We start from the raw sequence: 134,718 nt of genomic DNA, 5'->3' as shown, positions 1-134,718 counted from the left end.
GTCAAGCCCCGGACAAGTTCATTTGGAAGTGGTCGCCATCAGGTCTCTTCTCTTCTACTTCGACGTATCGTGCTCTTTCTGGGCCGGTCGCCTCTGATGGGAGCTCGTCAGTTATGGAAAGTGCAGGCGCTAGGAAAATGTCGTTTCTATGGTTGGCTTGTGCTATATGGTCGTCGTTGGACTTCTAACCGGCTACGTCGTCATGGTTTGTGTGATAGAGATGGATGTGCAATGTGTGCCCAAGAGGTCGAAACGATGGATCACTTGCTTACACTGTGTACACAGCCATGAGACATGGTTTCGTGTCTTCAGGTTCTTTGATCTTTAGTGGCTCGTGCCACAGGTCGAGGCTCTTTTCACCGAATGGTCGATCCAAGCAAGGAAGAGGGTTGGTAAAACTCAACGGAAAGGCTTTGATTCCCTGATTTGGCTAGTCGCTCTGGAAGGAACGGAATAGACGGGTGCACGAGCGGACAGCGCTGCAACCGGTGACCCTGGTGTCGGTGGTACTGGAGGAAGTGAGGACTTGGATAGTGCTGGCTTCCTAGGTCTTCGCTCGTTGATGCGCGTTAGAATTCCTTAGGTGGTGGTGTTTCTTTTTGAGGATTGTTGTTTGCTTCCCCGAACAATTCTTTTCCTTTTTTGCATGGTCGTGTATTTTGATTGTACATATTTAAACTTCTCTTCTTCTTAAAAAAAGGCCTTGCAGCAGACTTGAGCACCGCACCCGTAACAAAGTCTTGGCGTCCCGCTACTCCCCTTGACGACAAGGACGTTTCAGTCCCGTACCGATAATCTTCGCTTGTGCCTCGAGGCGACGAGGCCTTGCACTTCCACTAAAAATGTTTCGCAGAAGCTACTAGCTAGTTGCCATGCTACAAAGTCATATGAACTTTTGCTAATTGCAGGACGAATTCTTTCTGTTTCACCAAAAAATACTTCACAGAAGCTCTAGTGCCATGCCACTAAGTGATGTGAACATGAACTAGAGAAATTCTAAATTTCTAAGTACAATAACTAGCTGTTTCGTTTCATAAAAAAAAAAAACTAGCTGTTTGAAGGAAGGACAGAAGCAGAACTAAAGCTCCATCTCGTTGATAATCAAGAGCTCAGGCAACGACAGCCTCAAGCATTTGCCTCTTCAGCCTTTTTTTCTTCCCTTGCACGAGCCCTTGACAAAGCCTCCTCGGCCATATCCGAGTTCACTGGCACAGCAACTTTCAGCAGATCAACAAAAGTTTCGACATCCTTGAGCTCTCCTTCATCTCGAAGATACTGAAGTATCATCTCAATCATTGAAGAACTAGGGATCCAGCCACTATTTGGGGTGTATACACGGAGGGCATTCTTCGTCAGCTCATAAGTTTTCACGACATGACCTTTCTCCGCGTAGCCAATTGCCACGATCGCCCAGCTGGATGGAGGAGGCACCTTTCCCCTTTTCAGGAAGTCGTCGAGCAGCATCTCAGCCTTGTCCAGCAAGTCCTTCTGGCGGTACCCAGTGAGCAGGATATTTGGAACGTGGAAATCGAATGCATTTCCGCTAGACTCCCACTCTTTCAACACAGATTCAGCTTCTTCGATCTCATCAAGCTTCACGAGTACCGCAAGCATTGTCATGTAGTCCTTATTAATATGCCTCTTGCAGTTTGACATTTGGAGTGCCCATAGCCTCTTGACCTCTGATTTGTCCCCCAGGTGACAGTACAGGGAAATCAGATGGTTATAGGATTCCGAATTTCTTTTATCTAGTTTTGACTCTGCTTTCTGTAATGCAGAGTATGCCTTCTCTCTTAGGTTGCCCTTAATATAGTTATTCGCAACAACAGCATATGTATTCCAGTCAACTACAATTTGCGGCTCACACTCCATCTCCTCCAGGGTGTTCTCCAGCCCAAAAATATCTGCTCTTGCGCCATAAGAATTAATGCATATTCTGTAGCTAAAATTGTCGGGAATAATCCCATTGCTTTTCATTTCCGCCATCACTGAAGGCACCCTCTCGTGCTGCCCTAGGTTGGTGTAGAGGCCCATGAGGTTGTTGTAGGGGAGTGTGGAGAACAGGAACCCCAGCTCTTTCATCTTCTGAAAATGTGCCAATGCTTTGTCAACCAGGAGCTCTCGTGTGTAGCAGTACAGAAGTGCACCATAGGGTTTCTCTGTCTTATCATTGTCAGAAAGGTTATTGAAGTAGGTCTCTGCTGCTCCAACTCCATGAATTTCACCAATCAAATCCAGGTGAACTGCATGATCTTTTGGCAGGAATTTGACGTGACCCTTAAGCTTCATCCATTCGGAGACCTGTGCAAAATAAAAAACAAACTAATGATTTATGAAGTCTGCCAAGAATAGATAAAAACTGCAGGTACTGCTTCATTAAGCAAACCTGCAGTGCCAAGACCTAGAAGGCTAGAACATCAATGCTTTTTATAGTGGAAAGTGTTCACTAATATATGCTTGTTGGCAATGATGGGTTGATGGCCATAGCTTGTGCAGAGTTATATACGTCAATCAGCATTGTGGGTGCCCGTTGATCAGCACACAGGTATCTACAACTATAGAGCAGGTCAGGTTTTCTATCGACTCCTAATATTCGAGAAATAACAAGCACAGTCCTCATTACAGTCATTTCCATGTTGTTCAGAAATAAAAAAAAAGTATTTCACATGATTAACATCGAACTCATGAGAATCTTATCCCAATTTAAATATCCTAAACTGAGATAAATTTCACCTATTTTCTTTTAACCATAAAATTTCTCCTCGTTTTGTCAGAATAAAATTTCTCCTCTTTCCGTTGCAGCATTGCATCATGCACCTTCCACGCATGTGATGTGAGTCACTAATAAACGTACAGACATAAAAGTGGGACGAAGAAATGCGCAGCACTGCCGAGAAGCCAAACACCATCGTGGCAACGCATCGAACACCTACCGTGCGCCAACCAGAACCAGCAACCAAGGAGCAGAGGAAGTCGCCGGGGATGGCAGAGTATCTACCTCGAGGGCCTGGCGATGGCGGCGCCGTTTGCGGAGCTCCTTGACGATGCTCAGGAGCTCAACGGAACGGAGGCGGTTTCCGGGCCGCGCCGCCCACAGTTCGATCTCCGGCACGAGGAGCGTGCCCGGGTGGCCCAGCGGCCACAGCCTGGACTGCAGGCTCAGTGGCCGCGCCCGCGGCGGTCGCTTCTCCTTGCTGTTGCTGCGAGACGAGGAAGCGGCGGCGCGAGATGGGGGCATCCCGCTGCGGCCGCGGCCGCCGAGGCGGAGCAGGCGGCGCGCCGCGGCGAAGAGAGAGGACGAGGCCATGCCGTGGCGGTTGGCGGCTTGGCGCTGGTGGCTTTTGCGGCGGGTACGTGTGAGTCAGGCCTCGTTTTGGGCTTTTGGCCATTTCGGCCCAATTCCTCGTTGGTTACCCTTTATTCCCCCAAACAAACCCACCCACCTCGCACTCCTCCAGCCCGCACAAGCCGCCGCCGCCGGAGCGCCGCGCCGCCATGTTCCGGCGTCTCCTCCGCCGCCTCTCCACCACCGCCGAGAGCGCCGTCACAGACTCCCGCTCCCTATCCCCATCCCAGCCGCTGCACGATGACTTGTACCGCCGCATCGCGGATGTTGGGCGCCCAAACCTCCCGCTGTCCCCCGTCCTGGAGCAGTGGGCTCGAGAGGGCCACACCATCAAGAAGCACGCCATCCAGGCCATCGTCAAGAAGCTCGTCGGCCTCCGCCGTTTCGCCCACGCACTCGAGGTACCGGGCAAATCATCCACCCCTCTAAACCCACCCCCCTCAAATTGTTTTTTTTATATTCCTGCCCGTTCCCCGTGCACATTGCGCTCACTCTGTAAGATGATTCTTTGCGTTCTTGCAGCTGTCGTTCTGGATGACGGATCGGAGGCACCTCCATCTGACGGCCGGTGACGTCGCGTACCGGCTGGAGCTCATCAACAAGGTGCACGGCCTTGGGAAAGCCGTCGAGTACTTTGGCATGGTGCCGAAGCAGCTGATGAAGCCGCAGTGCTACGGCTCCCTCCTTAAATGTTATGTGGAGGCAAAGGACGTCAAGAAGGCTGAGCAGCTCTTCACCAAGATAGAGGAAATGGGGGTTAAGAGTTCTTATGCGTACAATTGGATGATGAATCTTTTCTTGGAGACTGGGCAGCTCGAAAGGGTGCACGCCATGTTCCAGGACATGGAAGAGAAAGGCGTCAAGCCCAATGTGTTCAGTGTGGAGAGCCTATTAGCTGCGTACATTGCTGCTGAAGATTTTGAGGGAGTTCAGAAGGTGCTCAACAAGACCAATCCACATGAGAAACTTTTGAGTTGGCATGGATATGCTTCAGCAGGAAGATTGTTCATGAAATCTGGGATGCAAGAAAGGGCTGCCATGGCTCTTCTGGAAGCGGAGAGGCGGATATCACCCAATAATGGTCGGATTGCATACAGTTTCTTGCTCAATACGTATACTGATCTGAAGATGTATCCTGAAGTTGAACGCATTTGGAGAGTCTACAAATCTAAAGTGCCACCTTGCAACTCGATGTACATGTCCAGGATAAGTGCGTTACTCAAGAAGAATGATATTGATGGGGCTGAAGAAGCATTGAAAGAGTGCGAAACGGTGTGTGTTTCTTATAAGGATTTCAGAGTAATCAACCTAGTGGTTGATGCTTACTGCAGAGAAGGTCTTGTAGAGAAGGCAGTAGCTCTTGTGGATGACGCCATCAAGAAAGGGAGGACACCTTTGGCTAATACTTGGTATAAGTTGGCTGGTGGATTTTTTATGACTGGTCAGGTGCTGAAGGCAGTGGACATGACAAGGAAGGCTCTTGCTTCTGTGATTCCTCCATGTACATGGAAACCTGACCTGGCAAATGTGCTAATGAGCCTGAACCATTTCATGGAACAAAAGGATGTAGAAGCAGCTGAGGAGATGGCGAGTATGCTACAGAAACTGGTTCCTTTGACTAGGGATGTTTATCATAGTTTACTGAAGACTTATGTCCTTGCGGGAAAGCCAGTGTCCGACTTGCTTGAGCGTATGAAGAAAGATGGCCTTGAGGCTGATGAGGAAACAGATAGAATCCTTGCAGGAGAATGCGAGTAGATATGCTCCGTTATCCATCACTTAATGGCTCTTTTCTCTGTTCTCCTTCAGCCCTTCTCTTCTCATTAGTTTGACACGTCCACTGCTTACGATTAAATATCACAATCTTGTTCATGTCTGTGATGGCCTCACAAGGCAGTGGTGTGTGAGTGATCTTCACTGTATTGATAGGATGAGATGAATGGAATGAAACCATTCATTTGTTTAACTGAGTTTTGGGGCATAATGCTTCAGTTTCCTGTATTCTAACAAATATTTCAAGTCCACATTAACCCCATCTTTGCATACCTTTTTTATTCTTTCACTATCTGTATTAAATTTCATCCTCATTTCTTCATTGGATGCTTACCCTGATTGTCGTATTTCTGCTTCAGTAGTTGAGCTCCTGGAGTAATCAGGTGATAGTTTCCCCTGAGGCATGGCCGCAAGCTGTAGAAGTGAACTGCACATGCCTGCGCCTAACTGACCTCCTGAAGGCATATGGACAGCGGAGCTCCTCCTGCTTATGCTTCACAGAACCCAAAGTGCCACCATGCAACTCGATTTACTTGGTCAAGATAAGTGTGCCACAAGGCTCAAGATGAATGGCAAGCATACTGGCTTTTGGCTTGATTGCTGGCTGTTAAACGCAACCATTGCGGACACCTTCCCTGCTCAGTTCTCCTCCCATTGTATCCGCCCTCATATCTCTGTGCATGCAGCCATGGCCGTGCCGCTCACCCTTCAGCTGCGCCCATGGCTCTCCCAATGCGCCATATCTGAGCGGAACCTCCTGGAAGACTGCCTCCGCCATGTTTCCCTGTTCGTTTTCGTCCCCTTTTCTTTCCCCTTCAACTCTGCTTACATGAAACACTGCAATTTGCTGTTGATGGCTTCATAGAGCAGTGGCCAGTGGGGCTATGAGTTTTCTGTACAATTCTGATAGGATCAGATGCGATGGAACCATTCATTCAGGCTTGTCACCCTGGCCACAGAGGGCATAACGAAAGCAGCGAGAATCACATGAAGAAATCAAGAAAACATAATTGCAGAGAAGTTAAGCACCACGCCCCAAATCTGGTAATGATTTAAATGGCTCACGCTTGAAAGACCTGCCAGTAATTCCATTGTTCCCTGGTAAGGATGCATTTTATATTCCTTTTGTCATTGCGTCGACCCAAAAAATGATAAAATAAACTAATGACAACCACATAATTAATTTAAAGAAGAAATAAACTAAAATTGCAAGCCGGCGTAATTAATTAGTCTGTCCTAGAACGTCCTTTTATTTTTATCCTAAGTCAAACTATCTTAAGTTTAACCAAGTTTACATTGAAAAATATCAATATTTATAACACTAAATAGATGTGCTATGAAAATATATTTCATAATGAATCTAATAAAATTTATTAGACATCAAAAACATTAATATATTTTTTATATAAACTTGATATGGTTTGACTTTAAACAAAATTAAAGGGCACTCTTTGCGGACCGGAGAGAACCCACCTCCATCCCCGTCACTATCCTACAACTACAAATCTACATATCGTTTTAAATTTATTTTTAGTGTCTAGAATTAAACGAATCTCAAAGCACATTAGCCGGTGAGACAGGCAACGAGCTCCTTTTGCCGTCGGTTGAGAATTGATAGCCGTTTGGTTTCCACCTTCCCCTGGGCAGTGCCGCAGTGGGCACTCCCTTATCAGTGTTATCCCATTTGCTCCGTCCTCGCCTCACTTCCCGCCCCAGGCTCATGGAATCCTCTGCTCTCCCCCGCCGCGGCTGATGCTCCTCCTCTCCCCTCCTGGCCTCTGACCCCGCCCCGCCAATGGCCTCTGTCCCCTCCCTCGCCGTCTCTTGCGGGGCCGCCGGCGGCTCCTTCCCGGCGGTCGCCGGCGCCGACGCCCGGAGGCCGCCGGCCAGCTCCGTCGCCGTCGTCGACAAGGTAACCGGACCTTTCTCTCCGCCCTCTCCCAACGGTTCAACCCGATTCTTTCAAGAACGTGTCTTCGGTTCGTTGGTCCGCTAATGACGAGGTGGGAGAAGAACACTCCAAGTGGAAAATAAAGAATCCGGCAATCTATTTAGCGCAAGCTTAAGATTTTCTGCTCCGAATGTTTCTTGTCCTTGCTTGCGTTCCAAGATTCGCTCGTCGTGATCACTTGCGTCCTTTGCATTTCTTCGATTTGCCCCTGTTAATGTTTTGTCGGCTCATCCAAAAGCCAAAACTGCATACGTACAGAGTGGGGATCAACTGTCTCATCCAGTTTTTACTCCAACTTTGCAGAGCAACTCGAACGGCAGGAGCATCCAAGCAGGGCAGAATGGCGGCGGCGTGGAAGCGCCGCTGCGGCCCCTCGATGTCGAGGAAGCGATGGGCATGCTCAGGGAGGGGAAGACGGTGAGGTCGGCGATGTACGTGCCTCTGCTGCACCGGTGCGTTGAGGCCGGCAGCCTCGGCGACGCCAGGGCCGTGCACGGGCACATGGTGAAAACCGGGACCAGCGTGGACATGTTCGTCGCGACGTCTCTGGTCAATGCCTACATGCGGTGCGGGGCGAACCTGGACGCACGCAGCCTGTTCGACGGAATGCCTGAGAAGAACGTCGTGACGTGGACGGCGCTCATCACGGGGTACACTCTCAACTCGCAGCCGGTGGCAGCGCTGGAGGTGTTTGTGGAGATGCTGGAGGCGGGGAGGTACCCTTCACATTTCACGCTTGGCGCGACATTGAACGCGTGCTCTGCTTCGGACAACGTTGGCATGGGCAAGCAAGTTCATGGATATACAATTAAGTACGGGGCCGAGTTGATCACAAGTGTAGGTAACTCCCTCTGTCGATTGTATGCCAAGTCTGGGAGCTTGGAATCAGCCATGAGGACCTTCCAGAGGGTCCCTGACAAGAACGTCATCACGTGGACAACGATGATATCTGCCTGCGCTGAAGATGAGAACTATGTAGAGCTTGGACTGACATTGTTCCTTGATATGCTTATGGATGGAGTGATGCCTAATGAGTTTACCCTGACAAGTGTCATGAGCTTGTGTGGTACAAGGCTAGATCTGAACCTGGGCAAGCAAGTCCAAGCCTTCTGCTTCAAAATCGGTTGTGAGACGAACCTTCCAGTAAAGAATTCGACGATGTACCTCTATTTGAGAAAGGGTGAAACTGAGGAGGCCATGCGGTTGTTTGAAGACATGGAGGATGTCAGTATTATCACGTGGAACGCAATGATCTCGGGCTACGCGCAGATCATGGAGACAGCTAAGGATGATCTCCATGCTCGTTCTAGAGGGTTCCAGGCACTCAAGATTTTTCGCAACCTCAAACGGTCTTCAATGAAGCCCGATTTGTTCACCTTCTCAAGCATCCTGTCTGTTTGCAGTGCCATGATGGCCTTAGAGCAGGGTGAGCAAATCCATGCTCAGACAATAAAGACTGGTTTCTTGTCAGATGTCGTGGTTAACAGCGCATTGGTAAACATGTATAACAAGTGTGGATGCATCGAAGATGCAACTAAAGCGTTTGTCGAGATGTCAATACGGACTCTTGTCACATGGACTTCTATGATATCAGGGTACTCTCAGCATGGCCGGCCCCAGGAAGCGATACAACTCTTCGAGGACATGAGATTGGCTGGGGTGAAACCAAATGAAATCACATTTGTAAGTGTGCTTTCAGCCTGCAGCTATGCTGGTTTAGTTGAGGAGGCTGAGCGCTACTTCAACATGATGAAGGAAGAGTACAAAATAGAGCCTGTTGTGGACCATTATGGGTGCATGATTGACATGTTTGTGCGCTTGGGCCGGTTGGATGATGCATTTTTCTTCATCAAAAGGACAGGTTTTGAACCAAATGAGGCCATCTGGTCCAGTTTGGTTGCTGGATGTCGGAGTCATGGAAATATGGAGCTTGCCTTCTATGCTGCTAATAGACTGCTCGAGCTCAAGCCAAAAGGTGTCGAAACCTATGTGTTACTGCTGAACATGTACATTTCCAGCGGGAGGTGGCATGATGTGGCCAGAGTACGGAAGCTGATGAGACAGGAGGATCTAGGAATCCTTAGGGATCGCAGCTGGATTACGATCAAAGACAAGGTCTATTTCTTCAGAGCTAATGATAAGACTCACGAACGGAGTGATGACCTGTATCAACTGCTAGAGAATCTGCTGGAGAAAGCTAAAGCCTTTGGCTATGAACCTTACCAGAATGCAGAGGTGTCTGACGGTGAGGATGATGAGAATCCTGCTGCAGGTTCCCTAAAGCACCACAGTGAGAGATTAGCTGTTGCGCTGGGGTTGCTGCAAACACCTCCAGGTGCAACAATTCGCGTCACAAAGAACATTACCATGTGCAGGGATTGCCACAGTTCAATTAAGTTCTTTTCATTACTTGCAAACAGAGAGATTGTTGTCCGGGACAGTAAACGCCTTCACAAGTTCAAGGATGGCCAATGCTCTTGTGGGGATTTTAGTGCACTATTGTGAGCACAGGAACCTGGAAATTTCAGCAATATCCTACTCCCTAGCCTCACAAGTTTTGTCCTGGGAGTAGGTCACAGCTATCATGGGATTTTGGTTGATGCAAGGTACTCTGAGCTGGTCACTCTGAAGTCAGTTTTGTAGATTTTCGTCTTAAAGTAAGTTTGTTCAGACAGCATCTGTAACATATAACCAGAATACTCAGATCAGATTTATCGAATATGCACACACGGTTAGCAATATAGGAGGGTGAATATCTTTGTAACTGTTGTAATGCTGGCCCAAATAGGATCAGATTTCAGTGTTTGAATTCACAATTTTGAGATTAACTGCCCCATCCTTTGCCATCTATTTTGAGTGGAAACTCTGGTTGCCATTCAGATAGCTATTTTATGACACAGTTTTTCTAACAACACAAAAGAATACCATTAGTTGCAGTAGGCTCAGAGCTTGATAAAACACAGGGAACTTATAATGTCTATTAAATTGGCTTGTGAGGACAGCCACATGACTGAACAATTACAGAGATATTTATGTATTGTTCTAGTTGTATCTTCATATTTGTTAATGAAAAGTTTTTTTCTTTTTGACGGGTGCTAATCAGAAGTTCAAATTGGGGGCAAAATGTATTTCCATGGGAATTCTATACATAATACAACCGAGCATCTATTTTTGAGCATCTGATATTGTGATATCAGTTGAGGTCACTAGTGCAGTGATGGATGGTGCCAACCAAATTCCCAAAGCTGCAACAGACAGTAGCTGTGCCTGAACAGCTGAAATGTGGAACCAGAGAGGGGAGCTACTACCTCTAGATTAATATGAAGCTTCAGAAGGTTGGTTTTCACATGCAAACATCTCTCTTTTTCAAAGGAACATCTTGAATCGAATTGATGGATAAGAAAATGGTAAGTGGATTGAAGATGAGCAAAATTCCTAAGGCCTTGTTTGGTTGCCGGGGATTAAATTGCCAAGTGGAACTTATCCGTGGAGGGATTAAGTGAATCCCTCTCATCTCACTCAAACCCTGTGGGGGATTGCTCCCCCTAATTCCCCTCTTCAACAAGCTCTTCCAAATGATCAACTGTTTTCATTATGTTTAATTGAATGAACTATTTATGATCTTTGTGTTTTTGTAGACCTCTTATGTTCTTTTTTTGTAGTGGGATATCATATTGTCTTTGTCAAATTACTCCTTGCATGAACTTAAGAAATAATGTCTCTTTGAGGGGAATCAAGGGCCTTGCCTTTACCTGTCTTTGTCTGGGCTCCATGTCTAAGTGGGAGTCAGTCACATTTGAGGAATCTCTTAGCTTTGCCAAGAAAGTAAAGGTGAGATTTTTTCTTTGTGTGCAAATAGAGGGGGGATCGGGTGCTTGTGGGGGGTTCGGTTCAGTATCTCAAATGGAAAATCGCTAAGCGAATGGTACAGATGACCATCTTGCTGTTATGGATGTGTAATGCAAATCTGATCATCGCTGCTTCCATGACATCCTCAATTCAATGTTGTTGTATATGTTGATGAGCTTTACAAAGTTGCTTTCTCAATTATTTAATGAGTTTCCTGATTCATATTTTCTTTAATCAACAGATGATGGTACTGGGACATGTGTGCTTCTGACAGTTATCCGTTAAACTTGGTAAGCCCATTCTCTGCATCTGCAACCTTATAGTCTTTTTTTCTTTGCATTTTGGTAGTATTAAAACTAGTAGTTCTCTTTGAGCATCAGAGTGATAAATTGATTACTTAGAGAAATTTGTCATCAAGCTAAGTGCTTTCCTACTGTTGTAGAATGTTAAGGAGATCGTTTTGAAAGATTCTGGCAATGGATCCTTTGCAGTTATCTCAGAAATAGACCCAAAAGAAGCTGTAAAGCAGTTGCTTGTGCAGGATACATACTCACGGTCTATCCTGTTTCTTTGAATTGTTTATCTTAAATGGACCAAAAGGAGCTGTAAAGCAGTTGCTTATGCTCAAACATGTGGGTTTCATTTTCAGTGTTTTAGTACTTCGTCAGTTTTTGTAGTCTCCATTTGGTAACTGGTTTTTTTTTGGAAATGAAAATTTGACAAGTTTATGACAGCAAAATTCAAGAATGTTGTTCCACTGTTATATCCTTAGGATCTTGCAGGAAGAATATGCCATTGACACAAAGATCCGAATTGCCATTCTACTGATCATTTATAGAGACACATTGCTGAATAAGCACTTAATCAGTTTCTTTGGAATCTTCTTTTCACATCTGACATATGTACTACCTAGCCTGAACTGCTTCATGGACCAAAAGGATGTAGAAGCAGCTGAGATGACGAGTATGTTACAGAAGTTTATTCCTTTGACTAGGGATGTTTACCGTTACTTTCTGAAGAGATCCGTCCATGCGGGGAAGCCAGTGTCCGACTTGCTTGATCGTATGAGCAAAGACGGTCTTGAGGCTGATGAAGAAACAAGCAGAATCCTTCATGTAGAATGCAGTAGATGCACCATTGTCCATCATTAAATTATGTCATTTTCCTGATCGTTTCCGCCCCCCATTTCTTTCCCCTCAACTCCTGCTTACATGAATGACTGCAATTTTTGGTTGACGGCATCATAGAGCAGTGGCCAGTGGGGCTGTGAGTGTTCTGTACAATTTTGATAGTATCAGATGCGATGGAACCACTCGTTAGTTTAATGAGTTTTAGGGCATAGTGCTTGGCTTCTCTGTAATTATGTTTTTCTCGATTTGTTCATGAGATTGTAGCTGCTTTCATTGTGTGGCCAATGTGGCAAGAGCTGGTTACAACCAGAGTCAGAGACATATAAGTTGTTGAGTTCGTACTTGCAAATCTGATGAACTAGTGTCATGGAAATACACGGCACGAGTACTTCTTTACTACATTTTCCCAGGAAACGTTGCTCTGGCTTTGCTGAAGCCTGGGAAATGATGTTGGGTTGAGTTGTGGGGCGCCTCGCTCGAGCCACTGCATAGAACGACTGTGTTTGTCACTTTGTCTTGGGCTAAAACGCCCCTCATCTGGGTTCACCTGCCTGATCAGCCTGAGTCAGTTTTGTGTAGCATGCAGGCCATCTCGCGGGCTTTCATTAGCTTCTGAATTCGAGTTAACTAATCGTACTCCATCTATCATGAAACCGAATAATACTAGCTGCGATGCTGCTGCAGATTTGCAGATGCTGAAGCCCTACATGGTTCCTGCGACCGTTTCGCGTTTCAGCAGTTTCAGGCGGAATCTGGCAAAAAAATCCTCTGTTCTTGTCCATGGAGATGGACGATGGTTCCTTTAAGGCCATGTGGAGTCCCTTTTGATGATCCTGCTGGTCACAAAACGTGGCTGCCCAGTCAGCGTTCCATCAGCCACCTTCTGTCCACCAACGCCATGTGATGTTACCCTCTGAATGGTATGATATGAGCTGTGTGGTTGCGTTAGGTGCCCACCGCCGCCTCGACCGCAAGACTCAAGAGAAGAATCTGGCACAGAGGAGAGAATATCCCACGGGACACTAGTACGAGCTCCGTCCATGCATCGACGGCAATGCTACCGCACAAGGGAGTCTTGGCACGGCAGGCCTTGTATGAGTTGGCTCCCACGCATGATCACACCGAAATTATTGTGAGGGAGAGGATCAGCACGCCACTCAAGTTTGTCCATTCTTTTGTAGTATCTTCCTTGCGTGCGACTGCCTGTGCTTGTGCTTGGGTCCTGCGCTCCTGCGTCAGATGACAGCTATGTTGGCGGAGCTCTCGGTGCGGCGATCATCATATATGGATGTATGTATTAGGTTGTTTTCGGCTCGGATTTGGATGCCTTTCTTCGTCATCAAAAGGAACACTGTGCTATAGTATGGTCTTTAGTTGCTCTTCTTTTCTTTTTTGGTCGGACGTTCGAAAGAGATCAGCAAGAAGGGATTAGTCTTTGTTTGCTTGGTTTCTAAAGATTCCCACGGATTAGCTGCAGAGTGGAGGATTAGTGAGAAAGGAAGCGGGCGGTGACATCACAAGTTCACGGGACATCATCACGGCATCGGCATCTTCAGCAATTTATTCATGCACTCGCACCACTAGGGAAGAAGCCGACGTTCCGTCAAATTATAAACTTTCTCCACGCCCATACAGACAGTGCACGGTGGCACGAGGAGTACGCCCAACGCATGCAGTATTCACCGGCCGGAAGAAAGAGGCTCGAATTCCTGCGGTCCCGTGCATTCCTTTTGCGTGTTTGGCGCTTGCTTTCAGGTACGACGCAAGAGAAATGGGACGGGAGGGCATCGGAGCACCTCCGGCAGTACGTCGATAAATATTTTTTAATAACTAGTTAATAAAAGATATCCTAATATCATTTTCACTGTTACTGGGAGAGTTATTTTTACAATCTCCCAATAATCTCATCACAATCCATTACTAGTTGCGGTGACTTATTGAGTCGTCAAAGGAAAAGTTAAAAGGAGACTGTTGGAGTATTATTTTCTTATCAACTCTCCCAATACAATAGTTGGATTGGGAAAAAAGAGACTGTTGGAGATACTCTTACTACAGCATTTCCTCTATCCATCTTGCTTGAAAACGTTTTTTTTCCCTCCATGGAAGCCGTGTCTCAAATAGTACACGGTTGATGGTACACAAGGCTTTTGCTTGCTTCTTTGCTCAATGGTCAGCTCAGGTCCCTACTTTTTTAAAAAAATTACGCTCAGGTCTCTAAAATTCTCCACGAGCACAGCGTTCATGTGGCAAACAGCTGGGTTCCATCGTCCGGTCCCGCCTGCCATCGACCATGAGGTGAAGTTGCTAAACCTGCTGTGGAGTACGGGCAGTTCACGAGTCAAAGATTATGGCGTGCTGGTTCAGTGTGCGCGTTCACTTTCGCCACCTGACGTTTCTCCACGCGTGCGACTCGCGATGGCGAGACGTGTTTCGTTGGCTACCGCACGAGAGAATATGAATATCCCACCGGACACCGCTATAGGAGCCTAGTACTGGTTCTTCCACCGAGGCATCGATGGCTACCGCACGAGAGAATCTTGGAAGGTAGTGCCATGACGCCAATTAAGGGCTCCATGACGATCACGCCTAAAATTATTACGAGAGGATCAGCACGCAACACACTAGAACACGGCCATTTTCTTTTCGATGTTCTCTTGTGTCTATGCTTGCGTCCTGCGTCACATGAAAGCTACGTTCTGCTGAGATGAACTGAAAGAGCGCCGTTGGTGTCACCACCACCAGCATAGTACATGGGTTGTTTTCGACTTTTAGTCTCGGCCCCGGTAGATGGCCTTCGTGCCTAATGAAAAAGGAGAAGCAGTCTCTTCTTCTCCTCTCCTTTTTTGGTTCAGCGAAGGATTCCACAGGATTCAACTTTGTTTGCTTGTCCGTCTGTAAAGATTCCCATGAATGATAGTGTTGAAGACGAGCGAAAGAGGAGCGCGGTGACATCACAACAAGTTGAGGGGCCATTACGGCATTGCCGGTCGCACCCCGTCTTCAACAATACATCGCAGTCGCACGATTACACCGGGGCTTTTTTTTTTTTACGAATGAGCACCAGATTGTGCCCTATTTCATTGATAGCCAGAAAGAGGTACCTGTAACAAACGCAATTACTCGCGAGAAATGAAAAGCGATAAATCTTTTGCCCCCACTACTACCCATCCATCGACTTCTTCCTTGATTTTTTAAAAAAGTGCAAGAGCTAACATTCCCTCTCGATTGAAGACCCGCTTGTTCCTTTCTTTCCATACCTCCCACATGATGAGCAGGACAATGGAGCACATTCCTTTCCTGGGAGCTTATGTTTTAGTGGTCATGTTTGTCCACCAGTCTAGCACGTTGTCGCTTGGGCGCCAGGCAGCTTGGTTGTGCTGTCCAATCCGCCACCAGTCCCCAAATCTTTTTGGTGAATCTGCATGCCCCAATTAGGTGATATGATATCTCCATTTGAGGTCTGCACAGGGCGCATGAAGGGAATGTGGCCATCCCTGCGCGCTCGGCGATCAGCCGTCCACACTCGGTTTTGTAGTATTAGCCATGCAAAAAATTTGCATTTCGGTTGCACCTAGGATCACCAAAGTGCTTTGCTATGTGGTGCCTTTGTAGAGCCAAGGAACTATGCTTTATACGCCGAAGCCGTAGAATACTTGCCGCTCGCAGTAAGTTTCCATCGTATTATGTCTTCCTACTGTGGTTGCAGCTGCACCGCTGATATTAGCCGCCATAGTGTCGCGAATTCCTGTAGATGCAGTGACGTGATGCCATCGCGTATGTTAAGATCCGTGATCCAAGTATTTCCCTGTAAGGCCTCCACGACACTTCTTTTTTTCCTTCTGGATATGGCGAAGATGTTTAGCGCAATATCCCTCGGTCTACAGCCTTGCAACCAGCTTGATTGCCAGAAGGTAGTCTTGTGGCCGTTCCCTACCGTGATCGTTGTGCAGGCCGCGAATAAAAATCTGTTGTTGTCATCGTACGGCGTTTCCATTCCAACCCACACTTTCTGCGGTGATTCTCATTCATACCATAGCCACTGTAGTCTGAGCGCCCTTGCAAACTTGTGAAGATTTAATACCCCTGATCCTCCATTTTGTTTTGGCAAGCAGGTTCTAATCCAGTTTACCTTACATTTTCCTCGGTCAATTCTTTGTCGCCTACCCACATGAATCTTTTCCTTACTTCGTCTATGTCCTCGATTACTTCTTGCGGGACCTTGAGGACCGTCATCAGGTACAATGGTTGCGCCGTCAGAATCACTTTTGTAAGGCAGGTGCGTCCCGCTTGGTTGAGGTTGCGCCGTTCCATCCCAAGAGTTTACATGTTGCCTTGTCACTTAAGGATTGGAAATCGATCTTTTTTAGTCTTCGTATTGTAAGGGGTAGGTTCAGGTATCTTATCGGGAATCCTGTTCGAGTTATTGGTAGCTCTGATAGAATTTGATCCATGTTGATACAGTCACAGCTGATAGGCGTGATGCTTGTTTTTTTTAGATTTGTCCTCAAACCAGTTGCCTCGCCGAATAGACTTAAAAGTTGTGTCATGTTTTTCATGTCTGCAGTTGTTGGTTTTATGAAGATCACTGCATCGTTAGCGTACATTGAGATTCGTTCACGCGCAGCTCACCCCCCTAATTTGCTGAGTAGGCTCATGTCGGTCGCTTTGTGTATTAGATGGTAAAGTGGGTCTATCGCTAGGATGAAGAGTAGGGGGAGAGTGGATCTCCTTGTCTTAGTCCACGACCGTGCATGATCATATCCGATGGGGTGCCATTGAGTAGGATTTTTGAAGAGGATGTCGTTAGCATCGCCGCGATCTAGTCACGCCACCCGGATGGAAAGCCTCTGTGTTGTAGCAATGATAGTAGGTAATCCCAGCGCACTGAGTCAAAAGCCTTTGAGATATCCAGCTCCAGGTTTCTGTGGAGTCGCCGAGCCATATTTCTAACGTAGAGGAAGTTGTCATGAACATTTCTTCCTTTGATGAAGGCCCTTTGGCACGGTGAGATTAGTGCATCCATAAATGGGGCTAGACGTAATGCAAAGATTTTGCTTATAATCTTGGCGATGGCATGTATCAGACTAATTGGCATGTAGTCTTGGATTGTTTCGGTGCCCTCCTTCTTGGGGATTAGTACTACATTAGCCGTGTTGACGAGGTTGAAGTCCCTGCAATAGATGTTGTGGAAGGAGTTGACTGCTGCTATGACGTCCCCTTTGATTATATGCTAGCACGATTTGAAGAAGAGATCGGTGAAACCGTCTGGTCCCGGTGCTTTGCTCTTCGGGAGTTCAGCGATGGCGTGTAGTATTTCCTCTTCTGAGAAGGGGTTATCCAGCGCTTGTAAATCAACTGTTGGGAAGTCTATGATCTCCCAGTTTAGGTCTTTGGAGCGTTGCTGAGCGGTTGCATCATGTTGTCGAAGTGATCTTGAATCACCATCTTTTTGTCCTCATGTGTTAGTGCCCAGTCATGTTCCTTCTTTAGCCTCTGGATAAAATTTTTCCTTCTTCTAGCGTTTGCTTTTAGATGGAAGTTTTAGATGGAAGAACTTTGTGTTTGCGTCACCCTCGCGTAAGTAAGTGATTCTGGAGCACTGTTTTTTCCTTGCCTTTTCTATGGCCACCCATCTAATAGTCTCCTCTTTAACTTATGGCGCAGGGAGTATTCTGTTCGGATAGTTGTCTCGTCTCTTCAACCATGTCAAGACGCAGTATAACTTCTTGGGCTATATGCAGCTTAAGTTTGGCGTCTGAGATGAGTGACCTGCTCCATGTTCGAAGTGCATGAGCAGTGGCATGCAACTTGTGCCATAGCCTGTGAAAAGGTTCTTTGCTCAATTGGTCAAGCTCGAACTCTGAATTTTCTCGGCGCCCAGCCGCCCACACACGAGCACAAAAATCACTTAGCAGCTGACAAAAGAGAGTACAGTACGTTACAGCCCTGCTCCCACGGTAGTAGTCCCGCCCATGTCTTCTACAGTACGTAGTAGGCGAGAGCCGAGGAAAATGAAACGGCGCCAGTTTCAAAGGAGCGACTGATGTGTACGACGCGAGTTGAAATGCAACGGGCCGAACTAAAGGACGCCAAATGCCACACTCCTTTTTATTGTTGCAGTGAATCGATACAAAGGAACAGCGTAATGAACGTGCAAACTGAAGAAACAATCCAGGACCGCCACGCCGCTCGGGCCCGGCGGCTCATGTGACTTGCCGCTCCCGACCTGACTCGTGCACGCCCCTGGCTGCGACCGCCGCGAGCGAGCAGAGGCGGGCCCGGCCACCGGCGGGAAATGCGCGGCGCGCGGGCGACACCCGTGGCGCCGGTGACCGGCAAGGCAGGCCGGGCGAGGCGATCGCCCACGCGCGAGCTGGGCGAGTTGCATTGGTCGGTTGATCGTCTGATCGACCGGTCTGGGTTGACAACTTGTGCGGCGGACACGGCCGGTGCTCGGTCGGGAGCCACAGGGCGCACTGAGCGGGCGCGTCCTTCTGCAGGTCGTTTCCAGGAAGTGGCAAACTAGGGTGCCCCCATTTTCTTTTCCTTCCCCAGAACTCGCACGTGTCGTACACAGTGGCGTAGCCAAGGAGGGGCTGCCCCCCCCCCCCCCCCCCAAAAAAAAAAAAAACAAACTGCAAAACATGTAGTACGTACTTAGTACTAATATATTTCTAAGTATATAAGTACTCAAAAACTGATTGAATGATTATTGTTCTTTTTGTGCAAATGATAAAAAAATATAGTCTATTAAGTTAAACTTAAATTGAAATTAGGCATTCGTATACTAAATTTAGGGCTTGTTTGGTTCCTTTGCTTATTTTTAAGCACGTGTCACATCGAATGTTTAGACACTAATTAGGGGTATTAAACGTAGACTATTTACAAAACCCATTACATAAGTGGAGGCTAAACGGCGAGACGAATCTATTAAGCCTAATTAATCCATCATTAGTAAATGTTTACTGTAGCAACACATTGTCAAATCATGGACTAATTAGGCTTAATAGATTCGTCTCGCCGTTTAGCCTCCACTTATGTAATCGGTTTTGTAAATAGTCTACGTTTAATACTCCTAATTAGTATCTAAACATTCGATGTGACGGGTGCTTAAAAATAAGTCAGGTAACCAAACCAGGCTTTAAACATACGGTCTGGTTTGGTTGTTTGCTTATTTTTAAGCACCCGTCACATCGAATGTTTAGATACTAATTAGGAGTATTAAACGTAGACTATTTACAAAACCGATTACATAAGTGGAGGCTAAACGGCGCGAATCTATTAAGCCTAATTAGTCCATGATTTGACAATGCGTTGCTACAGTAAACATTTGCTAATGATGGATTAATTAGGCTTAATAGGTTCGTCTCGCTGTTTAGCCTCCACTTATGTAATGGGTTTTGTAAATAGCCTACGTTTAATACTCCTAATTAGTATCTAAACATTGATGTGACACTTGCTTAAAAATAAGCAAAGGAACCAAATACCCCGTAGTCTATTAAGTATTGTTTACGTGGCCCTCCCTGTATAAAAATCCTGACTACCCCACTGGTCGTGCTGAGTGAATTCTAGTCAGCGTGCACTAAAAGGAGTGCCGCCAAATGTTTGGGAATGCTCAGATCTTTTTCACCCCTACGCATCTGACATCTCGGTCGATTTCACTGTCAAAGCACGACGCCAGCAGCGCGCTTCATTGTCGGGGAGGCTGAGACGTCGACAGAGGTAGTAGAGGAGGAGAAGGAAACTTTGGTAGCTTCTGGACGAATTGTCCAATAATAATCAATAATACACGCCCGGATCCAATAATACACGCAGAGCTCTCCTGGTGGTTGGGCCTCAAATTGTCCTTGAGACGTTGCCGCGTGTGCTGGGATCGGACGGATGCGAATGGAGCCTGCTAGCTGCGATCGAGTTCGTTCCGTGGACGAACACCAATTCGTGACGGCGAATTCATCGCCCAAGTCGGTCGATCTCCGGAAGAGTCCGGAGCCTGGTACGCGTGTGCGTTAATCTACCAGTGTTTTGTGGCATCACGTTCAGGTTCGTTACGTGCTTAGCCGGGAGAGGTCGAACCTGTCCGATGACCTATAATTCCCTTCCCTATTTGGTTTCCGATATGATGCTGGCCAGATTTTTGATATCCGGGGAGCGTGGGGGCAATGGGGGTTACGTAGGATCCGAACACGAGGAAAGCTCTGCCCTGAGCCAAGGGAAGTTCACACGGTACTTGGTACGATTTGGCGTAGGCACGTCTTCCAGACGTTTTCGATCTGTATAGCTAGGAATCTGACTCACCGAGGCTGAGCTACTTCCTCAAACCGAATGAAGCTGGAAGGGCAGCATTATTGTCCTAGGCTGTATCGTCCGGTTCAATTGTGCTCAGGGTGTGGGTTACCGGCTAGTCCGTCAAAGGACGCGAGTGGGTGGTGCCGGGATTAAGAATTTAATTCCGGAGAAAATATGAGCACCTACGCTAAAAAACGTGCCACCTATGGGTTAAATTCACGTGATCCACCACCAGATATGCATTTGACTAACATAGCGCTACACATCCAGTTCTTCGGTTGAAGCCTTTTAACCCCTAACACGATGTTATGCTGGGCTGAAGCACCATTTTAACCGTCACATACTGGGTTTCCACGTAATTTAGCTGAAAAAGAACAAATTATTTGATGTGAGCTGCCGAGCACAAAATTCAAGTTGCTTCACGCCGCTGGTTCAAGATTAGCTCATCCTGGTTACCTACTACAACATATTTTACAACATATTTTACAGTTTTCAAGTATTTTTCTTATATGGCCAAGAGCTATCATTCTTTTTCATATTTTTTTTCAAGTGGCAGAAGGTTTTTTTAGTCTAATTTGGACAACCCTTTCAGGAAAAAAAATTAGCAATCAATAATGCTCAAGTTTCCTATCAAAAAATACGTTAGCCACTTGTTAATACTTCCTCCTTACAATTTGAAAGGATTTTTTACTTTTCTTACATTGCATGTATATAGACGTACGAGTTCCAAAATGTAAAACCTCTTACAATTCAGAGCGGAGGAAGTAACTATTAGGAAATATCTAGCGTGGTTGTAACCCCTAATGATCCATTGTCTTAGATTTTGCCTATTATTTCTACGAAATACAGCATATGCATAAACATTTACACTCAAGCACACGGTAAAACTGATCCATTATTAACTAATGGAACGTGGAGGGTGTTTTGAATCCATGCATTTTAATTGCTGTTGGTATGGTTTGGTAGCATATCTGACAGGAATATGCCGCTGATGGAAAAAGGCACACATTGCACGCAGACGCAGCATATGCGCAGATCTCGCATGGCATCCACCGGCATGTACATAGCTGCCGGCAGCTACGCACAAAATAATCTATCCCACATGCAAATATATTGTTTTCTCTCTGCTTGTCTTTCTCACGAGTTTGACTACAGAGTATGGTGTGTATAATGCGCATATATGCATGCATGTACCTAGCCACATCTACCGGCACGGCACAACCAACATGTCGGGGACGCTCTCCTTCCCCGAAGCCCGCTCTGTTTCACTGGCGCCGTTTGTCTCCTCTCCCTCTCGTTACCGGGGAACTTCAGCTAATCAGCTGTGCCGCGTGCTGGGGAAAGCGTGAATGCGTACGTGATGGCTCCGGCGGGGGTGGATCGAGCTCGTGCGCGTGTTTGGCCGAGATAGCATGGCGAAGCAGCTCGCTAGACATGAGCAGATGTCATGGTACACGTGCGCACCCAACGGATCGGAAGAGGAAATCGGCAACCGGGGGAGGCCGCAACTCGCCCAATGATACATATGCCCCTCGATGCCGTGTTTTCTCGTCCCTTCCGTTGTGCTGTGCGCCCCGATATCTCCTGGTAAGGTAATAAGTTGATGATATCTCTGATAAGTTCCAAATAAAATCTTCAAAACAAAAAATAAGTTCCTCCAAATAACATTTACCTGAAGAAGATTTTAATCACACGCTTCTTTTTGTGCGTATCCTGGTGCTCTGGCACCGCGAGAGAAACGAAGCTGCAGTGATCACGAAAAAAAGACCTCATCGCTAAAAAAAGAAAATACGAAGATACAAGTACTCTCCGACGCATTTGCAAGCGTGCGATGCATCGAACTTGTAGTCCGGTTTGTAACGCCAAACTCCTACCGTGCGCATGCACCCATACAATCTTATCCAACCAAACATTATTAAAGCACCGTCCGTTTCTTCCGAAACAATATGAGTAGCCAAGAGTTCTCCCAAAATTCCTCGACCGTCGAATCTCCTGCCCACTAGCTGGATGAGCACGACAGCCCAGCCGCCACGATCCAATGCAAAGCAGCCGCGCGACCATCACAAGTTTGTGGCTCCTCCTAACGCGCGCGCGCGCGCGGGCGGCGTCGACGCCGTGCGCGGCGCGGCGCACGCGCTCTCGCCGCTCCGCTTTCAGGTTGTCGATCAGGTTCGTGAATGCGATGTGTTGCGGGGACGGCGCGCGGCGCACGGGCCGCGACCGCGACGCGCGAGCGGGGGTCAGCGCTCTCGGTCGGCCGGCCGGGCCACCAGAAAGCGGGCGCGCAGCCACGCGCGCGAGCCGGGCGCGCGACACCTGCGCGCGTCGGTGACCGCGGCGGGCCGGGGCCCGGGGGGCGTCGCTGCCTGGTGCAGCTGCGACTGGGAGCGGCCGGGGCGCGTGAGGGGAGCCGTCCCTGCCCGTGCGGTCGGCCGCTGGCCACGGCCAACCCCAGTTGACGGGCACGGATCGGTGTCCGGGTTGACAAGTTGGACGCGCGCGCGCGCGGCGGTGGACACGGGCTGGCGCGCGCAGAACCGAGAGCCCGGCGGATCTTGTGGTCCAGCTTTTTTGGGAGAGCTTAGATTTTCCGGGACGCATGGCGGAGCTCGGTCTGCCGTTGAAAAGAAAGGGTTCTCAAGAGATCAGCGGAACGGATGCGGTGGATATCATATTTTATCGAGAAAGGAAGGGAGGGAGAAAGAAAGCACAAGTCAGAGGGCGTGTATCAGGGAAGGTTGCATTTGTTGGCCGGCACGGTTGAAGAGTAGCGCCGCACTGCTCCGTCGCCGAGCGTTTCAGTGCCTTTTTGTTTTGTTCGTTCAGGTAGTCAGCTTACTTACGGGAAGTACGCATCGATCGACGACGCGCACGAAGCTACTCCTATACAGATCAAACAAGCCAAAATGCGTGCTGATGCTTCAGATATGCGATCAACTCGATCCTCTTCTTGACGTTCCTCGTATCGGCATTTCGAACTGGATTCCATTTCCACGATGACAGCACCGCCACCAGCTGCGGCTCACGGCGCCGTCGTCCCTGTAGTCCACTGGCCTTGTAGGACGGGACAGATCACAGACGAGGGGTTCTCGCAGTGGCAGGCATGTCTTGCTATCTCTAGACATGGATGTCAAAGATGTGTAGCTTTTCCGTGCCAGGCTCCGGGCGCGCAGCCGTACGTGCAGCTCAATATATTCCTCAGAGATCGGTGTTGTTCGGCACGGATGCGAAGAGTGAGAGGTCACAATGTCCCCCGGCCGATTTGAATTTTCAAGTACTCCGAGAACGGTACATCTCGAGTTGATGTGCATATATGCGCAGCGCAAAGGAATTTGATTCACATGTACAGCTGCGAGATAAAAAAAAATAGAGGCCAGCATTTCACGTACGATAATGTATACTGTACTGCAGATGCCATTTTTATCGAGGCACTGATGCGTATCTCGAGTCACAGCTGGTGTGACTCGATGGGTACGTGATCGGCCAACTGAATTAGGTTAACTCTGTAAAGGCCAAGTATTTTTGTGTGGTGGATGCCATTTTCTTTTTTTTTCTTTTTTTAATGGATGTTTTTGTTGTAGCTAAGCTCAGGCAAGTTCTTGAAAAAAAAGTAACTAGATATATATTGTATCCACAGGTGTTTTAAGTACGAACACGTACTGGTCCCTCCGGTCTAAATTATTATCCGTTTTGATTTTTCTAAATTCATATATTTTATCATGCACCTAAATATATATTGTATCTGAATGTATAATAAAAGGTATAAAAAATTAAAATGACTAATAATTTGAGATGGAGTTTATATGTATCCTTGATTGAGTATAGTCAAGAGATTATCTCGATGCTAAAAAATCAATCTCCAATGTCTTTTTTTTGGCATAGATAATAATATACTCGGTACCTCATGTCTATCTACTTAAGAAATAAAGAGGGAGAACCTACAAACGTTTCGACGTATTGTAACAAGACCATTGGAGTCTCCATCTACTATGGCATCTAACGGTGACATGGATCATGCTATAGCTAGCAAACCGAGTCTACTACTGCATATGCTCTTCATCCTCAATCTTGATGTCTTTCTTTTTAATTCCGTGAATGATACCATAGCTGGACATTGCTTACATGCTTCAACCAAATCACTCAGTCGATCATGAATTGAGTTGTCATGAAATTCTCGTCTCTTTTTCCATCACATATATAGCTGTTTGTGGTCAGGACTGCCCGGTGCCGGGGAGGGAGACTTATTACCATCTTCACCCACCCCGTCTCGCGTTGGTGATCCAATCCGATCATCCCAATTTAAAAATTTAAAACTTATATAGGACCCCATAATTAAGCATCTTATTGCGTGTACTGTCACGCACGTAATTAATTCCGTTTTCTTTTGCCAAGAATCACGTCTGACAGTAACGTGAGAGTCGCTCACTCGTTTCGTACGCCGCGGACCACATGGGCTCTCAACGTCCGCCAAACTAATTTCGACATGAAACATGACATCCACATGTGGTAAAATTTTGTTCCCGAACACCCCCCGACCACAAGCTATACTGCTACGAATTACGTCGCCAGAACGTCTCACTCCGAAGCCTCGTACCGTCTGACCGTCTCCGACCAATAGCACTCACGATACAGGTTCCGATGATCGTGACATTTGTGGAACGTGCTATCCTGAAACTCGATAATTTTTAGTTGGGTTTCCAAATAGCACGCCTCAACTCGAAACCTGTGAAATAATCTTGCCAGCAATGAGTAGTGCCACCTGACTTGAAAAATAGATGTCATATCTGAACACGTATTATCAAACTCGAAGAGAAATTTTCACTAGAAAACTATAATTTGGTATAATAAAAAAATAGATATCATATCAGAGTACGCGCCATCAAACTTCAAAGAGATTTTTTTTACTAGAACACTCATCCTTTTGGTTTGGAAAAAGAACTATAGTTTGTTAGTGTTACAATAAGAAAATCATTGTATCAAAATCAATCCGTGTCTAAAAGATTACGGTGAAATTACTTCTGGAGCTTTCATGATGAAATACGGTACGTTTGTATATTTTATAGGCGGTGTTTATGGCCAAAAAGATTGGGTAAATGATCGAGCTGGCTCCTAAAGCGGCGGACCAAATTTCCGTGCTGATCCGAGTCCCGGCGGGGTCCGCGAGCTGGACCCCCCGAACGGCCGGACCGGGCCCACGTCTCGCGCCGTGTGTTGTGTGGTGGTGTCCTTGTCCTGGTCACCGTCGCGTGCCGAGCCGTTCCCCCTCCCCTCGCGGCGGCGGTATAAATAGCATCCGCCCCGCACCTCCCTCAAATCCACCCGAGCTCCATTGATTGATTATTGGAGCCCGCTGTTCATCCTCATCCTCCCATCGAATCGGAGTTTGCAAGAGAGAGATAGCCCAGACCCATTAAGCAGCAATGGCGGCCGTGCTGAGGAGAGCCGTGGCGCAGCGCTTCGCGTCGTCGTCGTCGCCGGCGGCGTTCGGGCTCCGGCGGTTCCTGCAGGAGCAGCCGGCGTTCCGGCCCGCCGTGCCGCCCGACCGCTTCATGCCCCTGGCCGACCGGATCCGGGACCTCGGGGTCGGCTTCGCATTCCCGCGGATCAACCTCGACGGCCTCGTCCCGCCCGCGGCTCCGCCGCCGGCGGCCAGGCGGGAAGCGGACGCGGCGCGGGAGCTGCCGGCGGCGAGCCTCACGGTGGAGGAGGCGCGGAAGGTGCTGCGCGCCACGCAGATGGAGGCGGCGCGCGCGCGGATTCGGGCGTCCGGCGCCGGCGCCGTGCCGTACGCCGAGTTCCTGCGTCTCTGCTGCGACGCCGCCGGGCCGGACGCGGGGCCCTCCGTCGCGCGCGCGCTCGACGAGTCCGGATCCGTCATCGTGCTCGGCAAGACCGTCTTCCTCAGGCCCGATATGGTACGATCCTCACCCCCATCTCCTCTGTTCCTCATTTCAAATCCATCAGCTTAATGTTGCTTGATTCGTCTTCAAATTTTCTCCTTGTCTAGTTTTTGCTTTGCAGTTAGGATGTCTTACAGAGAAAAGACACGTTGGTTTCTTCTCTCTTGTGTGCTGTTAATTTCTTTCCGGGTGACCGGGTAGAGATTTTAATTCTGGAAACCACAGAGATCTGATGAGACTTTTCGCGTGTTTTTCTATGTCTCCCAACAGGAAAAGATTGAAAGAAAGGGCGGTGTTCTAAAACGATAGTAAGAGATGTTGACACCCAAAGTTTGGGGAGTTTTACTCCGCTCCAAGATGGGAGTTTTTCTTCTCTCAATGGGGTAGAATCAAACGACAAAAAAGTAACTTTGAATTTTTGACCTCCGATGAATGAACATGAGGAGGATTCACCTGGCCCTATTTCTGGGCACCATTAATTTTGGAAATAAAATATTAGTAGTATTTCAACAATTTTTTTCTGTCAGGCAATTTACAGTGCAGAAATGTCATTTGTAGCAATAGCATCATGTGCCCCATCACATGCCAGTGGTGGAGGATTGAATTGATGCATAAAGATTAATTACATAGCAAAAGGCTGTAGTTAGGTAGTGCACGCATAATGCTCAATTACTTCTTTCCCAGTGCATTTGCCTTTCTGGCAATTGTGATTTGTGACACCAGCCAATCATGTGGTGTCCTTGTCACTAGTTTGTTGTAGGGTAAAAGTTGTTAAGGTGCAAGTTTATTTTGTTTTGATTAACATATGAGAATTGCCTGAAGTTAAGTGCAAACCACAAAAAATATAATTTCATTACAGGTGGTAAAATTTACTGGAGGTAAAAGAACTAGGAAAGTTCTATTCTTTTTTTTTACATCCGATAGAGATATCCACTCCTTTTCATCTTTTTTTCTGTTTGAGATTCTTACATGTTAACGCCATCAAATAAATCAGGTTGATCTAGTTACTATTACCCTTCGTGTTGTTAAATATTGGAGCTTATGACAAAAAAATTATTCCTTTTCCCCCTCGCTGAATGCATTAGGTTACTATCCATTTGAATAACATGAGACTAATGGAGTAATGGAGGGCTAACAAGTTATGGGTAATCTACTTTTCTTATGTTATGGGTGACCCAAACAAAGTTTGGTGAACACTCACATGGCATATGAGCTAGATTAGGTCATAGCATTCGTGGGCAGCACTAGTAGTACCTTTTTGCTCTTTGTTTTATCTTGATCTAGTTGTGGTTGGTGGCACAGAATAGACAATTTGGCAATTTGCAGTCACGGTGGTGTTCATTTCAAAGATTGTTTTGGAAAATCTTTTACACGTTTTAGTGATTCAGCTGCATTATTTTTCTTCACATGCTACAATAAGTGTGTCAAGCATCTGTTCCATTCGAAGTAAACAATCTTATCTTGCACAATCCAGATCCTGGCGGCATGGGTATTGTTTTCTTGAAGCAATCTGAAGTTTGTTTACTTTTGAAAACATATTTGCACTCTTCTCAACTACACAAAGCTCTTGTATTTCTTCACTACTGCAGAGCATTTGATGGTTGAGGCATTTGCATTTCATTTGGCCTTCATGGCCGCAATCTTGTCTTATCAGCATCGCTCTTCCTTTGATGGATCTCCCTTGAAAAGAAGAGCAGCCAAGTAAATCGTGGAAATGTTTTCGTGTTCTGTTCCATGACAACTGCAGGTCGTCAAGGCCATCGAGAAGGTCATTCCCGTCCGTGAAACGCTGCCCATCGCCGAGAACGACCCGGCGAGGGAGGAGCTGAAGGCCATGGAGGCGCAGAAGGCCAACATCGACCACGCCGCGGTGTCCCAGGTGCGCCGGGAGCTGTGGTGCGGGCTGGCGTACCTGGTGGTCCAGACGGCCGGGTTCATGCGGCTCACCTTCTGGGAGCTCTCCTGGGACGTGATGGAGCCCATCTGCTTCTACGTGACGTCCATGTACTTCATGGCCGGCTACGCCTTCTTCCTCCGGACCAAGAAAGAGCCCTCGTTCGAGGGCTTCTTCGAGAGCCGGTTCGCAGCCAAGCAGAAGCGCCTGATGCAGGCCCGCGGCTTTGACCTCCGCCGGTACGACGAGCTCCGGCGAGCCTGCGGCCTGCCGCCGGTGCTCCAGGCCCGGACCCCCTGCGCGACGGCGCCGTCGTCGTCGGCGCAGGAGGGTGGCCAGTGCCACTCTTACTGCCATTGCCATTGATCTTGTTCGTTCCATTCTTTCTTTTTTTTTTTCATGCCCATTTGGTGGGGATGATTCGTGTACCCTTCTGATGCGCGGATGCAAAAGCATACTCAAATTGAGGCGATGACGAGCCAGATTTTAGTTTGCAATCTGTGTCCTGAATCCTGATTGGGTGCTCGTTGTAGAAACGACAGTGACTGACTCGAAACCAGAAAACTTTTTTCTTCCAGCAAGAGTTGGTGAGTTAGGTAACCTGAATTTGCTTTGAGCAAAATAGATCGTTAATCTCGTATGACGTGCTGTATACCAAACCCATACACAACATCAAACTGGTGGCTTAAATTTCACCGATAATTCAACAAATAATAATCTATTATCTTGCCTGCCAAGGAAGATATTATCAGGAAAAGCTCAACGATTGCGACCGTGTTATCTGTCACCACTACACCGCTGCCCAGATGTCGTTTCCTTTCGTCCAGGCCTCCAGGGATATGATTCTCAAACAAATCGGATGGGCCTGCAAATTTTCTAGGAACATGGACGGCAGGCCTATGCTGGCCATCCGCCGTCCGTGTAAACCCCAAAGCGGCTTTCAGCTATCCTTTCGCTTTTCAAGTTTCAACATGGCTATTTTTTTTCCCACCCGAAAGGGAATCCGCAACGGCTCCGCCGCCCAAGACCAACGAATAAAAGATTAGGCATCCGATGCCAAACAATGCAACACATCACAAACTACAGTGTATCTTCAATCAATTGTAATCATGTGCTCATCCGAGACTGCAAAGTGAAAAATATGCGCTTCAATTTGTAAAATGGGACCATTATCGATCTCATTTGCACTCATTGGAGAGAGAGAGAGAGAGGTGATCGAGAAGGGGACGAACTCAAGTGTGTCATGGACTCGTCTCGTCGTTACCACCTCGCCGAGCAAAGTGCAACTGCTGTCTAAATTTGGTGGATGAAATGAACTGAGAAGAGCTAGCCGTCTGAATGAGAACGTGTTTAGTCCATGTCTAGAACTTGCCACGATGAAACTCTAGCGCGCCATATTGGCTTAAGCTAACGATTTATTCACAACAACTACAGTGCGACGTGATATCGAACGGAGCAATTCCGGGATAACTTCCAAACGTCACCTGTGAACTCCTGCCGGACTAACACAGTACCACATATGCAATATTTATCTATATAAAATACTTAATCTGTTTCAAATTATAAATTATTTTGACTTTTCTAAATACACTATTTTTGACTATGTATCTGGATATAGTATAAGGCCATATTTGGATACAAACTCCTAAAATTTAGTAGTGTACTAAAGTTTTAGGATCCTCAAAATGCTAGTTCTAAAGTTTAGTACAGGGCTGTTTGGATGGACTATTAATCTTTAGAACCTTAGAGGGAAAATATTATTTTTACCCCCAATTACTCCTCTAAACTACCCTGCACTGTTCACATCATTAATGCATGCGAGGGCAATAGGGGTAAAGGGGGACTTGGGGACCACTTTTAGAAGAAATAGGATCCATCAGTACCCCTTGGCCCTCCTAATGAAAATGACCCTCCTGAAGTTTAGAAGTACACTTTTAGGACTATGTTTGGATGCACAAGTCCTAATCTTTAGGAAGGTGTTTGATACACCCTCATAAATTTTATGACACTCATAAAGTTTAGGAGCTAGAAATTGGTAGTCCTAAAATTTATGAGTGGGCTGTTTGGATGAAATCATAATCTTTAGGATGTTAGAGGGGAAATGACTTTTGTACCCCTAATTACTCCACCCCTGCTCCGTTTCTAGCGCCGTGGAGAGAGAAGGGGAGGGGCAATAGGGATAAATGATGGGTTGGGGACCACTTTTAGGAGAAAAATGACCCATTATGATGGTTTGGTCCTCCTAATAAAAAGAGCACTCCTAAACATTATGAATGCACTTTTATGACATATGTTTGGATGCACAAGTCCTAAAAGTGGACTAAAAGTGAAGTCCTAAAGATTATGAGTGGGTATCCAAACAGGCCTAAATCTACCTACGTAAATCTCTCTCTGTATATAGAAAGTCCGCGGAGACAGTAGCTTACACGGAATAATTGTAACCGGATAATAAAGTATGGAGATTAATTTATTATTTTGTAATCGGAGGGCTAAGCGGAGTCCGGAGTAAAGATGAGAGGGTTATTTGGACTTCTTCAAAAAGTCAATGGTCACTGAACACACACAGCACCCCACCGCCCACCGTGGTCCTCAGTATCGTCCGCACCTGGTCGGCCGGTCCTCTCCACCTCCGGCGAGAATCGTTCCCCTCCGGCAAGCTCCCTCCATCCGGGCGAGTCTACGCGCAGCGCCTCCTCCTCCGGCTGGATCCCCCGTCGATTCTGGGCGCGCCTCGTCCTCCGTCTTCGCGTCGTCTTCCGGTGCGCATGACGCGATTCGTGGATCCGGCGGCCTGATCTGCGCCGTCCACAGCACCGGCTTCTACCGTCCCCCTGCCTCTAGACGAGACCGCACGGTGCCTCTCCGTACTCACCTCTTATTCCTCTCTCTGCAGGTCCGCGAGGTAGTGCCGGTAAGAAGGCCCCTCCATCCCCTCCGTCGAGCTCACCTTCCGAAGCGGTGGCCGGTGAGGTATCAGCCTTCCCGTTCTCTACCTCTCTTGTAGGCTCCCGTAGGTGTAACTCTGAAAATAAAGCTCGCTGTTGGCAATTAGAACGATGCAGAACTACTATGATCATGTATATACTTTCCGTTCACTAAACTGGACATTGGTTAGTTTTGATTTCTTTTAAAAAGAAGGGGAAAACTATATTAATCATTCTTAGACTCTGATCATGTCTTGTGTTCTTTTCTAATATACTTTGTTTAGGATGTATGCACTTGATTTAAGATTAAAGAAGGGCGCAGGGAGGCTATAGTGCACAATCTTCCCTACTGAAAGAACAGTAGAAAACACCTTAACTCGGATCGATTAAACAGCTGGAGATGGAATTTTGAATAGAAAACCATGTTTTCAACTCCAATTACTAGCATATAGCTCCTACGGAAATGAAGTGAAGAATAATGCAGACCAAATTTGTTTCCCCCTCCATGCATTTGTTGGCGATAAGTGAAAACGAAAAGGTTACTGATTTGTGTAAAATAGTTACTAAAATGGAATGGTCATAACTGTTAGTTCCAGTGCCTATAGCAAACAGTATGGCTTATGTATCTCATCCAACCTTTCACAGGTAGTGCTTTGGATATTGCCTTCCTCATTGTTGTGGATCATTCCTCCTAGAGTTTATGCATGACAGCCCCTGTGGCTCTTCCAAATGAGGAGCTAGAAAGGGTTTCCCACTCTGCAAGGGTTGAGCTATTCCGAGGCTCTAGTTGCAACATTTCAAAGGAGGTGTTGACTGGTTTGGGGAATGGCCAAGATTCAAATGCTGCCGGCACAAATCCCGGCTTCCGAGTTGGAGAGATCAGGTTTCCTAATGGAGATATTTATTCCGGCACATTATTGGGGAACACACCAGAGGGTTCAGGCCAGTACATCTGGTCAGATGGTTGCATCTATGAGGGTGAGTGGAGGAGAGGGATGAGACATGGGCAGGGGAAGACACGATGGCCATCTGGAGCCACATATGAAGGTGAATATTCTGGTGGCTACGTATATGGTGAAGGGACCTATACTGGACCGGATAACATCATCTACAAGGGACGATGGAAGTTGAATCGTAAGCATGGGCTTGGATGTCAGACATATCCAAATGGAGACATGTTTGAAGGTTCGTGGATTCAGGGAGAAATAGAAGGTCATGGAAAGTACACATGGGCAAATGAGTGCACTTATGTTGGCAATATGAAAAATGGCAAGATGTCAGGGAAAGGAACTCTTACGTGGAAAAATGGGGACTCATATGAAGGTAATTGGTTAGATGGCATGATGCACGGGTATGGAATCTATACATGGAATGAATGCGGCTATTATGTTGGAACATGGACGAGGGGACTGAAGGATGGGAAAGGTACATTTTATCCGAAAGGCTGCAGAGTTCCTGTTAACGATGAGTTATATATCAATAAACTAAGAAATCGAGGTGTACTGCCTGATGCTAGAAGGCAGAGTCATAATTCACGCATACTTCACTCTGCATCGGTTGACATGGGGAACATGAAGGTTGGCATGACTAGGCAATCTTCAGATGTTTACAAAAGGAATTCAACTGAGCAGCCTCCTTTGAAGAATGTGTCTTTGGAAAGACGGTGGAGTCTTGAGGTGGCTATTGAAAAGTTCATTGGCCATGAGTCAAGTGAAAGTTCTGGTCTAGAAAGCTTGGAAAACTTGAGTGATTCTCGTTTGCCTATACTGGAAAGGGAATACATGCAAGGTGTTCTAATCAGTGAGGTTGTACTTGACAGCAGTTTTTCAGACTCCTCAAAGAAAGCAAAACGCCGCCAGAAGAAAACAGTGAGGGACACGAAAAAGCCCGGAGAGACAATAATCAAGGGACACAGAAGCTATGATTTAATGCTCAGTCTGCAGCTTGGAATCAGGTAGCACCTCCTGAAATCCTGGTTTTAGTTTTCATTCTTTTTCTTCTGTTCAATGTTTGTTCAGCTATTAGAAGGGCAGTCCTGGCACAATGGTAGAGTCTCTCCACTTGTGTCCTGGAGGTCCTGGGTTCGAACCAGCCTCTTTGCAAATTTTGCAAGGGCAAGGCTGCTAGAAATTCCCTTCCCCAGGCCCCACCTCGTGGGAGCTTTCATCACTGGGTATGCCTTTGTTCAGCTATTACTGGCCTAGCTACCCCCTGCTGCTTAATGTTCTTGCTTATAAAATAACCTTCTCGCAATCATATGGTGAAAATCATGGCATAGCAGTAACAGGTTCCTAGTCATCTGGCTCGTGGAACTAATCATGATGTGTTTAAAAAACATGCCTGGATCATTTAGCTTCAGAAAAGTATGGTGTAAGGTTTGGTTGATGTGCTACTACCAGCAAGTAGTGGTTACCAGCTCCTAGCTTGCAACATGTGCTTTCGTTTCTGTTAGGAACTGCTAGCTCCTGCAACATACCTTTTTTTAGTTGATTCCAGAGCATGATGTTTAAAGATCTTTTTAAGTATATTTTGAAATAGGCAATGTTTTGTTGTAGGTACACAGTTGGAAAGATTACTCCAATTCAAAAACGTGAAGTTCGTGCTTCAGATTTTGGACCAAAAGCAAGTTTCTGGATGAACTTCCCAAAAGAAGGATCTCGGCTTACTCCTTCACATTCAGCAGAAGATTTTAAATGGAAGGACTACTGTCCCATGGTTTTCAGGTTTGTTTGACATTTATGCCAATATGTGCGTCTGAAAAATGATGATGTCCTTATCAGCTGCAGATTCAAGTGATATTTAGATTCTGCACACTTAGCTACCACAATTTTCTTCATTAGGACCTCTTGTTGACATATTTTTGTGTTGTTTCTCCTGACTTATAATCTCCTTGCTGTTCCAGACTCATACTTTAAAACACGATGCCGATCCACTTTTGTAGGAATTTGAGAGAGATGTTCAAGATTGATGCTGCAGATTATATGATCTCCATATGCGGAAATTCTGCTCTTAGGGAACTATCTTCTCCTGGAAAGAGTGGAAGTGTCTTTTTCTTGTCACAAGATGATAGATTCATGATTAAGACTCTCCGAAAATCTGAAGTGCAGGTTCATATTCTACATAAACTACATATTTTGTATTTCTTTGTTGTCATCATTGTTTGGATAGTTCATGCTTATATAGCATATGATTTGCTAAGGAAGCGGAAATCAAACTTTATGATTCTATATTATCCTGTAGGTTCTTTTACGAATGCTTCCAAACTATTATCATCATGTCCATACCTATGAGAACACCCTCATAACTAAGTTTTTTGGCCTCCACAGGGTAAAACCTTCTAGTGGTCAAAAGGTAATGATTGGCATCACCACCAATTTCTTTTAAAGTTTCTTTAGATTAGTTTTTCCCTCTTATTTTATAATGTAATGCTCATTCTTTAATATTTGCAAATTGCAGTTCCGGTTTGTTGTAATGGGAAACATGTTTTGCACTGAATTGAGAATTCACCGGAGATTTGACTTGAAAGGCTCATCTTTAGGGCGCTCTACTGACAAAATTGAAATTGATGAGAACACAACTCTGAAGGATTTGGATCTTAACTATTCGTTTTATCTTGAACCTTCCTGGCGTGAGGCTCTACTTAAGTGAGCATATTTTCTCTAGAAATCATCCTTCTTATGTGTTCTGTTATGTGATTGCATTATACTTTCTAAAATTAAACTGTTGAACTGTTGACTATTCTTCAGGCAGATTGAAACAGACAGCGAATTTTTGAGAACCCAGCGTATAATGGATTACAGCCTACTGCTTGGTGTCCATTATAGAGCACCCCAGCACTTGCGGACACGTGCATCCTACCGGCGGAGCATGGCGGCAGATAGATTGACTGTTGTTTCAGAAAAGGGTAAGGACACACCTAACTTTCCATGAAATGTTTCTCCCTACAATGTCTGTCGCACATCTCCATGCGTGTAAGGAAAAGACATGGATTGGTTTTCGATGTGAAATATATCTACACTTTGTACCCGTCTAGAGCCTAGTGCCAAGCTCTTGACCATCATCATCATCATCATCATCATCATCATCATCATTATTATTATTTGTTTAGAAGGAACTTGAATTATGCAATATGCATCCCAGCATCAAAAGTTACCTGGAAATCTTGTGTGTAGTCCTTAACTTTCTTAATTTCAAAATCATGTTTTGAGTTAGGTAGCCTCAAATTATCTTCAAGCTATATTTGTGTGGTGCTCAAATTTGTCTGATAGTTGCTATTGGTCTGTAACGCCTCTTTTATTGCTTTAACTTGTTCATCACATGCAATTCCATGTTTAGTTCTTTCAAGATAGGTGCACTAATGTTCATGGTCAATAATGGATTGCACAGATGCTCAGGAAGATGATGCCTTGAACTACCCAGAAGGATTAGTCTTGGTTCAAAGCAGTGGCGAGAACAGTGTTGTTGTTGGTCCTCACATAAGAGGCAGCCGTTTGCGTGCATCAGCTGCTGGATTTGGGGAAGTAGATCTCCTACTGCCTGGTACAGCCAGGTAAGATAACCATTTCTGTGAATTGTTTGTAGTTCAAATATTCTGAGTGACTTGTGGAAATTTTCTTGCGCTGCTTGTAGTTTCAAAGGGGGAGAATTACGACTGCTGTTTTTTTTACTTCCTTTCTTATGTTTGTCAGGCTTCAGATCCAGCTAGGCGTTAACATGCCTGCAAGGGCAGAGCAAATCCCCAAGGAAGATGAAAGCAAACCATTTCGCGAGGTGTTTGACGTCGTCCTCTACCTGGGCATCATTGACATATTGCAAGATTACAACATGACGAAGAAAATTGAGCATGCTGTCAAGTCCATGCAGTATGACTCGGTCTCAATCTCAGCAGTGGACCCCCAGTTCTACTCGGAGCGTTTCTTGAAGTTCATCCAGACTGTCTTCCCTGAAAATTCATAGCTCATCAACCATTTACTTGTTTGAAAGATGCCCACTTGCTGCCTTTTTGTTATTGTGATGTTGGCCAAGCACATAAAACCAGATCCCCATGACAGTTCATGTCCTCCAAAATTGGGGCTTGCAAGCATCACAACAGCATTACATCCTCTTCAGCGTGTGCCTGTTCCTTCTTGGATGAACTGGCAGGAAAAAATGGCCAACAGGATGAGATTCGTCAGGGCAATCGTGCAGACAAAAAACAGATCTGTCAGCCCAAGCCCCCGTGGTCAGCCGGCTGGTGTCAAAACCCATTCACATGTCATTTTGTACATTCATGAGCACTTGAGCATCATTTCATCATGTGGTGCGTCGCTTGACCTTGTTTGAGGTCTCAGATTCGATTGACTGTACTGAAACCGAGTAAAGAATTGTTTGCTCATCTGTAATTAAAATCCCACACGAGTTCTGGGAGTTCATTGTTACAGATAAAAACTTAAAAGTACTGCTTAATCTGCCTGTTAAATTTGAAGTAAATTGGATATCATTTTTACCCAAAATGGTTAATGATCACTGCTAGAGTGCTGTGGTACTGTTTAGCTCGTCAATGCAAGAAATTGTAGATTTGATAGAAAAATGTACACAGCTCCCAAAACGTATGAACCTTCTTTTGCTAGCTTGATGCTATCATGTTCATGTTGAAACATGAAACCCGCACGGTTTCGCCCGCAAAACCTCCACAGGTTTGTGGCTCCTCCTGCCGTGCGCAGCTCGGCTCCGGGAAGCGCGTGACGCGACGTGTCCGGACGTGTTTGGGGTGATAATGGATCATGATGTTAAGCTCTACTTATTTTTTTATTTAAAATTATATAATATTATGATTCGATTCTTAATCTTTAAATTTACTATGCTAAATTATAGCATCCATCCACCCCTACGTGTCCCGCATGGCACGCGCGGGGTCAGCGGCTCAGCGCTCGCGCCACCGGAAAGCGAAGCGGGCACGCAGCCACGCACGCCAGCCGGGGGCGCGACACCTGTTCGCGTCGGTGACCGCAGGCCAGGGGACGTCGCTGCCTGGTGCAGGTGGCATTGCTACCGCCTACCGGAGGACACAGTACTACCCGTGCCCCGCGCGTTCGGCCGCTGGCCACGGCCACCCTGCCCAGTTTGACGGGCGGACACGGCCTGGCGCGTGCACGAGCCTGATCCTGTTTGTCCATGGCGAGCCTTTAGATTCTCCGCCGTTAACAAAGGTCAAAGGGATTAGCCAACCGATGTCAAGATTTTCCGTGCCAGGCTCCGCTCGCAGCGCGGTGCAGCTCAATGATATTCCTTGATGGATTGTACCGCACGGATGGGAGGGATGATGTCGCAATCTCCCCGTCAATTTTACGTACACCAAGGGCCTTTAAGCATGCGATAAAGACCCCTAAACATAGAACGAGCAGAACCGGAGATGGAACTTATCAGACTATCGATTCACGGTTCAACTAGTTATTTACTGCTCGAACCGGTGGTTCGTCATTTATTAATGTAAAATTTTATTTTCTTATGATTTTGTATAAATAATATGTAAATTTTATTGTTAATTCTTATCACATATGATATAATAAACGGGATAACACATTAATATTATGTTGAGTCTACTGTCTATAATTCCAATCTAATATCTAAATATCAAACTAATCGCTTGTTATTAAAAAGAACCGATTCATTGGTTCAACACAAAACCGACTGGTTCGTCTAGTTTGTACCGGTCTGATCGCATGATCGATCTTTGGTTGAATCAAAACAGCCTGCTCACTGTTCACGATTGTACGGTTCAACCGATGAACTGTTCGGTTTTTGTTCTACACCTTTATAAACTGCTCGGCACTTCTCCATGCAAAGTTGGCAAGCCCACAAACTTGTCAGCAAGCCCCCAAAAGAATCTAACATGGTGATTACATTAAGACTACAAAGGTTTGGATCACTTTTTTTACCCCATCTCTCTGCAACGCCTAGTAATCATTTTTTCTATGCTTAAACTAGTACTAATCACTCACTGATATTCTATCTGTCTTATAATCATGGTCACTTTTAATACTTTGATGGGTTTTTTTGGGCAGCCTTCTCAAGTGTGCAGTAGCTTTCAATAGTTTTTTTCGTTTGATGTCTAACAAAACGTGTAACACTTGTAGAAAATAAGAACAGGGCTACAGGCTACAGGGAGCACACCCCCTGAACCCTGCTATAACAAGCAGAAGCCACCGTGTACATCATCGTTCATCACAAAGGGAGAAGAAAGAAAGATGATAGAAAGAAGGTAATATGAACCTATGAACGTTGTCTGATCACGAATCAATCAAGCAGTAATCATCAGCCAGCATCATTGGAAAAAAAGAGGCGGCCCTTTACTTATTAATACAATATTATAAAATTCAAAAGAAAACTACTAGCTTTTTTTATAAAAGAAAAAAAATAAGCCCTGTGCTGCTATCCATCCTCTGCCCCTTCGGGCCTTTTCACCCCTCCTGTGCGGTGTGCCCCCCTTTCTTTCTCCCCATCACCTCTCTCTCTCTCTCTCTCTCTCTCTCTCGCCTTCCTCGCGGCGACGACTGGCGAGCGCCGCCGCCCTTCGCCAGGTCTCCACCGGCGATGAGCACCCACCAGGTATGCCCGACCCTTTTCTTCTCCCCCTTCTTTGCGAAACCGAGCACCCCAAACCCTATTGTAAGCTATTTGTATTCGGATCTGACCCAATCACAAGTATATGCATGATTAATACCTACTGACTTCGAGTTTATGCAAAAATTGTCACCCATACCCTGTACTAGGTCCTCCCTTGCGAGTTAGTTGGGTTGGTTGCTTGGATTGGTGGTTTGTTGGACTGAGGGTTGAAGTACCAATCGGAGCTCTTAGTCTGCACCGCTTAGGTTTAACCTGCAGGGGGGATTTCTTATTGAATAGGGGCATCAGTGACCGCAGAGAAATGGAAGTATTTTAGAGAAAACATGTACAAAGTAGATTCATTTCCAACTTTATTAACCTCGACAACTAGGTTAGTGTCACTTGATGAGACTTAACTGGCGCAAATTTCTTGCGGCAGTTATTACTAAACCTTGCTTCAATCAAATATTATAAGAAAAAAGGCTTTACTGAATGAATTAGTCAGTCTGGTATATACATATATATGTATAGAAGCTCTATGGTGCATTAATAGTTCACCTGATCCATAATATGCTTGTTTGCACTCCAGATGGGGTTTGGCGTGGCCTAACTGTGAATTGGGTAGTTCAACTAGTTATGCATCCTTGTTGATTGGAGACAATAGCATTGTCATTATATCGTAAAAGAAGACTTTTCTTTTGATGATGTTTATTTTGTTTATTCTTGATAACACTGACATGCTTCTATGTGCACAGGTGACACTGTACATCTGATGTGTTATTTTTCTTGGCTCGGTGTATCATTTCTTTCCACTCCGATCAAGCTTGTCAAACATAAATAAGCAAGTAGCGTCTGCACGTGATTGGCAAAATTAGTCAAGACGGGTGCTCTTTGCTGTGTGGCCGCTAGGCCACATGGGACAAAGTCTGTTCCTGCTAGCAGAGATTGTTCCATGGATCCTACTGAGCCTCGTTGGCGGATAAATTCTAGCTTCTCTCCTCCAACGTCAAGGCGATGGGACTGCCGTTATTCATCAGATGGATTGCCTCACAGAGTTCATGATGCTCCTCATGATGCCCCACCTTATGTGTCATCATTATCATCCCATAGTAAAGGAAGCAGAAGTGCATTTGGGAGTGATCAGTACCTCAATCACCATCATTCTGTATCTGATGGAGCACTTTCTTATTTTGGGAGTCCAGCTGACAGCCTTCAGGCTCCACGTTGGACGCCCTCTCTTCAAAGATTTGATCTTGGCGAATTCTCTACCCCTGCAGGAGGTATGTACTTGTTCATTTCATATGGCAGACCTTGACATGAGCTGACCAGTTAATTAACTTTTTTTTTTCTATTTTCTTCATATATCTATTCATATAATTGTGAGTTAGACTGAATGGAGGCTTTCACTGGAAAAACTTACACAGTGTGCTAACTTATTTTCATTGAGAAAAATATAGAATATCTTGTTTAACCAATCTTCTACACTTTTTTATTACTTCTAAATTAAACTTGATTCTTTACAAACATGCCTTCCTCTTGCATAATCAATGGGTGGAATGTAATTTGATTCTTTATTAGCCACTTGTAAAGCAGCTATTTAAATGGCTATTTTTTTTCCCAACTGGACTTGCATGGTCATGCACTCTTCTTATAATCTTTCTAGTGGATGCTTTTCGTGCAGTAGATGTTCTGTTACTCAGCACGATTCAGTTGTATCAGGTTTAGACATGGTAGTTATGGCTTTTTGTTAACTTTTGCATCAGATTGAGCAATATTTAAGTCCAAAGAAGAGTATGCTTCTTTATTGAATCTTTTGCATTTTTGTAATTAACTTATAAAATTAATTTGATTCTTTACAAATATTCCGTCTCATTGCATAATCAACGGGGTACTTGTAAATTGTAATTTACTTCGTTATTGGACACTTCAATGGTAGTTTTTTAACACTATATTCTTCTTTGTGTTAAGATCTACTTGCTACTTAGATAGCTCTACTTTTCTTTTTTCCTACTGGACCTTCATGGCTATGCACCCTTCTTGATTGTAATCTTTCCTTTGGGTGGATCATTCATACATTACATGAGTCATAGCCGATTAAGTTGTATAGGCTGGGCATGCTAATTATGCCTTTTTCTTTTTGCATCAAATTGAGCAATATTTAAGTCCAAAAAAAGACTTAGCCCCTTGTGAATCAAACAAGTATATCTGGAATGACCTCAGCCGTGACAATTGATAAGTATATTGAGAACAACCACTTCAGTCTCAATGGTTGCTATCAACTGAGTCTATTGGGTACTGCTATTTTTTTTTCACTGTGCATATTGGAGTAGGCACTATTGGTACTGCGAGTTAAATACTGTGCCACAATTTTTTCTTCATGGCAACTGGATGTTTGCCTGCAATGGTAGAAGCAACAGGCATTGATACGTTTCTAGTATTCCTTTGATACATTCCTGTTGAATTAACGATTGCTTCATTCATTGAATCAGGATCAAGACCAGAAACTTCTGACTATCCTCAGTCAAGTGAGGTAAGCTTCATTTTCTCTTCTGTGTTATCTTCCCGTTCCCTTAACAGATGACATAGATCTAGTGCAACTGATAAAGAATATTGCAGTCTATATCACACTGACATTTAATGTTCATCTGCTGCAGAGGCAACTGACTGCGACGAGCAGTTTCAGTTCTGCATCCCCATTCTCAGAATCAAGTCAGCTAGCATCTTCTAGTAAACAACCAGCCCCATATCTACCTCGCAATCAAATGGGTAGGCGATCTTTCATGTCAAAACCAGTCTACCCACTTGTCTTCAGGAATCCAGTGTCAGAAACAGAAGCGTCCAGGATGCCTGAGGTTACTAATGCTGGACGAGCAACGCCAAGTGATGACAGCCAGGCCTCTCCTCTGTGGCGTCGCAGCTTGGCGAGTCCGGAGCTCAAATTCCATAACGCGTTGAGTGAGCTTGGGAAGATGGAGGCTTCGCCTGAACCAAACACAAGCTCAAGAAGGGAAGGATTCAGATGGAGCAATGCCAGCAGCTATGATTTTGGATACGATGGAGATGCCATTGACATTTCAGATCATATCAGTATTGAGTCCCAGAGATCTCCCACAAATTCAGTGAGATTCCTCAAGTGTGGGCTGTGTGAGAGATTCCTGCGCCAGAAATCACCTTGGACCTCGAACCGTATTGTTCGGAACACCGACATGCCAGTAGCAGCAGTCCTTCCTTGCCGACATGTCTTCCACGCAGATTGCTTGGAGGAAAGCACTCCCAAGACAGAACTCCATGAACCTCCCTGCCCGCTGTGCACACGAGCCACTGATGATGAAGGGCATGTGTCATTCTCAGAACCCCTGCATGTTGCACTCCGATCTGCTCGCAGGAACCTTTCATTGGGTGGTGGTGCTGGTGGGAGCAGCAGCAGCGCAAACCCTCCGCACAGTGATCACGGCTTGAAGAGGAACCATTCTGCTATCGTGCCGAGACGCAGCGGCAGCTCATTGTTCCGCAACCGCTTCAAGAAGCAGTTCCCCTTCAAGGCGAGGATTGGGAAGGACCTCTTTGGCGGTAGGATCTTCAATAAAGTTGGGTCGTCTTCATCTTCAGGTCAGCAGGATGATCATGGACAGCTGGCAGCGAAGCACGATCCATCAATGAAGTAGCTAGAACCTAGTGGCACAGAGTATATGTTGTGTGTCCTGCTGATATTTCAGTCCATGTTATCGTATTCGGTATAACCTATCATAGCATGTGAAGCTCGGCATCCATGCGCAGGAGTCCTCCAGTACGGGGTTTCCTTTGGAGTCTCCTCGCGTGGCATGTGGATGTGGCACCCACCATTGGCTAACTGTTGGCTAACTATGAGGTGTATTATGAATCCTTACCGTAAGAATCGATGCCTATGATTAAATATGTTCTGCATGATCTTTTTATTCATGTGTTGAATTGAGCAATTGGCAGTGTATAGAACCGATGACCATTACCTACAGGCTCGGCTGTCGGCAGCATTGTTCGTTGCTCCATGTGCAGCGTGCCCACATGCTGCCGGGCTACCCATGCAAGCGTGCAGCCTCGCTTTGCTTGGACACGCTGGCTACGGGCACAATTAGGGCTCCTTTGGAATGCAAATCTCCTCCGGGATCCCAGCGATTTCCCTAGGCCGAAAGTCTCCGTGGAGAATCAGCCACGGGTCAAATTGATCCGGCCTTTGGAAACCTTCGCGAAGGGGCTCGCCCACCCGACCCATACATTTTTCCCGGGACGGAGCTCTCCCACCTGGAGACATCGGGCGCGTCCTCCTTGTGCCTTCGCGAGCGATGCACCGCCTCCGCCTCCCTACGGCTCGCCGTCACTACTCTCCGACCAAGCACCGCCTCTCCTCCGCGTCCTCATCCTCGTCCCCGTCCCCGTCCAGGCGCTGCTGCCCCTTCACATCCCCATCCTTGTCCAAGAGCCGCCACCGGCGCCACCGCCATCCCCTGTGCCTCCTTGTTTGCCTCCTCTGCAATCCGGATCTACAACACCACCACCACCTCGGCTTCCTCCTCTGCAATCCAGATCCACCATGGCACCTCCACCTTCTTGGATTTGTGAGTTCTCCCCTTTCCTCATCTCAGACTCAGATTGTCTAGGGTTTGTGCTGCTTATGGTCGTGATGAGAGGTCTAGTTAGCATCTTGATTCATCTATTTTTTATCTTGAAATGATGAGAGGTCTTGTAGTTAGCATGGCGATCTTGATTTTCAAGAATGGAAGCTCGTTATGTTTTAGGTCTTGTGTCTTGAAATGCTTCGAGCTTCAGCACAGCTTGGAAACATGATTGTTGCTACTCCTTGTTGTGAGCTTTTGTCTTTGTCATGTTCCTGTTGTTCCAGAGCATCAGGGTTCACTGATTCTTGGCCTCGTTCTCTTGAATCTGTAACTTCATTTCAGAAAATGCACCATACTAAATTTATTTTTCGAACTAATACACCATAGCAATTAGCAGCCCTCTCTGCATTATGGAAAGCACTGAACGCTCTAGCATGATTCATTCTCTGTGTAATCAAGTATTTTAGTTGATTATAATTCATGCTCTATTCCCTGGTACTACTTGGTAGTAGTTAATTATAATTCATGCTCTGTTCAATCTGCTCCAGCTAATCGTAATTCAGAGGATCAGGATGTTACCAGTGGAAAGAAACCGGTAAAGAAACGCAAACAAAGTCAGATGGCTGCAAAACTTGGGGATGACATTGACTTTAGAAAGGATCAGATTGAAAAAACTCTAAAAAAGTTAGAAGAGACGTGAAGAAAACTGCTCAATCGAGAAATGTATTGACATTGTGGATGCCATGGAAGGGCTATCGGATGAACAAAATGCTGATGCAAATGAAGTTTTTCAAAGTGAAACGAAAAGAAAAATATTAGCGGGCAGCAAAAACCCAAGTGTCCGGCTGATTTGGTTGAAGAAAAAGATTGCTCGGATATGTTCCCTTTCTCAGTTTTGTATCGTTGCTCAAGTGTTGATTGAATCCTCTATTTGCATGTATAAAACATAATATTTTGTCCTCTGCTGGTGTCATTGATTTATATTGTTTTTGGCTGCAGCTTGATAACTCTAGTGCTGCAGCTTTCTAAATTAAATGTTGAAGAGAACCGATGGTTAAGTTAGTTTTGTGGCTAAGTAGATGCTTAAGACAAGCAGAAAACACCTATAACTTTTTGTCGGTTGTATCAGCTGAATGTAGAATGCTATTCTACCATTTGTATCGTTGAAGCTTGGTACTATTTTCTCGTCGATTGTGTTGTCTAAATTTCTAGAAAACATCATGTAGCTTCTTATGTGATGGTCCGATGGCTTGGTGATAGATTTTGCTTTTTTATCTGTATGTCATCATTAATGAGCTGCTCATTAATATAGTGATGGCATGGTCATGTATAAAACTTGCTTGAGGGATGTTTGGAAGGGGTGCTAAACTTTAGCACCTCATTTTTAGCACACTTTTAGCACTTGAACTCTCAAACAGGGGTGCTAAAAGGTGAGTGCTAAAGTTTAACACCCTTGTTTTCTTTAGCACACTCAAGGGATGCTAAAAGGTGTTAATGGGTGCTAAAAGTGGTTCCCAAACCCACTTTTTCCCTAGTTGCTCCCTCTCTCTCCTCTTCACTTTTTCCCAAACCAATCATAAATGAGGGCAATGTAGTCATTTCTCACCTAAGATGCTAAACTTTAGCACTGTATCCAAACAACCCAAGTGCTAAACTTTAGCACTCTGTGCTAAAGTTTAGCATTGTGTATCCAAACAGGACCTTAGACGGTACGCTGCTTGATTTCTTTATAATGTACACTGCCTCACGGATAGGAGCATCACTAGCTAGTTGACGGGGAAGGGGAAGGGGACAGCACTGCCCGGTGTCAGGATCTCCAAATAGCGACGGGAAAGGGGGCAGCACTGCCCTGCTGGAGGAGGGGATTTCAAAATCCAAAATAAATTCGCGTAGGATCATTCTTCCCGGGATTAATTAACCTGAGCTACCAGAGTAGCCCTTAGGGTCTCCTCTTCCCTGGTCGCTTGGAAATTGACGGCTGATTAATGCGCGTAGCAGCGCCGTCCTGCCGGCGAGGGCACGCGCGAGGTAGTCCATGTCCATTCAAAAAAATAGCCAAAAAATATCCAAGGAAAAAAAACAATGTACTCATGGCTTGCTGGAGCAATTCGTCGAACAGGCGGCGCGCGTCCTCGGGCCAATGTTCCCGGCGCGGTACCGGTCTAGGGTAACGCGCTCCAATCGGGAGGCGCTGCCGGGGAGAAGCTGGCGCCACATAGTGGGGCAACTTTTTTTCTTTTTCAAACTGCATAGGGGCAACTTGAAGAAGCAGAGGACGCCGGCGGTTGCTCGGACTCGGGTTAGACGATCCGGCATCGCAGGTGCAGATGCGGTGGCGGGGAGCGAGAATGAAGGAGACGGGCGCCGTTGGCCGTGGGGGCCTTGGGGAAATGTTTATCTGTTAGAGCAACTCCAAGAGGCTGCTAATCTTACCCCCAATACCTTTTTTAGGAAAAAAGAGAGAAAAAATGAACTCCAACAATCCACCTAAATCTTCCCCAATTTTTTAGCGACGCTAAAAAACAGCCTGTCACCACGTATATTTTAGCGTTGGCGTTCCTCCCCCAATCCTGATTCCCGCACGCCCGCCAGTCCCTTCCGATGGGCCCAATACGATGACGTGGCCTGTGTTTAAAATATTGGGGGCTATTTATTAGCGATCTGCTGTGAACTGATATGTTTTTGGGGGAAATTTTTTTTGGGAGAACCCCCAATACATAGTTTTGGGGAAGAATTTTTTAGGATACTCTTGGAGTTGCTCTTATCAGGGAGAAACTGATGGCTACAGTGTGGGTCAGATCGTCGTCCATGGATAGAGGGTTCTTTCTATTTTTGAGGCCCCCTTAAACTCCTAGGAGTAGTGGGTGGAGGGGAAAATTTGGAGGTCTCCCTAAAATGAGGAGCCAAGTATAGAGCTTGCTAGAGTACGTTTTGTTTACTTAGTCCTCTAAACTTGAAGTAGGGGCTGTTTAGAGGGTCTGCTGGAGTTACTCTCAGTGAGCGAATTTAGGAGTTACTATTTGAATCCTAGCTAATCAAAATATTTGTCATTATTGATTTTTGTCACGATGTTTGATCTGCAATAAATTTTTGAATAAGAGAATGGTTAAATGTTGCACGAAAAAGTACGAATATTTTATATTTTAGTTTTTGAATGAGTATAAATGGTTCCTTAATCGAGCGCATCTCAAAATTAGAGTATTTTGCTATTCGGGCGGGGGAGTGCCACGTCTTTATATACCATCTTAATGCATGACAATTTTTTTCGCTTTCAACTGCTACCAATTGAATCATCACATATTCTTTTTTTACATGAATATAGTCCCGCTTTATATAAAATCGAAAGAGTAAAGAGTGCAACAGGCAGACCTGAAAACAAGAAAGTAATAATATACATATGATTTTGACTCTATGCTTCACGCAATTCTGTTCCTCACCCACACCGTGTTCAGCTTTCAGTATCAAAAATCACACCACCTTTGTTACCACGTGCACACAGCATACTTCCTAAGTCACACCACCTTCACTCTTATTAGTAGAATGATAGGGTCGTACAGTTCGCCCAACCAAAAAAGTATATGAACTAAATAATATAAGCAACCAAACACATAGCCTGTAGCATCGTCAGGTTAAGACGAAAGCCTCCGTCTGCTGGCTGAGGCATTACACAAGTGACTTTCCTCCGGACTAGGGTGACAAGGGTGACATTGCTCCATGCCTCCATCCATGCATCTGAAAGGTCATACACTCATGCATTACCTAGTTGTCCATTACTCCAAGGACTAGCACACTCGGTACTGCAGCAGTTGGGAGGGCACTTCAGATCTACTGTTTGTTATGTTGTTCCAGATTATCCTGCAGAAACATGGCACATTTAAGCAAGTTATATGGACGAAAGCCAAATACAGAATTTGTTTGTACAAAAAAGTAAATCTACCATGATGCTATCGTGGTTCAATTTAGGAGATGGAAGATTACCCGAAGAAACTTTTGAACTAATAATAGATTTATCTTCTTTTTTTTTTGCCATTTGAACGAGCACCCCCAAACTTAACTTAAGCACTCTATTTGATGTCAAAGAATTCAGATGTGGCACCAAATAATTTTTATTACCACATGGTCGCTAATTAAAAGATCACCAAGAAGCCAAAAATGCAGGTGAATTGTGTATTATGGCATAGATGAAACTACAGCGCTGACCGAAAAGGACTAAAAATTAATCAGCAACACAAATGCAAAGTTCAGGGATGAATCTTTGGGACGAATTACAGCATAGCTTAGGTGCAAAACTTTAAGTACAGATACAGAAACTGCATACGCACAAAAGAAGTCCCTGAATAAAGTTCAGTGTCATGCTTGGTGAATAATACTGCAAGTCCACAATGAATATTCATTATTCACCATATCAGTTCGCACTGTATCTATCCTTAATTCCTTATATATCTAGCAAATCAAAACTACCAACTAAACGGCGTTTGCAGACGGACACAAATGAAAGAGGCAAGTGATTGCATTTTGTCAGTTTCAATCATCACTCATCAAAGGATACAGCCAGGAAAGATCCGGTTACAGATTTTCTGATACACCCGCTAAAGTTTGGATACTAATTAAGAGTATTAAACATAGGCTAATTACAAAACTAATTGCACAGATGGAGTCTAATTCGGGAGTCAAATCTATTAAGCCTAATTAGTCCATGATTTGACAATGTGGTGCTACAGTACCATTTGCTAATGATGGATTAATTAGGCTTAATAGCTTCGTCTCGCGAATTAGCCTAGGGGTTCTGCAATTAGTTTTATAATTAGCTCATATTTAGTCCTCCTAATTAGCGTCCGAATATCCGATGTGACACTTTAGCACCTAGTATCCAAACATCCTCTTATTCACCTCAGAAAACATTCTGACTGCAGTAAAGCTCACACTTCACAGAGAAATTAAAAACTTGATGAACAAGGTAAAAGGGGCAGTGTTTCCTTAGAGATGAACATACTATTGTAATCTCAAGCGGGGTCAGGACTCAGCTTAGAGCGTCGAAACAAAATCGCTAAAAACACCGAAGTTTCTTCTGCACCCCTTTGGAGGGTGGGATCGTTGGGATTTTCGGATCTCAGGGGCGCGAATCGCTGGCTGATAGTGCTGCTGGTGGCCTGGTGGACCCAGCATGCAGAGGGAGAGAGGGTGCATACTTGTTGCACCAACTGTCCAAGTCCAACACAGTATGCATAGCATCCCCAAGGTCTCAAATGAAATTGTATGCCCAGCTCTCTGATCAGAAGGTTCCACCCAGTCTCTGTCTAGGGAATAGTAATCAAGCCAAAAGAAAGCAGTTTTGCTATCCCGCTTGGATCCGAGTTAGGGGTGGAGGAATCCAGATGACCCTTCCAGATCATTCGTGGCGAGGTGATTGGGAGCTACCCTGAAAACAAAGATTGCAGTGTGTATGGTCTATGGATACACTATGGGCATATATAAATGTCAAGTTCACAACAATGATGCAAACAGATATTGTCATCTACCTAGCTAATGCCACTCAACTGTGTGCTCCTCGCAAAGCTTTCTCAGAGTCCCTTACAATAGCTCTGCCCAGCAACTCAATGAACACTCTTAGCAAACAGAAACAAAAGTGATATGCATGAGAAATCAGGAAAAAATGTAATTTTACTCAGGAAAACACAATGTCTGCTAGGATTATTCAAGGGGAGCTCTTACCTAATACACATAGTAACCAACCTACTGGGACACCAAAGCTAGGATTCCACAACACAAATTTGTCCAAATAGGAATATAGCCAGACAGATATGGTCACAACAAGGAATTAGACAAAGAATATAATAGTCAGAATTGTCTGGAAACATGATAAAATATTTTGTATGCTTCTTTTAAAACAAAATCAGATTCCAGAGGCTAAGTGATCTTGGGGCGAATTCATATGCATGATGAAATCCAGCTATTGCCCCTAATGATCGACCGAACCATGTCCCAGATATATTCTCACCAAAAGGAAATGAACTTCAGGAGGGAACTGGACTTTTCACACCTCCATAGACAAACAAAAACTTGTGGAAGTTCTATAGACATAAATGTTTATCTGATAGGAATCATTTTTATGTTGTTAATAAATTATTACAGTGTAGACAAGTTTAATTACAACTCTAAAGGGAAAAAAAAGCTAAAACAAAAGAGAAGATCTGCCATATCTTACACTATATTTATGATTTAGAAATTTAAATGATACATTATTCACTACTGCTGGAGTTAGTGTCAAATTTAATAAATGTAAATGAGCATACAAAAATAGAAACCAGAGATAAAAATAAGTGTTTAAGCTTTGGAATCTCAAGTAATAGGTAGATGCTTTCCCAGTGAAGCTCTCATCCTCAAAGGTACAGTATTAGTGAAATGCAACTTGATTTGAGTCATTTGGCATTCTTCAACCCTTTCCAATTGGATAACAGGAATGCAGCTTTGAAAGAAGCAGTCACATTGTTTTATGTTAGAGTATATTAGGCAACTCCGGATATGAATACTTCAGGATTGATCGTAATCCTAGGATAACCTTTCGTATCTCTAGGAGAGGCTGCTTGCCCTCCGAGCCATGTACTCCTATATAATCAGCCCATGGAGCTCAAGCAATACAACCCATGCATTATACACAATCTTACATGGTATCGCAAGTCTAGTTCTAACCCTAGGCCTTCGGGTTCTGCTGCCTTCTCGCCGCCTCCGTGGAGATCGATCTCTGCCGGGAGCAGCACCCTCGTAGGATACGCGGTTGATCGCGCCGTCGTGGTCAACCAGCAGCAAGCAAACCTAGCTCTCCCATTGCCGCTAGGATCTGCCGTGAGGGCCGCCGTCCTCGCCGCCCCCTACCGTGCATCTAGTCTTGCCCTCCCCCCCCATCTACTCCTCCAGCACCGCCATGCCACCACTGCCCATGAGTGCGATTTCGTTACACTTGAGCGCGAGTGCGTGGCTACGGAGGATAACTGTGGGAGCGCCAGGCTGCCGCCGCACAATTGGGGGTGTCCGACGGCCGCATGCCGCCCCTCCCTTGACGACCTAGCCGTGCCACCTGATGTCGTCGTCGCCGGGCTGTGGTGCCCTGCCTGGACCACTCCACCCTACCCCTTCATTGCGCCGCTCCTCCTCCCTCATTGGCGGGTTGCGCACCATGGGGGTTTTGCCCCATCTCGTGCCCCAGCCACTCACCATCGGGCGCCTCCTCGTGTGGGCTCCACTGTTCCCCGCTAGGTAGGTGCCCTGCTGCTATCTTGCGCACATGCCCTGCACCAGCGGAGAGCGCGCCACCCCGTAGAAGTCGCAGAGGGAGTGCCAGTGGCCCTGCCCTCTACTCTCCCTGATCTTCTTTTTCCCGCGCCTGTGACCACGATAGGGAAGAGATAAGGGAGGGAAGAGGAAACTGCTAGGTGCACCTGAGATTGTACCCTTGGTTTGCATGCTGCTATTTTTTTTCTTTTTCACGATCAGAGGTTGAGTTTGCGTCGCCCCGCCATCCTATCAGGACGAGATTGTCGTTGTGCCCTCCCAGGCTACAACGGTGATGTTCGTGATTAAGCCATCACCGTCGGTGTCACCGCCTTTTCAGGCAATGGCGCCACCTAAGTTGTTGATTCTCGTCACGCTGGCTCTCGATCCGAGTCCGCACCTATTGGTGCATACTCACGGACACCGCCGCCGATGGCTGAAGGAAGATGCATTTGCACTCTTTAGTTGCACCATGTGCCATTGCAGTCTCCTAATCATCCTGCTAAACTCGTTGGTAAGAAGCTGTTGATTTTGTGTATCCGGACGCCTTCGCTGACACTTCGGACCCGCACCCTCCTCTGCGGCTTCAACCACATCCACCTTGACCTCGGCTACTTCGGCACTCAGAGGCTATCATCTGCTTGACAAGCCTCATCGGATCCCATTCCAACCACAGCATATGCGGCTATCATCTGCTTGACAAGCCTCATCGGCTCCCATTCCAGTCACAACATTTGCGGCGCATCGACGGATGTCAGCTCTTCGACTTATTCTCCAGTCTCATGGTATGCACAATCCCGCTATGACTGTGGGGGGATGTTAGAGATATTAGCTAGGCAACTCTAAATATGGATAGTTAGGATTGATTGTAATCCCGAAATAACCTTCCTTATCTATAGGAGAGGCTACATGCCCTCCAAGCCATGCGCTACTATATAATCAGCCCATGGGGCTCAAGCAATACAATCCACACATTACACACAATCTTACATTTTATATTGAAGCTATCATCCTCAAAAAAGCAAATCATTATGTATGTAAAACATGATTTCAACTATATGGCACAGTTCACCCTGTTGAAATATAAGATTTTACATGATAGAAAGGGGCTATTAAAATCCTAAAAATAAGGCACACAATTGAAGTACCAACAATAATTATAGGTGTTAAATAATGAAATTCAGATGTGATATATCCAAAGAAACGTTGCAAGAGATAGCAGAAATACCACAAATTATGCACTTGACAAACAAATAAAGAAATTAAAAACCTCTTAGTTAGAAGCCAGAATGGCTAGTTAGAAATGAGTATTGTAAAAAGTCATCAATCATCTCTAGAGTCCATAAAACGGTCATATTTTTCATGAAGAAATTTTTGGTGTTTCTCCTGAGAAAAGAGCTAACAGCAAGGTAGCTGTGGAGACTTCAAGGGAAAAATCTGATGATATAGGTTCCAGACAAGCTCAGACCCCCTTTCTGACGTAACCTTGTAACTGTAGTGTTTAGCATATGGCAGTTGATAGCAAAGCTATTCCTCTCTGTACACACAAACATAATCACATGCTTCTAGCAACCCTTCTTTTACATGACTTCCTAGTTCCTATCATAAATCTGTACTCCATTCAGTGTACAATGGAGTAGGTTACTGCATCAGACACTACCATGGGCCAAGTTAGCAGAATCAAATCTTTGGCTTCATCCTTGTCACCATTAAAAAAGGCACCGATCTCTGAAACATTCGCAGAGATTCATAAAACATGCCTAAACCCTAAACCCTAATAACATCATGTCAAAGATACATAGGTCTGCCAATCTACCATATCTTTTCCTTCTTTCACGGTTGTGTTGAAGAACACAGGGTTGAGATGGACACCTCAGCTTTATTGCCAATGGTACAAAGACCATGAATGAGTGAGGTAAAAATTATGGAGTCCGGATTCAATCCTTCACTGATCATCTGATTGAACTGAGACATAGCATCGTCCACTCTGCCTACCTTGCAAAGTGTAACTATCACTGCCCGGTAGGTTGCTACATCTGGCTTTAATCCTTGCTGCCTCATTTTTGCAAACATAAGCATAGTTTCATCCACCATTTCATATTTCTCATATGCACGTAGGAATATGTTGAAGACATGATGAGTTGGTATCGTTTGCTACCATCAAAGTAAGGAGCTCGTGCATATTATCGAGAGCACCTTTGGTAGCATAAGCCTTAAGCAGGAAGCCATATGTACTGACATTCGGTTTTGGACCCTTCAGGACCATGGAATCAAATATTTTCCTAGCTTCTGCGGATCTTCCTTTCTTGCAAATATACTCCATCAACAAATTATAGTTAGCAACATCTGGACCATGGCCATGTCTGGCCAATTGTTTAAGTAGTATAACTGCCTCTTTCTACTTATTGGAAGAGCAATATCCACGGATCAGAGTGTTATATATGATGCAATCCGGCTTAACACCTTTGTCAAACATAAGTTGTAGGACTGCCTCAACCTTGTCCATAGCTCGAGCTTTGCACATGGCATCAATGAATGAGTTGTAAGTCACAACATCTGGTGAAATCCCATTATCCAGCATATCACAAAATAGGATGTAAGCTTTCCCCACCTCACCATGCTTAAATAAGCAGTCAATGACGGTCCTATATGACACCACATTTGGCTTGCAGCTGCCTCCGTCATCAGCCATCATCTGAGAAGATCAAGTGCTTCTTGAGTCCTCTTTTCAGCACAGAGCCCCTTGATAAGAGTGTTGTAGGTGACGACACAAGGTGTACAGCCAAGCTCACGCATTCGTCGGAGCACTATGTCCATGGCCTCTCCAGTCCTCTTCTCCAAACAGAAGCCCTTGATCAGTTGACTAAAGACGATGCCGTTAACCCTCCATCCAGTCTTCAGAATCTTCCCGAACGCCGCAAGACCGAGATTGACTTGACCAACCTGGCAGCAACAGTTGATGACAATGCTGTAGGTGTACAGATTGGGAACCACACCTTGCTCGCGCCGGCTTCGGCCAGGCGGTTGAAGAGAGATACAGCGCGCGCGGGGCCGTCACGGGCGATGACGATGAGGAGGCAGTTGATCGCGCGTATGGAGGCGGGCTCGGCTTGCTGGAGCAATTCGTCGAACAGGAGGCGCGCGTCCTCGGGGCCGATGCCTCCGCCGACATACCAGTCTTGGATAATGCGCTCCAGTCGGAAGTCACCGACGGGGCGGAGGCGGCGGCACATAATCCGAACGCCGGAAGAAGCGGGGGCACTGGCGGGGTGGAGGCGGTGGAGAGACGAGGACAGCGGACGCGTTCCGATGTCGCAGCTGGAATGGTTGAGGACGGGAACGAGAGAGGAGAAGCGGAGCCGGCGAGCCGGGGGGAGAGCGAGCGCGCCTGGACCTCACCGGCGAGATGGAGAGTGAAGGGGACGGAGGAAACGGAGCGGCCGTTGTGCCCTCTCCTATTCACTTCTTCTTTTTTTTAATTTTTGTGCTTCTAAGAAAAAAAAAAGTGCGTTAGGAATGGATGAAGTGATGAACTTTCAAATTTTGATGCCGGCCAGTGGTTTGGTTTGGTTTTAAGATTCATGCGATGTGTATGGTGACCAATGATATTTACTGATTAGTCCACAATTAAAAGATGTATCTATTTGATTTGTAATCTCAGAAGTGGACAACCGATCTTACATGCTATTATCTCTGATATTTTCTCAAAGTACTATTTTTATAATTTTCACAATAAAATCTTATTGCATTGCGCCATGCTTATGGTAAACCTTCCGTTGAATAGAAAAAAAATTAATGTGTATATAAATTATTATGTATATTATGATGTATCTTGTATAAAGCAATCATCGTGCAAGCAATGCAACCTAGCCATGCAATTAGCTTAGTGTAAAGGTACATCCAATTATTGAAAAACTTTGAGCATTTCTAAATGAGTATGGCCGGTGCATGACATATACTGCAATATAAACTTGGTATAAAAATACTTTCCCCATAAAAATAAGATATACTTTCAATTATGAACCCAAGAAAGGTATTCGTCAGTGTAATACTATTTGTTCAACACATTATTTGAATCTCTATTTGCGTCACAAATCGAAAGGCAAATTGAGTCACGATGTGGATGTGAGACTCATGGCTTATCACTTATCGTCCAATGTGTTATATATATGAAATAATGTAAGCCAATCTTCCTATGGCAGATATAGATGCTTTGTTTTCCTTTTTTGTTTCTTGTGACGTGTAATGTCATGTGTGAGGCTTCTTATACATACCATACTTTGTGCTATGATAGACATAACACATACACCAATTGACTTCATCAAAAATGCTTGTTAGCACAATATCATCTTGATTTCACTCATGACAGTCCCTAATAGTCAAAACATTATATGCAAGCAAACATGACATATACAGTGCGTACTAATTAATTTTCCAGCGTCAAATAGTGGAAATTCAGGTGTAACAGCTATCTCCCTTTCCTTTTTGACGTGTAATTGTATTTGTGCTTCTTACTTCTACTACACTTCATTACCATTTCTCATATGTTACAACTTACAATAGACAAAATGCAAATATTATTTTTGCATGACTAGAGATATTCTTTAGCAAAGCATCGCAATGTTTACGACCTTTTGTGTTCTTTACGTTTTAACAATTGAGTTTAGTCATGATATAGATACCAACTCACGATTATCCTCTATTCCAAATCGATGAACGTAGAGATATGATATCATAATGCAAGCCAAACCTCCTACTTTAGGTAGAAGAAACCCACCATGCAGCACTTATGTCTTTTTTCTTCTTTTTTTTTAATGTGTAATGCAATAGACAAAGTTACAAGTTTCCAACTTTTGATGCCGCTATGTGCAGCTCATTTTATGTGTACTGATAGCCAACAATCTGACTGGCTAGCTAATTGATCTGATGGTTTTACATCTATTTTAGATTTAAAAGATGCAGCCATATGATTTTTGTGACGACCATGGTCAAATCTTTCGAGTTAATCTTAATCCGAGTCCCTAATCCCGCTGACTCAGCTCCCCTGAGCTTAAGTGCTCAACCTCCAGTTCCGGCTCCGACCCCTGAAGACCCCAACCCGGGTTCCTTCTCAGTCTCAACAACAGTGTCCCTTTCAATCTTGGGCAGAGGAAAAACCGAGACTGACAGGTGGACCCGCAATCTTTTCCCCCGGATCTCCCGAGGCAGACGCACTCGAGCGGCCTGCATCACTTCAGAGCTCCCCCGCCGCGTGGCTCAACTCCTCCGACCCCTGCCGCTTCGCCCAGTCACCGGCCGCGACCGGATGGGTTCCCGCGCCCTCCTCCCCAATCGCAGCGGAAGCCCCTCTGCAACCCTTTCTGCAGCGCCCCGTCTCGCTCGCGCCCTCGCCGGCCGCGCCTTGGTGCTCCGTCGTCGCTGTGGCAGAACTTTGCCGCCTGCTGCATCAGACCACCTCGCTGCTCGCGCCCATCATCACCTCACCGGATCTCCTGCTGCAAGGCCCGATGCCTTCCGGCTTTTCCGCCGCCTCTCCACAGTCGCGCCGCCCTGACTGCGCTACGCAATGATTCCTCCATCACCAACCCCGACCCCGGCCACAACAGCTCCTTTTTCGCCTTGCCAGTGATGTGCTCCGGCAATGCCGCTGCTTCGCGCTCGCCCGTGCAGTCGCAGCCCGCCTGTCTTATCACCTGTGCAACCTCGCTTATAGCATCGTTCCCCCTGTCACACCCATCAGATCCGCCGCATGACGACGCCCGCCTCCGCCAAACCTCAACCACCGGCAAAACCGCACCTGCGCCGCCCTGTCTCCAGTGCCCAATGGCCGAAGACGCTATCTTCGAAGTCCTGTTCCGCCGCCCATCGCCGCTCAATCGCCGCCATGGCAGCGCACTCCATCTTTTTCCTCCCGGTCTTCGTACTGCTCCAACCCTCTCTCTCCCGCGCAGCTATAAAAGGGAATGTTGGAGTCCCACCGGAGTTCCTTCGCCCTTGCCGTTTCACCGCCCTTACTCTGCGAGCACTTGAGCAAATCCCGCTGAACCTCTTGAGAGTTCCCCTTCTCCGCTCAACAACCGCACCTCCCAATCCACACAGCCGCCTGCTCCTCTGCGCAGCGCTAGAGCTTCCTTGCTGCTCACAAGAAGCTCCGCCGCCGCCGGAGTACCGCCGGACATCGCCGCTGCCCAAGTCTTAGTACTTCAGTCCTTTCGCCCAAGTCTGTTCCTTCCCGATCCCAAAACTTCACCTATAAACCGAAGGTAAGCTGCTGACCCCTTCTCGTCTCGCCCGACCCTGTCTGTTGCCCAACCCCTTTTTCCATCTCGCGCGACCCTGTCTGTTCGCCCGACCCCTTTTCCGTCTCGCCCGACCCTGTCTGTTGCCCGACCCCTTTTTCCGTCTCGCCCGACCCTGTCTGTTGCCCGACCCCTTTTCCGTCTCGCCCGACCCTATCTGTTCGTCCGACCCCTTTTCCGTCTCGCCCGACCCTGTCTGTTCGCCCGACCCTGTCCGTTTCGCCGACCCTTCTCCGCCTCGCCCGAGGACTCGGCTGTATCCTTTTTCTTAACCCGAGGGTATATGTGTAAAAATCGGGGACTTCTCTACATTAAGTCCGAGGACCCCCAGCACAGCTATTCCTCTAGTCTAAGGGTCAGATCATAAGTTTCTTCCCATCCGACCCTTTTATCTTGCTCTCCACCAACTAAAGTAATCTCTCCCCACCTTTTCTGTAGCCTTGCTACCAGTGTCCGAGCTTTAACTGCAAGTGTTGTTGAATTAACCGTCTAAAACACTAACTCCTGCATTGCATTCGTGTAGAGTTGCATCTCGCTGACGGCGTCTACGAGCTGTACCCGGCGCCCGAAGATGGAGCTGTAGCCGAGCTACCGCTCCCAGAAGCCGAAGCCGCCCCAGCAGAAGACCAGTTCCCTTCCTCCTCGCTTGAAGGCAAGCCCCGGAGCATGAACCCCAAATTTCTAAACTTGCACATGCCTCCTTCATCATGTTTGTGCATTTACGTATAGGAGTTGTTTGCAACCGTAGATGCATGACGTAGTTCCCTTGATCTGAACACTAGTTTGTTGGACCGAGTAGTTGCTATGCTTAAATAGGAATCGGTAAAAGTCGAGTGATTTCCTGTCACTTGCGAGTTATAGGAGTTGGTTGTTTCTCCTTCTGCTACAACTATAAGGACGATGGACGGGGCAGGGTTCTGGTTAACTTTTGGTGGTCGGCTGATCGCCCCGTCTGTCTATGGAATCTGTTAAGGCCCGACAGTGGTGGTGTTCGTGATCAAGTGTTTGAAAGTACTAACCTCATACTCAGTATGGGATGGGGAAGCCTAGTACCTGATTGAACCTAGACGTGAGCGGTCGCCCCATTGTCCTTGGAACGGAGTTCCCCTGCGGTCGCACGTGGTGGCAAGTGTGGTCACAGAACGACAGAGGCCGGGTCTGTGGAACCTTGCACCAAAGGAAATGGGCCCGACACGGGTTAAGGAATTGATGGGGAAGGCCGACACAGGAAGCGACCCTTGGTGGTGCGCGGATGTCGTGAGGTTAGGTTCACCATGCATGGTTAAAGAACTCGAATCGATTCATCTGCCTCTCACAGTTTGAGACTGCTTGATCGCTATGCTACACTGAGTAATAAAGGAATCTGATGATGACATGGTCTTGATGATGTTTTATATACCCAAGGTTGGATCTATGTTTGCTTAGAGTAAGTTGCCAACTTAGACCGGTTAATGAACTTAGAATCTGAGCTAAAACTTTGAAAATAAGGATCTACATAGTGCTTTTGGCAAACAAACCCCTCAGCCAAAGAGCCTTGCATGTCTAGAAGTGGTGGAGTAGTTTTCCCACCGGTCGGTTAAGTCTTGTTGAGCTTAGCAGCTCAGCCTTGTTTGTGGCTTTCTTTTTAGGTGAAGTCGCAGCTCCTGAGCTAGCTCCTGTTGGCACTTGGCCGCCCCAGCTCCCTCCGGGTTGGACGGTCGAGTGGGATCCCTCCTCAGATGGTGGGGAATGGGATCTTTGATGTCCTGGCTGGCCTCACCAGGGACATCCGACCCCGACGAGTAGCTTCCACTTGTGTTTACCTTCTGTCGTTTTCTTCAGAACTTGTAAAACTCTGATTTTCAACCAAGTATGTAACAACTTGTAATCTACTGTTGGACCTGTTGTATTCTCTGGAACCGCTCGTCGTCGTGTGAGTTTGCTAAACTCGGTCCTGTCAAGTGGTTAAATCGGATGAAATCCGACGGCACCTCGAGTTAGCACGATTAAGGCATGAGTATCGCATCTTAAGCGACTTAACCGTGCTTTAGTTGAGTTAATCCGAGGTGGTTCCGCCACAATTTTATACAATATTATTTGAAGTTGATTGTTTTAATTGTCCATATGATTGTGCACTAAACCTTTCTATGTTGGATTGAAAAGCCTTCACTTCCACATGGATTTTACATTAATATATCTTATCTTGTCACATGTAAAAGGCAACTAACTATGATATGAGCTAGACTTAGAATGTAAAAAGAAATGCAAGTGCTAGGCCATTTCATAAAAGTGGCTTCAATTACTTGTTTGCAACTTTTTGTGCGATACTAGTTTTGTGATAGTAATTCAAAGCAGCTCACTACTAGAGGATCGACTTCTAGTACCTGTCGGTAACCCCCTCAGTGCCGGGCGCCTGACCGGTATCGTTTGGTTGGTACTAAATGCCACGCCATTTAACTGGTACTAAATGCGCCATTTAGTATCAGTCGATAACAGCAACCGGTACTAAACTGTGAGCCATGTCGCACTGTTGCGGATGGCATTTTAGTACCGGTTGGTTTTACTAATCGGTCCTAAAGTTTATTCTTTTTTTACCCTTTTATTTTAATTTGTATTTGTATCGACGGAGCTTTTACTGATAATATTACGTTAATATATCAACCCATGCAAATCCAACGAATCCAAGTATCACAGATATCAACCCATTCAAATCATTAACACTCAATAGTTCGTACATCAATACTTAAGGTCTTAGAGAAAACAAGTTCAAATTCATAAAAAAAGAGTACAGTAGGAGTACATCTATGCATGCTACATATTTAATAATTCGCTTCACTTACGTAGATATGCCACATAGCTTAAGTCTCCCATCGTAAAGCCTAAAACTTCATCAATATAAGCTAGAGCATGAATTAGTGCACTCTCTAGCACTTCACAAGGATGGTCACATGCACTACCATAAATCTCAAACAATGGAGACGACGTCAACTGGAATGGATTGTAGAAAGTGAGATGAGCCTGGAGCTTGAAATCTTTGGTGCGTATCGGGTTTCCATCGGTGTAACTATAATTCAACACATCCAAGACTTGAGCTAGAATCGCATGAAAGCTTATTACCGTCAAGGTTTGACCAAAGACATCCTAAAAGAAGAGAATAACATGATGAAATTTAAAAGATGTAACATAACTAAAGATAAAAGGATGATTAGATATGTTCCATACCATGTCATGTTGATTCAGCTGACAAAGTCTCTCAGTAGTTCTAGTCACATTGCTTTCTCCCTCCTCGAGCGCCTTTATTCAAAAATATGAGAAGTCTGGTACAAAGTAACCATGATCCTTAAGTTGTTGTAGGCAGGCCTACATGGCGGTCCTTTCAAAAGTTACCCTACTTGATGCTAACTGACCCCATGCGGCAATTGAAACCATCGGGATGGGCTGTCCTGATACTCTCATCCAATTGGCTTGTGTTTCTTGAACAGGTACTTGAAAAAAGATTTTTACTCTTTTAAAATTCTGTGGACCAACTATCTTAGATTGAACTAAAGGAGAAGTACCATCTAGAGCTTCGACAACATCTTTCAGCCATCTAATATTGTCGATAAGCTACATTGTATGTAAGTAAATTTAGGAATTATTCATGTGTGGTAAAAAAAACCAATTACAAGAAGGAAAGAATATTACTATGTTGGGAATTGCTCCTCTGCTTCGATCGCCATTTTGCAAGTTAATGACGCGATTAGGGAAGTGAATTCCTGGAGGACGAGCCAACGGTGGCTCCTCGAAAATGTAGTGTCCACGGCCGCCACCACCACAGCGGCCACCTCCACGGCCGTCACCACCATGACGAGAAGAACTTCCACTTGCTATAGTTAGCCCAAACTGTCCAAATAAAATTGTGATAAGATAACTTGCCACCATTTTTCTTAACTAGTCAACTTTGCCTCCAATAATACATTATCATATATGCACATCATATACATTAAAATAAATCTATACCATCATTTCATAGCCATCCACAATAATATCACAATGCTACCCGTGAATATCTACATGTCCTCTAAGAGATATAGCCTTATGCCATAATTTTATCACAAAAAATAATTACTTAGCATCCAATACAAATTGGTATCCAATTCAAGCACAATGATAGCCATTTTAATCCAATACAGGTAGCAAAATCATTTTAATGCATCAAAATCAAAATTATCGAAAAAACAAAATCTAACCGGGGAGGGTGCATGGGGGAGGCGGGGGAGGGAGAGGTGCAGCAGCAGCCTGCGGGGGAGGCGGTGAAGGGAGATGCGTGGCGCCGGGGACGGCGGCCAGGGATGAGGTGGCGGTGGTCGGGGATAGGGCGATGGTGATGGCGATGGCGATGGGCGACGGTGATGGGGATGGGGCGACAACGATGGAGCCGGGGACGGGGCGACAGGCGACGGTGACGGTGGCCGGGGACGAGGTGACGACGGTCGGGGATGAGGTGACGGCGACGGTGATAGAGACGGGGACGGGGATGGGTCAGGGCGGTGGCGATGGCGATGGAGGCAAGGACGGGGACAGGACCGGCACGGCGGTGGTGGGCGAAGGTGACGGTGATCGGGCGGCAGCGGTGGTGGGCGAGGGTGACGGGGACGGGGCCGGCGCAGCGCAGAGGGAGGAACTACTAATTTTTGGAAACTGCTAAGTGTTTGGAGAAGATGAAGTATTTGTAGGTGGGACACTTTAGTACCGGTGCTAGCCTTTGCCCGGTACTAAATTCCTCCATTTAGTATCGGGCAGGGCTGCCAACCGGTACTAAAGTTGCTAAATGGTAGCATCTGAAATTAGGGGCATTTAGCCTTTGCTCGGTACTAAATTATCTAATTGGTACTAAAGTTGCCAAATTGGTGGGAGCTAAAACTGTCTGCCTCCAGCAGTTTTCTTTCCCGCGCACACTGTCTTAATTCTAATAAAATGTTTCAATCATTGTGACATGGTTGTCGTATATATATGTGTGTGTATATATATATATATACGTGAAATAGTAGAGATAAAAATTTATCACAAATATTAACTGGAGTGCATTACATATGAAATTCATCGTACATATTAAATCTTACATAAATGAGATACTTAGAACCTAGGATCATCCACATCATGACCGTTAATCATCACAACATACAAACTACGTTTTATATCGATAATATCGATTCCTAAGAACCTATTGACATAATCTAGCAAATATATGTGTGCACTATCCCTAGCCTTGTAGGGCATGTGGAATGTCTCTTCAAATATTCTCACCGAAGTCATGGATGATGATGAAGTTGTGAATGATGATAAGGTAATGTCAGCTTGCCAACCACCACATACTTGACCCGGCGTAGGATTTCATTTAGACCTTCGTCGGCGTGCATGAAACCATGTTAGTACCGGTTGAAGATACGAGAGTATTAACTATGAGTCCTCATGACATATGTAGAGTATTAACTAGAGTAAATTATATATGTGAAATAGTAGAGTAAAAATTCATCATAGATATTAAGTCTTACGTAAATGAGATATTTAGAACATAGGATCGTCCACATCACGACCGTTAATTTGGGAGACAAAAAGATACACCGATCCTAAAATAATGGTGCAACATGAGATCTATGAATCCACCTACTCTAGTTGAATATCATAAAAGAATCTTGAAATAATTGTCCAAACGTCTTTTGGAGCAAGTGCCACATTTTCATAATAGAAGTATGGTGGCCCGATAGATTGTCTAGGAAAAAGACCTGTTCACTGAGCATGGCCCATTTTGACAATCCAAAACCAACCATAATCCGATTGGTCAAGATCAGTGAACAAATCTCTATATGAACCGTCTATTGGCCACCATATTTCTATTATGAAAATCTAGCTCCAAAAGGTGTTTGGAAAACTATTTCAAGATTCTTTTAGGATGTTTAGCTAGAGTTTGTGGACTCAAAGTTCTTCCGTTCTCTAGTATTGGAGGAGCGGAGGTGTTACATCCATTACCGTTCCATCTGCATCGTATTATGTGAAAAATGGACATAGAGCTTCTTATTAGATAAAGAACTTGATCAATATTAGGCAGAGGAAAGAAAGAGTAAATGTGTTTATAATATTTAGTCCTCACTCTAAAAAACTCTCCATTCTCCTCGTTCTAAAAGATCAACAAGTACTCCATATGTAACATAAAATTCATTTAAAAAACTCTCCATTCTCATCACTCTAAAAAAAATCTCCATTCTCCTTGTTGTAAAAGATCAACAAGCTAGTACTCCATTTGTAACATAAAACTAGATCATTCAAAAAAAGTAACATAAAACTAGATCATTCAAAAAAAATTAGAATACTATGACCAGAGGAGGGAGAATGAAGTTGTTAACCAGTTTAGCGAAGAAGCTGGTCGAGTGAAGAAAAACGAAGCCCGAGCAAATGGTTGAGCTTGCCCAGGGAGGAAGCTAAGGAAGCAGCTCATTTATATATAGAGAAAATGGTTGACATCAATACCGGCTGGTAGCTTCAACCGGTACTAACCATTTAGACCGGTTGAAGAAATGGTGTTCTCACCATTTAGTACTGGTTGAAGCCACCAACCGATACTAAATGGCTTCCTGGGGAATCTAGCTGTCGGCCACGCGGTCCACATGCCTCCATTTAGTACCGGCTGAGGCTCCAAACCGGTACTACTACTGTGCATGATGATCGGTACTAACGTCGCGCGTTAGTACCGGACGAAAAGGTATCCGGTACTAACATGTTGGATGGATGCTCAGTTTTCCTGTAGAAATTTTAATTTTGCACTAATTACACATTGTTTATGCATTGATTAGCTTTGAACATCTTTTAGATATACGGACTCTTTAACTTATTGTTGTATCACATATTTGTCATGATAGAAATATGTGCTCATTAGCAAAATAATGGCATGTTTGATCGATACATCATTGCATGCTGGTTTTGTCAAGATTCCGAAACCATGTTTAGTTACGGTATAGATGTCCTCATGGTTATCCCGTATTATATAATGCATTATTGGCACACGACATATACAATGTGAGCTAATCATCATATGTCAAATAGTCTTTTTTTTCTTTTAGTTTGATGAGTAATGCGTGCGCAATGTTTCTTACCATGCTTTTTGCTCTTTTTTTACTCTATGTTACAATGTAGATTAATATATAATTGATACAGCAATTGTCCACGTCAAAAGTGCTTGTTAGCACAATATCATCCTGTTCTGTACAACCTTTTGTGTGTTAGTTGTTTCTTCCTCACGCCAACGAAGTAAATTTAGTTAGGATATACAAGTCAACTCATGATTTTCCCTAATCCTCGAAGTAATGTACACGCGAACATGACACATATAGCGCACACTAATCTTTCCATGTCAAATAGTGAAATCCATGAAGTAGCACATATCTCTTATTTATTTTGATGTGTGGTTGCGTTTGTGATTCTTACTTGTACTGTATTTTCTTATCTTTTCTCTTATGTTCCAATAGACATGCTACCTTCCCATGAAGAAAGGAGTTCATTAGCACAACACCACATCCTATCGTGTATGCTGTGTACTACCTTTGTCTATTCTTTCTTGTATCAACAACACTGAGTTTAGTCGCGATATAGATGCTAACTCATAGCTATCCTTTGATTGTAGATCATTGTCCAGACTAATACGACAATGTAACGTATGCCAATCCCCCCACATCAGAATATGGAAACCCACGGTGTACCATCTATCCTTTTTCTCTCCCCCTTTTGACGTGTAAATGCGATAACCGTGCATCTTACACTTATCGTGCAATCCAGTCCCGCAACATTGGTTTGGTGTACAACGCATGGCATAGTGGACCGCAATCAATAAAAGAACTAAAACCTAAAGCAATTAATCAATGTCGCTAAGTAAATTACCATTGCAAAATTGCATATGATTTCCATTCCAATGCTACATAGACATGGAACACTATCATGTATATGAGGTGGGGACCTTGAGCAATTTCTTCGCTGCTCTTTTTTTGTTTACAGAAATAAAGGTAAACAGTAATAGATTTTTCGATATTAAGTTTGCACATGATGACATGAAACACGGTGCCATCTGTGTCTGTTGGCGCGGCACCTCCGGTTTTCCGCTCCGGCCACTTCTCCCGCACGCATCGGCAGCGGACGCCTTCCCGTCCAGGTTGGGGGTCGCACGGGCACGGCGCAGTGGCAGTGCCACGCCAGATCGCCGTGGTGCGCGCGCTCACACCACCCGCGCGCGGCCAAAACGCCCCTCGCGCGAGAGCAGCGCGCGGCCGAGCCTTTTCCCCTCGCCCCACGACGAAATTAACCAGGCGCTGAACTGGCGCGCAAGGCACGCATCGTCCAGGAGCCCCCGACGTGGCAAGGCCCGGGGGCCCTATAAATACCGCCATTGCCGCGCCCTCCCTCTCCGCAAGAGCTAGCTAGCTAGATCGCCATTCCACTCCGCCTTCGGTGGGAGGTTCGATCGGTTCCCATTCCAATCAAACAACCCCCTCCGTTCGAGAGAGAGAAAGAGTCTCTTGCGTTGGCTCGTTCCCTTCCCCCCCGTCGGTCGCGAGGATGACGCCGGCGAGCATGGTCGCCATGCCCAGGAGCGTTCCGGCGGCGTTGGCGGCGTTCCCGGCGTCCGCGCGCGCCGGGGAGAGGAGGGGCAACGCCCGGTCCCTGAGGCCCGCGGCGTGCGGCGGGGACGAGCAGCAGCCGCCGTCGTCCATGGCCGCGGTGCCGCCGTCGCTGCGCGCCATCCAGGCCAAGCGGAAGCAGGCGGCGGCGCAGCGCGGGGTGCCGCGGGCGACGGCCACGAGCGCGGCCGGGTGCGCGGTGGCGGCGCTCGTCAAGGCCGTGGAGGCCGTCCAGGGCGCGGCGGCCGGGAGCGCCGCCGGGGCCGCGCGCGGCGCCGGGGACGCCGTGGCGTGGGTCTTCAGCAAGGTGCACTTCCAGTCTCCGGACCTCGCCGTCGGGCTGCTCGGGATGGTCGCCTGCTGTCTCGGCACCGCCGTCCAGGCGGAGAGGGACCGCATGGAGGCCAAGAGGCGGCTGGAGGCGTCGTCGGGCAACGCGGAGGCCGACCCCGACGGCGACGACGACGGGGGCGCGGAGGAGCCCGAGGATATGCCGGAGCTGGTGGAGGGAGACATGGAGAAGGAGCTGTGGGGCCGGATCGGCATCCTGCATGGCGGCGGCGGCGGCGGACTGTACGGGGACGGGCGGGAGGAGCTCGACGAGGAAGAGATCAAGGAGATCGACAGCGCCCGCGCGCGGCGGCGGAAGGCGGCGTACGAGAGGGTCATCGCCGCCGGCGGAGCGAACTCGCTCGTCCTGTCCAACTATGCGCAGCTCCTCTACGAGTTGGACAAGGACATCAACAGGTAATGCTTCTTGTCGCTTGCAGGCACGCACGCATGCAACCAACCCTTTATCATTCACATGCACCATCTTCCTCTAAGGATCTTGATTTCTTACGCGTGATCGTCGTCGCTGCACACGTCTGATCTGACAGGGCGGAGATGTACTTCAAGCAGGCGGTGGCCGCGGAGCCGGCGGACGGCGAGGCGATGAGGAGGTACGGCATGTTCCTCTGGCACGCCCGCGGCGACATCGGCGGCGCGGAGGAGATGTTCACCGGCGCCATCGACGAGGAGCCCGAGAGCAGCCACCACCGGAGCAGCTACGCGTGGTTCCTCTGGATGACCGGCGGCGTCGAGACCTGCCTCATCGACACCAGCAAGAACAACGGCAACGACGCCGAATGAACCGCCGCCGCAGCCCATTGGAAAACCCAAGACACAACAAAGACCTTACCACCGGCAAGTGCCCGGCGGCGGGCCGGCCATTTAGATGGTGCGTCTAGGTATTGCCGTGCCGCATGGCCAGCCATGGCTATGCAGCAGCAGTAGTATCACCCATGAGCAGCATCGGCCCTTGTAGGGGCCAGTTATCCAGTATATACACTAGACGAATGCGCAACAAGGAGGGAGCCAACCGAGGAGGCAACAATAATGTTGGCAAAGCTAGCGCATGTAGTATTTTAGTGTGTGTGATGCTAGTACTAGTGGTGTGTGGAATAAAGCATCCATGCATCCTTCCAGGGCATGGATTCATCATCAGACAGTAATGTTATAACCGCCTTGTGAACAATAATAACAATATATATGGGGAAAACATATAGTGCTTCCTTTTTTTCATGTCTGGTGCTCTAGTTTGCAAGGTGTAAGAAACATAGTTATATTACATTGCTGCTGATATTTGAGATACACAAAGGTTTGTACATAGACATGGAGAAAAATCGGCGCATCTTGTCATGGTGACTCTATAGACAGGCATGAACACTTATCGAACGATATCAACGTATTAACATGACCGGTAGAGATGATCAGATGGACTCTGCTGAATCACCTACAGCCCAGCTCTAATCTCCCATCTGCACTGATACTGGTGTTTGTGCATAGCTTCTGAAGGTCAATGTAGCCGATGATTGTGTCCTCGAACACGACATCTTCCATCTTAGCATCATTGAAGGTTGATCCTGATAAAACCGTATTCTTGAAGATTGCCCCTGTGAGATCGGCCTTCTCAAAATTGACACGGTCTATCACTGCATTTGTGAAGTCGGTTCCTGAAAGCATTTCAACAAGAAGAGCTCATCATTTTGTTATTCAGTATTGGGAATCAATGCAGCAATATTGTGCAATGAACCAGAACAGCAGAATACGGTGTAGAATAATTACTACCTTTGAAGCTTGCACCAACAGCATAAGCTTTGGACATGACAACTTCAGACATGTCGGCTCCATCAAACTTTGCATCGGACATCAACGCCGCAGCTAGGGACTTGCCTTTCAGATTAGTTTTCTCGTTCGTGTAGTCACAGAACCGGAGATCAAGGGGCTTGTCATACACCCCATTTGCCTGACCAATTGTGTTCCCCACGAATGCACGCTCACATCTATTTGGCTCCGTTGAGAGTGGTGGCAATCTCTAAAAAACAAAGAAAGCAGGGAATAATGTAAACTCAGCAAATTAAAATACCACTGCAGCAAGAAAATATGTCCTAGATTTAGGATGAAGTTTTAAAAAATGTTGAGTAGTACTGATTGCATAATCAGGTCAGACTTGCAGGATCAAAAGGAAAATGAAGAATACTTCTGGCTTAAAGCAAAAATATATTCGTAGTTCACAACTAACCCTAAGCAAAAATATGTTCAAAATGAAATTTGTCTTTGCAAACACAAAATACACGGAGATAACTAGCTAATCTCAACGGAAAACACTAGCTAGTTATTTCTTAGCAGCTCCATAGAAATTCTGTCAAATATATATATCTAAGTAGAAAATGCTCATGCTTCGTCCAATTAATCTGATGACTGAATACAGCAACATGATCATATCTCCACAAATACTCATAGCTGTATCAGAACCCATATTGTGAACATGCAATGCGAATCTGAATTCTCATATATCGGTATCCAATAGATTAATCAGAGCACTACTTCTAGCTTTAGATTGTGCAGGATGCTAAATTTAAGGTGCTCTCCAGACTACAGAGAATTGCAGTAGCTCGATCTTTCAAAAAAAAGATGTTGCAGTAGTTCACATCACAAGCTGTGGTAACTGTACTGACAGATTCTTTAAAGTTGAATAACACGAACTCTTGAGGTTGAATTCATTTCGTTACAAGAACAGTAGTACAGTACCAAATCATCTTTCAATAGAGCCCTCAAAAGCTTCCAACAGCTATAGCATCTTTCTTAAGGGCAAAACAATATTTAACTAGTTAGTGTTTTCCATGGATAGAAACATTCAATGGAGCCGCTTTATATATCTGACAGAAACATTTTCTGAACCGAATATAGAGAAACAGCAAACGGTGACTTTGCCTAAGAAAAATTCAATAAATTCCATTATTATCTGCGATCAGATCATAAAAATGTGTGAGGTCAATTCATTCCGAAGTCACACCGAGACACAGACTAGCATTTGACACGGATTAAAGTCCCACTCGATTTCAGCCTTATCTGCCTTTTTACAGTCTAGTGGAATGTGAGGTCGATCAAAAATATTCATTTCTCAAAACTACATTCCAGAAATTGCATCCCGCCCGCGGTGCGATTGTGATAAGGGAGGGGAAAGCACCAACCTGGCTCGCGGCAATGACGGGGTTGGACGCGGACGCGACGGCCCAGGCCGCGAGCACCCCGCACGCGAGGCGGCCCGCGTTCTTGCCTCCGGCCGCGAACCACGCCGGCTCGGGGCTCTTTCCGCCCGCGTCGGCCGCCGAGCACGCCACGCGGCACCTCGGCCGCCGCGGGCGGCAGAGCGCGGCGCCGGCCGGCGAGGCGAGGCAGGACGAGCCCATGCCAATGCTGGTGGCTTCGTGAGGTGGATGGGGGAGAAGAGAGGGTGGCGACGAGGCAGAGTCGGAACGGAGCTCCCCTGTGCGCTATCTTATCGGCTTATCCGTCCCCTCTTCTTCTCCGTCCGCTTGGCGGGCGGCCCACGGGACCCACGTGACTCTCGAGGCGTCCCGAGTCCCCCGACCCGCCGCGGCCGAAGGATTGACGAAGGTGAGTGTGGTCGTGCGGATGATTGACCGACCCACCCCGGCCTATTTTGGGGCGAATTCTGGTTGTTTCTTTGCTCGTGTTCCATTTCAAGTTTATCCACTGGCTAGTTTTCATCTTAACATGAAGAAGGGGCTATTTTTTGACTGGAACGAAGCTTACATTCATGGATCGATGCCTCGTTAGATAGATGCAGCCTGCAGCGCAAGCGTTAAGAGGAAGAACCGCACCATATATTGTAGTATTCGGAATGTAATTGGTGAAATTATTTTTTATTTAATGTGAACCCAATAAAGTCATATTTACAGTAAGGTCATTTTAATGGTACGATCACACATGTATGATAGGCCAGTTGATCAAATTTTATATTATTTACTATAACATGTATTGAGATTCTAATTTATGAGCACCCACGGCATGTTTTCCAATTGTGGATAGCCGTGTGGCCCACTTATATGTAGTACGAACTCATCTAATCCATCTTTGATGGCAAAGATGTTTCCGAAGAAGTAGTTAGTTCCCAGAACAGAGCAAGAAAGAAGAAAGAAGAAAGAAGAGAAAAGGAGGTACATGATGTGAAAGAAGCCAAGCCATCTAACCCATTTCTTTGGTCCATTTTGTTATAATAATAATAATAATAATAATAATAATAATAATAATAATAATAATAATAATAATAATATCTTTATATGGAAAGTTTCACCTACTTGTTATATCATCTTTGATATATCATCTTTGATAGTAACATCTTAAATGGTGAAAACTTGCATGTTGTTGTCCCATTTCCTCTCGGAGAGCCTTCCATATATTCTTCGTGGTTTGTTTCTTTTTTCCTTTGGCACCTTTTCAGCTCCAAATATGTGATGTCTAACAATCTATATCAATGCAATACCATTGCTAATGCTAAATATAATAAAAATAGCAAAAGTGGATGTTCAAGTCCTCTACTTGAAAAGCTCTGAATTTAAATTTACCGTTTAGGACACACGTTGAATTTAGTATATCCACTAAATGACATCATCAAGGATTTTGGTTTGATGCCTAACTACCAAGAAGAGGGGCACATCATGTTTCTAGCTGTTGTTTTTCGCATGCGTCAAAATTCAAATTATAGCATGAATTAATATTGTGTTAATATAACCCGATGAGTAAACCTTGTTATAAATAAAATCCAAAATAGGATCAATGGAAAGATTGTGTACAATTCAAAAATGCTTAAGATTATGTCTATATGATCCTATCTTATTGCAATTAAGCAAATGAAAATAGGAGTATACATCACATTTCGTTTAAAGCAAATGGGTTGACGCATCCGTTTGAAGCCATGGCCGGCTATTAAAAACGAGCTACCCCTAAGATCGGTGTACCTCGATCCCGTCCCTCTCCCAATTTTGGAGCAGCCGCAACAGCCCACACCGGTCAGAAACCGAAGGAAAGCCAACCAACCAACCCACCACCTCTCCCCCCTTCCGGTTTCCGCTCTTCCTCGGCCGGCGCGAGGCAGGGGGACGGCAGCCATGAACGGCATCAACCCCAACGGCGGCATCCTGTCCTACGGGACGCTGGAGGGCTACGCGATGTGGGTGGCCACGGGCGTGGCGTCGGCCTTCTTCGCGTCCCTGGAGCGGTGCTCCTGCATCCACCTTCACACCGCCGAGGACGACGGCGACGAGGAGGACCTCGAGGAGGCCAGGGACCGCCCGCTCATGCTCTCCCGCCCCCAGGCGCTCCCCGAGTACTACTACGACCGGTCCGGGTCCTCCGCCTCCTTCGCCAAGATGTGACCACGCACGGATCGCGAGGCCGTCGTCCCCGCGTGATCCGATCGGTTTCTTGATTTCGCTCTCGCTTTTGTTCCGTTGTGAATTGTTGCTGTATGTGGCCCGGGTGTCTGGGATCCGCGGTCGTGTTCTCCTCGCCGGGGAATGCGGTCCCTGCGTGATTCGAACCGTTGATAGATCTGTAATTCCGTGTCTGTGTTGCCTGATTCTTTGATCGTTTATTTATTCTTCTTTTTTTGTTTGGGTTTCAAGATGGCATTGTGTTCTGCAGAGACCTCGAGCACTCTGCAAATTTCAGATGCCTGATATTTAAATATTCATTCACTGTTCGATTTGAATTTGTGTGTCACGATCACGAACATGCGAGTCCATTCTCTGTCGTCGTTCTCCTGGCTTTCTACGAGTTCAAGCTGGCGAAGCCCATGGTGAGATTACAAAAGTTTGTGCCCGGTTGAGAGACCCTCAGTAGTCCCTGTAAATTGCCAAATGAAATCGAAGCCTATTACAAACAGCCGTCATTTATTTCCAAATGCTGTAAATTTTCTCTTTATTTTTTCTTCCTGCCCACGGCCAAAAACGTGAATAATCCCCCCTCGATTCGAGAATGAATCGGCAGCTAAACGCACACGCTTGAGAAAATTCCAACGTAAAACTTCATTGAAGAAGGGTTAGGTCAAGATGGAGGCCCAGGGCCCATGTAAGTTTGGAGGTTCAGCTTTGTAAACATGGGCTAAAGCGTAGATGGGCGGGGCCGTTGTTGGACATATGCTTTAGCCCATAGCCCCATATGTACAAACTCGATTCTCTGCCGCCAACGGCGCGCCCCTCCTGGATGAGCGCCGTCGCCTTTTGGAGCTTGAGCCACAGGAAGCGCCACCAGGCGGTTTATCTGGGGAGCAAAGAGGCCAAGAGCGAGAGCAGCTGGGAGGGAGAAGCGGAGTGGAGCGGAGCGGGTTTGGGGCGGTGCCAAACGCACAAACCTCTCTAGAGCCCTGCGCCCGCCCCCAATCACAATGGCCAGCCCCGGCGGCGCGGCGCTCCAGCGGCACGCAGCCGTGGCCGTCCTTCGCGCGGCGGCCGCCTCTGGCGAACTATCCAAGGGAAAGGTTCTCCACGCCAGGATCATCAAAGCCGCTCATTTTGATGTGGTCCTGCACAACAACCTCATCTCATTCTACGCCAAGTGCGGCCAGGTCGGGCTCGCTCGTAAGGTGTTCGACGCAATGCCCTACCGGAACGCCGTGTCCGGGAATCTGCTCATGTCCGGATACGCTTCCGCTGGGCGCCATAAGGACTCGCTTGCGCTGCTCAGGGTGGTCGACTTTGGCCTGAACGAGTATATTCTATCGGCGGCAGTGGCTGCAAGCGCACATGTCCGGAGCTATGACATTGGGAGGCAGTGCCATGGATATGCTGTTAAGGCTGGTCTGGCGGAACAACCTTATGTTTGCAACACCGTGCTGCATATGTACTGTCAGTGTGCTCATATGGAGGATGCGGTGAAGGTATTTGAGAATGTGTCTGGTTTTGATGCATTTGCATTCAACTCGATGATAAATGGGTTTCTTGATCGGGGGGAATTGGATGGTTCGGTCAGGATTGCAACAGATATGATGGGAGAAATTGAGAGATGGGATCATGTGTCATATGTCGCAGTTCTTGGGCATTGTGCTAGCATGAAGGACATGGTGCTTGGTGGTCAGGTGCATGCCCAAGCTTTGAAGAGGAGGCTTGAACTGAATGTTTTTGTGGGGAGTGCACTTGTTGATATGTATGGGAAATGTGACTGTGCCCATGACGCTCAATGCGCATTCGATGTCCTGCCAGAAAAGAATGTCGTTTCTTGGACGGCTGTTATGACTGCTTACACTCAAAATGAGCTGTATGAAGATGCATTGCAATTGTTCTTGGACATGGAAGTGGAAGGAGTTAAGCCAAATGAATTCACTTATGCTGTGGCTCTCAATAGCTGTGCTGGTCTTGCAGCCTTGAGAAATGGTAACGCCCTAAGTGCATGTGCTTTGAAGACTGGGCACTGGACCCATTTGGTAGTCGGAAACGCCCTCATGAACATGTACTCAAAGAGTGGCAGCATCGAGGATGCATGTAGAGTCTTCACTTCCATGCCATTATGTGATGTAATCTCTTGGAATTTGATCATCACAGGCTATGCGCATCATGGTCTCGCAAGGGAAGCAATGGAAGTATTTCATTATATGCTATCTGCAGAAGAAGTCCCGTCTTATGTTACTTTCATTGGAGTGTTGTCAGCTTGTGCTCAGTTGGGTCTTGTTGATGAAGGATTCTACTACTTGAATACGATGATGAAGGAAGTCGGAGTTACACCTGGAAAGGAACATTATACTTGTATGGTTGGTTTGTTATGCAGAGCTGGACGGCTAGATGAGGCTGAGCGGTTCATAGTGGATAATGGCATTGGCATAGATGTTGTTGCTTGGCGATCACTGCTAAGTTCTTGCCAGATATATAGAAATTATGGCCTGGGTCATCGAGTAGCCGAACAGATTCTTCAGTTGAAGCCCAATGATATTGGAACCTATGTTTTGCTCTCTAACATGTATGCAAAAGCCAACCGATGGGATGGTGTTGTGAAGTTACGGAAGCAGATGAGAGACAGGGGCATTAGGAAAGAACCTGGTGTTAGTTGGATTCAAGTGGGAAGTGATGTTCATGTTTTCACATCGGAGGACAAGGTACATCCACAAATTGACCAGATCACTGTAAAACTTGAAGAGCTGATCGATCAGATAAAAGCAATTGGATATGTTCCAAACTTTGCAGTGGTCCTACATGATATTGAGGATGAACAAAAAGAGGAGCACCTTATGTACCACAGTGAGAAATTGGCTCTAGCATTCGGCCTTATTCACACCCCTAAGGGAGAAACAATCCGTATCATGAAAAACCTCAGGATCTGTGATGATTGCCATGTTGCTATCAAGCTCATATCAACTGTCACTAGCAGAAAAATAGTTGTAAGGGATGCCGTTAGATTTCATTGTATAGAAGGTGGGGTTTGCTCATGTGATGACTATTGGTGATTTGTGGTGCAACTGTCTTGATAACACGTGCCTGTTTTGTTAGGTTAGTGAAGCACGACAGTAGCCACAGTTGTGCTCAAATTCCTGAGCATTCTCACTTAGTAATTCACTAAATGTCCAGATATGTCTGCGAAGTAGCGCTCCTGACAACAGGCATTGTACAAATTCAGTTGTTCAGCTTATCGAATTTGTACAGCGTCTGCGGAAGAGGGCCAAAGGGTAAGACGACCCAGTTCAATGATTGGCAGAGAAAGGACATTCATGCCTCAGCAATTCACTTGACACAATAGAGCTATAAAGACCATAATCCACTTGTAAATATGTAGAGGTTGGAGTTTGTTCAAGTGATGATTATCGGAATTATGGTGCAAATTTATTGATAACATGAGGCATGTTGAGTCAGTTTAGTGAAGCAACTGGTAGCATTGCACCGCACAGGACTGCATTGCCTAACCATCAGATATCATCAGTCATCATTACAGTATGGCTATCATGCACATCTTCTGTATACTAAAAACTGATAAGTATCATAATATCATACGATGGTATTTCTGAGCACAGGAGTGTTTGACTGGTGGCTGCAAATAGGCCCGATCCAACTCTAACCTGATCCAACTCTAACCCACACCGATCCACGTTAAGTTAATTTATTTTTTCAACCCAACTCACCTCATATTTATATTATCTAAACCCAAGTCAATCCAGCCTACTTGATAGAACCCATGAGTTTACTATTAAAAACCATGGTTTGCTATATAAACCTATGGCTCGTATAAAAACTCGTATAGATTTGAAATAAATGTGAGTCCGACATGTGGGTCCTACGTCAAGAGCCGGACTCTAAAACTAAAACATTATGTTCACACCTTAAAATTTTAGTGAAATTGATCGAAATTTGTTGGAGATGACAGAGTTTGATTGCTCACTAGTTTGTGCTAAATAGTATGGCTAAACATATATTTGGGGCCGCATTAAGAGCCGGACCCTAAATTAAAACCTTGCGTTCACACCTTAAAATTTTAACGAAATTCATCAAAATTTGTTGTAGATGACTCAATTTAACTGTCCACTACTTTGTGTAAAATAGTATTCTAAACATATATATGGGTCCCGCGTCAAGCTGGACCTAGAATTAAAACCTCGCATTCACACTTTAAAATTTTAGCGAAATTGATCGAAATTTGTTGGAGATAACTCAGTTTAAGTGTCCGCTATTTTTTGCAAAATAGTATAGCTAGACATATATATATGGGCCCGACATCAAGAGTTGGACCCTCGAACTAAAACCTCACACTTTAAAATTTTAACAAAATTAATTAAAATTTGTTGGAGATGATTTAGTTTAATAATCAGCTACTTCATGCGAAAAGTATGGTTGGACTTATATGAGGGCCCACGTCAAGAATCGGATCCTTAAATTCTTTTGTGAATCAAACCAATGTAACTCATTCTAAACCACTCCCAAACTATTTCCTCTTAGGAGGAATCCAAACCATTTAACGACTCAGCCTATTAGTAACCGATCTAAATAACTTCCAAGAGAAAACCAACCCATTAAAATCATTAAATCCAATCCATTTAGCAGGGCTAGCTGCAACTGCCTACAAGAAGCAAATTTTACCTTACCATCAGCATTCCAAAGCAACCCTGCAGGCTTGCATCTTGTATTATCCTAGATTCTAGAAATCGAGTGAAGAGAGATATGCATTTTCCGCAACGTCATCACCATGCACGCAAGGATTCTACATCCCATTTCCATCCACATACGTACGGATTTTTGCCTGCCAGATCAGCAGATCGCGAACACTTCTTCAGGGTTAGAATCTGAGTTGAATCCGTGCCTGAAAGGCTGGAACAACAAGATACAGAGCTCAGGTGGCGTGCATATCATGGATGTGAGCTTCTTTCTCTTCCAGTTGATGCGAAGTTCTCGGTGTCCGTACTCTGTAGCACCAGCATAGAAATCCTCGTATTCTTTTCAGATGCTGCAACTTTTCACTTCCCACGCAACACTCGATGAAATATACCGAAAGCCCACCCATCAGCACAAGTTAAGAAAAAGGGTCCAAATCGACCAAATCACAAAAACGGCCCACTCTCTCCTCACGTTCTTCCCCCTCAGCTCAACCAACGCTGCTGTTGTTTAGTACCACACCGCCTGTTCACAGAGCACAGCACCAACTTAAATCGCCAGTCCTCCGCGCCTCACTCGCCGAGCAGCTAGCGCCTGCTTGTAACCCGAGCGGGGGTATTAAGGTGGTGCGGATGCCAATTGTGACGCTTGGGCCTGGGTTCGTTTTTCTCCTACTCCCTCCGTTCCAAATTACTAAAGATAACTATTGCTATTCGTTTCTAGATACATTACTTTTCCTATGTACCTAGATCTAAATTACTATTCGTTTTGGCTTTTCTAGATACATTACTTTTGCTATGTATATAGACAAAATTTGGAACGGAGGGAGTACAATAGATCATCACAACGTCTATAACGATTGTTTTTTTGCGATTTTTTTTTGCGAAGTATAACGATCTAATTTTAGTTGTCAGATTATAACAAAGATCTACACATGTCAAATGGCCGCAACCAAGCAGCGCTGCATGGGACGAAACAAACAAGCACGAGCTAGCTTCATTGTTGCATGCAGTAAACAAGTAAATATTGCACCTTGCACATCCAGTTGATCCTGGACCCTCCTCGCAATAAATAAATAAATAAATAAATAAATATGTAGCCTTATCTATATTTCGGTGGTGTTTGGCTGCTAAACTTTAGCAGGGTCACATCGGATATTTAGATGCTAAGTAGAAGGACTAAACATAGTCTAATTACAAAATTAATTGCACAGATGGAGTCTAATTCGCGAGACGAATCTATTAAGTCTAATTAGTCCATAATTTGATAATATGGTGCTACAGTAATCATTTGCTAATGATGGATTAATTAGCCTTAATAGATTTGTCTCGCGAATTAGACTCCATCTGTGCAATTAATTTAGTAATTAGATTATATTTAATATTTCTAATTAGTATGAAACATGGGATGTGACAGGTGCTTAAAGTACCTAAGCTCCTCCTCTTTCCGAGTGCAATGTATAGTCCTTGTCGGTAATCGAAGAGGAAATACTTGTGAGCTTGTGGGCCTTGTGGCAATGAAAAGAACCGAAAAGAAGAAGCGGCATCGATGTTGTCTTGGGCTCGGACGTGCTACTTCCTTCGTGGGCCTTACAAGGAGAGGGGGAAACGCTCTCGCTGGGCCTCGGCGTATTACATGCACTCGACCGGCATGGGCATGGAACATGCAGCGCGCCAGCGCGAGTAGCCGTTTAGTCCCACCTCGCCCAGCCAGACCGAACGAAGGCGTCAGCTCGCTATACAATCCGACCCAGGGCTCCCTTCCAAAGCATACCTTTCTCGGCCTTTTGGCTAAGATCAAGTGTAGTATCTGTTCTTATCAGTTTAATATCTGATATGTGGGCCATGCGCCAACTTCGATATTAAATTTATTTTTTGTGGGGGAGGGACCACCACAGTAGCTTGCCACTGGGTCCCTCGGGCGTCGCCCAGGCGTTGCACTGCTGCCTGGGCCTGGCGCACCCCAACCAAATCTAAATCAGAGTTATTTTTCAGCTTAACCTTGAGCGGGGTACTCTACGCGAACTTGATTTAAGGTGGAGGGTATCTGCGGCGGCACAGCTTGTGCCCAAGTGATACCGGCCGGATTAGCTTCGTATCTCCGCTTGCCGGCGCGGAGCCGTCGGGTCTCCACGCGCCGTGCCCTGCCCTGCCCGGCCCCCGTCGGCTGGTGCCTGGAGGCCTTGGCGGCCCTGGCGCCTTGACTTCCGGAGCCTGCGGCGGTGGTTGAGATGTCGGAGGAGCTGCAGCGACCGACCCTGACAAAGCCACTTCCCAGTTCCCATGGCCTTGACTTCTGGAGCCGCCGGCGGTGGGTGAGATGTCGGAGCTGCAGCGACCGACCCCGACAAAGCCACTTCCCAGTTCCCATGGCCGTCAGGGAGCAGATCTCTCTCTCAGAGCAGGTGCTCCATCTCGATCTAGCGCTGATCTGTGGTTTGTTTTGTAATACTCGATTACGGTTGTAGCCTCTAATGTCTAAAATGCATTCAGAGTTTAGTTCTGATCAGGTGACCAGCGGTAACCATGAAAAATCAGAAAATGCACTGGAAATTCTTAATTTGGGATGTCAAAACTGTAGGTTGCCAACTGAGGGGACAGACAGATGTTGAAAAGTCTTCGTTGGTGACCATATTTTGGGAACTGCTGCAAATGCTTCTTTTTGTTGGTTAATCAAACAAAAAGGTGAACCTCTCACCTCGGATGTACCAGACCAACTAGTCAATGGGATGCTAAACAAAACATTTGGGAATGAAGGAAAACATGTGGACTGCAGTCTGCAATTCTGCAAACATACTGCAAGTCTGCAATGGTGCTCAACATGCAAGCTCAATTATTGAATGCCAATCCACATAGCATGCTTACAGTTGATTTTGGGTTTGAGTAACTGAACCTGATGAACATAGATTGCTTAAAACGTGTGCTACCACTGCCAGTAGTTAGTTTCGTTTGATTTGGGATTTGTATGCCAAAGTACTGCAGGAGGATGGCGACCGAGACGTTCCCCTCCCGTTCGCAGGTCGGATGCCGAGCCCCAGTGATGCGGTTGAAAACCGTACTCACAGGGATAGTTGGAGCTGCTGCAGTCTTCCTTGGGCCGGACGAGGCTTCATTCCTAAAGGCCAGAGGTGTATCCAGGATACCTAGCCGTGTTGCCAGCGCACATGCTTCGTTGATGTAGTCTGCAAGCAAGGCGCAGGTCGAGGTCACCGTCTTGCACGTGCCCGCTGCGCCCACTGAATCGAGGAGGTGACCCGCGGCCTCCTTGAGTGCAGCAGCCTGCATCTTGAAGATGTTCTGCAGCACGTCGTCTTCCACATGCTCCCGGTGCAGCTGCGCGGGCAGCGGGGGTGGAATGGGAGCCGGTTCGGCCACCGGAACAGCCACGCCGTGCTGCCGCCCATCACGGCGTGACCCACGTTCCCAGTCACGGCGTCGCGGGGAGCGCTCCCGCTCCCGGTGCACGCCGCCGGCCGACGCGAGCCACGCCCATACATCTATGGTCTTCGTCTCCGCCGGGTACAAGAGATTAGTATCAATGGTCTCCAGTGCGCAGCTCCCGCCGATGACGCGCTCGACGATATCCGCGCGTTTTACATAATTTGATCTTGCAAGAATTAATTCTTCGGAAGCTCAGCCCAACAACACAAGTTAAGAAGAGTTATTAAAGGCCCAAGGCAACAAAAACACAGAAAGAGCCCACTCTCTGCCCAGTGCTCACGTTGCTCCGCACGAAGCCAACAATAAAGCTTTGCCAACTGGCCTGACACTCTCTCCTCACGTTCTTCCCCCTCAGCTCAACCAACGCTGCTGTTGTTTAGTACCACACCGCCTGTTCACAGAGCACAGCACCAACTTAAATGGCCAGTCCTCCGCGCCTCACTCGCCGAGCAGCTAGCGCCTGCTTGTAACCCGAGCGGGGGCATTAAGGTGGTGCGGATGCCAATTGTGGCGCTTGGGCCTGGGTCTGCTGCCGCAATCTGCGGCCCGCCCGTTCCAAGTTGCGTAGTGGGCCGTGGGTGCTTCGGCGAAGGCCTTGGCGTCCCGGCACCTAGAGCGGCGGGCAATGCGTGAGGCTGGCTTCACAGAGCAGCGAATACCGCCCGCTTCCAACGGTGGAAGGATAACGGGCCGCTGCGCTTCAGTCCCGCTTAGGCCCATGCGCCCTCTCTGGCAGACCACCATCTTTTTGCAATTTTTTTCCTTCGTTGGCCCTTGGCTCCGTGAATCTCGAAGAACAATTGGTTTGCCAAAAAAGAAACACACTCTGATTCACATGGTCATACTCTGCTAGTGTGCCAAGTCATGACGTGTCCTTGACTAGTGCTAAAAGACACGCATTGCACTGCTTTGCCGGTACAGAAGAGCACAGAGTGCTCCGTATCATTCTGAATTACTGATCGATCATTTTAGTCTTGCATGGTTATTAGGTCCAAGAGTTTGTCTCAAAGGTCACAGTGCACATGCAGACGTCCATCAGTGGTGAGTTCTGTCATTGCTTTTTGTCTTCATACAAACGAACAAAAAGCACGGCTTTTCCATGAAATTTTCGTGCCACGTGAGTGAAATTCAGCGGACCGCAACACTTCGCTGTCAGAGAAATCAAACTCGTAAGATTTCTGCCTTATCTTCCAACCCACCAAGATCCATCTCAACTATCTTCTTCCCATTTTTTCAAAAAAGTTGGACCAACATTTTTTTCAAAAAAGTTGGACCAACATTTCTTCGGAAAACAAAGTTGAACCAACATTTATTCGAAAAAAGTTGAGCCAACATTTCTTTAGAAAAAGTTGAATCTAACATTTTTTGAAAAAAAAAGTTGCACCAATATTTTTTTCAAAAAAAAGTTGAATCCGGCGAGGGTGGCGGGGCCCGCGTGAGGGGTGGTGGTAGGGGAGGGAGGGGTGGCAACCGTGGCAAGGGGGCCGCGGCGCAAGCAGCGGAGGGAGATAGGGTTTAGATTTGATGTAGATCTTATGGAACTCATTACTTGCATGAATCTCAAATACTAGAAGATTCAATGCCTTCCTACCTTTCCGAAGAGTTTTCCGGATTAATTAAGACATCATGTATTCACAGCAGTAGGACGGCCTATATTAGGCTAAAAAAGTTGTCCGCATCGGTAAAGCGAGCCAAGTTAGGCTTAAAAAGCGGTAAGGAGCCCGTTCGAAAGGAGTAAACTTCACGTGGATGCATGTAGAAAAGACGAAATTAATGACATCGTCCACATGTGAAGGGGTGTTCAAAATTTTAAAAAAAAACATAATTCTTAAACCGACCATCTAAATTAAATTCCGATTGCACTATTAATCTTATTACAACAAGATCTTCAGAATAAACACTCAACTATATTTGGATGAAATTTATTTATGGATATATCTTTTATGAAGGTAAAATTTTATGATATGTATCTCTTGTTGTTGTCAAGATTAGCGGATCAAGACTACGACTAGTAAATTTCTTTTATGCGCGTAAGGCTTTGGATGGTGGCGTGGGAGAAATGGGGTTTAGACTGGTTCGGACAAGGAAGAGCCCTACGTCTAGTATCGGGAGTTGCTCGTGTTGCCCACGCGGGGTATGTAGTAGGGGTTACAGGAGGGCGAGAGAGGGAGCTGGTCCCAAGTCTCTTGGGTGTGCACTGATGCTCTAAATGAGAGTGAGAGGGTTCTGTTGGCTTCTGAGAGTCCCCCTGTCTCAGGGCCCCCGGTTCTCCTTTTATAGTGCAAGGAGGCCACCGGGGTTACAAGTGAAACCGGGTGTGAGGAGAAGTAAAAGAGATAAACTAAGTCAAGTAAGATACAACACAAGGGGAGGGACCAAGTCCCTAGGCCGCCGGCATCCTCTCCGGTCTTCGGCTCCCGCCGGCGTGTCCGCTGGAAGAGGGCGGCCGCCGTTGAGTCCTGTCGATGGTCTCCTTGGTGGCTGTTGCCGCCAGGCGTGATGATGGTGTTTCGTCGTGGCACCTGTGTCCGTTGGGGAAGGCGGCTGATCCTGCCATCTTGCGGACGGCCCGCGGAAGGCAGACGTCACGTCTCTGTCGCCGGATGCGCGGGGCGCGAGAACGGGCGAGGCTTCCTCCTGCTTCGGGCGACGCAGGCCATGAGTGCCCTGTAGCGAATCGGAGGAGAATCGGAGGAGGCCGCAGCCACTGTTGCCTGGCCGCGCAAGGGTACTTGTGGCGGGTTGCGTCGGGGGCACGAGCGCCTTTCTGCGTGTCAGAACTGTGACGCATTTATGGCGAGATCGACAGGGGGACCCACGAGACCCGCGCCCGAGGCGGATACTTGTCTGGTGGGCCCCGGTGAGTCCGATCCCCTGTGCCCTGGGTCGGGCGAGGCGGAGTCTTGCGGCGGGGGGTCGGGAGCGTCTGATCCCGGGACGTCGGGGTCGGGCGAGGCGGAGCGTGGCTCTCTCCTCCCGTGTTGGGCCGACGGCAGTCTTTATCGCCTTAGACGGGCTTGGACCTTTATGATTTGTTGTTTTCATGGGCTTTATGAGGTCATTAATATTTCCCCCCAACATCTCTGAAACAATTATACGAACTCACAGAACAAAGTAGTTGCACACCTCGAACAAATTATATGAATATATATAAAAAAATAAAAATGTATAGACTCAGAACAAATTATACGAATTCACGAAACAAAAAATTATATGTATGGAACAAATTATATAAACTCAGTCCATAACCAATCATCTGAACAAATTATACAAACTCAAGGAACAAAATTCTATAGATAAGGAGCAAATTTAACAACCTTATTAAAAAAATATTTATACAGGCAAACTAAATTATACAACAAATATATTATGGACATGGGAGAAGTATGGAATAATGTAAAATAAATAAAAAATTAAACATATACAAAGAATGTATGAACACATGATATAAAGATTTGCGCACTAGGACAAACACATTGTGGAACTATGGGAAGAATGAAAACTAACAAAAAAATACAAAAGGAGGAAATACGTAAAAATGAAAAAAAATAGATTGGGAATATGGAAACTCAAATGAAATAAAGGATTAAAGTAATAATGGAACATGAAAAAAGAAAAATCAAATATTGATGTACAGCAACAGGAGACGTAGTGTATAGAAAAATAAGGAAAGGAACATGAATTATGAAAATACAAATAAATAAAAGCATTATATATACTTAAAAAGGAAAAATAAATAGAAACAAAGAATTGGTCCGTGCAAGATGAGAAATAGAATACACTTGAGAAGGAATTTCCGTAAAACAATTCGAAAAAGAAAAAACAGAAAAAAAAACAAACAAGAAAGAAAAAGAAAAAGAAAAGTTAAGATGCGGCTGCGTGCTGCTGACCGTCAGGAGACTATTATTAATAGCACGTGCCCACCTAGCAAAAACAGACCAGCTAGAAAAGTAAATAGGCTAGCTGTTTGGATACATGATGCTAAATTTTAGCATAGTCACATGTTCGGATGCTAATTAGAAGGACTAAATATGAGCTAATTATAAAATTAATTGTACAAATGGAGTTTAATTCGCGAGATAAATCTATTAAAAACTAATTAATCCATCATTAGTAATGGTTACTGTAGCATCATATTGTCAAATCATGAACTAATTAGGTTTAATAGATTTGTCTCGCGAATTAGACTTCACCTATGCAATTAGTTTATAATTAGAGTATATTTAATACTACTAATTAGTATTCAAATATCCAATGTGATAGGTGATAAAGTTTAGTGGGATATCAAACACCTCCAAAACTTCCCGCAGGGCTGCAGGCGACGGATGTCTAATCATCGCCGTGAGAAGAAGAGCGTTTCCCGGATCTACGTCACCACGTGTGATCAGTCAGCAAAGCAGCCCAATCCATCTTTATTGGGCTACAAGGCTGACCCAATAATGCCAGGAGTTCTGTGCTCTGCGGCCCATGCGGGAGGGTGTTAGCAATGTGGCAAAGCAGCTCAACGCAACCCGTGTTAGTCCCACCCTGCTTAGTCTCAAGGTGATTACCCAGCGATCACACGTCTTGTAGAGCGGCAGCTGATGGATTAGAACTCAAGCAGCTGCGTGGTGAGCACAAAGCGAACTATTCTTTCGCCTTTTACTAAAGAATACCGTGTGCACGCCACAATAAGCAGCATACCCCAATTTTTGGAGGGTGCTTTCTCCTTGAGGAAGCGTCCAACAAAATAAATGTTTAAATTTAAGGTTTCTCTTTGAGGATCATATATTGGAGGATCCCTGGCTTTACTCCCGGCTTGGTTGGGCTCATTTTTTTAATGAACAGGCATAATGCCTATTTCAACTGTAAAAAAGAAGTAGTAGCGTGCCATGATGGTTAGCACCGATGATTCTTTGTGTCTGAAAATTCAGCAGTTCCAAACATTCGATCCCAAACACCCCTATGTTAGCACTGCATGCGATCTGAGCCGTCCACTTTCAGTGATGCACGGTCAGGATCGGCTGCTACTGGGTTCTGATACTGTATTCATCGGCACAGTACCACATGGTAGTAGTGAACAGTGCAGTTGAACAGTACACCATCCATTCCTCTCCCTGCGTGTGGACCCGTGCTGCTACAGTACCACTGCTTAGCTTGCAGTGGTAGTAGCTACTGCACCCGATCCTGGTCCGCCTGGCCTGCTTGGGCTCATGAGTCCTCTCTTGTAGGGACACGGATCCTATGCAGTTGAGTTCCCACCCGGTCCTACAAGGTAGTGACTCAACGCAGAGGCACTGGCGAGACTCATCCTCTTGTAGGCCACCATCTATTTGCAATTTTTTCATCATGGAACCGGCTACTGACGTAAAAGTTCAAGTTTTGATCACAGCAAGCAGTCACTCACAGCAAGCAGTCAGGCGGCATCATGCCCAGATTAATAGATGAGCACAAGCTGTCAAATGCATAGAGTGACGCTAAGCAGCAAGCACATTTCTGCTCACCTAGATGACATCTAAACCCAATTAAACACAGTAGTGCAAATGTTCCTGTCGTACAATATCTAGTCATGGAATCTAGAGACTCGGGATATTTTATTTTAAGCTGAAATGCTGAATGAGCTTCCAGAACACATCGATCATTGCTCAATAAAGGGAGCGCATCAGGATTGTTTTCTGATGTACTTCCACTACTTCCGCCTGTCAAGGACGGGTGGACAGCGCACAACCAACCTAAACAAGCTTTCTTCTTGAATATCTCATGGCGTATGTCACGCACGATCATGTCGCAAGATTGTTCGGTTGCGTTTGAAGTTGATACCGGCTTGTCTTTACCTTTCCCATTCCTCTCCTGCCATTAAGCTGGGGCAGGTCAAGATTCCCTCCTACCACTTCCCTTCCTTTTTTTTAACCGTCCATTTCATGTCCGTCTTCCCTCCAAATTAACGAGTTTTCATGTATTAATCATCTTGTTACGCAAATCACATGATGAATATACCTCGAGAAAAAAAAGGTTAATACAGCAGAGATTTTATTCTTTTATTGCTTTAAGTACCAAAAATTAAATGGCCTGCAAGGAACAAAAAAATCTGTAGCCGTCAAAGAACACATGCTGAGAATTTGACATGCCTTTGCCGTCCAGTGGGAAAGGCCTGCAGCTAGCAGATGAAAGAGGAATCAAAGGAAGAGGAGGAAAAGCTCCGGTCAAAGCCATTACCAAACCAGCTGGGTCCATGGAGAAGGCTTTATTGACGAGTAGGGATTTTCTGTGCCGGGATCTCTTGCATCCGCTGACCTGTCAAACATGCCTTGCAGAAAAGGAATGAGTCATTGTGAGCAGAAGATCCCAGCTTTGACAAACCAAGCGCCCAACTAAAACGTGCAGAAACAGAGCTGTACAACGCGCGCCATGAAGGTGTCAACCGCGGAAGGATTTTTCTTTTTGACGAAGGTTCGTCTACAAAATACAATACTATATACTACCGTAGTATTGTATTCCTCTCTCCATGTGATGTGTTTTCGGAATAGCAGTGTGGTGTGAGCTGGCTGCGTTGACAATTTCTGGTTCGAATTTCTTTCCCATGTACAACGTCTCTTGATTAGTTTATGCAAAGATGTGGGTCTGTTTGGATCCCATGACTAATGAGGTCTTGTTTAGTTGCCTGATTTTGGACAACCAAAATCAATGCGCCAGCAATGTAGCATACTGTAGCGTTTCGTTTGTGTTTGTGAATTATTATCCAAATATTGACTAATTAGGCTCAAAAGATTCGTCTCACAAAGTATAACCAAACTGTGCAATTAGTTCTTGATTTCGTCTACATTCAGTACTCCATGCATGTACCGTAAGTTTGATGTGATGGGGAATCTTCTTTTTGCATAGTGCTAAAGTTAGGATTTTAGGGTAACTAAACAAGGCCTGAGTGAAAAGTGCTAATGCATTAGCACGTCCAAATGGAAGGACTAATGGAAGCCCTTCACAAAAAAGTGCAAAAACATTAGCTAATGGGTGCTAATGGCTCGTGAAAAGATAAAAAGGGGAGAGAGAAAGGGAGGAGGTGAGGAGATAAAAGGGTAAAAGTGACTTTTTATGGACTTTAGTTCTATCCATTAGCTAGGTCTCCAAACAAGAGTGCTAATGGATGAAAGTGCTAAATTTTAGATGAGCTAAACTTTAACAATAGCATATCCAAATAGATCTAGCACTAGTACTCCATGTTATTAGCACATCCAGTAATCCTTAACAAGGATGCAGGTAACTGACGTACTCAAAGACGTCTTCTAGCTGCCAAAGTAGGAGCCTTGGGACAGTTGGCTTTGATGTTGTCCTTCCTAGCCTCTCAAATTGCATGCTCCGACCGAAAGGTCTACCGGAAAACAGTACTAGTGGAAAAATCCGGCCAAGCAAGGGTATCACCATGGAGCTTGCTCCAAAACATGGGTTCAATAGAGACCGCGCGACGATTTGACGAAAGACAGTAGGCAGAATGCAAATCCTCTAAACACGTGCTCAACAAAAATGACGCGGCAAAATAAGGCAGGTGGGTATCTTACCAAATTGCAAATGCTCAGAAACATGAACTACACTCCATAATCCTAAGCTGTTGGTTGTTGTTGTGAGAGTAGTTGTTGTGGTAGTTTTTTATTGCTCAATCTAGGTTTTCTTCTATTTTTAAATATAATTGGTAACTCTCTTACCCGATTCGTTTTAAAAAAAATTCCAAGATGGAGGTTTGGGCCTAGTTACCGACTTACTTATCTTTTTAAACATGTAATTTTCATGTGGCAAGTTATTTTTCAACCTGTAATTTTCATGTGATCTGTTACCGGAAACTGGAAAATGATTTTTTTAAGAGTAAATTGCATCCACCATACAACAACTTGTTAGGTGGGTACAAATTAGTTCAACAACTTATAAAATGCTCAATCTAGTACAATAACTTTACAGGTGGGTAAAATGCTCAAATTAGTAACTTATAAAATGCTCAAATTAGTATAATAACTTGACCAATTGGTGCATCTGCAGTTTGAATGTTATAATAAGCAGCATATTTGCTAATGCCCTATCAGATTATTTTCAAGTCAAAATAAACTATTAAGCATTATTTTATTATTGATATTCGCATGATAATGTCAATACATTTAGCTAAGATTAAAACCTTCAGTGACGTTATATCTTCATATTAATTATTTTTATATAGTAATTTAATTTTGACAAAAATATTTAATTTCGTATACAATATTGAAAGTTTACCTTCACTGTTTTCACATATTTGATTATATACATTGTTGAGGTAAACAAAATCAACATGTTAATACATACTAAAATTATCTTTTAGAAACTTAGCATAAATATTTTTAAAGTTTCATGTACTTGTTTAGAAAAGAAAAATAAGCTAAAATAACAGAAACAAATATGATTCTATACAGATGTTGAATACATGAGCAGAAGTGCGGTGAAAACCTAAAGGTCATGGAGTCTCTTTTATGGACTTTAGTCTTTCGATAAAGCCAATAGAGTAAATCTAAAATTTGATTCATTTTTACTAATGAACAAATAAGTTATGTACATAGTTGAGAAGAAACAATCTAATCATGATAATAACTCTTGTTAACAGAAAAATTAAGAATTATTGTCTGAAAGAAAATTCACATGTCCATCCTTGCTTAATATATTGTTGTTCTAATATTTTGGACTACAGGTGAACCAATTTACAAATTGTACTAATTTTATCATTTCACAAGTTGTTAGATCAATCCGTACCCACCTATAAAGTTATTGTACTACATTGAGCATTTTACTAGGTGTTAGATTAATTTGCACCCACCTAACTAGTTGTTGTATGATGGATGTAATTTTTTTTTAAACACGAAAATCCTGCGAGTTCTAAACGGACCGAGTCCATGAATCCACGTCCATACGGATCCAATAGGCGCCGAATATTCCACGTGAAAGGGCCACAGACAGGAGGGCCCCGGGGGGCAGGAGAGTGTGGCCACCACGTCGACACGCTTCGCCATCATCCACACGAGGCTGCGCGTGAGGCGGCCATGCGAACTCGTGTGCCCACCTCGCAGGCCATACAAAAGCCCCGGGGTCAGAGAGATCGGAGGGAGGAGAGAGATAAGGGTTGTGGATAGAAGGGTGCGGCCGCAGCCAATCAGAGGCCAGAGGCCACCACACTCCCGCTACCCTCTCATCCGCCGGCTCATCTCGCCTAACCCACCCCACCAGTGCCAACATGCGGCATAAAAAAAATGTAAGCAAAATACATGGAGGGAAAGATGCTAAGGCCTCCTCAAACTTCCTAAAAATTGTTATATGGAGGTCTGTGTTTTTCCCATGCCACGCCAACAAGGCAGCGACCAACGGTTGATTTTTCGTTGCATCGATGGAATTTGGACAGAAAGTATTGTACACGAAAAATCCACATTGCATTTTGCACTCACTACCATATGAAAATTCGTGGTAAGCGTGATTGAGATATGATTATATATGTGCGGATTTGATGCATGAACGGGTTCATTGTCATAGCTCATAATCGAGCTATTAGTAAATCATGATACTTGTTTCTTTGAACTAAGGAAGAGTTCCATATAGACTTCATCAAATTAAGTTTGTACTCCCTCTGTTTCAAATTGTAGTTTATTTTGGTTAGAAGGTGCATAGTTTTTGCTATGCACTATGTCTAAATGCATAATAATATTTATAAATTTAGAAAAGTCAAAATGACCTACAATTTGGAAAGGAGGGAGTACATGATACACAGAATCTAGCAAAGTTCAGTTTGTGAGAGTAAGAAGTTTAATGCAATAATTGCTGATCAGGAGGGGCTTTACGCAAAATACTTTCTAGCATAGAAAATTCCGGGCCGACCCAAAGACCGAGCCCAAAGGCACCCCACCACGCGTGGGCCCCACACGCCATGCCGCTAGGCTCCGGCGACCCAACAACCCTCCCATAACCTTTGGCTCCAAGCAGCAGCCGAGCCTTTCTTCCTCCTCTCCATCCCCTCCCGTCCCTCGGGCTAACGCGAGGCCGAAACCAATTCCACATCTCCGCCCTCGCTCACCGAGGACCCTCACCAAGAACCACTCCTAGAAGCGGGAGAGAGGTAGAGAGAGAAGCGATAGAAGTTTCTCCTCGCCTCTCTCTCTCTGTGTATCTCCCTCCCTCCGCCTACCTGCCCGCGATTCACGTCGCATTGGTTTGGTTTCCTTGCGAAAGGAGGCAGCTTTTCTGTCTTCCTTGATCTAGATGATGGCGAGCACGACGTCAGCGACCGCCGCCGCCGCGGCATTCGGGGCCGCGTCCGCCGCCAAGCCGCGGGGGTCGCCGTTGGCCCTCTGCCCGAGGGTGACCGCCGGCGGTAGGAGGCGCTCCGGGGTGGTGCGGTGCGATGCCGGCGTGGAGGCACAGGCGCAGGCGGTGGCCAAGGCGGCCAGCATCGCCGCGCTCGAGCAGTTCAAGATCTCCGCCGACCGTGAGTCCTTTCCCCTCGTCTGTCCTCAAATCCGCCGCCGCTGTTTCCTTTCCTGTAATCCTGGGATGCGGGGATTGTGGCGGCCTGGTGAAGTGATTTTCTTGTGCGCGATTTGAGGAATCTTTGGCGTCGCGTCGAGGTTACTGCTGCAGTTGGGATTAGTTTTGGTTTGGTACAGGTCAAAAGGTGTGGGTTGTTTGGGGAAGAAAAAGGGATGGGTGTGAAACTTTGCGTTTTCCTGTCGCAATTTTTTCCTTCACCAAGCTTAACTTGAATTTTCCATGTTACTGCCGTTCGTTAGAAATTTTCACAGCCTAGTTACATGAGTTGAGTAAGATTAGTATGTGGAGTCGGAGACCAGGTCGTGTGGCATCAGAGAGGAGTTGGCTTGTGTCATTTGGAATTGGTCATGGGGATGAGGAAACTGCCCGGCATTCCAATTGAAACATTAATTGGTTTCCTTTCTGAACCGAGTCAAGCAGCCACTAGTGAATTTGGCAAGTTATTTTGGGGGATTTGTTCAAGGGCTAACTGATTGTGGAGCCAATGCTTCACAAATTGGTGGTGTTATCTGTGTTTATATCCACCAAAATAACATGTGGTAGCCAGACAAATGATAGTGAATGCATACAGAACTGCGTTGTCCTTAGGAAAGAGAAATCTAATTTGGACAACAAAGATGTCAAGCATTTTGCACTGAAAAAAATTGAGTCTCTCTCGTTTTGGTCATACTCATCTAGTGTAAACACGTGAAATTCTCCACATAGAATTTGCTTCAATAAAATATCTATGGAACTTCAAGCAATAACATTGATGCAGCTATATTCAGTTTACTTCTACTAGAAACAGATTTTCTCTGTGCAGTGTGCCATGTTTGATAATGTCTTAACTTTTATATCCACTACCAGGGTACATGAAAGAAAGGAGTAGCATAGCTGTGATAGGCCTCAGTGTACACACAGCACCAGTGGAGATGCGTGAAAAACTTGCGGTTGCAGAGGAACTATGGCCTCGTGCTATTCAAGAACTCACAAATCTTAACCATATTGAAGAGGCTGCTGTTCTTAGTACCTGCAATAGAATGGAAATTTATGTGGTGGCTCTGTCATGGAACCGTGGTATCAGAGAAGTAGTAGACTGGATGTCAAAGGTGAGAGTCTGATCAACTATATTTGTTCCATCCAGTCTTCTTTTTTTTTTTCCAGCTTTCCCTTTTGGTTGCTCAAGGACTCCATTTGGGAAAGACGCCCTGATGTGTGCATTTTTTTGGTTTTACAGAAAAGTGGCATTCCTGCTTCTGAGCTCAGGGAGCACCTGTTCATGTTGCGTGACAGTGATGCCACACGCCATCTGTTTGAGGTATCAGCAGGGCTTGACTCTTTGGTTCTCGGTGAAGGACAAATCCTTGCTCAAGTTAAGCAAGTTGTAAGGAGTGGGCAAAACAGTGGAGGCCTGGGAAAGAACATTGATAGGATGTTCAAGGATGCAATCACAGCTGGGAAGCGTGTCCGATGTGAGACCAACATATCATCTGGTGCGGTTTCTGTCAGTTCAGCTGCTGTTGAATTGGCCCTGATGAAGCTTCCAAAGACTGAAGCCCTGTCAGGTAGAATGCTGCTGATTGGTGCTGGTAAGATGGGCAAATTAGTGATCAAGCATCTCATTGCCAAAGGATGCAAGAAGGTTGTTGTGGTGAACCGCTCGGTGGAAAGGGTGGATGCCATTTGCGAGGAGATGAAAGATATCGAGATTGTGTACAGGCCTCTATCAGAGATGTATGAAGCTGCTGCTGAAGCTGATGTTGTGTTCACGAGCACTGCATCTGAAACCCCATTGTTCACAAAGGAGCACGCAGAGGCACTCCCCCCTATTTCTGATACAATGGGTGGTGTCCGTCTGTTTGTCGACATATCTGTCCCGAGAAATGTCAGTGCTTGTGTGTCTGAAGTTGGTTCCGCACGAGTATACAATGTTGACGACTTGAAAGAGGTGGTGGAAGCCAACAAGGAGGACCGTCTCAGGAAAGCAATGGAAGCGCAGACAATCATCACCCAAGAACTGAAACGGTTTGAGGCATGGAGGGACTCACTGGAGACCGTGCCGACCATCAAGAAGTTGAGGTCATATGCTGACAGGATCCGGGCCTCAGAGCTCGAGAAGTGCCTTCAGAAGATCGGTGAAGACAATCTTAACAAGAAGATGCGGAGAGCCATCGAGGAGCTGAGCACTGGCATCGTGAACAAGCTCCTCCATGGCCCGCTGCAGCACTTGAGGTGCGATGGCAGCGATAGCCGCACCCTCGATGAGACGCTTGAGAACATGCATGCCCTTAACCGGATGTTCAGCCTCGACACCGAGAAGGCGATCATTGAGCAGAAGATCAAGGCCAAGGTGGAGAAGACCCAAAACTGAGGCCAGGAAGCAATTTTTCTACACCGTGTATACATACTCTGATTCCCATTTTCTTTTTAATCCTTCGCTTAGCTCCTTCCCTATCGCTGAGATCGCCAACTGTGTCGTGAATTAGCGCCATGGCAGCAGCTCAATCTGTTGAGAGGCAGTGGCAAATTGTCCACTCCAGCTGCATATCTTTGTACATTATTGCTCGAGCTGCTGTGGCAAGAGCCCCATTCTTCTTAAGTTATATACGCTATTTGGACGAATAAACAGGAATCGATCAAGTGTCAGTTGACGCCCTTTTGCATTGTACTTGTAAGCTTGAACTGGTACCGTATACCTCTTACTTTAGCCTCGTATTCAGACTGCTGAACATTAACATTTCTGTAGAGTTTCCCCTGTCAAGAGATCAGAATATAAGATGGTTCGAATCCAGTTATCTGTTGTCTTCTTTTTTTGTTGTTGTTTCTCCAATGTTGATATGTTCTTCCCGAATGTTCATGCATGTATGGATAAACAAATAGCAGAATTTCTCGACGTCAGTCGATTGAAGGTTTGCTTAATCGTCAATCGAATGCCAGTCGTCGAAAACATCACTAATTTGGGGCTAGGCGCTGCCATTTGAGATGGCTTTCTCTTGGGGATTATTCGGATTCAGCAGAAGATCGAGGGCTTCTTCAACGAGAAGAGGAGAAATTGAACAATTTTAAGATTTTGAACAATACAATTGAAGGGCCTGCGGGCGATTCTCAAGTATTCAAGGGTAGAGTGTTCACCTTTAAATCCTGAACCGTTTGGAACCTCCCGGAAGAGAACGTAATTTAATCCGTAAAGAGAAACCTCAAAATTTTGAACAATTAGTTTGTTGGGCGCTTCCTCAAGGAGAAAGCACCCTCCAAAAATTGGGGTATGCTGCTTATTGTGGCGTGCACACGGTATTCTTTAGTAAAAGGCGAAAGAATAGTTCGCTTTGTGCTCACCACGCAGCTGCTTGAGTTCCAAGCCTCCGGCTGCCGCTCTATAAGACGTGTGATCGCTGGGTAATCACCTTCAGACTAAGCAGGGTGGGACTAACCACCGCGGCCGTGACGCCAGGTTGTGCTGCTTTGCCATTGCTAATACCCTCCCGCGTGGGCTGCAGAGCACAGAATTCCTAGCACTATTGGGCCAGCCTTGTAGCCCAATAAAGATGGGTTGGGCTGCTTTGCTGACTAATCACATAGATCGGGGAAACGCACGCTCTTCTTCGGCTTCAGTGCGTCACCGTCTCACGCAGAAGAAAGGGAACCAAGCAGCAGATGCCGGAGTCCGGCACGCCGCCGCCGATCAATGTCGTTTTCCACGCGATCGCGTCACATCGCATCGCCGGCGACCGCGAGGAATCCGGGGGAGAAAAATCAGGGCTCGGTTGGTTGCTGCCGCCTGCTGAGAAATCTGGTGTGCGGATGGAGTTTTAATGACTGAAATCTTAAGGCACGTGGCATACACATGATGGCCAATCGGGACAGATCCACATGCTTATGAAACACTTCGCCTTCGCGCGAGAAATTTTACGAGTTTGATTTCTCTGACAGTGAAGTGTTGCGGGCTGCTGAAATTTCACTCACGTGGCAAGAAAATTTCATGGAAAAAGAAAACGTTTTTTTTGTTCGTTTATGAAGAAAAGGCCATGGCTCTGACTCATCACTGATGGACACCCGTGTACTTTCTACTTTGTGACCTTTGAGCCAAAATCTTCACTGGATTCAATTCCCGAAAATCGGGACCTAAACAATGACTGAAATGATCGATCGGAAAGATACGGAGCACTTTGTGCTCTTCTGTGCCGGTAAAAGACTTCTTTGTCAGGCACTCATGCTAAAGAGGTGACATGCGTGTCTTTTAGCCCAAGTACACATCATGCCTCTGCAAACATCCTTCCTAGCTCTTGGCACACTGACAGAGCAACCGAGCAGAGAGTATGGCCGTGTGAGTGAGAGTCCAGTGTTTCCTTTTGGCAAACCAGTTGTTCTTTGAGATTCATGTGCACTGTTCAATCAAGACTATGCGGTATGTTATAAGAGAACAATCAATCTGTCACGTCACCATTAAATCCTTAGACTTCCATTGGAAAAAGTAGTTGGTGATCCATAACCTTCTCGCTATAAAGCGGCGAAGTATCAGATTTGTGTGCAAAACTTCTGGGCCCAGTTCTTCTTCTTCTTCCCTGATTCCCTCTACCTCACCTTCTCTTCTCTAACATCTCTCTTGAATTGAAGCATCGCATCATGGTGAGAAGATCTCTGAAAACCATGCTAATGCTGCTGCTCATCAGTCTTCTCGTAATGACAGACATGTCAATCGTTAGCTATGGCCGGAGAGTAGCAGAACTGGGTGTCGACGACGGCAGCGGCGGAGGGGGCTTGCCACCGGCCTATTTCTCTAAGCAGGCATCTTCTTCAGCTTCAGGGCGACGCCTTGGTCAATGTTGCAAGCACATGCTCGTTGCGTCCAAGAGGTTGGTGCCTCAGGCGCCAAACCCACTGCACAACGATTTTTTTAATTTTAACCCTTTTAAAACTAAAATTTTATAAATAATCCTTCTCGATCTATATTTCCAAGAAGTAGCACTTTTAGTCACGTCAAACTTTATGGCACCACTAATACTTAAATCGCGCCACATGCAATGACGTGACTAACATGACATAACGGCAGCATGGTGATGACGTGGCATAGCGAGTCACGCCAGCCTCTGCGTGACCAGCTCCCCCTTGGTTGCTCTGGTTGGACCCAAAGTGCACAAAAATGCAGCCTACTTAGCCATATTTCATCTTCCATTCTAATTAGCTAATGATCTCTTAAATTTGTCAAACTTGACAAGCATAATTTATAGAGTATATATGTTCCATTTTAAGTGCTTACACTCCAAAATATGGTTTGAAAAATGAGAAATCCAATTTCTAAATAGGCTAAGCGTTATTGTTGTACACTTGTATCTAAAGAGATCAAACCAAATGATCATAACAACTAACGTGATTAAGGTATGTTGTCCATGGGCGGTCACTGCCATAACTTTTTAGTTCCAATCAATCTCTTCCCTACAGTATGCATAATGTCTTTAATGATCACTGACCGACTCATGTTATTTATAAGCTGGATTGACTCATGCTAATGCTCTCTTAATTCTGTAGGTATAGTTCATTCAGGCAAACGTACACACAGATGTGATTCATTCATGTCCAAAGTTTTTGGCATGGATATATGCAGTCATCTCACTCCAGATTAAAGAAGAAAGGCCTACACGATGAAGAATAATTTCATGTTGTCCCTCCTAGCTGTTTGTTGAGTCCTTTAAACATTATTACTTAAAACTTTAAGTTCTCGTTGAAACTCACATTTACATATACAATCATTATTCGTATAAACGTTGTCTGCATACAGATTACTCTTTCTCCTCTCTACGTTCCGTTTAGCTTTTTCTCTCTGTTTTTTTTTACTATTACGTGCATAAGCTAACGTTCTGTTTAGCTTTCTCTCTGCTTACAACCAATAACACTTAGCCTATTTAGAAATTGGATTCCTCGATTTCCAAACCATATTTTGGAGTGTAAACGCTTAAAATGGAACATATATACTCTATATATTATTCTTATCAAGTTTGATAAATTTAAAGAGATCATTAGTCAATTAGAACGTAAGTTGAAATATGGCTAAGTAGGCTGCATTTTCAACCAACGGGGGGAGCTGGTCACGCCATACTCGCCGTACTCTCTGGCGCGACTGAGTCACGCCACGTGGCGTGGCGTGACTCGCTCCGCCACGTCATCGTCACATCATCGCCACGCGGCTGTTGATATTTGTTCATGCCATTGTGTTATGTTAGTCACGCTATTGCATGTGGCGCGACTCAAATATTAGTCGCGCCATAGAGATTGGTGTGACCAAAATGACTACTTCTTGGAAATAAAGATTGGGAGGAGTTATTTATAAAAATTTAGTTTTAAAAGGGTTAAAATTAAAAAAAATTCCTGCACAACTGACCAGCTCCGGACTCCAGGCTCAGAAACCAGTCTGCACTTGCGACGAGAGAGAGGGATATCAGAGTGATCTTAGAAGCTGTTGTTTTTTCATGAAGTGGTGTAAAACATAGCTTTGTGGAAGTGAAAAGAAGTGCATTGCATTTGGTTCCTCTATGCCTTTTTCGGAGCATTGGAGGTGACGGGGATTTTGCCAAAATAAGTACAGTTTCTGCAAAATTCCAAGGGAATTCCTCCTTTACATAAAGAATCTGGGAAGGGAACTAATTCTCTGCTGTTGTGGTTTTGACACTGTAAATTTCTCCTTTTTTTGAATAATCACTGTAACTTTCTCTACATGCTCAGTTTGCTGCAGTATTTTCAATGTACTTCTCTGTGATACGGACATACGGTGTGACTACGGTTCCATTCTAGTCTAAGACTGTAGCGTACAGGTGTGTTCTTGTCCATTTGCAGAGTAGGAGTAAAATAAGATCAGACCTGCGAATGTGTATGATAGGAATGTGCAATGAGTGATTGATGAGTCAGGCAGTACACTCCAATGGTTCAGAAAAAGCTTCGACATTGTTGATCCCAAAGGTCTCGTTACAGGTAACAGTTTAAAACTTCAAAGCAGCACTGTTCATGTATGATCCAAATGCATACCTTTGTTTAGTCAGGCAGGTGGCAGCTGATAGACTAAGGAAACAAGGAGCAACACATGATAATATATTCTTTTTTCTGACGCTTCTCGTCTTCGAGTGAGCAGCTGATAGATCATTCATCGGAAAATGGCAAAATGAAGAAAAGGTATTTTTCTCTGTTATGAACAAATTGGGAACTATGAGTGAGGAGTCAGAACAAGAGCACATTAAGATGCTAACTGACTAGAACTAATTCCTGAACAGTAACTTGCTGCATTTTTCTCAAGGAGTGAAGATGCTAAACTGCTGACTGATGAAAATTTTGGAACTTCTGGATAACTATGCATCCTTAAAAAATGTTCAGCCATGATGTTCAGTCCTGAAAAATTTGCAACTTCTGGAACCAAGATGGGGCCAAACATGCAAAGTATGATCTCCATTCACTGGATGTTCAGTCAACTTTCAGATTCCAAACGTTTGAAATCCGGCTGCCGTCCAAACCAACCACTCTTTTGGCCTCGGAGCAATCAATCATACAAGCCATGATGTCACTCCATATGAGATGAGGACGCATCTGTCAAGCATTAGACAAGTCCAACATGCATCCAATTATTGGACGGATCCAAACTTGGAGCATGGACGCACCAGCGAACATGTGATGCCCCGCTACTTAGTTCTGGAAGACCGGAACGAAACCTGCAGCCCTTTCAGATCAGCAAAATTCAGAATCAACTTTACTTGCATGGTTGGCTTGAACTCCTCCCATCCACTCCATCTTTCCTCCTCCTCCTCTGCAAAATGATCTCCAGGTCAATGGAGATTCCAGCATGGCGCGTGCTGCTTTTCTTGGCATGCCTACTTGCTGCAGAGTTTGCCGGTTTCAGTCAGGGAGGGCGAATCGTCGCGGAAGAAGACGAGCGACCGGCATATTCAGTGGAGCAGCAGCTCTACAAGGTGCCAAGAACGCAAGAACGTATTGGAAGTGGTTCTCCTCCCGGGCGGATGTACGAAGCATCGGCGAGACCAGTGCCACAAGGCTCAAATCCCCTGCATAACCGATAATTCAGGTGATCTTCCTCCTCCTCTCGTCCGCCGATCAGTATATAGAACAGTAGTTGACAAGGTACCCTCCTTGTTGTTTAGGATTCTAACGAAGAGCATTGGAGAATTGGAGTTCCACCGTTGCCGGTTCCGGCTGGAGCTTGTGCCCCGGTACTTCCCAACTAACGGCTGACGGGTGTGTGGTGGTGCTTCGTCGCCGGCAAGCCGGGAGAGAGCCGTGGAGCTGATGGACGTCTGCATGTGCGCTGTGACCTTTGAGACAAACTCTTTGGACCTAATAACCATGCATGACTAAAATGATCGATCAGAAATTCAGAGTGATACGGTGCACTCTGTGCTCTTCTGTACCGGCAAAGCAGTGCAATGCGTGTCTTTTAGCACTAGTCAAGGACACGTCATGACTTGGCACACTAGCAGAGTATGACCATGTGAATCAGAGTGTGTTTCTTTTTTGGCAAACCAATTGTTCTTCGAGATTCACGGAGCCAAGGGCCAACGAAGGAAAAAAAATGCAAAAAGATGGTGGTCTGCCAGAGAGGGCGCATGGGCCTAAGCGGGACTGAAGCGCAGCGGCCCGTTATCCTTCCACCGTTGGAAGCGGGCGGTATTCGCTGCTCTGTGAAGCCAGCCTCACGCATTGCCCGCCGCTCTAGGTGCCGGGACGCCAAGGCCTTCGCCGAAGCACCCACGGCCCACTACGCAACTTGGAACGGGCGGGCCGCAGATTGCGGCAGCAGACCCAGGCCCAAGCGCCACAATTGGCATCCGCACCACCTTAATGCCCCCGCTCGGGTTACAAGCAGGCGCTAGCTGCTCGGCGAGTGAGGCGCGGAGGACTGGCCATTTAAGTTGGTGCTGTGCTCTGTGAACAGGCGGTGTGGTACTAAACAACAGCAGCGTTGGTTGAGCTGAGGGGGAAGAACGTGAGGAGAGAGTGTCAGGCCAGTTGGCAAAGCTTTATTGTTGGCTTCGTGCGGAGCAACGTGAGCACTGGGCAGAGAGTGGGCTCTTTCTGTGTTTTTGTTGCCTTGGGCCTTTAATAACTCTTCTTAACTTGTGTTGTTGGGCTGAGCTTCCGAAGAATTAATTCTTGCAAGATCAAATTATGTAAAACGCGCGGATATCGTCGAGCGCGTCATCGGCGGGAGCTGCGCACTGGAGACCATTGATACTAATCTCTTGTACCCGGCGGAGACGAAGACCATAGATGTATGGGCGTGGCTCGCGTCGGCCGGCGGCGTGCACCGGGAGCGGGAGCGCTCCCCGCGACGCCGTGACTGGGAACGTGGGTCACGCCGTGATGGGCGGCAGCACGGCGTGGCTGTTCCGGTGGCCGAACCGGCTCCCATTCCACCCCCGCTGCCCGCGCAGCTGCACCGGGAGCATGTGGAAGACGACGTGCTGCAGAACATCTTCAAGATGCAGGCTGCTGCACTCAAGGAGGCCGCGGGTCACCTCCTCGATTCAGTGGGCGCAGCGGGCACGTGCAAGACGGTGACCTCGACCTGCGCCTTGCTTGCAGACTACATCAACGAAGCATGTGCGCTGGCAACACGGCTAGGTATCCTGGATACACCTCTGGCCTTCAGGAATGAAGCCTCGTCCGGCCCAAGGAAGACTGCAGCAGCTCCAACTATCCCTGTGAGTACGGTTTTCAACCGCATCACTGGGGCTCGGCATCCGACCTGCGAACGGGAGGGGAACGTCTCGGTCGCGGAGGTGGAAGCTGCTCTGCAGCGGATGCAATTTGCTGCAGCAATGGACGCCACTGACTGTGGGCGACGGCCTGCCTCGCCTCTTTGTTATGTCTCAGGTTGTGGTCGCTGAACACACCCAGCAAGAGCATCAGCAGGCCTGCGGTGGCTCTGCTATCCTGGAGGATGTGGTGATGGAGGACGTGGTGATGGAGGAGGCTGATGGATCCTTGGAAGAGCACAACGGCGATAGCGATGCGCCGGCCATCGAAGTCTAGGAATGCAAATGTGTTCTTGCCCACTTCCAGAGCAATGATAAGATCAGATCGTTGATATGTATGATGGGTATAGTAAAAATGATGATTGATGGATAAGGGCACAATCCAATTCATATGATATTTCGCATCGATTCCAAAAACCTAACGACATCTTACGTTTAAAACCTCGATACAGTGTTGTTCGTGTATACTCCAAATGCATACCATTCTTTCGTAGGTGGATCTGATAGGTTTGAACAAACAAGATGCAAAAGACACCTTTCCTACCGCTTCTCGTCTATGAGTAGGAGATAATAGATCAGAAAATGACACAAGCAAAGAGATAATATTTTAGCAGGATAATTGGACAAACTTGGAACTAAGTGAAGTCACAAAGACTCTCAACCAGTAAATAGAAAGAGGTAGTCTGGTAATCAATGTTGTTCTTTCCGTATACAAGAGCAAATTGCTCGTCGATCTTCATCTGCTCCTCAGTTGCATTGTGGCTAAGAACTTATGTATGAATGAAGTACTGGAAATATTGGCCATATATACTAAATAAACACTGGAAATTGGGCAAGCTGCTCAAACATTGGAAGTTGCTACAGGGGGATCTGCATACATGATGGAACAATGCATCTCGTTTTTCAACATGAAGACCATGGAACTAGATCATGGATCCATCATATCCAACCATTCAATTTTATAGCAGCTCACAACTCACACCTCAGCAGACATGTAAAATTAAAGCATCATTTCTGCAAGCATTAGACCTGACGTGCGCAAGGAGGTATTCAAATATTTTTTAACTCCCTCAGGAACATTCATCAGCAACTTCATGGTGATGTCCATTCAGCTCAGAACTCAGAACTTAGATGTTTGTTTGTTTTCATTGTGCGTCATCTTCATTCAGCTCGGGCTTAGGATCAAGCTAGCTAGCGCAACCTTCTTCTGCAGGGGCTGTTCTTTTCATGGTTCCCATCTTCACTCCAAGTCGTTCAAGGAGCCGAGCTTGATTTGCGTAAAGCCACCATCCTGCAGCTCAAAGGACATCTTTGACAATGCTCTGCTGGCATTTTTACTAGCAAACATCGCATATAACATATGCTCCACCTGATCCATGGAACATCCTGGAAAAGGGGAAATTGAGTGAAAATTCGTGCAACCTGATCAAAAGATGATGTGTTGTGTTATATATTTTACTGCCAAGGAAAATTTATGTAATTTGATCGGACACATTCTGTTACACTGTTATGTACAATAAAGTACAGAGATAGTATTTGAAGAGACAAGGTGGTTATATAAAAACCTTGAATTGGCTTAAATTAATACAAATATCCATGGAGTGCAGCCATACATTTTACTAAAATCCTAAATGACCAAACGATTCCACCAGGGATCTATCCTCAGAACCTTTACTGAACATGTTTGGTGAAGCATTGGGACTGCACTCCAATCCTCAGAAAAGCTTGATTGCACCTATCTAATGTACTGAACAAGACGTACCTAGCAACAAGTACCCACCTACTTGCCAAGGAAATTGTGGATTTTCCGATCAAATACCTACTATTACCAGTTACTGTTTGTAAGGCACACCCATCCAAAAAGGAACAATTTGACGGTGTCAATTACACTGAGATAGCTACGAGTACAGCATAAAATGTATACCAGTAAGTTTTTTGCCCAGAATATTTGACATGTTCTGTATATGCCCAGTAGAAAATGTACTTTGTTTCAGACAACCCTAAATCACTGCACATATTTCAAACAATTTTGTCTATCAAGTAGAATTGTCCACAATCATGCTATCTAGGAGGACAAATTTGCAATCTTCAGATTTATAGAACATCAAATGAAAAACATGATTATATTCTTCCTGATACCACAAAAGGAACTACTGGCAAGCCATCCTCCTGCAGTACTTTGGCATACAAATCCCAAATCAAACGAAACTAACTACTGGCAGTGGTAGCACACGTTTTAAGCAATCTATGTTCATCAGGTTCAGTTACTCAAACCCAAAATCAACTGTAAGCATGCTATGTGGATTGGCATTCAATAATTGAGCTTGCATGTTGAGCACCATTGCAGACTTGCAGTATGTTTGCAGAATTGCAGACTGCAGTCCACATGTTTTCCTTCATTCCCAAATGTTTTGTTTAGCATCCCATTGACTAGTTGGTCTGGTACATCCGAGGTGAGAGGTTCACCTTTTTGTTTGATTAACCAACAAAAAGAAGCATTTGCAGCAGTTCCCAAAATATGGTCACCAACGAAGACTTTTCAACATCTGTCTGTCCCCTCAGTTGGCAACCTACAGTTTTGACATCCCAAATTAAGAATTTCCAGTGCATTTTCTGATTTTTCATGGTTACCACTGGTCACCTGATCAGAACTAAACTCTGAATGCATTTTAGACATTAGAGGCTACAACCGTAATCGAGTATCACAAAACAAACCACAGATCAGCGCTAGATCGAGATGGAGCACCTGCTCTGAGAGAGAGATCTCCCTCACGGCCATGGGAACTGGGAAGTGGCTTTGTCGGGGTCGGTCGCTGCAGCTCCGACATCTCACCCACCGCCGGCGGCTCCAGAAGTCAAGGCCATGGGAACTGGGAAGTGGCTTTGTCAGGGTCGGTCGCTGCAGCTCCTCCGACATCTCAACCACCGCCGCAGGCTCCGGAAGTCAAGGCGCCAGGGCCGCCAAGGCCTCCAGGCACCAGCCGACGGGGCCGGGCACGGCGCGTGGAGACCCGACGGCTCCGCGCCGGCAAGCGGAGATACGAAGCTGATCCGGCCGGTATCACTTGGGCACAAGCTGTGCCGCCGCAGATGCCCTCCACCTGAAATCAAGTTCGCGTAGAGTACCCCGCTCAAGGTTAAGCTGAAAAATAACTTTGATTTAGATTTGGTTGGGGTGCGCCAGGCCCGGGCAGCAGTGCAACGCCTGGGCGACGCTCGAGGGACCCAGTGGCAAGCCACTGTGGCGATCCCTCCCCCACAAAAAATAAATTTAATATCGAAGTGGACGCATGGTCCACATATCAGATATTAAACTGATAAGAACAGATACTACACTTGATCTTAGCCAAAAGGCCGAGAAAGGTATGCTTTGGAACCGAGTCCTGGGTCGGATTGTATAGCGAGCTGACGCCTTCGTTCGGTCTGGCTGGGCGAGGTGGGACTAAACGGCTACTCGCGCTGGCACGCTGCATGTTCCATGCCCATGCCGGTCGAGTGCATGTAATACGCCGAGGCCCAGCGAGAGCGTTTCCCCCTCTCCTTGTAAGGCCCACGAAAGAAGTAGCCCGTCAGAGCCCAAGACAACATCGATGCCGCTTCTTCTTTTCGGTTCTTTTCATTGCCACAAGGCCCACAAGCTCACAAGTATTTCCTCTTCGATTACCGAGAAGGACTATACATTGCACTCGGAAAGAGGAGGAGCCTAGTTACTTTAGCACATGTCACATCACATGTTTAATACTAATTAGAAATATTAAACATAATTTAATGACTAAATTAATTGCACAGATGGAGTCTAATTCGTGAGACGAATCTATTAAGTCTAATTAGTCCATAATTTGATAATATGGTGCTAATTAGTCCATAATTTGATAATATGGTGCTACAGTAACCATTTGCTAATGATAGATTGCGAATTAGACTCCATCTGTACAATTAATTCTGTAATTAGACTATGTTTAGTCCTTCTACCATGTGTGGATAGTGGACTCAAAAGGATTGACGAAAGTCTTAGTCGGATTCACGTGATCAGACCTTGCTGCAACGAACTGCCGCCGGCTTGCTTCATCTCGGCATCTGGCAGGCGAAAAATTCCGTTGCGCATCTGATGAGCCTCTAGGATCTAGCTCAACTGCTCAAGGTGAAAATTCTGAATTTCAGAGGAATTGGTAATTTTCCTCCAAACTTGGTGATATTCCAAACAGGCAAAAATATGGAGAGCACACAATTCTGGAGTGTCATAGTGAAGTCTCTTCAGTCCATCTTTAAGACAATATGAGATGGAATCAAGTGATGCGTGTCAGAAACTGCTGGTACTAATTGTGAAGCAGTTGCAGCACGCCACTACCATGTGTCGAAAACCTAACATCTGATTCATATCAAACTCGTTAGTTTGAAGAGTAAGATCAGATGATGATGCGTATGGGATCAGCGAATGATGATCAGTTGCTGTGTATGGTCCAACTGCATACCATTGTTTAATTAGACAGTTGGCAGCTGACAGATTAAAACCCGATTCAAATGGAGATAATGTCTTTTTGGAGCTATGTGAGCCAAGGAAAAAAGAAAAGAAAAGAGATAAGTTGTTCCATCACGTGTGCATCTTTTTTCTTTTTTCGTTTCTGAACATGAACATCACTGAGCTAGAACACCTCTTCATATATTCTTATCCAACCATTCCATCCTACTGAAGAGTACACATCTACTATTTCTTCCGAACATCCATGAAGCACCGCGTTCGGTTATTCCTAAATTCTAACTCCCTTTGGGACACTATCAGTAGTGCCCCGGCTTCCATTTGGTTCTTCCCCGCGTTGCTCAGATGTCTGTGTTTCCTTTCATGGTGCTTCGTCGTCAATCGGCTCGGGCTCCAGGTCAGGCTCAGCCTCAGCCTCAGCCTCAGCCTCAGCCTCAAGCACAGGCATAGGCATAACTTCCTCCCGTATTTCAGGCGAAATGCCAGCATAACCCTCTTCTGCAGGCGCTGCCCTTCTTACGGTTCCTACCTTCACATATTTGCTGGTGAACTTGTACTCCCAGTCATTCAAGGAACTGAACTCCATTGGTGTAAGGTCAGATATGTCACCATTTAGATCCTGCTGTTCGAAGGACATCTTGGCCAAGGCCCTGCTGGCGTCTTTACCAGCAAACAACGCATATGCCCCACCAGGTCCATAGAACATTCTGCAGAGTTCACAGACAGCAAAAGATATTGTCATAACTCATCATCAGTGTCAAACACAATGCATTATGCATGGTAAATACAGTGTAATCTTAAAGATAAAGACAGTAGGTGAATATGAAGACTTTGAATAGACACAACATTAACGCAAATGTCCTTGCATTGGAGTGCAGGAATATATTTAAATTTTGTAATGGTTCACAACAAAATCCATGGTATTTGCGTGTTATTTGAACTGCAAGTCTGCAAGGGGTATGTTATCTAATTATTCTCATCGGAAAAAAAAAAGGCTTATTCATGCCTCATCCTCCAGCAAGCTAAATGGGAAAAAAAATCCAGTGCAGCTTATAACGTTTCAGAGGAATTGTTGCTCTCCAAGAGCTTACAGTAGTACCACATGAAAGTAATGATTCGATCAAAATATAAATTATTAGGTTAGAGTGTTAGACGACAATGAGATATGAGACTTAGATATTTATCACATCAAAAGAAAGGTGAACCAACTAAGTTCCTTCAGGAAAAAAAGATCAGATTTAGGATTGGTAAACACATGTCCAGTAGAAATTAAGCAGAATATGCTGGTGTTGTTGGGACAGTCCTAAACACGTCCTAATTGCGGCACACATCTTTCACACGAGTTCACGTTTCCAAATAAAAGTGTCCCTGGTTCAACTATCTATGAGGAGAAACCAGTGAGCTTCAGATTTTATAGAACACAAGATAAGGACATGTTCTGATGTTCTTACCAATAAAACCAAAGGATAGCATGGCAAGAAAATAAAATGAAAAAAACATGATTGCTGCTGATATCAGAGAAGAAAGTACGGTACCCATACATGGCATAGCATTGTACAATTCAGTACCAAATTAATCATTCAAAGAGTGTTAGTACTATTACTATGAGTGCGATCAAAAAAAGACCATCAAACACTATGTGGATTAGCTCAATGACTGAACCCAGATCAATCCAAGACATACCATGTAGATTTACACTCAATGACTGAACCTACATGCCAAGCATCAGAACCTCCATCACAATACAATTTGCATTGTATTTGCAGAATTGCATGACAGCACGACATCAGTTTTGACTGGACAGAAAGCATACTGAAAATCCACTCACCAAAACAAAGACATTTCAAACATACTCTCAATCCACTTGGTCACAACGTACAGTTTTTTGACATCCCAAATTCAGAACATTGCCTGCTTCATTTCACAAAGTAGGGCAAAAGAACTCTTCAAATTAAGAGCACTGCTTCTTATTTTTCATGTGGCGTTGTTGTCTACAGCAGCAAGTTCTACAAATTAAGGGTATGAACCATTGAATAACTATCATTGAACAGTCGATCAGAACAAAACTCTGAATAAACTTAGAAGCAACAACCATAAACGACCATTGAAAAGCAGAGCAACGTTGCAACGGGATGAATGAAGAATTAGAGGCTCAGGTTTGATGGAATCAAGGAAGCAACCTGCTCTGGGAGACGTCATAGATCTGCCCCTTGATGGCCATCAGCAGTGGCTTCTCGGGGTCGGACCCGTCGTACTGCTTCAGCTCCTCTTCAGTTATCTCACCCACCTGCACCGGCTCCGGCACTGGAGGCGGCGGGGCCGTCTTGGTCTCCAGCCGCTGGGGTTGGGGAGGGCGCGGCGCAAGGAGACCGGACCCAACCTTGTAGATCGCCACCGCCGCAGCCACGCCGGCGAGCACGGCGAGAGGCGGCGCGCCCTTCGCGGCCTCCCACAGCTCCGCCACTGCGGCACCCACCCACCCCGTCAAAACCGTCAGATTTCGGAGGCGAATTCCACGCGAGAGATTGAGGCTTCAGTGCAGGAGCTTACGCTTCGCCGGGACCTTGACGCCGCCCTGCCCGGCGCTACACCGCACGCCCCGTGACGGGAGCCGGCTGCGGCGAACACCAGGGAGAGATACGGCCGCAGTCGCACGCCGCCGGCTGGTCGGAGACGAGGCGGAGAGCGCCGGTGCGGTCACGACGGAGCAAGACGCCATTCAGAACAGTGACTACTGAACACCCGCTGCCAGCAGGAAAGATCTTGTCTGCTTCCCTCTTTAATTCAACTGAAGCAGCACCTTTCACACAATTGCCGTTCACACTCTTTGCGAGTGATCAGAAACCAAAATTTGATTTAGAATTGGTTGGGGTGCGCCAGGCCTGAGCAGCAGTGCAACGCCTAGGCGACGCTCGAGGGACCCAGTGGCAAGCCACTGTGATGGACCCTCCCCCACAAAAAATAAATTTAATATCGAAGTGGGCGCATGGCCCACGTATCAGATATTAAACTGATAAGAACAGATACTACACTTGATCTTAGCCAAAAGGCCGAGAAAGGTATGCTTTGGAACGGAGCCCTGGGTCGGATTGTATAGCGAGCTGACGCCTTCGTTCGGTCTGGCTGGGCGAGGTGGGGCTAAACGGCTACACGCGCTGCTGCGAACTCTCTGTCGATCGGGCACTGGCCTGTGATGGGCCGAAACCTAACGGGTGTAAAGGCCCACAAGTAGAATAGCGCGTAGAAGCCCAAGAAAGGAACCTAACCCCTCTGCTTCCTTTTTCTTTGACGTCGGGTTCGTTCCCAAGTACGTGCCGCATCTACATTTGTTCGAAAAACATTTTACTGATCATCTCAAAAAAATATTTACGATTGATCTGTTCACAGAAAATATTGACATAAAAAGGAGAACATAAGAGTATATCTGCAGTACTGGCCACGGACTTTGGCGACACTGCACAGGACTAGCGTAACTTCGGGGAAGGGGTGCCATCGGTATCAATAATATCTACATCAATTCAAACAGAGACCGCTCCTTTGTCGTATGTTGAATTGACAATGCCAAACATGAACTTTCCCATGCGTGGTTTTGACCCAGCGTCAGTCTTCTTGACAAGAATTTTCACGACGCATGATTTCCACAAGATTCCCATGTGGTGGAATCTCGCAAGGAACCCATATCACAAGTTTTTGCATTCCAACCCAAATCATGGATGCTGCTTCTCTGCTTTGTATGGGGGAAAGAAAATGCAGCGCATGAAACTATCTTACAAGAGCGCCTATTATCCACGACACGATTGAGTACATTACTACATTAACAGAGGTAGGGGGTGCACAGCCGGATGTCTTTGTACTCCAAATTCCCAATGACCGACTATAATATAAATCACCAGCACCTCCAGGGCCATGGAGCTGGTACAGATCACATATCCAGATTACACAGCCTATGTCACTGACAAGAGGACGGCAGGGCCCTGACATCCAACATGTCCATTTATTGCAGCATATGCAGGGAGCTCTGAAACGCTCTAGCTTTCCTTGGCTCCTTCGACAGCGGCAGCTTCCTTCTCCTTCACCTCCTCCGCAGCTACCTCCCTCGGCTTCTCTTCGGTTGCTGGTGCCTCGGCGGCGGTCTCACTGGTTTCAGCAGCTGAGCTTGCGGTGTTGCCCTCTTCACCAGGGACGGTCTTCTTGACAGTACCGACCTTCACATACTTGCTCATGAACTTGTATTCCCAGTCCTGCAGGGCGTCCAGCTCAAAGGGACCAAGGCCAGAGATGTCACCGGTCAAGTCCTGTGGCTCGAAGGACATCTTGGCTAGGGCTCTGCTGGCGTCTTTACCAGCGAATAGAGCATAAGGTCCACCAGGTCCATAGAACATCCTGCGTAGTGACAGTAAAACAAACAAAATAATTATATAATGCAATATGTAAGTAAAATGTGGAAATAAATAAGAATCAATATGTAAGAGAACTTCACATCGCATTTCTGGGCACAAATTAATCCAAACATATCAAAATTAGCACAGCTATTCTTGAATACAGTATGCATGCATCATGTAACATGACCCCTCACCAAAAAGGCTGCATGTGTTTTGCATGGACAGCGGTGCAATACAGAAATGATTGTGATGGATAGTGCGTGCACTTTTGAGGATAGACCTGCATATGATATAGCAGATCCAAGAACTTAAAAATATTATCATCTGCCCACAAAAAAGGGGTAAACCAGCAACCACATCTCGCATACCAAGGGATAGATAAAGAGCAATCACAAATCTTATTCCATTCCTGTACCTAACCACCAGAATATTACAAAATACAGGAACAGGAAAGGGGGGAAACAACTTTCACTAATTCTTCAATTGCCGACTGAAAAGCACATAGTGAAAGTGGCTTCTGCACATCCAGCATTCAGGCACAGCTGCTAGCCTGCTAAACATTTGGTATTCTCACTTATTATAAACATGGGATCTCTATATTCAATCAGGCGATCGTTACCAAATATACTTGCAACTCTAAAGCCCCAGCTGGCACACAGTCAACAGGTACTAAAAAGATTATAATCAAGTATACAAATGATTACGATATATCAAGCTTTATAAACATCCAAAGTTTGTACGAAGAAAAAGGCAGGAAAAACAACCCCAACAAGCATTATGGAATTGATGTCAAGACCCCAAATGTCCGCTGTGAGCCCGCGATTCCACCCACTACAAGAACTTATCATCCCCTAGCTAGCATTGTGGGATTTCATATTACACAACTAGCAATCAATCAAACATTACCCATAAATTCTGTAAATAGCAATGTTTTGAACTTGATGAGCAGAAATACCAGACGGTTACAAGCGTTACAAATCATCAACACGGTAAATCATTACTAACAAACAAAAGTGCAATTGATAGGTAGTTTCCATATCTTGTTTCAACCAATCGATGCACCCACGCAACTGAAACCCCAATAGAGACAAAACATTTAACGAGAAATTCCAGCAGAATTTATTACCTGGATTACTCTTGTCAGCCAGGAAGATGGAAACAACCAGTTCAAAGACCTCAAATACGACAAGACATTCAATTGCCTCACATAAACTCAAGGAAATATATCATCCGGATCACTCCAATCATCGGTAAAGACAAATCTACAGTTGCATTGGAAAACTTGGGCAAGAAGTAGCTTCCTATCACTGAATTGATGGCTTAATCGTTATGTGCTAATCGGCAACCCTACTCAGTCAGGTCACGGAAATAGTACTGACTACACAACAAAACACGGCAATTATGCGACCTCATAAAAAATCATAAGTAACAAGTAGTATCAGCTGTTTCTTGTATACGACCCAATCGATCGACAATCATACACGGACTCGGCTACAGTAGAATCGGGCAGCTAGCAAAATCTAAGCCTTAGAACAAAACGACGGATGCATCGAAACAGGAGGGGAGTGAGGGTTTTGGTGCAGGGAACAGACCTGCTCTGCGTGACGTCGTAGATCTGGCCCTTGATGGCCATGAGGAGCGGTTTCTTCGGGTCGGAGCCGTCGTACTTGCGGAGCTCCTCCTCTGAGACCTCCCCCATCTGCACGGGCGGCGGGAGCGGCTCCGCCTCGGGCTCCTCCCGCGGGCGCGGCGGCGGCGGGGGCGGGGGCGCGAAGAGCCCCGACACGACGTGGTACAGCGCGGCCGCCACCGCCACGGCCGTGAAGAAGGCCGCCGGGGACAGCCCCGTGTACGCCACGATCGCCTGCTTCAGCGTCTCCCACAGCTCCGCGACCGCCATCGCTGCCTGCTTCGCTCCGGTCTGGCTCGCCGGCGACAGGTGCGACGACGATGCGCTATCCTATCGTCCTCTCCCAGTCCCCCACTCTGACTTCCGGGGGAGCGGGGGGTAGTCTGGTCTTTTCGGGCTCCTAGTGTGGGAGGGGAAGGGATCGGAGGAGGCGGAGCAAAATATCCGCAGCTTTTAAAGGGGAGACTGATGAGGCGTAAAAGGGGTGAGCTCTTTCCGGGGACGTCAGAAGTGGCGTAGGTAGCCTGACGAGTGGGTCCGCGAGTTCAGTCAGACCCATGACTCCATGATGAGTCGGGGTGCAGCGGAGATCTCGAGGTGTATCTTGGGTGATCGAATCGCCTCGGATCCGGGGACCCTGATCCGTCTCGTTTAGGCGAGCCTCTCGAAATTTTTGCTAGCACTCCGTACATATGATTTGCCTTTTCTTTGCAGGTATATAATTTGCACAAATACATTTTGAAGATTTGTATTTGTGCAAGGATTTACTTGCAAGTTGGAAAGAGTTCTACTCTGCACACGATTGATGCCAAGTGGGAATTGAAGGATTCAACGAAGGCTCTAGAATTACCAACAGGGTGTAACTGCATCACTCCTAGTCTCCTACGTACTCCTATTTGCCATATTGAGTGTTCATCGAACAAGAAGTGCTGCGAGACCCTTCTGCGCTTTGTTTCACAAAAATGGTACTGTTAGCGCGGCAGCCAGCCTCTAGAACATTCGTGTTGACGGTGTAGCTGACGACAGCCACAGCCTTTGGGGTCACAGTGACACTTTAACTATTTTTTCTTTTAAAAGGTTTTTAAGTACGCAGTGCTTCTTGTTGTCTTCTTTAAGACATACACTAGTAGCCCATGGACGGCGCTTTTGGATACTAGTGATGCTATTTTTATTTTTATTTTTAAAAAAATGAATAGTGATGCTGTTCCAATGGAGCTATCAGGCCCATCTGTAGCTGTTCTTGAATGGCCGTTGGCCAACACCCATCATGCTCGGACAAGGGAGCGCGTGGCAATGGCCAATGGCCATGGTGATACTGCGGAATTTCTCCTGTGTCCTCTTCGGCTTTCTTTCCGGTTACTGCTCTCCCTCCCCCTCCCCCCTCAAGCAAAAACCAAATGATTTTGCTAAAAACTTAGACCTGTTCGCTTCAGCTTATAAACCAGCTGAAAAGTTGAAACGACTGATTTGTTGTGAGAGGAAAATACTGTTTGGTGGCTGATAAGCTGACTGAATAAGCTGAAGCGAACATGCCGTTAGAGAGTCGTTTATATAAATTTTTTAGGGCATCTAGAATCAGGGGGTGTTTGGATCTTTAGTTGTGACTAAAATTCATGTCACATCGAATATTTGAAGGCTAACTAGGAGGACTAAATATGAGCTAATTATAAAACTAATTATATAGATGGAGACTAATTCACGAGACGAATCTATTAAGCCTAATTAATCCATCATTAGCACATGTTTACTGTAGCATCACATTGTCAAATCATGGACTAATTAGGCTTAATAGATTCGTCTCGCAAATTAGTCTCCATCTGTGCAATTGGTTTTGTAATTAGCCTATATTTAATACTCCTAATTAGTATCTAAACATTCGATGTGACAGGAATTTTGAGGTGCTAAAGAAACAAACATGCTCTCATTTATACGGTCCCATGTCTGTCATGCATGTCGCCGTCGGCAGCTTCGGCTCTCGCTGTTTCGAACTGACCTGGCAGCAAGTCTTTTCTGTTTCTTTTTTTTAAAGAGGAGCAGCAAGTCCTTTTTGAGACCAGACACAAGGGGGAAAAGCCCATTGACCGACAAGTAGCACAACGGCAGCCCAGCCCAAAGAATTGAACTTTTCTTTTGTGAAACAAATGAGGACGTCGGCTATTCGATCAAACGCGTTACGTCCGCTCGGCCAGTTCAGACTTGGGAGGGGGCGGCGGACCTGACGATGGGAGACGCCGCCGCGGCGTCGATGGGTGGGCGGAGGAGCTCGCCCATTTCTCCTCCACGAACCTTTCCATGGCCGCGAAGCTGGACAGGCAGATGGGCACGGCCCACGGCAACGCCGTCCTCGCGCACCGGCGTTCTTGAACGGGACGAGGAAGCTGGCAGCAAGCACTGGCCGCCCGCCGTGCGCTGCTGCCAGCTGATGCGCGCAATGAGGTTGCGACGATGCGTGCCGCTGCTAGTTCTGGGCTTCTGGCTTTGGTTCGCCGAAAGGGAGGAGCACCGTGGCGCATACACACACGGCGGTACGTACGCAGCACGCTGGAGCACTTTTTTTTTTGGTTGCGAGGCCGCGAGGGAACAGCTGGAGCACGTCGTTGTTCACTGGCGATGAAGATGAACGCGGTTACGCGGACGAAACAATACAAGCGCGGTCTTGTGAACCCGTGGTGCCGCCCTGTTTCCCTGGATGTTCTGCGCATCGTTTGTGTGTCCGCTGTGAGTGTGGCGATGCGCGTGGAAGAAGATGAATACTGTGAGCTCGGGCTGGCGCTTGTTGAATTGAATCATTTGCATGCACGTCATTACACACCACATCATGAGTCATGACATGCTAATCGGATAAAAAAAAATGCATTTGCTCTCCCATCTCTCTTTATACCTCCATTCCTTGTCAGTTGTCACAACACAACTTTTCTGATGTTAGAGCAAGTATTCAAAACCGTTGCGTAAACTTTTGCCAATTTTACTTTGAGTTTTTTTTATCATTAAATCTCAGGTGGGAACGCTAAGCTCATTCCACCGTTGACCTCTTACAAAAAGCACTACATCCAAAGGATAGACAAGGAGAAATAAAGTACTTTAGATATCATGTTATGTCACATATGCTCAGCATATTCAATTATCACAAGGGTTGGGAGCACACCGATGTCAAGTACTTCAGTCATGAAAACTGAATGCTTTGCTTTCGCCATATACACATATCGACTAAACGTTGCCCCTTTAGTCAATACTCCCTCCATCCCAAATTACTATTATTTTGACTTTTTAGATATATAACTTTTACTATGCACCTATATATATTATGTCAAGATACGCAGTAAAAAATTTATATCTAGAAAAGTCAAAATGAATAGTAATTTGGGACGGAGGGAATACTTTTGTACTTGTCGAACCTCCTTAGAAAAATGTCAAACACGTTTTAGATATGCCTATTATTTAAGTGTGCCGTGTGCGGATGCACTTAGCTTATTGATAACGATAACGACTTGGCCACCTCACTAATTCATTGACGATGTTGCTAACAACGAGTGGCTGCTTTTGAAAAGGAGTGATGCTATCTATTTGTTTCTTGGCCTATTATTGATGATGTTGCTAACAACAAGGGGAATCATCAATCAATAATTTCAAATTTTCAATCAGCTACAAAAAATTTATATAACCTCAGACGATAACTAGGGTCCCGTTTGATCGGACGTTGGATGCTAATTAGGCTTATTAAATATAAGCTAATTACAAAACTAATTGCACAGATGGAGTCTAATTCGCGAGACAAATCTATTAAGCCTAATTAGTCCATGATTTGACAATGTGGTGCTACAGTAACCATTTGCTAATGATGGATTAATTAGGCTTAATAGATTCGTCTCATGAACTAGTATAGGGGTTCTGCAATTAGTTTTATAATTAGCTCATGTTTACTCCTCATTAGTAGTATCCGAACATCCAATGTGACACTGCTAAAATTTAACATATAGTATCCAAACACCCCCTGGAGATAGGGAAAAACATGGAACCAATTCCGCGAAAAAATCTCACAAATAGACCCCTGGCGAAACCAATTCCGAAAATGGACCCTCAGCTTGGCGCCAGGATGGCTGGCGCCAAGGTATAACGTTTTGGCGCCAGCCGTCCTGGCGCCAAGGTCCCTCCGCCGTGCCTCCGACGTGGCGCCGTGGACGCTGACGTGGCCCGAGGCTTGGCGCCAAGATCCATGGCGCCGAGCCTCGGCGCCAAGATCTGTGGCGCCAAGGCTCGGCGCCAGGCCTCGGCGCTAAGATCTGTGGCGCCAAGCCTTCAACCATAACGGGCCCCCTTCCTTTTGCGCCGTTTGATTTTGCATCTCGCTCACATCTCGTGCCGGCCCGCCCGCTCCGTAGTCGTCCACCGCGCCGCCCCGCCCGGCGCCCGCCCGACACGCCGCCCCTCCCGGCGGCCCCGGCGCCCGCCCGACGCGCCGCCCCGCCCGGCGGCCCCGGCGCCCCTCCCGGCGCCCGCCCGACGTGCCGCCCCTCCCGGCGGCCCCGGCGCCCCGCCCGGCGCCCGCCCGGCGCCCGCCCGGCGGCCCCGCGCGCCCGCCCGGCCGCCCCGCCCGGAGGGCCGCCCCCCGGCCGGGCTCCCCGCTCGCCGGTGCCCCCCGGCCGGGCTCCAGCGCCCGCCGTGGACTGTGGCCGGCCGCCCCCCGTTGTGTGCCCGCTCCCGGCCGATCGAAGGTATTAGTTGTTGTATAATTGTTGTATAATGTAGATAGATAGTAATATTGATAAATTAGAATAGTTAGGTAAAATTTAGATAGGTAGGTAGAATTGTTAGATAAAATAGGTAGATAGATAAGTTGACAGATAGATATAATTGTTAGATATGATAACTAATAGCATAGTAGTTAGGTAAAATTTAGATAGGTAGGTAGAATTGTTAGATAAAATAGGTAGATAGATAAGTTGACAGATAGATATAATTGTTAGATATGATAACTTATAGCATAGTAAACTAGTTATTACGATATTTAGTTAAGTAGTTGTATAGGTAAGTACGTATGTACATATTAGGTGACATAGTTAGTTAGTATATGTGACATAGTTAGTTAGTTGTATTTACTAGTTAGTAGTCAATTGATACTATCTGATTTCATACTAGACTTAGAATGTTTAATTTATTATGGACTAAATGAATTGTGCGTCATTATATTGATATACTAGATGGAGAACGTAGTGAGCATATATTACGGAGGCACTGTGGAAAGGGATGAATATGGATGTGTTAAGTTTGTTGGCATGCAGTGCGAGGTTGTCATATTCGATGAGAAACCATCGTTTAGTGAGTTGGTTGCTAGGGCTCGGGAGGAGTTACATTGTCATGAAAATGATGAAATCACAGTCGAGGGCATACTTCACCTAGGTTCCCCTCTCAACATTCAAAGGAAGATGGTCCCAATTCGGTGTGCAGGTCAGTGGGAGAAATATGTGAGGACGGTTATGAATGGTCATTTCCCAAGTGTTGAAGTGGTTGTTCGTCCGGTGAGAGTTGATCGAAATCCTCGTCGGTTTTCCCGACCAATGGGTGAACGGGCACATTTCGATCCTCCCGTCCCAGAACCTGTTATGGATGTGGATGTTGCACCTACTATTCCCAATGCTGAATCTGCCCCTAATGAAGTAGTTGGCCATGGTTGTCGGATTGTTGATGATGTGGCGGACTCTCCTAATGAGTTTCTTTTCACTCAGAATGATCCGAGTAAGTGTCTAACCGGTTTCTATTGATGAGAGATAATCCATTTGTTCCATCCACTTATTCTTTACTCATATTTGTACTTGATGGCGCAGGAGATATTCCAGAAAATGTGGATGTGCCTCTAGTTGATGCGCAAGTGCAATGTGGAGATGGATTGCGTGGCTCTAATAGTGTTGAAATTTTGAATGATGAAGATGCATACGAGATGGGAGTGGATCTTGATTCTGATGATGATCGTCCTGTTGGAGAGATGACAGAGAGTGATATTGAGATGTTCAGGCGTATATTCCCCGGACGTCGTGATCCGATAGTTAACGAGTTTAGCGACCTGAGTCTTTCCGATCAGGCGTTTGCAGAAGGACGTGATGATGAGCTCCTAGAAGCTCCTGAAGCTGGTCCTAATATGGTTATTGAGGAGGGTAGGGTATTTAAGGATCTTCCCGCATTGAAGAGATGGTTGCAAGCTTTTGCGGTGATACGGAAGAGACCGTACAAAGTGTTGCATTCATATGCGGAGCGCCGTTACACAGTTGTGTGTGACAAGGAACGGTGTCCATGGAGGGTTTGTGCAAGAAAGCAAAATATCACCGGGAAGTGGAAGATCACAAAAGTTGTCGGTCCACACAATTGTGCTGACCATGAGCTTACAGTGAGACATCCGCAGCTAACATCTACCCTCATTGCGAAGCGGTTGATGGGAATATTGAAGGAACAACCGAACATGAAAGTGAGAACAATTATAAGAACTGCTGAGGAGATTTATGGAGGATATGTGATAACTTATGGTAAAGCTTGGAGGGCTAAGCAGCGAGCGTGGAGGATGATTTATGGGGATTGGGAGTCTGGATACGAGGAGCTGCCAGTGCTTTTTAATGCAATTAAAGCGGTGAATCCAGGCATGCATTATGAGTACATCCCAAAGCCAAATGCTTGGAAGGACGGGAGACAGATATTCGGGCGTGCGTTCTGGTGCTTCCCTCAGTCTGTGGAAGCCTTTAGGCACTGTCGTCCTGTTTTCTCTATTGATGGTACGTTTTTGATTGGCAAATATAGAGGCACACTTCTTATAGCCATATCTTGTGACACGAACAATATGTTGGTTCCTTTGGCATTTGCATTGGTTGAGAGGGAGAACAATGACAGTTGGGGGTGGTTCTTAAGACTAGTCCGGATACATGTGGTTGGTCCTGGTAGGGAGGTTGGCGTCATATCCGATAGGCATCAGGGCATACTTCATGCTGTGCAAGAACAGATAGAGGGTTATGCACCTTTGCATCATCGTTGGTGCACTCGGCACCTTGCGGAGAACCTTCTTCGGAAGGATGGTGTGAAGGATAATTTTGATCTGTTTCAAGTTGCAGCACGTCAGCTTGAGGACTATTACTTTCAGCGCAAATTGGAGCAGGTAAGGACCGCAACAAATGCAGAAGGTCGACAATGGCTCGCTGGTTTGATGAGAGATTTAGATAAGTGGACTAGATCTCACGACGCCGGTGGTTGGAGGTACGAGTTTCAGTGCAGTAACATGGCCGAGTCATTCAATAAGTTGTTATTGGGGATACGTGGTATGCCTGTGAACGCAATCGTTGAATTCACCTTCTACAGGCTTGTTGCGTGGTTCAATGAAAGACACGCAAAAGCAGAAGCGTTGCAGGTTGCTGGGGAGAGATGGGCTGAAAAACCAAAGAGACATCTCATCATTGCAAATGAAAGGGATTCCACACATGAGGTGCAATGTTTTGATCTCGGCTCAGGGACTTATCAGGTGGAGCATAGGGGCGGTACAACGTCCGACGGTGAGATCCGAGAGTCGAGGATACATTTGGTAGTTCTCCGAGATTTCAAGTGCACTTGTGGTAGGCCAAGGCAGTACCACTTCGTATGTTCTCATTTGGTGGCAGCAGCTAGGCATCGCAATTTTGATATCGAGAGCATGATACCACATGAGTTCAGCGTAAGCAACCTTGTGCGGACATGGAGCCCCCGCTTCGTGCCTTTCCGGGATCCTAGAGAGTGGCCTCCGTATGATGGGCCAAAATATGTTGCGGATCCTGCATACCGTTGGAACAAACGTGGAACAAGGAAGCGGACGAGGCATAACATGACTATGGATCAGGTATCCGGAAGAACGAGGCGTGGTAGAGCAACACCATTTCTTGCTGATCCAGAACAGAACGAGTGCGGCAAGTGCGGCAGATTGGGTCATAATTCACGCACTTGCCGTTGGCAAATTAGTGAGGTGCGACTAGTAGCTCTTTTCGTTACTTGATATGTGTTTTATTCATACAGGTTGTGTTTCTACATCTCTAACTTCATGATTTATTGTTTACTAATCTTATTTCTTTTTGCCTTTTTGTAGGATGGCGCACTTCCACCTTCTAGACCAGGCTTACGACCAGACCCACCGAGGTCGTCTTATAGCGGGAGGGCAGGTAATAATTTACAATTCATGATTAAAGCTTTGCGAGCGTCCACGTCTTGTGTCCTATGAAATCTCTGACTCGGTTTATTTGCATGCAGGTCCTTCCGCTCCTTCGTTCTAGAGCTCATGATGGGTTTGTGGTGCTGCAGTACGACGACCGCTACACTCCTTTGCTACAGATGGCTGGCCTAGATGTCATCTCGTATCAGGTTCGTCGTGGGATGCCCAAGTTCAATTCAGCGGCTATAACTGCGTTGGTTGACAGGTACTGTTACCACTAATCATATTCATTTTGTTATGTCTTTACATGTTATCAAATAATAATCTGGCGAAATGTAGGTGGCGACCCGAGACTCACAGCTTTCACCTCCCGTTCAGAGAGATGACAGTGACCTTACAGGACTGTCAGAAGATGCTGGGTCTGTCGATTCGGGGCCAGCCAGTCAATGGGCCGTGCGTCTCAGATGGTTGGAGAGCACGAGTCGCAGCCTTCCTGAGGCGAGAGGTTGAGGAGCAGGGGACTCGCACATCTGGAGTGCTAATCTCATGGCTGCGGGAACACTTCGGCCACTGTCCCCAGGACGCGGATGTTGAGACAGTTGGGCACTACTGCAGGGCGTGGATACTACACCTCTTTGCCTGTGTTCTTTTCCCAGACGCTACAGGTGACACAGCGTCTTGGATGTGGATCCACTGCCTCACTGACTGGCACCAGGCTGGTTTTTACAGCTGGGGATCAGCTGTGTTGTGCTTTCTATACCGGCAGCTGTGCGAGGCGTGCCGTCGGACTACGGGCTCCCCGTCAGTTGGTGGGTGTGTCTACCTGTTGCAATTATGGATGTGGTCCCGTCTTCCTGTTGGTCGGCCCGAGATTATGCCGCGTCGACCGTGGTTCCCAGGTGAGCCGCCGAGACGACAGCCGACATGGGCATATATTTGGGATCAGGTTAAGGTTAGCCATACGAGGTTGGACCGCGCGTACCTTGATTACATCAACGAGATAGACGCGCTCACTGCTCATAGTGTAAGTGATTTTTTTTAGAATTGTTTTGTAATCTTTTAGTATAACAACTAACGTTTTTGGTTCAAATTTTGCAGGTAAATTGGCAGCCTTACGACGGAGACGATCCACTTCCTTTTCCCCTTAGCTTCATGTGTGCGACGGACGATGATATTTATAGGATGGTGTGCCCTCTTATTTGCTTCTATGCTGTCGAGTACCACCTGCCACATCGAGTCGCACGTCAATTTGGGATGAGGCAGATTTGGCCACCACAGGCGACCTCGACTAGTATAGAGTTACACAAGTAAGTCTTTTCCTATTTCATATATTTCAATACTATTAACTAAATTTTGGCTAACAGTAACGTGTAACGTGACGTGCAGCGTGGATCGAAAGAAGAAAAGGAAGGTCTCCGAGTGGGCCGCGTTCCACCACGCATACATTCAGGAATGGGACCTGTTCGAGGAGAACGTGGACGAGAACAACGAGCCGCACACAAACAGTGCGTACAGACAATACCAGAGCTGGTACCATGGTGCGACGCGGCACAGGCTGAGGGAAGCGTGGACGCAAGATGACTACGCCGATATCCAGTCATCCGACGATGAAGACACAGTGTACGATCAGAGTACTCGTGCGGGAAGGCAGGTGGAGGCAGGACCAATCCTGGATAGGATGGTAAGACAATTGCTTCACTTTTCTATGTTCTATGTTAAGTTACTTACAGATTTAGTTAGTTAGATAAGGACTTAGTGATCATCTAACTTAATCATTTAGTCATTTAGTGACTTAGTCATTTATTGCTTTAGTGACTTAGTCATTTGTTGCAGGGGCGTACCCTACAAAGCTCGGTTAGAGATATAGAGCATATCCGTCCACGAGTTAGGGACCCCGAGATTGGGAGCTTCCTAGAGGTAAGTCTCAAATTATTCTTTCTAATACTTTATTAATACGTTACATTCTTCATTTGTGTAACTTGTTTTTACTACTGCAGCGATTGTCAAATCGGCTTCGCCGTGCCGCTGCTCGTTGTGGTTGCAGGACTGCCACGACGCGAGACGTGCACGTTCCATCCCTGCGCGAAGGAGGCGTCGGTACGTCCAGCCAAGGCCCCTCAGGTTCCAAATCAATTGCATCCGAGGAAGTCGACGACGACGACGATGACGACGACGATGAGCAGAGGGCCGAGGAGATTGGCCCGTCTCAGCTCCAGGAGGCTCCCTTGACTCAGCCTACACAGGTTGTAGGGGGCACTAGATTACGTCGTCCACGTTCTCCTTACACTCCAGGCACCGACGCCCTTGGTCACAAGGGTAAGGGTAAGACTAGGAGGCAGTGACGATTCTGATTGCGAACTTTGTATCATATGGACTATTTGTATATATATGGACTTTCATTCTGAACTATTGTGGATTCTATTCTGAATGTGTCATATGCTTGTGTCATATGCTTCTATGCTTCTATGCTTGTATTTATATTCACTATTCATCTCGTAATTTTGTATGGATTGCATCAACAAGTAGGGGAAATTCTGCTGAAATTTCGCTAACAAGTACCATTTTTATTTTCTACGGATATTTCAGTAGACTACGACTTCGAAATGCATTACATCGCAAAATGAACATATATCGTCTACAAATTGCGTGTCCTTACTTAAAGTGCATTATTACATGACAACATAATAAAAGTCTCACAGTAGAAAATATTGTTTGTAAATAAACCATAGAACTAGAACCTAAATATGGCTACTGAGTGCAACGAGGCCACTTTCTCTTCCTTAAGGCATCGGGATTCTCTTCAACCGCTGCTTTCGCTCGGCGTGCCCGCTCAAGCTTCTTCTCTCTCTCCTCCCTATTCGCAGCAACCCGCCTCCTTTCCTCCTCTTCCTTGTGCTCCTTTTCCGCAGCCTCCTCTACGAGCCTCTTCTCGTACACCTCCTTCCTCTCTGCATCCCAGCGCATCATATACTCCAAAAACTCCTTGTCTTCAGGATCGATCTCAGTGTCGATCCACTGCTCAAAATCACATAGCGGTGGAGGGGTCTACAACAAATGCAATTGTTATAAAACAAAAAAATTATGGACAATAATTATAAGACAACAACATTTCCTTACCAACATGTTAATGCGGCGCTGACGAAGTGTAGGTTCAAACGCAAAGTTGGAACACATCCAATACCTCTGCCTATACGTGGCATGTTCTTCGGACTTGGCTACCTTGCAAGGATCGCCGCAAAAGCACATCGGCACTGGAACACCACTTGGCAGAGGCAATGGATCGAACGCATTTCCGGTCTTCTTTGCGCCATAACTACAATTTTGTTTATTTGGTTCTATGAATCAAACGCACTTAAGAATAAACCTACAATTAAGGTTTTTTCATTTCATCCACAACAATGAGTACATAACATAACTACGGGCGTTGAGATTACCTTAGTTTCTTAGCTTTTCCACGCCTCGGCATCCTACATTTGCATGAAACCCTAAGTTCAAAAATGCAAGACGAATCGATGTGAAAAAAAGGTACGACGGAGAGAGGATACCTTGCTCTTCAGGATCCACGGATCAAATGAAAGTTTCCTAAGCTACAATGTCGATTCGTAGTCTAGGGCAAAGTAAGGAGAGTAAAAACCTGAGAGAGTAGAGAATAACGAGGGAGGAACTCTCGGGCAGGAAGAAGGGGTGTTATATGTGGTAGGGGGCTTGGCGCCATGGATCTTGGCGCCAAGCCTCGGGCCACGTCAGCGTCCACGGCGCCACGTCGGAGGCACGGCGGAGGGACCTTGGCGCCAGGACGGCTGGCGCCAAGACGTTATACCTTGGCGCCAGCCATCCTGACGCCAGCCATCCTGGCGCCAAGCTGAGGGTCCATTTTCGGAATTGGTTTCGCCAGGGACCTATTTGTGAGATTTTTTCGCGAAAAGGACAAAAAAACAAAAAAGTCGGAACAAGCCGTTCAATTGTAAAACCAGCCCCAGTTCTGATCAAAATGACCGTTAGAATAAAATTCTAACGACAATTCAAGGCGCCCAAAAGGGACCGAACTTCTAGGTAAAAGAACCACCACGGAACTCGTTGCTTCCAACTAGCAAAAGGCCTTCCATGCATAAAACCAATGTACAATCAGCTGGCATCCATGCAACATCATAAGCATAGGGTAAAACTCTACTGTTGCAGTCACCATTGAGAATATCACAACCACATTCAAACATGACGAACTATTCATGGATTTACAGCACAAGCTACACATTCACTGACATTACTGTCAACATTATTTATCTACGGTTACAACTCGGTGCTTGCTATGTTATGGTTTACGAATGCCAGATCAACAGGTTTCTACACTGAGGCGGATTTTATACCCGGACTAGCCATCTACTCCACGGACGTCATCCTCTCGCAACCAGCATCAAAGAGCTTCCCATAATCTTGCAGATCAAGGGACCTGACCTCATCTCGACGCCAAAACCAATCCTCGTATCTGTACCAGCGCATGATGCCTTCATCCACCACCATCCGTTGGCATGTGATGCATGACCTGCTCTGGCAATAATGGAATTCACGCAGCCGTGAAGCTCTCTCGAGAATTTGGCCATCCAGCTCATGAACCACTTGCTTCCGCCCGTTTGCCGCAACGACCAACAGCAGGCAGTGGGAAATATTCAGAACCTCAAGATATTCCATCTTGTGCAGTAAAGATTGCAGTGCATCCATGTTCACTTTCGAGCAACGAAGGCTCAAAACCTTCAGCTTTGGAAGGAACTGTGAGATCGCAGAGGCAAAATTGTGATCAAATGAGCCCATGATCTTAAGTTCTGTGAAATTCTTGCAGCTTCTGCCTATCTCTTCCATAATATACGGAGGATGTCCGATAGTAGGCATTGTCAAGGATTCCAGCTCTTGCCACCTTTGGATAGCTTGGCATATTCCCACTTTGGTGATGCGGTTCCATGCTGGCATAACCAATCGTTTTAGGTGAGGAGACCTGCTAGACATCAGGCAAAATTATAGTGTTAGCCTCTTCAACGCAAAGTGAGAGACCACAAAAACTCAAACATCAGGAGTTTTCTCGAGATATAATCATAAGATTAATGTACCCAAAAAAAAAGAGGAGTCGATTCTCAACTTTAAGAGTATTCTAAGTCTCTAACAGCATTCCCTAGACCCCTTCTAGTTTGAATGGCTGGGACATAGCAGCTATCCAAAGTTGCTAACACAATAAATGCATGAAAGAATAGTTAGAAAAATAGAATATCTACTTTGGATAACACATTCATATTTATGTGTGATTTAACTGCAGAACTCATATCACCGCTGCGCTAACTAGCTACAAGCACTCATCTGTGCAGAAAGCCATAAGATGTAGTTCAACTATTGTGTTCAAAATCCTTGCAGGATTAATAAGTTACATGTGAGGTATGACACACATATAGGACTGTGGGACTACAGCATTGATGAAACTTGAAGGGTTTTGTTAGTTGTTACCTTTCCGAGATGAAATGAAGGTGCTCATCTTTCATGTACAAATTGTAATGGAATATCATGCAGTTGACATTCCCACAGCTAACTGCCATAGCCACCCGTAGTATCCTTGCAAGTCTCTTGTCAGACCTATCATCAACCCAAATATATGGTGATGCTCTTGTCTGAATAAAATTGGATTTTAGCAATCCAAAGTCAAGAGTGCCCCAAATAAGTGGATCTGAACAGGCCAAACGCCACAATCGACAAACTTGGGAAACTGGTGACAACTCAACCAAATTTAATTCCTTGAATATCTTCACAAGGACATCAGTGTCCATGTCCTCCCATCTTTTGCCCATCCATTTATTCTCTCCCATTATTAACAAAAATCCTGTAACGGAACACAAATACAATCATGATAAGAATTATCTAGCGAATCTGCTTCCCCTGCAAGAGCAGCTTAATAAATAAACAAAAGATACAATATGTACAAACAGAAGTAAGTAAACTTCACAGGACCAAAATCAAAATATGTTCCACGGCCACAAATTCTACTTCTAAGATCGACACAGTCACTAGTATACTGGAATATGGAGACTTCTGGATCAACTAATAGCATGGTAGGCAGTAGAAAAACAATAAATAAATTTCTCAACATTGTGCCCTCCACCGAATCACACAAAATGCATGGATTAAAATTATCAACATCCTTGGTCGATGTTTTTTCCCTCTTCGTGTTCAGAAAACATTTATGCATTTGCTATGAGATGGTCTTAAGGATTTAAGGAAGGTAACACTAACCCAATAACGTTAACAAGAAAACATATTAGGAGGAGGTTTAAGCCTAACAAATGGGACAGATATTTCATTCTTCAATCTCATGGAGATGTTTGTCACTGAGGACAGTATTGGTATGTATGGTCAGCAGACCAATGACAGACAGTAGAATCTAATATGATATGAGCGTTTCATCTATTCCCTGATTCCACACCGAAATGTCCTGAGAGTACCAAACCAGAGGGTTTTGCATCCCTACAAATATATTTACCAGCAGACAGAACAAGTACATACAGTTTCACTTGAAATTTGAAATTCTACAAAAACAAACCAGAAGATCTCGAAGAGATGTTAACAAACCTTCCTAATATCAATCAATAACATAAATAAGCCAAAGTCATCCATGTTCAGAAATTGACCGGTTGAATATATGCCGCTTAAATATAAATCCAACTATAAATCAAAAGGTTATGTGCCCAAAAAAGAAAAAAAGAAAAGAAAAGAAAAATGCGGAGCTCCTACTGAAGACAGCTAGAATAGGAATAAGCTGAACATAAACTCGACTACAACTATAATTAAACTGCAACTGACAATCTGGGACAGGGGAATCGCTAGGAACAAAATCCGGGAATACCAAATTCAAGGAGAATTTCACCTGGGGCAATCGGGGATAGGGGAATCACTAGGAACTCTAATTCGCCCAAAACTTACGTAGAAAATGAACGCACAATTAATGTCGATCTCGCAACCAACCCAATCGTGCGCCCAACTCTAATCCGTAGTTTACCATGCAGCACAAAGTCCACAAGGAACCGAGTGCAGAGAACGAAGGATCTGGGTTCGATTGCTCCAAATAAGAGCAAAGGAATCCATGCGAGCGAACGAGAAATTACTCGGAGCAATTACTTACCAGCACGGGAAGAGCTCGTCCCGACCCCCGACGGATCTCCGTCAGCACTAGACTCCCGAGAGCGGAGCGGCGCTTCGGGCGCCGTCACGAGCAACAACGGACCAGGGAGCCCCGCGCTCGCGCCGCGTCGGGTGGAGGGTCCGGCGGAGGGAGGACGGGGCAGGGAGGGAGGGACCGCGCGGCGTCCGTGCTCGGATTGGGCGAGCCGAGGCAACGAGGGGTCCCCGGCCGCGGCGATGGCGGCCGGAGGCGGCGGAATTGGGGGTCGCGCTTGCGCCCCCCCTCTCGGCCGGGGCGACGAAGAGGGAGAGGGGAGGAGGGCCTGGAGGGGGACGGGCCATTTCCCCGGCCGGCGGGGTTAAAAACGGGTCGGGTTCGGGTCGCGTGAGTCGTGGCTGGCTGGCTTCGCTGGCCGCGCCTATTTTATTTTTCCACACTGGATACACCGACATTTTATGGGCGTTTTTAAGGGAATTTAAGAAGTAGCAATAAATCGCATTGGAACTTGCGTTGACGCAGTGGACAGCCAATCGAAAGGTGTATATTGAGACACATTCTGCTTTTTGACTCGTGGTAAAATCCTATGGCAAACAAAAACGTTGTGAGCTGTGACCCACCCACCACAAGCAGCGATTCCTTCTTTTTTTTAAAAAAAAAATGGGTTGTTTCCTTGCAAGGAAGAAGAATCATGCTGTGACGAAATTATTGTTGCATAGGACCTTGCTCCGAGCATCCAATCCTAACTCCAGGTATAGGTTCTCGTTGGCACCGATCACATGACACGAGGTCACACCTTTGTTCGATTCAAGGGGGCCAACACATTCTCGGTGATGGCGACGGATCGAAACGCGCAAAGAAAAGCGAGCATTCAATTGGATTTGCACTCGCAACTACGTACGAATCAATTATCAAGAAGCCATACGTAGAGGCTCAAAACCCTCGCCCACATACCACCACAACCCACAAGGACCATGGCAGGCCGGCAGCACTCGAATTCGAATCTCGCCGGAACCGCGGGTGCCTGACGCCCCTCCTTTCGATCTGAAAAGGAAGGGGCCGCGCAGGGAACTTTCTCCCGGCGCGGGCGGCCTGCCTGTCAGCTGTCAGCGGAGCCCGGCAGAGAACAGCCAGAGACCGACGACGCCGACGCGGCTATTCCTCGGACAACCGATGGCCTGGCGCGCTCGCCAGTCGCCAGGCGAGAGAGGCCGTGTCAGTCGTCAAAAAGGCGTCCCCCTGTGGTGACCTCACGGGTCTCTCTCCCCGCGACGTCATCGCGCTGCTGCCTCCGCTTCTTTTTCCTCCTCGCTTCGGCTCGGCGGCCGGGAGATCCATCTCTTCCTGCCGTGATGCGTTTGCCTCTCTGTTCGGGCCCCGCCTGCCGGCGTGGAGTAGGTGGAACACTTGTGTGGTGGTAGTTTGGCGCAGTTTTTCTGATTAGAGAGGGATGACGGGAGCACTCGGAGAAACTGTATAAAAAATGACTCTGAGCAAGTCAATGCGTGTCCATGTACTCCCTCCGTACCAATATAGTGCATTTTAAGAAGGGGATAGCAAATGACATTATTACCGGTTATGGATGGACTCAAAGTAGCATTAATGATTGCATAATTTGAAAACAAACTTGAAAGCCAGTTGTGTGCCACATTTACACTCCAGCATCAAAATAAACGTAAGCCAGTTGTGTGCCACGTTTACACTCCAGAATTTACCAGAAGAGAAAAATAACACCAGTCTAGAACCATTACAAAGAGAAAAGTGGCGCCATTACATAGACATTCAAAATTTAAACGCCGTGCACCATAGTAGCACTGCCCCACTATATAAGCACATCACGTGCTCCAAATCATCCATTCCAGCCTGCAATCCACTTCACCATCAACCATGACCATTGATCAATCCACTTCACCATCAACCATGGTCATTGATCTAAACACAATACCAGATGAAGTAGCTGAACATTGCTTACCTGATCTAAATGGAGAACCACTGGATGAGCAAGCAGATGAAGTCCATGTCCTGCAAGATGAAGTTCACCGGCTTGAAGAAGCTTAGTCCCATCTTCTCCATGAAGATGAGCAGGTTGCTATGCATGGAATAGATCTCAATGTTGATGCTTCTAAGCTGCAACAACCAAATGAAGGTAATGTGTTCTCTTAATAATGTGAGTCCACCAAAACTACCAATCATTTTATAATGTGGCACATTCATTAGAAAGGGGTCCAACAAGTAAGTATTAAGTTGAAGAACTGATCACCTTTTTTCATTGTAGACATGATGGAGTACATGCAAGACTATGGTGTGGATGCTGATACTGCAGACGTAGCCTTTCATGAAGATGAGCAGGTTGCTATGCATGGAATAGATCTCAATGTTGATCCTTCTGAGCTGCAACAACCAAGTGAAGGTAATATGTTCTCTTAATTATATCAGTCCACCAAGACTATCAAGCATTTTATAATGTGGCACATTCATTAGAAAGGAGTCAAACAAGTAACCTTTGGGCTACAGTATTAGGTAGAAGAACTTATCACTTTTTTTATGCAGACATGATCGAGTACATGCAAGACTATGGTGTGGATGCTGATACTGCAGACGTAGCCTTTATGAAGATGAATTAGAAGACTCAGATTTTGAACATGACCATGCAAATAAAAATATTTCATATCCGTCCAGGAATTTGACAGAAACTGGAAGGCATGAAAATTATGCAGCATTGCTCAAGAGAAGTATGCATGGAAGATTAAAAAGGAACAGGCCCGTACCTACGTTTTTGTGGCCCTGGTGCAAAACATAAAGTGGGGCCTATATTTATAAAATGCAAATAGCCAAAGTGCACGTAGACTTCCTCATGTAATACCATAAGAATTCGTACAAAATGATTAAATGACGAATCTTACTGATAACTTCTTAGCTTCTATTAAAAAGCATCATTCATCTAGTATTCTTCGAAATAAAATCTTCAATTATATCTTCATACTTAATCTTCTCTAGAACATCATTTTCAAGCGTAATTGTCGCCAATCCATTTAGCCTTTCTTGTTTCATAGTACTGCGCATGTAGGTCTTTAGCAACTTCAATTTGGAAAAGCTTCGTTCTGCGGATGCAACTGTTACAGGAATAGTTAACAAAACTTTGTATGCAACAAGGGCATTAGGAAAACAGACCATCCATTTCACAAACTTCGAATATCAAGAGGGCCCATGTCTTCCTTTGGAATGAAATCTTGGAGAAACTTTAACTCCACATGTAATTCTTTGCCATCAATATCAGAATGGTCACCACTCTTAAGTGCAGCCTCAAGACGAGCACAAGAAGACAACAGACTCTTGTCATCTAAGGAGCATAATTTCTTTGAAGTAAACAAAAAACCAAAAGTTTTTTCATACCCCTGGTATTGTTCGAACCTCTTTGTAAGTGAAACAATAGCTTGATCAACAATGGATAGAAAATAATTGATTCTAATTGACTCGAGCACTCGGCGACTTGGCGCGATTGCGGTGGCCGACGGCGCTGAGGCGAAGGCGAGAAGCGCGGTTCCTACTTCCTCGACGCTCACGCGATCTAGCGATTAGAATTCTAATCGGCAGGCCAGACTTACTAATCGGACGGACCGACAACAGAATCTCCAGGCCAAAAGTCGCATGAACAAAGGCCACCAGAGGGAGGTCAGGTCATGTACTCTTGTTGTACTTGTTGAACATGGGGGCCTCAAAATTTTGGAGGCCTGGTGCAGTCAGCCCACTTGCCATGCATGATATATGGGTCTGAAAAGGAACACTACAACTAGAGTTGCTGAAATATTACAAGTTAGTAGGTATCAAGTGCAACGTGTTTGGCGGAGAGTGAAGGAGTGTCGTGCACAAGGAAGACCAGTGGATGTTAGTTCAAGGAAGCCTAAGAACTGTAGCCGCAAAAAAATACAAGCTGATCTATCTGAGGTTCTTAGTGTTCTCTTACGCAAGAGGACTATTATACGATCTCTAGCTGCAGCCATTGGTGTAACGAAGAGCACTCTACATAGGTGGTTCAAGCAAGGGCAACTACGACGCCACTCTAACACACTAAAGCCTCTATTGACAGAAGCAAACAAGAAAGAGAGGCTGCGATGATGTATTTTCATGTAAGATCAAAGGACATTGCCAAATGAACCTAAGTTCATTGAAATGGAAAACATCATCCACCTAGACGAGAAGTGGTACTACACCACAAAAAAAGACAGGAACTACTATTTGCTCCCAGGAGAGGAGGAACTGTATAGGACCGTGCAAAATAAGAATTCTATTAGCAAAGTCATGTTCCTGACGGCAGTGGCCAGACCTAGATATGATGATAAAGGTAATTGTACTTTTGATGGAAAGATAGGAGTGTGGGCGTTTATCAGAAAGGTACCACACTTGTTTCACTTTCTTACATTAGTTTGTGGTACTCATTTGTGATCCTAACTTCAATTCATTTCATATAGGAACCAGCAAAAAGAAGAAGCCATAACAGAGGAAGGGGAACCCTAGTCACCAAGTCTATCAAGGTAGATCGAGATATTATGAGGTTGTATATAATTGTTAAAGTTCTACCAGCTATTGTTGCACGATGGCCTCGAGAAGATGCAGGAAAGACCATTTGGATCCAGCAAGATAATGCCCCTTCTCACGTGCTTGTGTATGATGAACACTTTGCTGCTGTTGTAACACAGACAGGTCTGAACATACAAATCATCAACCAACCTCCCAATTCCTCGGATATGAATGCACTAGACCTAGGATTCTTTGCTTCTCTTCAATCATTAGCCTACAGTACGACCTCTAGGAATATGGATGAGCTGATTGAGAATGTACAAAAAGAATTTGATGAATACGACCCATCCGCTTTGAATAGGGTTTTCCTAACACTAAAAGGTTGTTTGATTGAGGTGATGAAAGATGGTGGTGAAAACAGATACAAGATTCCTCACATGAACAAAGATAGGTTTGAGGCACTAGGAATGCTGCCTAAAAGCCTTAGTGTTCACCGCTAGCTATATGAGAATATGATGGAGTCTTTAAGTAACTAATTGTATTGCTACTGCTGTATAAACCACTACTGTGAGAACTTGACTTTGGGCAGTTCTGAGAAGGAAATTGCTAACTAAGTTAGATAGAATCTTGTGTTAGTCAGCAACTAGGAATAATTTACCTTATACTACAAACTTAGACATGAGAAATAAAAGTGTGAATTAACTGAACAACAATAGGGATTAATGTTGCACATAACCTCTTTTAGTCCATCGCTTTCATGTAGTAGCATGCCCCTCATGATTCCAGTGGGCTGGTAGATGATATATCAAATAATTACTTAATAGAAGGTATAAACATATCATAACAACTTTAGCTTACAACCTGCAGTAGCTTACAGCCTCACAGATAAACATAAACATTCATTAGCACAGATAAATATTTATTGGAGCACATAAATATTCACCATCACACATAGTAGATGTCCATTATCCCAATCAAAATCATTTTATTATCACACATCAAGCAACGGCAAATGAACTAGGGGTTGAAGAAGGCAGGCACCATAACCTCATGCGATCACTCCGTCTGATTCGGTGGCCGCGCACGTAGATCCACTCTCCGTAGATGCGGCTACCTGGCTTCATGACGATGTTGTCATCCCCCTTCCTCCCACCGTGGGCACCTACTGCCGTGGGCCATGAACGCGAGGTGGAGGAGCACTGGATGGGGATAGGGTATGTGGAAAATGCGCGGATGGAAGGATTTCTGAGGGGAGAGGAAATCTAGAACACACGCAGAAGGAGAGGGGAGGGAGCGTTGAGGTGTCGCCGGGGGCCGGTGTGATGGATGCGAGGCAAGAATCGAGGCAGCGCGATGCGAGCGGTGGGGAAGAAGCTGGAACGAGCGGTGGGAAGGACCGAGAACTTTTCAGATTAGGCGGAGGATGGCCAACTCGCTAGGAGCTTCAGATTTTTTTTTTTGACAAATGGGCCTACATGCATAGGTGCCCAGACTAACAATGAACGGTGAGCACCTAGGAGTATGTACTATTGTAGCGTTTAATTTGGAACTTTTTTTAATGTTACAATTGCACTTAAATTGGGACGGAGGGAGTACTAGGCAAGGCTGTAGGCCTGTAGCCGAAAGTTACCGCTCCCTCCATCCCAAAATAAATGCACTTCTAGAGTTTGTGTGAAGAGATCGATTTCAGTGCGAAATTACATATATACCCCTGTAAAGATGTAATCATTGCACTTCGAGGGGGGAGAAACTAGAAAAAAAGTTAGTATTTTGGGACAAATTTTAAAATCATTTATTATAGGACGAAGGGATAGTCGACAGCTACAGTATGCACTAGACAAAGCGGCGACTTTCACAGTCTGCTTCTCTGTCTGGAGCCGTACGTACGACGTTGCAGTCTCCAGTTTCATTCGTTGCGGTCTCCAGTTTCATTCTTCCTCTCCAGCCTGATCTTTGGATTTTGCCTAACAGCGGTGCCCATTGTCCACCCAAAAGGAAGATAACAACAGTGTCCACCATTTTCACGGATATCAGGCCAGCATCGTGAGGCGACAGAGAGTTCGGCGGCGGGGACTCTCTCTTTTCCCTGACGCGATTGCGTCGTGCCTGCCTGGCTGTTTCTCTCTTGGCCATACGCCTCCGACATGGTCGCCGGAGACGGGAAACGGGAGGAACGGGCGCGACTTGACGGCCCCAGGGCCGAGCGACGTGGAAGGAATGGTACACTACATTCCTTGTGAAGCTCATGTTTCCACACGTGTTTGTGAATTGCGACTTGCGAGCGCGCCGACACGAGACATCAGGCGAGCCGAGCGGGAATTTCAGCGATCTTGTCGGACACATCCTGGCATCCTGCCATTCTTTCGCAATTGTTTGCTCTCATTGACCATTTTTTTTGGGGCACAGATACAGGATCGAGGGTAGCAGGAGCCAGGGCGAAGTGTGCAGAGACCAGCGACGCTTGTGTCGAGTTGATCAAAGAATCAGGCGACTAATCTCTACAGCTAAAAAAAACTAAAACCGACACAAAATGTCGTACGTCGTTTATCTTCCGCTCTTTCGGTTCGCCCTCGATCGCTTAGCGTCCCTCCGTTACCTGCAAACGCGCTCGCGCTAATCACCTACACCGTTGATCCAATCGACCCCCTCCGAGACGCCCCTTGCCTCCTACGATGATCGCGCCTCCATCTCTGACCTTTCGATCGAACCCTACGCGCACCCTAGGGGAACCACGCCCCAGCGCACGCCGCGATTTCTGCGCTGAATTAGCGTTTCGTGTTCCTCTTCTCCTTTACGTGAATATCGTCTCCGCCGCCGCCCTCAATTTATGCACCAAGCCAAATAGGTACGACATCCCCAGGCGAAGGAGGTAGAAGCGGCGGTGGCACACACGATCCAGTTGAGCTGCACTACTGCGACTCATTGTAACCCTCAAATTGAGATCTCCTCCGCTTCCTCTTTCTTTTTTTGTGTTTCTCATTGAAATCCATCGCTCGTAGACCGTCCTATCATTTTCCGGCGAAGCTCCGGCCATGCACCGTTCATGGCTCCACCGTGCGGTCGCCGTCAACCTGGATAGGAGGAAGAAGACGGAGATAGAGCCTTTAGATCCAAAACCAACAGCTTGGATTAGATAGAGATCGTACCCCTTCATGTGGACGCGGTTCACCATAGACCATACACTGCACCACCTCCACGGACTCGGTGGACTGAGTCCACCAATCCAAGTGGGTCTCCTTGCCACCGCGTCGTGCCTGGATCCAGTCCGCCGCCACCTCCTGCCCCTCCCTCATTCCTCCCCACGGTTGCACCTCCTCTGTCCGTCGCCACGCCTGGCCACCTCCGGGCAGGGTCTTCTCATCGTCTGGGCAGGTTTCCCATCGCAGCACCACCGCCGCCCTCGCCCACTTGCTGCTGCCGCTGCCGCCGGGATGGCGCACTTCACGCCGGCACACCACCACTCGACGTCCGCGGTGGCGGCAGCGACGGCCACCGCGCGTCTGCACGCATCCACGCCGTCGGCCTTGGCGGCGGCCTTGGCGGCGGCGCTGTGCCTGCCGCACCTCCTCACGGCAGCGTCCCCGACATCCTCCTGGTGGAGAAGATTGTGCGCTATATTCCACGCCTTCCCAGATGTTCACCATATTTCACTTGCTGACCTTGGTGTGTTAATTTTGATCGAGTCTCAACTATGATGTTGGTACTTCTGCCGGAAGATATTTGAGATGCTTTTATATTAGTTTCTATGATAAATAGTGAATCATAGTCATAGTGCATTGTACGACGGGTGTAATATATAGTCATAATTTTCAGAACTTTGTGTTTAGAATATGCCCTAGGTCTATGCTCGTGCATTGCCACGAGTAAAAATAAGTCTATATCACTTTAATATAAGATGTGAATTGTCCAATTACACTTAGGCTGCAAGAATTGGGATGGCTTAAAATGTCAGAAATCACAACAAACCGGGAAAAAACCATCAGTGTGTAATAACATAGAGCTTATGAAACATTTATTCAAGTAATCATCATAGAGCACTGGAATAGAAATTCAAACTTAAGTACTAAAGGTTAAACGGGATGTGGCCTTTGTAAATATAAATTTTATTGACATCTACTTGCAGGAAAAGGAAGAAATCACGTCAGGATGCTTGCTTTCTGAGATGTGAATGCCGGTACCTCTTTGCCCTCCTACGGTGTAGGGACAACTGGAAACAGAAGACCTAAGAGTGGCTTCATTGTCAAGTGGTAGCCCCATTTAATCTTCAGAAATAGAAGATGAAACGTTCATGCTTACCTTTGACAGAACGCCATGGTGGAATTACATAGTCAACAACTTGTAAAGAACCAACAAGATAGCCTAGCCAACTTGTAAAAAGCTTCGCTACTTTATTTTGTTTTTAAGCCATTTTGCCAAGCGACTCTCTAGATCATGAGTGCTGAAGAAAGAACAATTAATGATTTTTATAGTTGGTATTTTTTCTGTTTTAGTGTTAGTTTTGAACTTAATGAGCTAGAGATTAAGCCTTTTTTTTTTCAAGTTTGACAAAGACCAAGCGTCTGCAGTTATATAAAAAAGGCTATGGTGGATTTGTAGGTTTGCAACTGCTAATGTTGTGTTGGTGTTCCAAATTTACTTGGATCAATTTTGGCCACAGAAAATTTTGGCCAAAGAACAATATGTTAGTTAATTTTTCTAACTTTTGAAAAGCATGCAAGGATTCTGCTCTTGTAATACCTTCGATTTGAAATACTCTTCATATTTAAACATGCTATATACACTGGATTTTTCTGACTTTAGAAAAGTATGCAATGCAAGAATTCTTCTTTGTGAAGCTATGCCTCGTGCTACTGAAGCCACCACGGCCTACTCCCCATG

General features: G+C 45.9%; 16 protein-coding genes, 3 long non-coding RNA genes, 4 other non-coding genes and 3 pseudogenes across 38 annotated transcripts; 16 read left to right on the top strand and 10 right to left on the bottom strand.

The window, feature by feature from the left end:
• Positions 1-873: 873 nt before the first annotated feature.
• On the bottom strand, positions 874-3,353 carry LOC117839713 (pentatricopeptide repeat-containing protein At4g21705, mitochondrial). The gene is made up of 2 exons (XM_034720116.2): positions 2,999-3,353; positions 874-2,301 (listed from the first exon to the last, which is right to left on the bottom strand). Exons 1-2 carry the CDS (start codon positions 3,305-3,307, stop codon positions 1,126-1,128), a joined length of 1,485 nt encoding a protein of 494 aa, XP_034576007.1. The 5' UTR covers positions 3,308-3,353; the 3' UTR covers positions 874-1,125.
• A 68-nt stretch (positions 3,354-3,421) lies between these two features.
• Positions 3,422-5,393, top strand: LOC117839712 (pentatricopeptide repeat-containing protein At2g20710, mitochondrial). Its single transcript, XM_034720115.2, has 2 exons — positions 3,422-3,747; positions 3,869-5,393. Exons 1-2 carry the CDS (start codon positions 3,496-3,498, stop codon positions 5,102-5,104), a joined length of 1,488 nt encoding a protein of 495 aa, XP_034576006.1. The 5' UTR covers positions 3,422-3,495; the 3' UTR covers positions 5,105-5,393.
• Positions 5,394-6,775: 1,382 nt separating this feature from the next.
• Positions 6,776-12,401, top strand: LOC117838727 (putative pentatricopeptide repeat-containing protein At5g52630). 15 transcript variants are annotated; one of them, XR_004636707.2, is made up of 5 exons: positions 6,776-7,031; positions 7,374-9,676; positions 10,174-10,405; positions 11,161-11,209; positions 11,914-12,401. XR_004636707.2 is itself a non-coding variant. In XM_034718866.2 (2 exons), exons 1-2 carry the CDS (start codon positions 6,915-6,917, stop codon positions 9,573-9,575), a joined length of 2,319 nt encoding a protein of 772 aa, XP_034574757.1. In that variant the 5' UTR covers positions 6,776-6,914; the 3' UTR covers positions 9,576-9,904. The 15 variants fall into 15 exon arrangements, 1 of the variants encoding a protein (XP_034574757.1); XR_004636706.2 differs by having other exon boundaries at positions 11,833-12,401; XR_004636708.2 differs by having other exon boundaries at positions 10,174-10,477.
• Positions 12,402-25,627: 13,226 nt separating this feature from the next.
• LOC117838434 (calcium uniporter protein 2, mitochondrial) lies at positions 25,628-28,729 on the top strand. Its single transcript, XM_034718464.2, has 2 exons — positions 25,628-26,250; positions 27,983-28,729. Exons 1-2 carry the CDS (start codon positions 25,756-25,758, stop codon positions 28,493-28,495), a joined length of 1,008 nt encoding a protein of 335 aa, XP_034574355.1. The 5' UTR covers positions 25,628-25,755; the 3' UTR covers positions 28,496-28,729.
• Positions 28,730-30,666: 1,937 nt separating this feature from the next.
• LOC117838306 (phosphatidylinositol 4-phosphate 5-kinase 9) lies at positions 30,667-36,498 on the top strand. Its single transcript, XM_034718273.2, has 10 exons — positions 30,667-30,888; positions 31,023-31,099; positions 31,699-33,007; positions 33,609-33,776; positions 33,995-34,160; positions 34,294-34,404; positions 34,510-34,697; positions 34,800-34,957; positions 35,440-35,602; positions 35,742-36,498. Exons 3-10 carry the CDS (start codon positions 31,758-31,760, stop codon positions 36,007-36,009), a joined length of 2,472 nt encoding a protein of 823 aa, XP_034574164.1. The 5' UTR covers positions 30,667-30,888; positions 31,023-31,099; positions 31,699-31,757; the 3' UTR covers positions 36,010-36,498.
• A 1,983-nt stretch (positions 36,499-38,481) lies between these two features.
• LOC117838993 (uncharacterized) lies at positions 38,482-42,576 on the top strand. The gene is made up of 4 exons (XM_034719213.2): positions 38,482-38,640; positions 39,393-39,917; positions 41,127-41,167; positions 41,292-42,576. Exons 2-4 carry the CDS (start codon positions 39,590-39,592, stop codon positions 42,300-42,302), a joined length of 1,380 nt encoding a protein of 459 aa, XP_034575104.1. The 5' UTR covers positions 38,482-38,640; positions 39,393-39,589; the 3' UTR covers positions 42,303-42,576.
• Positions 42,577-52,310: 9,734 nt separating this feature from the next.
• On the bottom strand, positions 52,311-53,886 carry LOC117840666 (uncharacterized; annotated as a pseudogene).
• A 10,828-nt stretch (positions 53,887-64,714) lies between these two features.
• Positions 64,715-66,817, top strand: LOC117835309 (uncharacterized). The gene is made up of 2 exons (XM_034714667.2): positions 64,715-66,168; positions 66,300-66,817. The coding sequence occupies exons 1-2, from the start codon at positions 65,360-65,362 to the stop codon at positions 66,550-66,552; spliced, it is 1,062 nt and encodes a 353-aa protein (XP_034570558.1). The 5' UTR covers positions 64,715-65,359; the 3' UTR covers positions 66,553-66,817.
• A 135-nt stretch (positions 66,818-66,952) lies between these two features.
• LOC117841122 (thylakoid lumenal 17.4 kDa protein, chloroplastic) lies at positions 66,953-69,232 on the bottom strand. The gene is made up of 3 exons (XM_034721695.2): positions 68,937-69,232; positions 67,531-67,777; positions 66,953-67,415 (listed from the first exon to the last, which is right to left on the bottom strand). Exons 1-3 carry the CDS (start codon positions 69,153-69,155, stop codon positions 67,192-67,194), a joined length of 690 nt encoding a protein of 229 aa, XP_034577586.1. The 5' UTR covers positions 69,156-69,232; the 3' UTR covers positions 66,953-67,191.
• Positions 69,233-70,693: 1,461 nt separating this feature from the next.
• On the top strand, positions 70,694-71,479 carry LOC117836035 (uncharacterized). Its single transcript, XM_034715389.2, has one exon. It carries the CDS (start codon positions 70,878-70,880, stop codon positions 71,142-71,144), a length of 267 nt encoding a protein of 88 aa, XP_034571280.1. The 5' UTR covers positions 70,694-70,877; the 3' UTR covers positions 71,145-71,479.
• Positions 71,480-71,910: 431 nt separating this feature from the next.
• LOC117836034 (pentatricopeptide repeat-containing protein At5g39680) lies at positions 71,911-74,588 on the top strand. Its single transcript, XM_034715388.2, has one exon. The coding sequence runs from the start codon at positions 72,155-72,157 to the stop codon at positions 74,201-74,203; it is 2,049 nt and encodes a 682-aa protein (XP_034571279.1). The 5' UTR covers positions 71,911-72,154; the 3' UTR covers positions 74,204-74,588.
• A 2,784-nt stretch (positions 74,589-77,372) lies between these two features.
• On the top strand, positions 77,373-78,668 carry LOC140221464 (uncharacterized). Its single transcript, XR_011897256.1, has 2 exons — positions 77,373-78,240; positions 78,417-78,668. It is a non-coding gene; the product is annotated as an uncharacterized lncRNA (long non-coding RNA).
• On the top strand, positions 77,606-77,802 carry LOC117841156 (U2 spliceosomal RNA). The gene has a single exon (XR_004637185.1). It is a non-coding gene; the product is annotated as a U2 spliceosomal RNA (small nuclear RNA).
• A 5,209-nt stretch (positions 78,669-83,877) lies between the features above and the next one.
• Positions 83,878-83,996, top strand: LOC117841209 (U5 spliceosomal RNA). The gene has a single exon (XR_004637233.1). It is a non-coding gene; the product is annotated as a U5 spliceosomal RNA (small nuclear RNA).
• Positions 83,997-89,231: 5,235 nt separating this feature from the next.
• LOC117838070 (glutamyl-tRNA reductase 2) lies at positions 89,232-92,447 on the top strand. The gene is made up of 3 exons (XM_034717944.2): positions 89,232-89,738; positions 90,647-90,888; positions 91,017-92,447. Exons 1-3 carry the CDS (start codon positions 89,513-89,515, stop codon positions 92,148-92,150), a joined length of 1,602 nt encoding a protein of 533 aa, XP_034573835.1. The 5' UTR covers positions 89,232-89,512; the 3' UTR covers positions 92,151-92,447.
• Positions 92,448-93,013: 566 nt separating this feature from the next.
• LOC117841212 (U5 spliceosomal RNA) lies at positions 93,014-93,124 on the bottom strand (annotated as a pseudogene).
• Positions 93,125-97,372: 4,248 nt separating this feature from the next.
• Positions 97,373-98,655, top strand: LOC140221375 (uncharacterized). The gene is made up of 2 exons (XR_011897136.1): positions 97,373-97,841; positions 97,918-98,655. It is a non-coding gene; the product is annotated as an uncharacterized lncRNA (long non-coding RNA).
• Positions 98,656-101,640: 2,985 nt separating this feature from the next.
• On the bottom strand, positions 101,641-103,172 carry LOC117840695 (uncharacterized). Its single transcript, XR_004637058.2, has 2 exons — positions 102,278-103,172; positions 101,641-102,101 (listed from the first exon to the last, which is right to left on the bottom strand). It is a non-coding gene; the product is annotated as an uncharacterized lncRNA (long non-coding RNA).
• Positions 102,702-102,898, bottom strand: LOC117841132 (U2 spliceosomal RNA). Its single transcript, XR_004637165.1, has one exon. It is a non-coding gene; the product is annotated as a U2 spliceosomal RNA (small nuclear RNA).
• Positions 103,173-104,029: 857 nt separating the features above from the next.
• LOC117837364 (membrane steroid-binding protein 2) lies at positions 104,030-107,085 on the bottom strand. Its single transcript, XM_034716973.2, has 3 exons — positions 106,559-107,085; positions 106,189-106,471; positions 104,030-104,715 (listed from the first exon to the last, which is right to left on the bottom strand). The coding sequence occupies exons 1-3, from the start codon at positions 106,725-106,727 to the stop codon at positions 104,370-104,372; spliced, it is 798 nt and encodes a 265-aa protein (XP_034572864.1). The 5' UTR covers positions 106,728-107,085; the 3' UTR covers positions 104,030-104,369.
• Positions 106,875-107,071, bottom strand: LOC117841144 (U2 spliceosomal RNA). The gene has a single exon (XR_004637175.1). It is a non-coding gene; the product is annotated as a U2 spliceosomal RNA (small nuclear RNA).
• Positions 107,086-107,756: 671 nt separating the features above from the next.
• LOC117837365 (membrane steroid-binding protein 1) lies at positions 107,757-110,453 on the bottom strand. The gene is made up of 2 exons (XM_034716974.2): positions 109,983-110,453; positions 107,757-108,391 (listed from the first exon to the last, which is right to left on the bottom strand). The coding sequence occupies exons 1-2, from the start codon at positions 110,288-110,290 to the stop codon at positions 108,037-108,039; spliced, it is 663 nt and encodes a 220-aa protein (XP_034572865.1). The 5' UTR covers positions 110,291-110,453; the 3' UTR covers positions 107,757-108,036.
• A 5,310-nt stretch (positions 110,454-115,763) lies between these two features.
• On the top strand, positions 115,764-118,073 carry LOC140221492 (uncharacterized). The gene has a single exon (XM_072291183.1). The coding sequence runs from the start codon at positions 115,779-115,781 to the stop codon at positions 118,017-118,019; it is 2,241 nt and encodes a 746-aa protein (XP_072147284.1). The 5' UTR covers positions 115,764-115,778; the 3' UTR covers positions 118,020-118,073.
• A 165-nt stretch (positions 118,074-118,238) lies between these two features.
• LOC117835307 (serine/threonine-protein phosphatase 7 long form homolog) lies at positions 118,239-119,916 on the top strand. Its single transcript, XM_072290424.1, has 4 exons — positions 118,239-118,437; positions 118,512-119,196; positions 119,271-119,479; positions 119,559-119,916. The coding sequence occupies exons 1-4, from the start codon at positions 118,265-118,267 to the stop codon at positions 119,914-119,916; spliced, it is 1,425 nt and encodes a 474-aa protein (XP_072146525.1). The 5' UTR covers positions 118,239-118,264.
• Positions 119,917-122,327: 2,411 nt separating this feature from the next.
• On the bottom strand, positions 122,328-125,457 carry LOC117840321 (F-box/LRR-repeat protein At3g48880). 2 transcript variants are annotated; one of them, XM_072290906.1, is made up of 3 exons: positions 125,326-125,457; positions 123,660-124,029; positions 122,328-123,162 (listed from the first exon to the last, which is right to left on the bottom strand). In XM_072290906.1, the coding sequence occupies exons 2-3, from the start codon at positions 124,013-124,015 to the stop codon at positions 122,550-122,552; spliced, it is 969 nt and encodes a 322-aa protein (XP_072147007.1). In that variant the 5' UTR covers positions 124,016-124,029; positions 125,326-125,457; the 3' UTR covers positions 122,328-122,549. The 2 variants fall into 2 exon arrangements, with proteins under 2 accessions (XP_072147007.1, XP_034576708.1); XM_034720817.2 differs by having other exon boundaries at positions 122,328-123,159.
• Positions 125,458-127,413: 1,956 nt separating this feature from the next.
• On the top strand, positions 127,414-130,490 carry LOC140221099 (uncharacterized; annotated as a pseudogene).
• The last annotated feature ends 4,228 nt before the right edge of the window (positions 130,491-134,718 follow it).

The sequence above is a fragment of the Setaria viridis genome, chromosome 9 (genome assembly GCF_005286985.2).
Source record: "Setaria viridis chromosome 9, Setaria_viridis_v4.0, whole genome shotgun sequence".
Lineage (NCBI taxonomy): Eukaryota > Viridiplantae > Streptophyta > Magnoliopsida > Poales > Poaceae > Setaria > Setaria viridis.
Note: the sequence above shows the minus strand (reverse complement) of the source record. Positions and strands in the feature narration are given on the sequence as shown.

Bases quoted from the DNA above. Each gene is read 5' to 3' on its own strand.
- LOC117835309 (XM_034714667.2), top strand. From the start codon at position 65,360: ATGACGCCGGCGAGCATGGTCGCCATGCCCAGGAGCGTTCCGGCGGCG. The intron at 66,169-66,299 runs GTAATGCTTCTT...CTGATCTGACAG, and splicing joins TTGGACAAGGACATCAACAG to GGCGGAGATGTACTTCAAGC.
- LOC117837365 (XM_034716974.2), bottom strand. From the start codon at position 110,290: ATGGCGGTCGCGGAGCTGTGGGAGACGCTGAAGCAGGCGATCGTGGCG. The intron at 108,392-109,982 runs GTCTGTTCCCTG...GTCACTACGCAG, and splicing joins TACGACGTCACGCAGAGCAG to GATGTTCTATGGACCTGGTG.
- LOC117837364 (XM_034716973.2), bottom strand. From the start codon at position 106,727: ATGGCGTCTTGCTCCGTCGTGACCGCACCGGCGCTCTCCGCCTCGTCT. The intron at 106,472-106,558 runs GTAAGCTCCTGC...TGGGTGCCGCAG, and splicing joins CGTCAAGGTCCCGGCGAAGC to TGGCGGAGCTGTGGGAGGCC. The intron at 104,716-106,188 runs GTTGCTTCCTTG...TGAACTCTGCAG, and splicing joins TATGACGTCTCCCAGAGCAG to AATGTTCTATGGACCTGGTG.
- LOC117839712 (XM_034720115.2), top strand. From the start codon at position 3,496: ATGTTCCGGCGTCTCCTCCGCCGCCTCTCCACCACCGCCGAGAGCGCC. The intron at 3,748-3,868 runs GTACCGGGCAAA...GCGTTCTTGCAG, and splicing joins GTTTCGCCCACGCACTCGAG to CTGTCGTTCTGGATGACGGA.
- LOC117838070 (XM_034717944.2), top strand. From the start codon at position 89,513: ATGATGGCGAGCACGACGTCAGCGACCGCCGCCGCCGCGGCATTCGGG. The intron at 89,739-90,646 runs GTGAGTCCTTTC...ATCCACTACCAG, and splicing joins GTTCAAGATCTCCGCCGACC to GGTACATGAAAGAAAGGAGT. The intron at 90,889-91,016 runs GTGAGAGTCTGA...TTGGTTTTACAG, and splicing joins TAGTAGACTGGATGTCAAAG to AAAAGTGGCATTCCTGCTTC.
- LOC117836034 (XM_034715388.2), top strand. From the start codon at position 72,155: ATGGCCAGCCCCGGCGGCGCGGCGCTCCAGCGGCACGCAGCCGTGGCC.
- LOC140221492 (XM_072291183.1), top strand. From the start codon at position 115,779: ATGAGAGATAATCCATTTGTTCCATCCACTTATTCTTTACTCATATTT.
- LOC117838434 (XM_034718464.2), top strand. From the start codon at position 25,756: ATGGCGGCCGTGCTGAGGAGAGCCGTGGCGCAGCGCTTCGCGTCGTCG. The intron at 26,251-27,982 runs GTACGATCCTCA...TGACAACTGCAG, and splicing joins TCTTCCTCAGGCCCGATATG to GTCGTCAAGGCCATCGAGAA.
- LOC117840321 (XM_072290906.1), bottom strand. From the start codon at position 124,015: ATGGGAGAGAATAAATGGATGGGCAAAAGATGGGAGGACATGGACACT. The intron at 123,163-123,659 runs GTAACAACTAAC...CCTGATGTCTAG, and splicing joins CTTCATTTCATCTCGGAAAG to CAGGTCTCCTCACCTAAAAC.
- LOC117838993 (XM_034719213.2), top strand. From the start codon at position 39,590: ATGGATCCTACTGAGCCTCGTTGGCGGATAAATTCTAGCTTCTCTCCT. The intron at 39,918-41,126 runs GTATGTACTTGT...TCATTGAATCAG, and splicing joins ATTCTCTACCCCTGCAGGAG to GATCAAGACCAGAAACTTCT. The intron at 41,168-41,291 runs GTAAGCTTCATT...CATCTGCTGCAG, and splicing joins ACTATCCTCAGTCAAGTGAG to AGGCAACTGACTGCGACGAG.
- LOC117835307 (XM_072290424.1), top strand. From the start codon at position 118,265: ATGCAGGTCCTTCCGCTCCTTCGTTCTAGAGCTCATGATGGGTTTGTG. The intron at 118,438-118,511 runs GTACTGTTACCA...GGCGAAATGTAG, and splicing joins ATAACTGCGTTGGTTGACAG to GTGGCGACCCGAGACTCACA. The intron at 119,480-119,558 runs GTAAGTCTTTTC...CGTGACGTGCAG, and splicing joins ACTAGTATAGAGTTACACAA to CGTGGATCGAAAGAAGAAAA.
- LOC117838727 (XM_034718866.2), top strand. From the start codon at position 6,915: ATGGCCTCTGTCCCCTCCCTCGCCGTCTCTTGCGGGGCCGCCGGCGGC. The intron at 7,032-7,373 runs GTAACCGGACCT...CCAACTTTGCAG, and splicing joins CCGTCGCCGTCGTCGACAAG to AGCAACTCGAACGGCAGGAG.
- LOC117836035 (XM_034715389.2), top strand. From the start codon at position 70,878: ATGAACGGCATCAACCCCAACGGCGGCATCCTGTCCTACGGGACGCTG.
- LOC117839713 (XM_034720116.2), bottom strand. From the start codon at position 3,307: ATGGCCTCGTCCTCTCTCTTCGCCGCGGCGCGCCGCCTGCTCCGCCTC. The intron at 2,302-2,998 runs GTAGATACTCTG...TATTTTGCACAG, and splicing joins GCCATCGCCAGGCCCTCGAG to GTCTCCGAATGGATGAAGCT.
- LOC117838306 (XM_034718273.2), top strand. From the start codon at position 31,758: ATGACAGCCCCTGTGGCTCTTCCAAATGAGGAGCTAGAAAGGGTTTCC. The intron at 34,698-34,799 runs GTGAGCATATTT...ACTATTCTTCAG, and splicing joins TGGCGTGAGGCTCTACTTAA to GCAGATTGAAACAGACAGCG. The intron at 34,958-35,439 runs GTAAGGACACAC...TGGATTGCACAG, and splicing joins GACTGTTGTTTCAGAAAAGG to ATGCTCAGGAAGATGATGCC.
- LOC117841122 (XM_034721695.2), bottom strand. From the start codon at position 69,155: ATGGGCTCGTCCTGCCTCGCCTCGCCGGCCGGCGCCGCGCTCTGCCGC. The intron at 67,778-68,936 runs GTTGGTGCTTTC...TTTGTTTTTTAG, and splicing joins CCGTCATTGCCGCGAGCCAG to AGATTGCCACCACTCTCAAC. The intron at 67,416-67,530 runs GTAGTAATTATT...AAATGCTTTCAG, and splicing joins TGTTGGTGCAAGCTTCAAAG to GAACCGACTTCACAAATGCA.